Raw genomic sequence first — 117,142 nt, forward strand, 5'->3', positions numbered from 1 at the left:
GCTGGTGATTCAACTTACAGAGCATCAAGATCCATTAAAAAAAAAAAAAAAAAAAAAAAAAAAAAAAAAAACCCAACGAATTTTACCCATTCTAACGCCTGCATTTGGTGACTCTTCTTTGTCAGCCGTCGTGTTGCCATCTAGTGCCCAAAACCCGCCGCAAAGATCAGTTCTGATCATGCACAGGCGTTGTCGTGTTCAAGGTTAGCTCCATACGAGTGAAAAAAGGCAACGCCATCTCCCCTAACACCCCCCTCGCCCCAGTTATCTGTATTTCAGGACTGGCAGAGAAGATGCTCTTCTGTAACAAAATTAGGAAAAGATTCTCTACCCAGTGCCCTTCAGCTAATTAGATTATGTCCTAGCTTTGATTTTTTTTAACTCTCAATATACTTTTGTTAGTCATCAGGTTGGATTGAAGGGGAAGTAAATGGAAGAGACACCAATGCTTGTCAGAACTGTTTAGTACCTTGGTGTGCTTAGGGGAAATTGAGAAATTTTAGTGACTATTTACATCAACACCATACACACTTTTAGTTCCTTCTACTCTTTAAAGAGCATCTGTGTCTGGCCAAATGATCGCTTTAAAAAAAAAAATTAAATTTTCTTCTTTCCCTTCTCAAGCAATCTCCTATCGAATGCAGCAGTTTTCATTCAATAATGCTGAACAAGAAGAGTGTCACAGCCATTCCCAGTGAGCGGTGACGCCGCACAGCTCTGATCTACCGAGCTGAAAATAGGCTGATACGTTTCCACCTGTTATATCAAGGCTTTTCAGAAAAAACACCATTTAACTAGTGAGACACTGTGAGACTTGCAAACTGGAATTCTGGGCAACAGAACCCTAAAACTTGTAGTTCACATCTCCTTGCCTTACCCAAGCAGACCAAATGTTCCGTTTTAAGGATCTTTTGTGCCACTCCACTATACTGCAGGGATCAAACCATCCCCAAGTTTTAAATACAGGGGAAGGAAGAAGAAGACTTAAATGAGCTGATTCTCTTTGCAAAGCTTTTCTGACAGAACACTTTGTTTTCCCTGGCAGTAAAAAAACCCCAACACACACACACTCTAATTTTCTTAAGGGCTGTTCCAGGCTTCTCCCCAGGTAAACCTCACATTTTTAGCCATTTCAAGTCATTCTCGATTTACATTTCTTACATATCCTGCACACAGTTCAACACTCTCCTGTGAACAGCAATGTGAAAAATGCATATTTTATGATTGGCTTTTCACAAATATTAAATTGAATACTGTATGTGTTATGTTATATTGATTAGAAGTGCTGTATTAACATTTTAATCGTATGGTAAATGCAGTTTTGTAGTTAAAATAGAGCCTATGTATGTGGGTTTTTTTTTTTTACTAGCTCAAGCAAGAGATGAGATAATGAAGAAACTCTTCACACAGAGATGGCAATGATGGGGGCCCATAAAGAATTACTGCCTCCTTATCGGAAAAGACAAACATTCTTCCACCTTCTCTCCGTCTTTATGGAACCACCAGGATTAAGGGGAAGAAGTTGACAAAAACCAGAAAAGTTCTTAATTTGCAAGCAATTTATGCATCATGTATGAGATGTATGAATATGCAACAGGCTGTTGCTTTTAAAGGTTATTCCTTTGTTCACAAGGCATGCTTATCGGGCTAAAGTGCCCGAGAGCATCTGGACGTCCGTAATTCTTTGCTTTTTATTGTCTTGTAATTGTCCTAACTCTAAATTTTCATTACTCTAATTGTATTACTATTTTTATAACCATTTTATTATTATTAAACTTTTAAAATTTTAAAAACCAAGTGATTGGCGTTTATAACAAGCAACAACTCAAGACCTTTTATAAAAAGACCGTGGCTCCGGATTTGCGAGATGAGTGAGAAAGCGCAGTCCCGTTTGTGCACGCCGTGTGACTGGCTACAGTCAGTTCCCCTCAGCTTCTCTGAGATTCACAGGGTGAGGGCAGCACAGGACGCTGCCAGGTGCACAGCTGACTTTTCAAGGACACAGAGAAACACGCAACTCATTAAGAATTCACCTCTCTGAATCACTGCCGCTCGCTCACCGCCACGGTAAAAACCAAAAACATCTTTAAGGTGGAAGAGGTTTGTGCTCCTGCAGTGCTCGCCAGAATCCACAGATGCTCCACATCAGAGACCTTTGTTCTAGAGAGAGTAGGGAATGTCACATCCAGAGTACGGCTGGGAAATCCTCCAGCAAACGCCGGACAAATTCTCTCACCTACCGCTTCTGAATCACGCGGGGGGACCAGGAACCCCTGCAACCCCACAGACAAGCAGTTCATCAGCGAAGGCTGACGATTTTCCACTGCAACCAAGCTCTCTGTCAGCCCGCGGAAGGGTGCCCATCCTAACACGCATTCACAAGGACGGGATGGGCGTCTGGGAATCCTGACAAAGGGACAGGGAGTCGGTTATCTCCGGTTACGGCTTTCGCACCACAGCCTAAAAGTGACCAAAGGCACCTGCTAGAGAACCCAGCCCACTCCCGCAGCTCTAGGATATTCGTTTATTGAGGAATAAACACTGGACACAGCAGTCCCGTCTCAGCCCTTCCCTCCCGGCTGCTGAGGCAGTCTGAAGCCCACCAGCCCGGCGACCTCCTGGGGCGAGCGCTCGCCCCTGCCGTGGTACTCGCGGTGCAGGGCCTCGTGCTCCCGGACGCTGCGGAGCAGGCACAGGTAGGTGGCGGCCTGGAAGTGCAGCTCCTGCTGGGCCCGGCACAGCTTCTCGCTGGTCACCTGCGGGGAGCGGCGGCGGTCAGGGCGGCCCCGAGGCCTCGCCGAGGCCTCGCCGAGCCCCGGGGGCTGCCGGGGCAGGGGTGGGGAGGGGAAGGCCGCGCGTACCCGGTGCGCGCGGAAGGCGGCGAGCACGTGCCGATAGGCGGGGCTGTCGCGATAGGAGCGGCCGGCGGCGCGGCGCAGCTCGCGCAGGAGCGCGCGCAGGGTGCGCAGCGGGGCTCCCGGCGCCGCCATCTTCCGAGCCGCGCGCGGGCGCGCCGGCCAATCGAGCGCCGCCGCCGGGCCTCGCCCTCGCGCCCCGGCAGTGCGGGCAGTCGAGCGCCGAGCGAACGATCGCCTCTTCCTACTCTCCGCCGCCCTCCCCCGCCACTGTAATCGGCGCCGGTCAAGTGCCGGGGGTCGAGCGCCGAGGCGTGCCCGCTGCACGTCTCGCGCTGGGCTCTACGCTTCGAAGCCGGCCTGTGGGAACGGAGCGCGAGCACCAGGACCCGTCCGAGAGGCGCAGCATACCGCAGGAAACCTGCTCGGGCCGCGGGCGCGTCCCCCGCCAGTTTCTGGGGCTTCTGGTTTAAAGGGCGCTTCGGGTCCCGCTGCAGCCAGAAGGGGACGCCCAGGAAGAACCGCAGGATCGCAGACCCGACGCAGTCGGCGGCTCACAGGGATGCATGAGAGACGGTGCGGCGGAAAAAAAATACCCACCCCAGATGGGACTCGAACCCACAATCCCTGGCTTAGGAGGCCAATGCCTTATCCATTAGGCCACTGGGGCTGCCGCGAGAACAGCGCTCCTGGGTGCGGACTTATCCCTGTCCCCGCCCCTTTCCCTGCACGGCGGGCGCGGCTGGCCGCTGATTGGGCAGCACCGCCCAGCGCGGCTGCCGCGCGGCCCCCGGGAGCCGGGGCCAGGCGGGGCTGAGGCGAGGCCGCGCGTCCCAAAAACGCGGTGTTCCCGCAGGGAAGCGCTCCCTTCCATACTGACCCTTTGGCGGTTCCTAAATTCTGGTCGTTGCACACGGTGTTACCCTTGCTCGGGAGCTTCCCCTGACTGAAGAAGGCTCCCACCCTCAAAACAGAAAAACCCGTCAAAAAGCCCCAAGAGGGCCAACCCTTCAAGTGAAATCATTTCCCATTTTTATTTTTGTGAGAAATCACAGACGCGGGGCTAATATGTACATTCCTCTTTATTTAATACAGCACAGACACGTGACACATAAAAAAACAGAAAAGTACACTCATGAAAAAGCCTGTCGCAGTCAGGGACAGGGAACAGCTACGCCAAATTGAGTAAGGCTCCTACTGCAGAACAGGGGTCTGCCGGCAAGGGTGGATCCCAGAGCAAAGTCTGCTGCCAAAAAAAGCTTGCGCTCCTTTCAGGAAAGCAGAAAAGGGCAAGTCCCTTCCGGAACAGGTGAAGGCAGCGTTACCCACAAGGTTTGCAGGATACGAACGCCATGACTGTGTTTGGATCGGAGCACTGATAAAATTAAATGCTCTCCAGTTATTCTCACAGAGGGCCAAGAGTCCTGACCTCTGAAAGCACTGGACTGCTCAGGGATAGGAAACCTGAGTACCTGGAAGGAGTGAAAACGTCAAGTAGTCACACAGAAGAGAGTTAAAATTAGCCTCCCTGATAGGGCTCTGCTAGCCACAACTGGGAATGTGCAGGGAACTAACCAGCTTCCCAACTAACAAAAGACTAACAGCCATTAAACTGACCAGAACAATATACGCACTGGAACTGACGCAGCCTTTTGAGGCAGCAGCTTCTTCCTTTTCCTGCTTCAGTTCAGGATGGAGATAAAGCAGGCACCAGTTCCTCTGGCAAAGAGCCTTACACACTTTTAAAAAATTAAAATACAAAAAAGGGAGACAGGTGTATTTACAAAATCCATGGCTGGTACAGTACATCATTTTTAAGACACACTAAATGCTACAATCTTTCAGATCCTGAGATTATTACAAAGAAAAAAAAAACAAAACAAAACAAAAACAAACCCCAACAACTCAAAACTTGTGTTCAGGTCCAGTTTTATAAGGAGAGAGGAAAGAAACCACACATTTAAAACACAGTATCCCTTGAAGTTATTTGAACACACCTCCCTAAAAAATCCAAATGAAAGTGGTGCTTACCACCCAAATGTAGCTGCATTTGGCTGTTCAGGCTTGTTGTCACAAGAGGGGAGCATTTCACGGGGCAGGTTCCCTGGAGAGCTCATCAGGTAAGCACAAGGCTGCTGGGATCCTCTCTCCATCGCTAGGACCCAAGACCCGGAATGCGCGAGCGTTCAAAGGAGGAAGGTGACCTTGTACAAATTCATACTGGACTGAGGACAGCAGCACAGGAATCACCAACTCAAACAGGTTTGCCATCTCGTATTAACTGTGCACTCCTTTGTTTGAAGCCAAGGAATGCAAAGAATTCTAGCTGTGATTTAACATGTATTAATTAAAAAAAAAAAAAAAAAAAAATCCTCCAGCTTTTTGTTCTGAGCTCCTCAGTGAAAGGCAGCAAAATAGTTTCTCAGCCCTTCATTGCCTGGGGGATCACAGCAAGTCAGGTAGAATTAAACTGGCTATATCCAAACGTGCTAATATATATATATATATATATATATATATAAATATATATATATATATATATATAAAAAGTTACACCAAACAAAGGATACGGAGGCCAAACTGCTGTTGAGGGGATATTCCCCACTGCCATTAGCTGTGCAGGGCACTCTTCTTCACTGACCCTCTTTTAACAGGCAGGCCTAAAGGGACTTGCACCTTCACCTGTTTTTTTTTCCCCCCAATGAAGTATTCTGAACATAGAGATTTTGTATCATCAGAAGTTATCATCACAGATGCCCTTTTATTATAAGCATCTGACTTTAGGTTAGAGAATGGCAACTTTTTAAGGATTACTCATTAAATGCTTCTAACTCTCAGTAAAAGACTACAAGAAACAAATCACATTAACAAGGATACTAGTTTAACTGCTAAAATATAGCACTCCTCAGCAGACTTTCAGGGGGTAAAAAGTAGTAGTTAATTTTGTTGTTGTGGTTTTTTTTTTTTTTAACAGTAGTCCAAAAATAAAATTTCTCCATCTATTTCCAGTACAGATCTTGATAACTATGCAAGAACATGTTACTAATTGCTACATGATGGAATCACCGGCAATAAAACACATACTACAATTCTCACCTCTGAGCTAAATTGTTATTTGTAGTTACATACAACAAGACTAAAAGACCAGTGAGAAATACCTGGGGACTGGAATTTAGTTTTTATTTAGCTGGTAACTCCCCTTGTTTAGAAGCAACTTCATATCAGTGAGAAATTAATTTAATTCACTTCTGATGCTGGAAAGAAACCTGGGATGTCTCAAGAGTTTCTTCCCAAATCCAATCTATACATTAAAAAACATTTCTGCAGCTTCTTAATCCAATTGTGAGAGCTGAATATTCTACAAAACTCTCAGACTAAAACCTGTCACAAGAAGTGATTTTAGCTTCCCTCTCAAGCAACTTTATGACACTTGACATTATGTGTTGCACCAGTGAAAGGGTTTCTTTTTTAAAATATGTTTTTTTTTTCATGTTAGCAAAAAGTTCTGCATTACAGACATTCAAAAATACTCCATTTTCTTTGGGTAAAATTTCAATATTAGCTGGGGTAGCTGGGGAAAGGAATGCATGTAACACTGAAACATGTAAATACTCATCTGCATAGTTGATATTAGTGACTACTAATCAAACTAAGGCCTTAGCTGGAAAAAGCTGAGAACACAAAAAAGTTTCCTTCCCCACTCTGGTGTAATCTGCTAAGTCTCAATGAAGCTCTGTCTACCTCAGCAACTGCTCAGTTTGGCCTATGATAGTGGCATCTTCTGAGTGGTTTTGGTTGATTCTCCCACTCTTTTTCTCTTGGTACTAGACAATAGCAAATATTACTATTTATTGATAAATGCATCTGCACACATTGCTAGGAAGAAACAAAAAACCCTTTTAGCATTGCGCATGATAGGAGCCAAATACAGTGTGCATTGCTTGGTTGGGATTACTTCACCATAAAGAAAAACTTGGTAGTGAATGGTTGTTGTTTAAGCAGGAGATGACAGCAATGGCAGACTGATACACACTTCTAGACACAAAACATGGTGGTGGTTGGGGTAAAACTACAGCTGTCAAAAATGACTACAAAAGACAGGCCTATAGCCGTGACTACTGACAAGTTTAGCAGTTTTACTTATGAGTGTGCAAAAACAGTTGCAGGGAATCTTTGTACTTCCCCAGTTTTGGGCCAATTCCAGGCCATGTTGATCTCTCAGCATAACTCACAGCAGCACCAGGGCTTTCTAGAGCCCCAAAAGGCTATTACAGCAGCAAGGGATCACTGCATCCTAGAAAAAGGATGATGAAGCCTCACCAGAAGTTTCCACAAACAAAGCATTTCCCTACACAACAGTTATTTTTCCAGTGGCCTAGTAAGCATACTTCTGGCTGCTTATTTTGGCAGTGATTTCTTAAGCAGTAGACAGACACAGATTTTTACAACAGCTGCACTTGTTAAAGACTGCAACAGTCAGCCATCATCACCAGCTGTAGATTCCTCATCCCACATATCAGCCCAGGATGAAGAGCACGTGTGTTCAAAAGGAATTAAACAACATAATTGGTGAATGTGGTAAACTTCACTGAAGTAACTTCACTGATGCACCTAAGACAGATGAAGAAGTACCCTCAACTACCACTCCAACTGGCTGAGCTACCAGCAATAGTCCTATCTTTGACTGGCACCATTAGATTGGTAGGAGAAATCCACTTATGGCATATTTTGCGTAATGGGTTAACTCAAACATGTGAAGACAAGCCAAGAACTGAGTTAGGCTATTCTCTGCCAGGAACATATTTGGTACCGTATTTTCTGGTTTCCACACTGGTTCTCCACCCATAAAGGACTCATAATTCCATTCCAACTCTGCAAAATAAATGCTTCCTTTTCATATTGCAACTCAAAATTAGATCTTCCCTAGGGGAAGCACAGCACAGAACTAGAACAGTCTAGTGATGCATATGCATGTTACCTTAAGTTTAGCACTTGGTCCACAAGTGAACTGCTAATTTCAGGTATTCATGTCTATAATAATCAAAAGTTAGATAGATCCTCAGCACAAAGCTGTTAAAATCACTAGATCATCTATTGCAGATAGCTAATTTTGTCTGAGAAGAAGGAAACAAGCACAGATACTATTATGAGGGTTTATCTGCAGCTAAGAACACATGAACTTACTGTTCATTATAGTAAGAGAAGAAACCACTAATGAAATCTCAACAAACTGAGAAGTACAACTTGAAAAGTACGTCATGACGTCATGGTGAGTGACTTAGGCAGCCTGTGAAGCATAGCTAGCTTTAAACACAATTAGCAGCTGCACTTTTGCAGGTTTTACCAAGTTCTTTCTTACATGGTGGAAAGTGACAACTTTGGTTAATGTGAGAATCCTTGCAGTAACTGGTATCAAGTAGGTGTGACCAGCTGCACACAAGATTCTTGCAGTTAATCTCAATTCAAGTATATTGCAAGCTGCTATTTTAACTTTATTTACCTCCCAGCTCCTTGGGGCTGTCAGTCACACATCTCTGCGTCAGACTCAGTGATTGTGTGAAGCAGTCCAGTAATTAATAAGGTTGCCAAACAGGGCCCATCATATTTTACTCATGATCTAATTAAGAAACAAATTCAAAACCTTCAGAGAAAAATGCAACAAGTTTCATTCCTGTTAGCCACTTCCTTTCTCTCATGCACATTTACACACACTCATGCACACACTCTTTTATTGTACTGTCATATTTGCACAAATGTTCAACCTTGAAGTAGCATTTAACAGAGCCAGGAGAATGGAGAAGGATGAATAGGTTTCAGGAGTATTGCTCGTGTGTGTGTGTGTGTGTGTGTGTGCGCACATGTGTGCGTGTGAGAAAGAATGCACAAGCACACAGAACCAATGCCACAGTACAGCAGCTATGAAGTTACACACATTACACACGTGGGTTTGTTTTTTTCTTTACAAAAGGGAGAAAAACCCCAGTTTAACAGCATAATGCCATCTTGGCAAGCTTAAGATTTTCCTCCAAAATGCTTTCCAGCACTTCAGGCTCGCTGAGAAAAGTTTAAAGAGGGTAGGGAAATAAAATTAAAAAAAAAAAGGCACTTAAACAAAGGACAAAGGCCTGATTCACGTAAGTCATGAAGGGTAACAGCCATTTCACCAGAGCTTGGAAAAATCAAAGTCTAGCAACCTTCTTAATAACTTCTTTAAAATTAAAATTGCATAAAGTGTTAATGAATCAGTTGTTTGCCTAATGCTTTAACCTTCTGGTTCATTTTATGAAAAAAACAAACAAAACCAAAACAACTAACAAGCCCAAACTAAAAACCAAGTGTCCCTTTAATGATTTTCCCCCCAGTTCAGCAAAAGATGAAAGTTAGGTGTGGGAGAAAGCCTTCCACAGTTTGGCTTGGATGTAGGTTTTCCCTGCAATGCCATCTTCAAAAAAATCCAGAACAAATGCAGAAGAGGGACCACTGTGCTTTCACCAATTCACTCAAAAACAAACAAAAAAACTGAAACAAAAAAACCCACCAACCCAAACACCCGAACGCTTCTAATCCAACTGTGGGCAAAAGCTAATCAAAAGAAAAAAAAACTGTAAACTAGATTAAAATTTGCTAATAAATACAGCCAAAAGTTCATTTTACGAATGTAGCAGCAAATGTGATAAAGTTAGTTGGAGTCCAAGGTGACTCCCAGAGGGTTACTGGTTCGCACAACTGCTGGCAGCTTGGGAGAGTTGCAGATTTCTCTGTTTCATGTCCTCAAGGGTCTTGCACCAAGTGGAGAAGGAGCGTGGAGGAAGGGTCAGGTGATTGGACTGCAGGAAGGAACAGGCTTTTAGCACCTGTCCCACCCCTAAATCCGTGCATCAGACAGCTTTTATCAGATTCAAACACAAAGCAGAACCCAAGTAATTAAAAGTTTCTTCTGATTAGCAGAAAACAGATGTGAAACCCACAGCATCCGCACTTGTGACTCATTTGATCAGTATTTAGACATGTTTCTCAAATCAACAGAGAAGGCTGGACAAAGTGACTTAGGCCATTTGTGTCTTGGAATGGGAGAACACTGCAGTTATAGTCCAAGGTATAAGGAAACTCTGCAGCCTGTTTTTCATCTAGCCTGCCTTCTTGCTTTGCAAGAGTCTCGAATGATTTCAAATCGCTACCATAGTTTTTGGAACTTTGGATCATGTAGCAGGGAATACTATCCAGACAGTTTCAACATCTAAAACCTATGTTTGAAGTTATTGCTTGCATTTGTTTGGGGCTTTCTGAGAGCTTGACACGTTAGCTCGTATACAGTCCCCAAACCAAGTTCAGCCTTGCTGCCTGAAAAGACAGCTCTACTTGGCTTTCTTATTGCTTGTGAATACTGAGGGTTTATTTAGTATGTACAACAACAGTTTATTTATTAACAAAGGCCCTTAAAAAGTAGTAAAAACATGTGTGTGTGGGGGGAATGTCTTCAGAAGAGCTGCTGTGCAGAAAATAATAAAACATTGCAGTAATCTTTCCCATTTTGTCTATGCTTCCTGCAAAGGTCTCTGGGAACAACCCTAGTATTTCCTTTGATTTGGCATTACTAGATTTAACCAAGGAGAACAGAAAACAGCAAGTAAAGGGTCCCCATCCCCAATGCTGTTCATTCTAAAGACACTCAGAAGCATAATGACTAACAGGAGTATAATGACTGAAAAGAGTCACCTGCTGGGGGGGGTTGTTTGAACTGATGTCACAAACAATGCATGGTCATCTTTATTTTCATCATCCTAGTATCTATTTCCACAGTAAGTATTAGTTTACTTGTTTCCCAAGACTGAGAAGCTCAATAGGACACAGAGGTAGGACTACTCCTACCCTCAAGATTTAGAGAGGATATTCTTCAACTGAAGATGAAGCATACTTCCAGGAAGAAAGGAATGCTGAAAGGGAATTTGTGCTGTAGTTATAAAGGGCTCCAAGTCTCCCAGTCTAAAATTTCAGTAAGTATGAAGACAAAAGATGACAATTTGAATGGGATGCCTTGATGAGGAAAACACAGAAGAGGTAGAACTCTCTTAGGACAGGGTCCTTTAAATATATTGCTGCCCAATGGCTCACTGCCACAACTCCCTAAGCTACATGCATTGTTAAAGTTCTCAGGTTTGACACAGTTCAGAGAATTAACATCCTGTCAGAACTGTTGGGCCTCAAAAAACAAAAGTTGGCTTCCTTCAACTCTTCCTGGAGAAAAGAAAAAAATATCAGATGAAGCTTGCACTCTAAATAGTTGATGGTATTTTGAAAGAATTTGTGCAGTATTAATGCTAGGGTCTACACAGCGTTTGTGTTTCAACTCTAAACCTCAATGGAGACGCAAGCTTATCTGATCAACACACCACATACAAAACATTAGCGCCAGCTAAAAAGCATTTAATTGGCAGATGCTGTGGAGTGAAACTAATGCATCTTAATTCAATCTGTCTTTCACAGAAGTGTTGTGCAAAAACATTTATTGCTGAGCTCAACCCAACATTTTTATACTAAATACACAATATATATTATTTTAAATTTCTGTATATATATTTATATAAAATTAAAATGAGCTCTAAATAGAAAAGAAATTGTTGTCCGATCTAAGAAAAATAAATCATATGTAAAAGAAACTTGCAAGCTCTACGTAATCTAGCAAAATACATTGAAGAGTCATTATTCAGGAGTCAAAGTCTCTCTAAAGGTGTGAGATAACCAGTAGTGTCTGGTTCAGTCTCAAGTCAAACTACCAGAAAAACTATCTACTAAGAATTTCAGCATCTCTGGTCAAAGGAATGTTTCAGGGTTGAAGAAGAAGGGCATCATACTGATTTATTTGCTCCTTTTCCCTATGACTTATTTTAGTTTCTGCCATTCTCACCTTTCATCTGACAGCTCAAGGGACTCAACAGCAAAGTTCTGTGCTAGTGTCAAAAGTGCAACATGTGCTGGATGCTTCCTAATCTTACATGTGAACTGGCTGATGCATTACTATCAAAGAAAAAAACACAAAAAACAACAAAGCAAGCTCTGCAGTCTTCTGCTACCATGTAAGAAAGAGTTCAGGTCAAACTCCCCAGGCCAGCAGGGGCTGGAAATGCTGAAGACAACCTATTCAGCCCCCAGAAGAGAAGGCACCTCTGGTCGCTTTTGAACGACTCCTCTTTGGCTAATGCCTGAAGCAGTATTAATCTGACTCTGGAATAGGTCACAATCAGCTTTCTTTAACTAGCAAATCAATATAATGCATGGCTTCTGGGAGGAGTCAGATAAAAGATGAAGCCTGAGAATGAGAAAAGAACTGGTTGTGGTTTATGAAAGACATGAATAGAGTATCTTTCCAGTAGCAATTAAGCACAAGGTAAAAGAAAGTTTAACAAATGGAAATACTGAAACATTAGCATGATTAAAAAAAAAAAAAAGTGGGAAAGAAATGCTAGTCTGACCAATAAAATGTGGGTTTCTTTTCATGTAAATGGATTTCCATCCCCTTTCTCCCTTAAATAACAACTTTTGTACTAAAAAAAACCTGAAAATAAATCAAATAGTCTGTGTCTCACATACTGATGTACCAGGAGACCTGTTTTTGAAGACAATTCTCAAGAGACTGCATACATCTGTAGGCTCCCTAAAGTGAAACAGCCTTCTAAAGCTGGATAAATGCCCATTATCAGAAACTGCTTTTGTCTAAGGGTTTAATTATAATGCAAAGTATCCCAGCATCATCTCTATTCTACATAACCTTTGGTCCACAACCATATAGTACACTCAGGACCTAAACATACTGGGCACTTTGGGCACTAAGAAAGTGGATGATTCCACTGTATGCAATGAATGGAGAAACCTATTCTAGCACCTTTCACCATTTCCACTTCCCATTGGACTTCACCCAGAAAAAAATGTTGGTGCTGCTGTGGGTTTGACGATCAATTTCTTTTAAGAGCCAATCAGAGCAGATAAAAAAAGGTTGTTTCTTTAGGCAATATCAAACTATGACCAGTCTGCATGACCAGGAGGACCAGTCCTCCTTTTCCTTCTCTCTTTGATCAAGTATTGTTTTATTTTTCTTCTTCCTCTCACCACAGTGCTTAGGATCAAAATATGTAAACATTGACAGAAACAGCAGCCCTGTGACAATAAGCACTTTCCCAACTGGGCAGATTCTGTCAGCCAACCAGAACTGCTTCAGCTCCCTTGCTTGTCCAGAAGTCACTGGTTTTTCCGCTGTAACTTAGTGTCCCCTTTACTTTGGCCTCCATCTGTAGTTGAGAGACAGAAACAAAAGGGAAGAATAAAAGCATGAGTGAACTTTTGTTTTTGTAACTTACAGTAGGAGAGACAGGAATTTGGCAGGTTCAGCTTTAGCATCACCAAAAAGAACATTGTCTTTACTGAGTGGAAGACTTTGCATCCTTTCTGTAGTTCATTTATTAGAAATAGCATTGTTGAAACCTGATATATCAAGCTTCATACCAAAACACTGCCCAGTTTTTTGGTTCTGAGAACTTTCAAAGAATCAAGAATGCCCACCAAGCTGCTGTCACCCTTCCCATTCCTTCTCCAGGCCCCCAGAAAATGCACACAGGTGACAAAGAAAGGTGTACACCCTAAACTGCACCTTCTAAAGCTTTCTGAACATTTTCCTGCTCTAAGCCTTACAAACAGAGAAAGTGTTCTGCTCCAAGTTTCTCTTCTCAATTAAAATATTTCCAATCAAGCATAAAATTCATAAGGAAAGCAGACATTCTATTAAGAAACCATCCCACCATTCACACGTGAATATAGTCTTATAAGAAACATGAAGAAAGCTTTTAGCTAGAAGGTCAGTTTCTCCTTTGAAGGGGAAAGGAAATTTTTTAGTGGAAAAAGACTTTATGCAGCCTATAAACAATCATGTTAGTGTCCAGTAAGTACTATTCCTTTTTCCCCAGTAGTTGAATTTGTACACTCCAGTTTCTAGAATTGTTGCAGTAAAGTAGTGGAATTTTTGAAATTTTTTTTGTTCCTGACATTGAAGAGAAGTAGGGAAAAAAAAAATCATTCAGGTTCCAAAAATACTGCTACAATAGAGTAAGTTCTGCCAGCTGCTCCCGAAGTTTGTCCCTGTGTTGTGTCTTCTCTAAACTAAGTACTGGTGTACATTATATTTCAGTCTAAGGCAGAAATCTGACTTTTAAGTTAAAATAAGTTAAAAATAAATAATAAGAAATGTATCATGTCTTTACCTGTGTAAGCTTGCTGCAAGTGAGCAGGCAGAGGTGAGTGAGACAGCGTTGCTGCATGCTGAGCACCTGGCTGTAAACCCTTCAGTAAGTCTGGGGGGGAAAAAAGGGAGAGTAAAGATAAAAAAATAAATCTTGAGGAGAGAGGCAGTCTCTGTGAAATAAGTTTTTGTTTTTATAGTGTGGCTGTACTAGCAGGCTTATCTCCACAACAAAGAATAAATACCTGATAGCATTCTGATGGCTAGAATAAGTCAACAAAGACAAACCTATGCAAATATAGTTAGCCAAAAGTCAGAGCAAGGACCATGCCTTGCTACTGGGATGTAACTTTTCATATAATTTGGTTTGGCAGAAAGACCAACATTTTATGTAGCTTAAGAACATAAATAGCTTCTTTATAAGCAATCAGAAAAAGTAAATGCTATCTTGGTTGACAGTTCTTCATAAGAGAGCTGTTTGATATCTGAGACTGAGTTAAGGCTACTTTGAGGAAATCACCATATTAAGTCCCTTATTTGAACTGAGACATTTGAAGACATTTAAACTATACTCCTTTCTAAAAATAAGATATTAGAAGTTAATCCAAAAGAAGTACATTCAAAACTAAACATATACCATGAATATAATAATGAAGTTAAGCTTATCAAAGGTGATTTACAACAACACTTAGCTATTACGTAAAAAAAGTTTTTACCAGTGATGGAATCCCATTTACGCTCCTGTAGGGATTTTCATGAACCAGATCTGAGTGTCTCAGAACTTTATTGCTTCCCTACTCAATTTCCATTTTAAGGATGCATCTTTCCTTATAGCACAGTGTCATAATTCCACTCACTCTGAGTTAGGCTGTGGTGGAAAGCCGCTGAGGTAGATCCCGAGGTGGTTGTCACTCCAGCTGTGTCCGTCCCAAAGCCAAGAAGCTCCAAGGGAAACTGGAAGGGCACAGTCACAGGAACAAGGCCACCCAGCATCCCAAAAGGAGCTAATGGTGCAGATGTCACGTTCTGACTGGTCACAGACAGGGGTGATGCCATGAGAGTCAGAGGTGAGGCATTAGCCAGTAATGATGCTCCTGCTGTTGACTATGCAAAAAAAAAAAAAAAAAAAAAAAAAAAAGCAGTACTTCAAGATTTTTAAAGATCTGAAATGTATTCTTCAAGGGTATAAAAATCAAGTATTCCCTGTTAAGTGTTGCTCTGTTGAGAAGTATATTAAACTATTAATGAATATCCACTTATATACCCAGGAAGTCTTCCCAGTGTTCATTTGCTAAGCAAGCACCATTATATTGCAGATTCAGACATAAATGTATGGTTCATCTATCATGTTTTTCTCATCAGCCTTACAGGTACTTTCCCTGATCTCCTTTCTAATTATGCACTGGGTCTACAGTCACAATGTAATGCAATAACTTCTATTAGATTAATAATATGAAATTATCCATCACAGATCTGAAGTTCTTTAAAAGTACAGTGTTACACCTCTCCCCTTTCCAAATCTGTATCTTAACAGAACATCATTTCTAAAGAGGTTGCAGAGAAACAATGAATTCTGAAAATTAAGACTCGTATGTAAGAATCCCCAAACTTAAGAAGCCAGGTTAGCAAAATGCATACATACATATGTATGTAGAGGTGTGTATGCACATGTCAGAGGAAAAGGCAAAGGAAAATCTCTCCACTATAAATGTCAAAATGAAGTTAAATTCACTGCAGCTTTAAAATAAAAATGCAAGATTAGCAAGAACACTTCATCTACAACAGCTCCCAAATGGCATTAATTCCTCTAATATTAGATCAGCTCATTCTTGTTTAACAATCTTTCCTTCACTGCATATGCAGTAATTTCATATGCTAATGTTCAGTCCTCTAATTATCTACTACAAAACAGTTAGTATAGAAAGCACTTTGAATCAGACTCCAACTCAGATAGTGTAGTTATTTGAATTAAAAAGACTCAGATGGAATAGGATTTCAAATCTGTGCATTTTTACAAGTAAGCCTCAATTAAACCCAAAATTAAGAATAATTTTAATGAACACAGGAGCTTAAAATGAAAACGACATTTCACTGAGTTCTGTAATAACAGCTTACAGAGAAAGCAAAGTCATGAAATCTCCTGGCATGGATAAGTTTTTATTACCAGTTTTTGTCTTAAGACATTCCAATGAAAGCAGCTAAAGAAAGGACAGTTTTTTCTTCTGAGAAAACACATTATTTTAAAACAGTGGCCCTGTAAAGGGAATTTACCTACAGGTGATGTTCCTAGCAAGTGTTTATATCGGTCATCTTAAAGGTACCAACTTCTACAACATACTCTATCCCACAAGTAGGGAAAAAAAAAGAATGAAAAGTATCAACACACTATTATTCTCTTTTGCCTTTAAAAGTACTAATTTCACAATAAGCTTATGTACAAAAAATTGACAACTGTTCCTTGTCTATGTAACCTAGGAAAGGGCCACAAAATAAAAGCCATACAGTAATGTTTTGCAACTGTGAATTTGTAAATTGCCTGAAAACCAACTTTGTCGAGTGCTCTGCCAAGATCTTGCTTACTCCCTCAAAAATGAGAGAAGGACAGTGAAGAAAAGAGCTACAGAGCATGCTCTAAAGGAACTGCAGTTCAGATGTTTCTATTTAACTCATATACAATAGTTCTTAAAAGGGTTCATCCTGGTCACATAGATCCAAGTCATAAAGATCCTTAGAAGTGTAAGCCAAATTCTGCTCAAGAGTACTAATGGTAGGTAGAGCTTTTTAAGGAAACCACACATGTACTCTTTGGCTTTGTGTCCTTAAGATGGAACTTTCTGTGAGGCTTCAGCAGGTATAAACTTGTGTTCTGGTAAATAATTGTGTCAATCAGAAGTGGAAAATAGGGAAACACCTCTTGGAAGCTTCCTAGTTCAGTACACCTTTATTATCACACAAAATAATCTAGTTTGATCTTTAATGTAAGCAGACCAGAATATTATAATGAGAAATACAGGTACCATTCTCATCTTCTAACAGCATCTCAAACAGGAATTAAATCCTAAGGCTTTAAAAGAAAGGGGATTAATTTTCAGCCTTAGGTGAAGTTTTAAGAGGAGTAACTAAGTCCTTAGTACATTATTCCTAACAACTAGTCTGGAATTGATGTTGGTTTAGCAGCCAGCCATTACACCTTAATAGCTAAATAAAAACCTCTGTTATCACAAATCTCCTCCCCTTTAGTGTACTTGAACTGGGAGGTAATTTAATTCTAATCTTTCCTTGAATGTACTCTACTGACTAAGCTTCACAGTGCACAGCAGCAACAGCCTTATTCCATGGTTTATCTTCTTTCATTTCCTACTGTTCTTCTGAACCATTTTTAGGTTATGAATTTCTGAAGTGTCAAAAAGCCCACATGAAAGGTCTCAATAATTATTTTAGTGATACCATATGCTGTTCAGTACCTCCAGCTGATTTACCCCTTTCTATATACCAACACACCTCATTTTGCTGTTTTATAATATGGACTCATGTTACTTGATTATTCACCACACACCCCCACATATCAGTGTTCTTCAGTAGGACTGTGGCCAAAATGCATTTCATTACTCGGGTGATCAGTGTTTCTAACAAAAAAATTACTTGCCTTCAACTACAGGAAGGTTTGCCAGAATTCATCTCATCATCCACCACAACAGTGCTTATTTCCCTTCTCTATCATCCTTAACCACACCCATTTCAAATTTTGTTCTACATCACAGCCATTGCATCCACTGAATTCTGCTGACTGCACCAGAAAGAAACAACTCTCTTCCCAGTCTATTCATTGTAGCCCTTTTTGTCTCCTCCAGGCACCTTCAAGAGTACTCAAACTGCACTGTACTTGGTTCAGCTCTTCTCCAGACCCTATGTGGTATCTCAGTGGCCTGCAGACAGCATAATCCGTGGATCTTTTTACCATTCAAATCACCCAGTGTAAGTGAATGCTGTGTCAGAGCCTGCCAGACTTTTATTGCTGACTGTTCCAGTACAGTAGGATGAAAGACCATAGAAGTGTCTTGTAAAAATCTTCTTCCTCCTGTTATTTCAGCTGCATTAAGAAGAATTTGATGGCAAACTAAAAGATTATAAAATATTGCCAGAAGTCAAGTATACATCACTCCCATGCAACAGCAATGTGCTCTGTTCAGAATTATACAAAGCTTTTCACTTGCTGTACACCAGGAATATAATTTAATACTACTTTTCTTAAGTATTGATGACTTCAGCATAGAGAGCACTAGAGAGAGGAAAACATCAAGCCATCTCAGTAATTAAGCATTCTCAGCAAGAAGAACACCACTTGGGAAAGCAGGTTGTCTTCTGGGCAAATCATAGATTTATATGTTTTAAAATAACAGTATTTTCAAAATATTTGTTTTGTTTGATTTGCCTTGCCTCTAGTGACAGTATACGCTTTCAGTTTCTAGGGTATTAATATATTAATGTGGTGTCTCATTCAGTTTGACTAGATCCTACAAAATAAAATACATAGTCACAAATACAAAAGAAAAGCCCTTGCAAGTGTTAATTACAAGTCTTGAAGTACACTCAACCACAGGCAACTGAACTCTAGTTTTGAGGTTAATCATGAAGTCTGACAACAAATGTACGAAGACACCTTTTAGATGACCACCATCATTACAAATATGTAAATATGAGAGAATACACAAATCAAATAATGCAAGTACATACCACATCCCCTGAAAACATGGTCACACAAAGCTTACCTTTTCTAGCGCTGTTAAAAGAAAAAAAGTGACTTCTTTTCCACAGTATGGACCAAGAAACAGTTTACAGTGAGGATTTGTTCCACACTGATCCTTGCATTTCACATCAGCTGGAAATACATATTCTTTAGTGTGAAATAGTTTCATCAGTATCAGCATTATGCTTAGAAAGGTAAAAAGTTGAATTTATGACATTTACAAATCAAGATAAAATATACTAAGAATGTTTACAAAGTAAGTGTGATAAACATTAATGTAAGGCTCAAATGTGAACTCATTCGATGCATACCTGCACGCTGGCTGCTACAACTGGAGACCCTGAGGCAGAAGATGGTCTGTGTGGAGTTGACAATTGTTTAGTAGCACCCTGTGTTCCACTTCCTGCTCCCCCAGACAGACTAGTCCTACTAGCTCCACTTGAGTTAAGATTACTGCCTCTGCTGGCAGGTACATTCATTCCAACTCCACCCAGATTATTTTTACCAACAGTTCCAGAAGGAGAAGAGTTGGGCAATTTTGAAGAAGCCTGAGGGTTTTTTGCAGGCTGAAGGCCTGAGGTGCGATTGGAGGACAGTAAATTCACTGTAGGAGACTGCCTGCTGATATTTACACCACCGGTCTGTTTATGAAGGGGGTTGTTGCTGGAGTGACTACTCTGGGAAACTAGTGCACTTGAACTGGAAGAACTGGGTGTTGTTGCAGGCCTGGGGGATGAGGTGGACTTGGATGAAAATTTAGGTGATGCATTGGGCTTGGGTGTCACAGAGGGCTTAGAAGTGGGCTTGGGAGAGGCAGCAGGTTTGGGAGAGGCAGCCATGGAGAAGGGAGGTTTGAAACCCTGGGAAGAAACTTGTGACACCATAGCCTTGGCTAAATAGTTACTAGAGGTAGAGGTGCTGGATGTTGTCCGAGAAACCAGTGGGTGAGACACTTGAGAGCCACTTCCGGATGAGGGATTAGACAAAGGCAGGCGATACACTACAGACTTATCTTGAGCCTTGATGACCGGTGATGAGCAAGAGAGTTTGGGATTACTACTCAATTTCACCACAGGATTGGTCTGTGATTTACTAATAGTTGCTTGTAAGGGAGATACATATTTCTGTTGTACAGCTGAATGCTGGTGCACCTTTGTCACTTGTGATGTTGAGGAAGTACCACCTTGAGCCTCAGCAGATGATACCAAGATATCCTTGGTTCTTTGAGAGGAGGTGGAAATAGCTGCTTGAGCCTTAGAGGAAGAAACGTGAGTCTGAGAAGAGGAGGAAGCAGCTTGGATCTGACTTGACCTCTGTAGTCCTTGTTGAAGTAGTTTGGCTGGCAAAGGCTCTAAGGAAACCTTGGGATTTTGAATTGAAGATCCAGCAATAAGGCCTGAAGAGATACCAGTGTGAACTAAGTCCTGGGGTTTCTTTGGTACTGGCCCTGTGTGACCAGCAATAAGACTTGATGAATGGGATGTTTGAGTGGGCTCTACTTTCTTTGATGTTGCCAGAGGCAACTTACTCATAATGCTTGCTAGTTTCTCTTCCCTCAGCCCAGGGCGAGGTCTGGATGTTGGTGTGTCTATGGTCGACCCAAGAGGTGATCCCTTGGCACCATTATTGATAACTGCCAGAGCATCAGAAACAGAGTCCAGTGAGGGTGGGTGGAAAGAAAGGTCTTCATCCAGTGAGTCATCCAAGCAGATCGTCTCCGGAGCTGCTGTGCAGCTAGAGCTGGCTGTGGTGCACACAGCTGCACTGGAACTCAGTACAGTAGCACAACTTGAATTGACTGAAGACATACAGGTTTTCTGCTCTTTTTTTGGACTGGAGTCCTGAAAATGAGGGGATAAGAAACATCAGGTTTAATAGTCTTTCTGAAATTGATTTAAGGTAATCTTTAGTGTAATACTTTTATTCAGTAAATTCAGACAAACCAAAGATCTGCTACTGAAATTTTCATATTAAGATACTTATGATACCTAGGTGCTGGAGCCCTGCCTGCTAATTCAATATTTGGATTTTAAAATCTAGCGTTGTTGCTCCATATAACTGGAAGTGTCCCACACAGTGAAGAACAACTAGTATTATGAAGAATAGGGTAGATAATCTGGTCACTTAGTAAAACTGCTACTGAATTAAGACAACACCTGGTCATGTCAAATGAGGACCTCTATACTATGGTATCATTCCAACCACACCGTTTTCCAATGTTGCCAAGTTTAACACATTCAAAAATGTGAAACATCACTGGAACTAGTACCTCTTCATAGTCAATTTTCAAAAAAACGAATACAGCTTAAAATGGCAAAGCTATACAGAGGTATTTTGTACTACATTCTTTGAAGTAATCCACCACCAAGTCAATAAGCACTGCCTGACAAACCTTCTGCAAGAATTTTTCAGGATCAGAGACAGAAACAGGTTGTATCAAATGGTCACATTGGACCATTAAGTAGGTATTCAGATATCTTAATAGACTTTTACCTTCACTTTGGGTTTAGGGGCCAGAATCACCTTCTTCTTTGCCCTAAAACAGAAGGGATAAAAGTGCATCAGAAGACAAAAAAAAAAAGCATGTGATTGTCATTTTAAGTGTTACCCTGATTACATCCCAATAAACTAGAACGATGGCTACAGGAGTCCAGCTTTAATAATAAGACATCCTTGAAATGAAAAATGGTTTAAAATATAGGGGGAAGGAAAAATAACACACTATCAATTCATTTTTCTGATCATGTATCGCTATGTAAATAGTTGCAAAATCAACAGAATTTATGATATAACCTGACATAGATCAGGGTATATCCAGAGAGCTGGTTTTATTTTTCTGATTTAGAAGAACTTCAAAATATCAATTAATTTCAGCCTCTTAATATTATGAGTTTGTCTACTTAGCAGAGCTTTGCCTATACTGAAGTCTTCTAGAGTAGCAATATAATTTCACTCTTTACATTGACATTTTTGTCCCTGAGGAGGATGCTTCCTATTCTCACTTATTTCAAACCAGATAAAAACAGTTGTTTCTTTCCCCCACAAAAGCAGTTTGTTGCTTATCAACTATTAAAACAGTTGTATCTAATTTGTTTGTTGCAAGAAGTAACTTAGCAAACTATCAATTTTCTTCTGCAACGTACACTAACTGCAGTTATGCAAGTAAGGATAGCATGAAGGATTATTAGTTATCGGCTTCAGCTTAGAGGTTCAGCATTTCACACCGTACTTCTTCAAGGGCAATCAGCAGATTTACATCTTGTAGGCAACTTTTGATCCTTTCCTAAGCAACTAGAAATACACCTGGTTAAAAAAAGACTTTACTGTAGGTGGATCATGACTCAGTTTTGATGTTATGTCGAAAAATATCCTATGCTAATCACATTTATAACAAAAGTTGCAACTGCGGTTTTATTTAAAGTCGTAACAATTTATTTGAATTCTGACTGAATATAGACAGCTCCTGAGAGGCACACAGTGTTGTCTGAAAATATGATAGAATCCCACTGAGATACACAGACTTCTGTGATTAGAGATATTTTTGAGGAAAAGAAAAAAGCAGGAAGTATTGCAGTCTGAGTTCAGTTTAATAGGCTGAATGTCAAAAATTAGGCAGTGTGTAATGCTTTGAGTAAAAGGTATTAATTCAAGAATTAATACCCCTGGAGTTATCTAGCCACTTCACAAGTGAGTTAAAATTTAATGCCACAAGAACGTTACAGTTATATGCCTAAATTAAAGCATTAAAGAAGATTATAAGTATCTTCAAACAACTGACAAAGTACCTCCCTTTCCTTCCCTCTGTCTAAAACAGGTAGCAGGAAGACGAGAAAAGATGCTCTGCACAACCTAAAGATCTTGTAAAGCATATTGTCCCCGTTATACTCACGGAGCAGAAGTGAGGTGATTGTGAACACTTCGGCTTTCTTTAAAAAGCATCCTAAAAGAGTGGTGAGAAAAGAAACATGAGATTAGTCTACAGCGGCAAACAGCTTATGACCACTAAATACTCAAATATCCTTTTTTTTCAGAACCAGCCTTTGATTATCTGTCCCCAAGGGAACTAATGATTACTTTGCCTTGCTGTCATGGTATACGTCTTGGCATCCATGAATAGAAGATCTAAAAAAATTATAATAATTTGCATTTATGCTCAAAATACCTCAGTAAATGGCCAAGCAAAAATCAACATAAGAGATTATTACTTCCTTCAACTGGACAGAAGAAATACACTTTGAATGCTCTCTCCTCAAAGATGAATGAAATAGTTAAAATATAAAATAAAAAATTATTGTAAACTCTTCACACTACATGTCCAACACACTGATCCATAGGCTTGGGTTTGTGGTTATTAATCTCGTGGGGTTTTTTCAAAGCACAGAAGATAAAAGGCTGAACACAGTAGCCCAGCTTGCTTCTAGCTTTCTTCAGTACTTTTAGTACTGAAAGAACTTTACTAAAAGTTTTTGAAAGTTTAATAAAAGAAAAACTGTAGGCTATTTTGTATCACTTCTCCAACTTCAGTTACACTGGACTTAGATATACATATTACTCCAGAGCCAAGGAATGGCAGGAGCCAGTGTGACAAATCTCAGTACTTGCCATGATTTTATTCAATGTTTTCAGCTCCTTAGTTGCCAAGTGGAAAATGAATATGATTGCTGACCTGTATCTATCCTCCAGCTTACTATTCAAATGCAGCTATGAATAGACAATGAAAACTTGGTCCCCTTCCTTGTTTCCAGATAGGCAAACTAGGACAGACATTTTCTTACAGCACTGCCATCACATTGACACTGACCACATCATGAACAGCTGTCTGAACAAGAGCTTTTCACCACTAATAATACAGCCTGCAGAGCTACAATAATTACAAAAAATCCAAATATCCAAAAATCCCATGCCATCTGGTAAGAAAACACTGATCCTCTCACTACAGTTCAGTGCCTTACTTCTCAGATTCTATTTCCGGCTCCATTTTCACATTTTCTTCACCACACTAACCTCCAAATCTGTACTGCATTGTTCCATCAGAGATTACTGAACGCCTATGAAGAACATCATGGAGCAAAACCAACGTTCCTCATGACATGTTTAATGTGCCACCTCCCAACCTATACAGCTTCTCCAGAGTATTTCCCTTCCAACTTCCTTATTGGTTCTTTATCCATTCCTTAATCTTTTCAATTTGGAAATGAAAATTCAAAATTAATCACAGGCCCCAGTAATTTGTAGCATCATCCTTCAAGGTTAAAGACAAAATTTTAAGTACTATAAAAGGACAGAAATCAGGCATGGTACAAAGAAAAGACAGAGCAGTATATGAGGTCCCGCCCACACTTAACAATCCTTTGATTCTGTAATTTCAAGTTATGATCAATACCTTATCTCTTCCTTCCTTATGAAGTTATAAGAAACATTAAATACAATTAACTTTGAAAGTGCAAGAAATTTTTCTTCTAAGCTGAACCCACACAGTTCTGGTACCATAGACTAGTCTAATTAGCAAGAATTCCTTAAAAATACATGGTCAGTAGATCAGTTTTAGCATTAAATACCTAATTTTCTTTCAAGTTTATAGAGTTCCTTCTCACTAGAGGCCACATAGAAAAATGAAAAAATTATAAGCCTTCAGCATAATCCCTAACATAACATCCCAACAAAATGAGCATTCAGAATACAAATTATGTGCTGTATTAGGAATTGCCACTGCCTGACTCCAGGAAATACTTTCTTTTCCTCTTTCTATGCAAACCTGTTTGCCTACAAATTCCAATACATCACTTCCTTAACAGAAGGCAGGAAAGTGCCACCCAGTAGATACAGGACAATTTGTAAATCATTACGGTACTAACCCCACCCAATTAGTAAATTAAGTCTTGCTGGTTAACAGGAAGTTATGATCTGTCACCTGTTGAGGTTTGTTTGGCCTGTTGGTGGTTTTGGGGGGCACTTTGGTTTTTTATCTAGTTTTTGTCTTTTGTCGTTGAAGCCAACTGTATGGATAATTTAAAAGCTCGGGGAAATTTTCAGCAGACTTATCAAATGGAAAGGAGAGAACTGTATGTTTTATAGCTTTCCACTACAAAATTTTAACATGCTTCATTTCTATGTATTTTTGAATCACCTCACACTATTTCTTGGCTATTTCTCCACTATCATCAGTGATCTTTCCGTTCTTAAACTAAACTGGGATTGTCTGTCTAATCTAATTCAATAAAATCTTCATAGCAGATAACATCTCAGTCATTAGCATAATTACACAAAAAAACTAAAAAAACTGAGCAAAAATAAGTCACCTGTATGCCAGGAAGTGTAAAACTTCATTTGTTCTTTTTGTTACTATTTACCAGCTATTTCTACACTGACTGATCTCAGAAATATCTCAGTACCATTATTTTTACAGCTTGATACAGATTTGACTAAACTAAAATCAAGGTATTGATGAGCAAGTTGAGTAGTTGTATCATTTAGCTTTTACAATCAGGTGGAGGTTTGATAAAATTATTTTGTTGCAGTGGTTGCTACAGAGAGAAAGATCACAGGCCAAATCATACTTGCTCCTCTTTCACTCCAAACCGTGAGAAATCTCTGCCAAATATGTGATTCAAAACAGTTTACTATTGCTCCCATTCTATTTCTCTCTCTCTTAAGTCTGTTATGAACACTGCTATTGAAATTCTAGCTTGTAATTTTAAAGCCTGTGTGGGCAGTCTGATAATGCAGTGTTCCAACATACAGGCAAAACTGATTTCTAGATCATTATCACTTCCGATATCACATAAAGAATTTTCCAAGCTGTTATCCTCCCACCTCATACTTCTCCTCAAATGAAGCATCATGCTTCATGCTGTGTTAGAAGCAGTAGCAAATTCAGTCTCTAGGAGATGATAAAAGCAAATAGCTGTCCAAGGAAAACAGTGGGTTTTTTCACTCTCAGGCTTAAAATCAAGACAGAAAATTCATTTTAGAAAAATATTTGTTCTTCTAGACTATTCCAGCTTCACAAACATACTCCTAAGTTCCAACCAATATCAACAGTACATGGTTGAGTCAAATATAAGACAATAAATAGGAACCAAAGAAATCATTAGCACCAAAATGAGTAGATACCTAAAGCAGTTACCTTACCTTGCCTGCATCCAGCCTTTAGGCCAAAGTGGTTTCACTTCTGTTTCCATAAAGGTTTTGAGGTAATCTTCAGCAGACTGACTTCTATTTGGCTCTAGCTCATAACATCCCAGCTTGATCTTGACAAGATTACACAAAAGAGACCTGCAAAAAGAAACAAAAATATATTGAAAGACACAGTCCTTGCAAAAGCTCAGCAGAAAAAGGTTAAGAAATTGAAGCTGTCTACTGATAGTTGTAGGAAGTGCTCACTTCCAACTGTGTTTTTTGGAAGTTTATACTGCACAAAGTATTGCTACTACAAACTGGTATGCTCTACCATTGTCACTTCTCCATTTCCAACAGACTCTATTGCTCTTATTTTCATCCTTCTATCATTTTATAATTTGTTTTACATTTTCTTTGTGGTCTTCTCATAGTTAGAACATCTCCTCTCACTTTGCTCACAGTGACCTCTGATTTGTCTGAAAGGAACTGAAATCCATTCTACACTGAGTACTTCGACAGAGGATTCTTTCTGACAGGGATTTTGTCTTTTGTTCTTAAAAACATAAAAGCACACACAGTTAATTAACATCATCCTTTCAGAGCCTCTTGAACGAAAAAAGCAACAGATTTAAGTATCTCTCCCCTCCAGGTCAGTCCAAGCTACACTGATTGTACATATTTCATGAAGCTTTCTTCCCTGTTGTCTTCACATACTTAATAGACTCATTGAGAGAAGTCCACCAGTCCCTTCTAGTAATACATACATACACACACACACACTTGTACTAAAATTATCTTAGATCTTGCATGGGAAATTACTAATTTAGAAAGATGTGCTTGCTTAAAAGTCTAGATTATTTAAATAATAGTCATCTCAGTTTTCAGAAAAATCTGTTCTAGGAAATCAAACTCTACCATCTGATCATTTCAGATAAGAACCTGTGCTACTCTTGAGTGATAAAGAACTTGTGTTCAGAGGGAACAGAAGGAATTAAGATTATTGCATTATTCTACTTGTTGGATTGCGAGGCTTGCCAAATCATTATCACCAATTTTGATGGTCTGTCCTCCTATGGCAGAAATCTGTAGTGCTCGTTGGTGTTTTGTAACGTATTCCTAGAAAGGTGGGAAGCAGTTATAACTCTGCTTACACACCTGTTCTTTACCTAGAGGCTCAAAGTCCTGGAGCCAGAAAATTCATGTATTTGGATAAAGCAGAAAATCAAGCAGTGAAACTTGAAAGGGCTGGACACAGGACGATTTTCCTTTTGAGTTAAAGATGAAGATATTTCACCATTACAGAACTCCAGTTTGCCTATTTAACACCAACAGTCTTCAAAACTTCTCCAAGGTGTAATTCTGGGAAAAATTATTTATTCAACTCTATCATGTAATAACATCCTCTTGGAGATCCCTTTATAAAGTCAGTGAAAATTCTTGGTGGAAAACAGTTTTGTCTTACCTCACTGTGTCATCCCAGTGAAACTTCTTTCTGGGTCCAACAACCCTCTTTCCAGGTTTCTCATCATCGTCTTCCTCTGATCCATTTTTCTCTCGTTCATCTTCCGCTTGCAACCTACAGTTGGAACAATTATTTTCTTTAGAACTATAGTACACAGACAAAATATTTCATTGAAAATGGAGTGTTGTTCTAGGTGTTAGGGGAAAAAAGTAACCCACAGAGGACCCATTTAAGATTTTTGCTACAATTCCTTATAGGATAAAGAGTTTTATCTCCCTCTCCCCACTGCTTCATTTTTCTCAGACAAGTGAAAAGGACACACTGTATAGATGCTTTCACTGATGCCCCTACGAGCTTCAAGCAATGCCTCTACTGGGAAGTGTCAGGATACTTATCAAACTGTTAATACCTCTCCAAGTCTAAAATTATTTAACTATGATCGAAACAATTACAATGAACAAGGACAAAGTATATCAATAATCTCAACACACCATCCTCCTCCATTAATCCACCATTTTAGGAATCAACGAGTAATCCTTCAGATTATTTTTTTATCAAGACCTATCTCACTCAGGTAATGGAATTCCTCTCTGATGTCAGACAATAACACTTACACAAAATTAAGTATTTTGTACAATTAAAAAAAGACACCCTTAATCTGGAGCTGAGCGATTTTCTGAGCTAAGAAAGTAAACAACATGGATACAAACTTCCAGCTGGGCTCTAAATAGGCTTGCACAGCCTCCAGAATAACCTACTTGGCATTCTTGGCTTGATTGCGGGCCTGACAGTCCTCTTGATACTTGCATAACTGTTCAGGCATGACGTTACTGACAGCCAGTTTCAGCTTCTGCAATGGCTCTCTCAAGCGGTCATCCTGTGAAAAGAGGAGTACCAAAGTAATCCTATTAGATGTAAAATAAAGAGCATTTCAGAGAGTCTCATGAAAATTTCTGGATCACTCCCAAGGTAACATTCCCAGTCCTATTTATGGACTGCAACAGACATATTTCTACATGGCACTTGAATCCTGCTACGTGCAACAACATTATATAAATGCAAGTAAGTCTTGAGATCAGAAACAACAAAAGATAGTCACAAATAAATGTGTCATGAACATCCCAAAATATTATGGCTCGATCTCTTTAAATAACGCTTTTAAATTAAAATAGGGAAGGGAAAAAAACTTAAGGGGGGAAAAAGTGAAATAAACGGACCAATCAATATCTCACCATTTGCAAATAAATAGCCTATTAATCAGATCTCCAAAAACTGTGGTATAAAAACATCCTAGGTAATGAATAAAATATGAGTATGTATTATATTATCCAAGTAGTCACTTGGATAATATCAGATCTCCAAAAACTGTGGTATAAAAACATCCTAGGTAATGAATAAAATATGAGTATGTATTATATTATCCAAGTAGTCGATTATTATTACATGCAATTTATGTACCTGAAAGGTAAGAACTATACATTTAGAATATAAATAACAATATTAAGAATTTCAAACATTAAGGTAATATACTATACACTTCGCTACATGTTTTAAATTCACTTTCTACATCTTCTGGCTTTACATTATTAATTTTAATTGCTTATTGAAAAGAACTAGAATATTCTTTTATGTTTATCTGCTTAGAAATAGCATTTGAATCTGTTTGCCTTATTAGCAAGCACCAAGATCTCTGCATTCATCTCCAGATCCTCTGCAAGATTTAGTCCTGGATTTTATATAAAGAATCTGGTCAGGGTACTTCAGATCACAGATAACTTTTCTATTCAACAGGAAAACAATTTTCAAAAGAAAAGTAACTGAAAATGGCATATGAAGTATTTGTAAGACCTAGCCACAAAAGGAAATTTGAGCAAATAATACAGGCTGGGTCATCTATTATCCACGTAGCCTTCCTTTTTTCTTGACACAAAAGTGAAAACAAAAGTACGTATTTTTAGCTTATCATAACCATTATTACTGTGGCTTTCTAATTCTGCTGCTTTGATATGTACCCTGTGACTACAGTAATACTTAGTGATGACAGCAGAAACATTCCTTAATAGCCTGTATCCAGCATTCAAGATGAAAGCACTTCATTCTCAAATAAAGACTGTGAAATACTTAAAATATTTCTTCCTAACGTAGCGACAATATCACTTATATAGAAAGAAGCTTTTAAACTTATCTAGCTACTGATCCAAAACATTTTTCTTGATTTGAGGCTGTGTGGCTACTGCTCTACTCTGCTGCAATCAGTCCTCCTTGCTGTCACATAATTGACTCCTGCTGGAGCTCCTCTCCCCATCATTACCTGGACATTGAGGTGTAACTTCTTCAGGCGCTTTATCAGCGTGTCCTTATTGCACGGCACGAAAGCCTCCAGGTGCGAGTACACTCCGTTGCGGATGGCAGGATTCACCTCCTGTAACTGCAGCTCAATACTGGCAAACAAACAAACAGGAGACGCTCAGAGACACACTCCAAGGTAAAGACGACATCTGAACAAAAACCTAAGGAAGCTTTAGAAATATAGCATATTCTAGCTATGCATACCAAAAATAGCAGCTTGGGATGTTTTCAGATAAGCTTTTTTATAAAAGGAAGAAGTCCTAATCAATGGCAAGAAACCATTCATGTATGTACTTGTCCAGTAATGTTGAACACTCATTCAAATTTAGTTTACACCCATCACTGTGAATCAAAATTGATACACTTTGACTGTTATAGTCCTCTAGAGATTACTTTTATTTCTTAGAATATGAACATAGAACTTTCTATATTAAACCCTTAACTGAAGATTACAAAGAAAAAATCTTGTGTTTGCCCTCATGAAAGCTGAAGATCCTTTGAGTAACAAAAGTGGGGAGACGGGAGTAAATAAAAGCAATTTTGTTGAATTTTACACATGAAGTCAAGGACCAGGGTACTACAAAACATTTTACACTGGATAAAGACAGACAGGCACGACAGGAATTGTATGCACATATAAATCTCTTTAGCTAATAACTAGCTTAGACTGATCTACCTTCATTGACTTTTAAGGGATTTGTTGGAACAACCTCAATAATACTTCCTCTTCTGTACTTTTCCTTTCACCCCCTTTCCAAAAAGGGAAGGTTCTACAGATAAGCACTTACTCCAGAAGAATATTATTCATGTCTTGTGTGAAAAACTTCTTCCTGCCTTCTTCATCAAACATCTTGGCAGCCTGGAAATACAATTTTAAAAAAGCATTCAAGTCCACAGAGTATTTTGAACCAACAGTCTTTGTATCTTTACTTTTACAGCCATATCATATTCTTATTTCCCAGAAAACATTACTTGGAAAAGAATAAAGAAAACCAGGCTATTCTCAGCTGCTCAGAAAAAAACCGAGGATTGTTACTGTTATACTCAAATATACACACCTTGCTCTAGGGCAGACAATCATTCTGTTTAGGATCTGCCTGGATCACTGATGTTAACACATTCATCTTTTGAATAACCATTAAGAAAATGGTAGGTGCTTTATCACCATCACCACCACCAACATTCCACTATCTCTGTTTTAAAAAGAGAAGCATTGTTTGACAGGTCAAGAAGGCAAGAGCATTAACTAACACATTTCTACTCCATCTTTTTCTACCTGTTATGTGCTTGATCCAGTTACATCTTTCCAGCTTAGAGCTCTCTCAAACTTTCATTGCAATTTCTACACTGGGATTATATATGCTGGAGGAATAACTCATCCCTCTTTTCTGCTGCTGTCCAGCATTCTTGCCATCTTTAGACTGTATCTTTAGTATTTTTGGTTTTTTTTATCAGAAGTTTTTACTATCTCCCAGCAATTCCCAAGCAGAATACCTTTATCTTTGTTCTTATCACCTAGATCCCGGGTTTTTTTTCCCCACAAGGAATGAGAGCTTATAGGACAAAGCCAATTCCCTGTACCATTCTACAAAAATCAGTAAGAACCTTCCTCTTGTGTTCATCTACTCTACAGAAATTCACAAGTCAAGAAAAAAGAGCCCTTAAAAAACCCATAGAATGGTGACTTGCAATAACATAGCTAAAAACTACAAATAAGTCCAAGTGTTAACATAATTCATTTATTACTATTAAATACTTACTGTTCTTGCTCTTTGTAACTGACCCATTTAGATTTGAAAGAAAGCTATTTTCTAAAAATTGTGAACTCTACCTCTCTTCCTGTGTGATCTGCACAGGAAAAGAGTGATACTGTCAAAGCTGTAAGGCAGCCCATTGTCTGAATGCTTTATTGCTTCAGTCATGAACACTGATACTGGAGTTTAAAGTTCCTGCAAGGACTGCATTCCACTCATTGTTTTCTACCATAAATACAGCTGCTGAGGGGATGGTACTATCTGTTTAAGAACACTGAAGCATTTGTCCTGCTAAAAAAATTGGAACAGTTATAGATGTTTGCAAGTGATAGGGTATCAAAAAGACAAGTCAGAAAGTCTTAAATCCAGTACCTTTATGCCTAATTAACACAAGGATTAGAGTCATAATCTGGTTTACATAAAGCAGAAAAAAAAAGCTTTAACATTTTGGTCCCAGGTAGACCTTGAAAGGCAATTCCAGCATTATATTATTATGCTGGACAGCATTGCTGGCTTTTAAAGAGAGCAACACTGGCAGATTCAAAAACTTCATCACTATTACTAACTATGGTTGGGTTTTATTTCCAGAGTGATTATCTTGACAGTGACCTTCAAAATAGAGAAAACCCCCTTTTATTTACTTTTGTTCTTGTATACAATATTGCCTTTTGTCATGGAAGTACAGAATAACGCACTCAGGGAACTAGAACACATCAATCTATCAAAGGAAGTCAGGAAGTTTTTATTGCCTTTAGTCAGTGGCTTTCTAATCTTACTATTTTTTAAATCTTGATATATTACACTACCTCCATAGAGCATAGGCCTCTTCCTACAGCTTTACAAACTTTACTTTGTGCTAAAGAGATCTAAAGCTGTGAGAGTCTGGTAAACATTTGACAAGATTTTTTCAATTTTAGTGCTTTTTAGAAGATGTCTGATTGCAATTTACAGGAGATATGGAAGCTGCAATCTTTAAGTCAACATACTGTTTAGTTGTTCCCCAAGCATAAACTTCCTCTGCTTAGCCAGGAAGCTTTCAGAAGACACTGTCAAAAATTGAAGAGTTCCCAGCTGGTCTAGAGGAAGGTATCCCTGCCCACAGCAGGGGGATTGGAGATGATGATCTTAAAGGGCCCTTCCAACCCAAAGCACTTTAAGATTCTAGGAGGAGTTATGTTTTCCAAGAGCCACTGAATTAAAGCTGCCTCCCAACTGGTTTGGGATTGTTATACAGAGAAGCAGCGTCAAAAAACTTGGGGTAGGTCACTAACGCTTCCTGAAGTTTGGCCTAATCAATTTCTGCACTTTTGCTAGAAGATTATTGTTGATTCATAGCAAAATTAACCTGCATACTGAAAGGCAGACAGAAGCTCCTTCACTTCAGTAAATATTAATTCCTTGGCTGTATTTAGCTTGGTATGTTTAAAAATAAATAAGAAAATTAGAAGACACTTCTATACAGGTAAGAGCAAAGCAAGCTCTGCAACTGTTTAAATTATTTTCTTTTTGTCCAAAAAAGGAAGTAAGTTTTGAAAAAAGCACTTAACTATGAGTAAAGAAAAGCTGCACTTTATACTAAATAAGGAAAAGCTGCACTTTATTCTAAGTAAGGAAAAGCTTTAATACCATAATCTGAACAAGCAACAAATTTATTCTCAACTTAGGATAACATCCATAATGGAAACAAGGAGTATGTAATACCTTAATAGCTCTGATCCCTTTCAATAACTTACTGGAATATTCATAACTTGTTAATTTAACATCTTTCATCCCATTTTTGAGGAGCTCAGATTCCATTCTAACCTTCCAGAAGAACAAGTTCAGTTTTGTGGTTGGTTTGTTTTTTGTAGTTGGGTGGTGGTTTCTGGTTTTGGTGGCTTTTTTCACTTGGGTTTTCTGGTGGTTTTTTTTTTTTTTTAAACTGGCAACTTAAAGCCAAAAAACCAATACATGGATTTTTAAGCTGCAGTCATATTTCAGGTAACCTCCTCCAAAGTAAGAAAACACCCATTCCATTTAATAATTCAAGTTAAAATAACACTGGTATTTCCATTATGGAAAAAAACCCATAAATAAATGAACATTACAAGTTATTGTACACAGAAGATTTAGAAAACCATGTTTCCACTGTGAAACAAACACAGCTAAAAGAATTGACCTGCATCATCTCTGCCCGTTTTCATCTGAGTATAAACACAGCCTTTAAGATTGCCATTAACATCAATTCTTCATTTCTAACGTTTCAGCCAGCAATTCAAGGATGACACACAAGGTCCTAATTGTTCTTCCTTGTTCTCTCAGGTTCTTGAATGCAATCCACTACCAGTGAATTCATACTTACTGTTCGAAGGTCTCCAATGCGCTTTTCAAGTAGCACAGGCAGACCTTCTGGGAGGGCAGGCACCTGCTTGGGTGTCATGACCTGAGAGGTGTAGGTTGCCTGAGTGACATTTCCATTCTCTCCTGACAGCTCAGACACTGGGCTGCCATCAGAAGTGCCATCAAGCAACTTGTCAAAGTCAATGTCTCCCAGCATCTCCAGGGCACTTTCAGTTTCTTGCAGGAGCTCAGGTTCATTTGTGCTACCAAAAATGGAGAGGACAGGATCATTGATCCTAAGATTCAAGTCAGAGATATCATTTCCTGCACTGAGAGAGGAGGAAGGAATTTTACTAGGGGTAGAGGTTGCAACAGTCACTGGAGGTTTTGGACTAGGCTCCTTTTTCCTCATGGCTTCCTTCTCTTTTTGAAATTTACGGATCATGGCAGCCAGAGAAAGCGAATCTTTATACAATTTCTTTTTCTTCTTCTCAGACTTGTGTGAATTTAAGGCCATTACTCTGTAGAGGAAAGAAATCTTTCATTAGCATGTGACATTTGAGGCCTTAGTAACCTTTAACAACATAACTCAAAGTTTAGTACAATTAAAATTTATCAGAGGGAAGAAGCAAGTACTTCCTGCTTCCATCTTCAGACCATTTTATCAATTACCATAAACCTTAGGCAGTCATGTGGTTACATGTTCTCCAACTGATTTGTTACGTTTTATACACATTAAGGCAAAGGTTATTTCATTTTGACTTCTCAATTTAATTATGGAGAAGTTGGCACAAGTGTTAAAACTCATGGCAGATTTACAATACTAAAATACTTAAATTTGCCTCTCAAGACTGCTTAATGGTGGCAGGTTGCCTGCACAGCATATAAGTTAAAATTACTTTCATTGTTAAAAAATTTTAAATGCAGGCTCAAAATCTGTATTTTACTTAAACTGAGAATTTTCCACCAATTTGCCACCTTGACGAAAAATGAGGTCAATAAATTTTCAATATTCAATGTGAATATTCACAGTAAGACAGCCTCCATCCACTGAACCACAGTTTCCTAGTAGCCACCTAATCTAGTTCCACCATCTTAATCTTTCTATGCTAGCCTCAGAATTCAGCACAAAGTCAGTAAGAAATATGTAGAAGAATAATTAAACTGTATTTACAGCTTTACAAATGAGAAACAAAGAGATGGGAAGAAAATTATTTTTCATTAGAAGAGGCAAATCCTAGTGCTAGCTTAGATGTTGAGTAGGACAATGATGATTTATGCTATTCATAATACTCAAAATTTATTTTCTGTGATTTGTCTTTCTTTATTATTCCTTGTTCAAAGTTTCAGAGGACAAAAATTTAGCCTGTAGGACTAAGTCATATAAAAACCCCATACAAATTCTGAAATAAAATCTATAAGCTATTAATTACAGTATAAAAGCACAATATTCAAAAGAGCTGTAATGATCTTGCTATTGCACACAGTCTCAAAGCCAAACCTCAAATATAATTCAAGGGTTCTTACCAAAAAAAGAAACCTACCCCAGCTGTTTAGGAACTTTCATTTTCCGAGGCTTCTTCTCCTTTTCTGTCCCTTCGTCTTTTCGCTTGCGTTTCTTCATTCCACGATCTTCACTTTCTTTCAACTTTGCTATCTAGAAAAGAGGTCAAATAAAGGACAATGATTCTTCCACCCTAAAAGACTTCTACAGCAAGAAACATTCAGTTTTCTTTATACTTTCCAATTCAGAGCCAGGAAAAACACCTCAATGTGTGTAAAGGCAAATGGTATGATGGACTCCTAGCAGTAACTGAAGTTACTGACAAGTGTTAATCATGAATCATTTTTAAACAGTGAGGAAATTTAGAGTTTTCAGTAAGAGAAATACTCCAAGTTACATGCACACTGCTGCCCAGCCAGTATGGCCAATGGCTACCTTGGAAGATGGAATTCCCACACCTTCTTGTATTACCAAAGTTTCATTGCAGACTATGAAGCTGCCCACTATGAAACATCTTTGCTGGTCAATACAGACCACCTGCCTCCGCTCCCCTGCCGATGCTTAGATTATCTGAGGGTGCAGGGCAGGGAAACACAACGCCTTCAGATTGCGCAAGCATTAGCCAGCAACAGGTAAAATTCTGGTGTAATTATCAACATTGTTTTAGTCACAAATCAAAACTATCATACAGGCTGCTAGAAAGAACGTTATCTGCATCCCAGTGAGAGTCAGTACAAGAACCTTAAAATTAAGAGTTATAGAGCAGGAAAGGACACCAGGAAGAACTAAGTTCTCAGAAATGGAATGCAACTTGTGAATGTCATATTACAATTATGTTTGCATTGACTATAACTTGTCAAAGTTTATAGAACAGCATGCTGTTGGGAAAGATTGTGTATGTTATTTTAATATAGCTATTCTTATAAACTGAGTTTATTTTCACTGGTATTTTGATTTAAAATATAGTTTAATGGTTAAATATAGTTAAATTTGGTTTAAAATGCTCACTGTTAGGAACAATTTCAAACCACGAAAACTTTGTGCAAAATCATTAAGAGCAGTATTGATGAGTTTAAGGTCTCATCTTGTATAATAAAATTCTTACAGAATTACAAAATCATCTGTCAGTTCAAGATGGGTGGACACAACTTGTCAGGCTGCCTAAACAGATGCTTAGTCTTACAAGACTGGACAGCCTGCAGACATTCCGAGTTAGGTACTGAATGCTAGTACATGAGCCACATAACAGAAAATGCAATAAAAGAATACCATGCACCATTCTGCTTTTGGACTCTTCATCTGAGCCATTCTAAGCATATAAAATATTTCAAATGTCCACCTAGCTTCTATTTCTGCATAAAAGCCTTAATTAAAATCACTCACTTTAGGTGGCCTATGCTTTTTGTCTTCTGCAAAGTCTTCATCCTCTGATTCAGATGCCTGGCGAAACTGCAGTGTACCAGTGTTGATATAAAACCCTCCATATTTGGTCGTCAGGGATGCAGGAACCAATTCATCATACTGGGTAGGAAAAAGAAGATGAACTTACCAGCATTTCTTAATAAACTAAACATGTATTTCATTCACCAGTCCCTATACATAAAAATATATATACCAATTCACAGCACAGATTGCTAGAATAGAAACAGGATAGCAATTCTGTAGAAAATTAACTGTCTGACACACAGAACATTAATATCACAGAGTATCCTTGCAACAAAATGCTCTTCTTTTAACAAAAAGGCAGCATCACAGCATTAAAACCTACTGCTTTCTCAAGGCAACTCACCACAGTGCCCTGCTCGTTTTAAAAAGTTCTCTGAAATTTTCTTTTGATAAAAATGCTATCCCAGACATAACAAACTTAACCACAGTGTCTGTAGCCTTATTTCCAATTTTAGATGTTTAATACAACATTGCCTCAAACAAATATCACAATGCCAGGACTTTATTCATTTGAAGGCAAACATTCTCACTTTGTTCAGACAATTTTAAAACCACAAGACATTTCAAACTATCAATAGTTTATTTTGAAAAGTACTTAGTATTTATGAAGAAATTTCCAAGTTAGCATTATAAAGCGGAATCTCAAAAATATTGAAACCAAAGATATAGAAAAAGTGGTGAATAATCATTATAGAGGATGACAATTGTATTATAACCTGCAACCAACAACCTCCATGCCATGTAAAATATACTGAAGATAAAAATGGTTTAAGAACTGAAAAGTCTAGGCTACCAAAGACTTTTAACCAGGAAGAAGAGTTATCCAGGAAAGTAAAACAGTAAATATGTACTTCAACAAGGAAGCTGGAAAAAGAGCCTGAACTGGAGGCCTACCCAGGGATTTAATCTGAATCAGTAGTTAGAAACGTCCCTGACTCATCATCTTTTATCTTCCTGGAACAGAGAACTTCACAAGCAGTACAGAAAGACAAAATGGGAAAAGTGGTGACAGCATTTATAAAGTACCCTAAGATGATTTGAAAAGCTAGCATAAGAAAATGAGAGAATCTATTAACTGAACAAAATGAAAGTGAAGTGGCTTAATAGTGGACTTGTCATTCATCTTAAAAGACCAGGAGGACCATGCAAAATAAAATAAAGAGTGGAGGTTGTATAAGAATTTCAGAGAAAACTCATGCTTTTTCAACAGCTCTCAGAACCAGCTTCATTAGGTGCAAAGAAAATAAAAGTAGAGAAAAGAAATTATTCACAGTGCCTAACAGACACAGCAGACATTTCCCATTTGAGCTGACAGGGTGCGAACTGAATTGGCAAGGGTGGGGCTGTAAAGGATCAAAACTGAAGAACACAGTGGTTGCCAGGTTAGAAGGAAAAAGCAGACAGTCAAAGCTGGGACCATTATCATAGGAAGCAAAAGCCAACACAGTAAAGACTGAGATGCAGACCAGTACAGGAAGGCCTGGGTAACACACAAGTAAGGATTAAAGACAGTCCACAAATGAGGAATCATGAATCACATAAATCACAGCAAATTATCTGAATTATCAACATACTGTGTGGCACAGATCCACTGGAACAAGGCAACAAGAAAGGCAGAATTAATTTAATATACAGAGTGAATGTATTCCATAACAGTCAACAGGCAAGTAAGATCAGCAAGATGTGGATACATAACTAAGCTGTTGAGGTTTCAACAGCTTCTGTTAAGGACTATGAATTTAGTCAGCTCTTCAAAGACCTTTCTGATACTCAGTTCCTTTTGACCCTTGAATAAGACAACTTTTCTTTACCAAAATCTGTTTTTATCCTGAACCTATTGAACAAGGTATAACTTTTAACTCAATGTTGTATTTTAGACATAGGGGTCTGCAGACCACAGTGCAGCTAGTACACCCCGCTTTGAGCTAAGCTTACTATTTTCTAGTGCCATAACTAAATATAAAATGAGTATGTTTGTATAAGCTATTAGTAACAGAGATTAGGCATCATTTTGAAGTGCTTCCGGAACTCTCAGTTAAAGGAAACATGGCTCTTGCAAATTCTAAACCTTCTTACTAATTGTTTTCAAGACCTTTGCTTTAAACTAGTTTTTTTCTGTGTATGAAATCACACAATTTATCTTATGAACAAAAATAAGTTTAAAGCCCTTTACAGTGTTCTGCTCTTCCTTACACATTTCAAGGGCAAATTGAAAAATCTCAGCCCTACAAAGAGACAGGGCTTGACTGACTCCTGTGAACACAGATTTGTCCTAAGACTGATTATGGAATCATCTTGTAGGTAACAAAATAAGACTGATAGACCATCTGACCATCTAAAAAGCAGGTTCATATGTAAGTTATTTTAAGCTATTATCCTTGAGCTACATTACTACACTTTTAGTGCCATTAATCTAATTAAATGTTTTGGTATGAAAGAATTTAGTTTTTTAAGAAGTGAGTTAACTGGTTTCAACTTCATCACTATACCAAGAACAGTGAATTTTTATGGATTGTACCAATTTAGTTCTGAAATCCAGACACACAGCAGTATCTTATATTGATATTGTCTACTCCTGAGTCCAGGTATTTTGACCACAATCCTCAGATATTCTACTGTGATCCTTCTCCTCATTCACCTCCCTTCCAGACAATAACCTCCAAAGATACACAAGCGAAAAGGTTTTTCAAGACTTCTCTACTAAGTCTTGAAAATGAGATTTAGTGCAAACATGTCTAAATGGTTTAAAAAATACAGCTTGTTATTATTTGTTGTGTAACATAAGCAGGGATAATTTTTGTACCTTGCTTAGTTTATTTTTGAGGTAGGTCTAACCAGCTTGGGATGGAAGGAACTGTTTAGCTGACACTGATCATCAGTAGCCCACTGAATAAAGGCCAAGCTACTGAAATTATGTCAAATACATTTCCTTCAGTGAAATGGACTAAATATCTACACAGCTAACTACACACTTCAGATACTTCAAACATAGCGTTGTTTGATCTCTATGCTTCTTCAAGATGCAAAGAACTGAAATGCACTCTTTGGCTTTGCCATCCTTTAAGGCTAAGTTTTCAAAAACACATAACTATTTTTCCAAAACTACAGTATAATAGAACCTACAAGGAAATCTTGAACAAGGTTAAGGGGAAACAACGCATTGCCTTGCTAATCCAAGGAAACATCAAAAACCAAGCACAAAGAGCTTTCCTGTGATAAAGAAGGTTTCTCTTCCAAAATGCCCAGGTAAGTTGGCAGGTTGGTTTGTTTTTTCTATTAAACCTGGGGAAAAGGACAGCCGGCAGAGCACAGAAGAAAAAAAAAACATAAGAGATTATAAAAGATAAAATACTTGGCCCAGGGTAGCCTCATAGGAGAATCTTAGTTTAGTAGTCAGGATATCATAAGCCATCAGTCCACCTGAGCACCTTGAGAGAAGTACCAATACACCTCTCTTCTCCTGTTTCGTTCCCACCTTGACCAACACCTTTTATACCTTTCCAGCAACCACCAGAGCTAGGCTATTGGCTTAAGTGACCTTCACTTCAGAGATTACATTCTTATCACCTTGAAAACATTTCAGCCGAAGTTATAAAATGTATGACCAGTCATGTGACCACTTATTTGTACAACTCAATTCTTTCAGAGCTTGAGCTCTGACCTGACCCACAATGAAAATCTAGTTCAGTGTTAAATAATTATGTAATGTATTAATCTCTCCAGGTTTAACATTACAGAACTACTCAAAGATTCTGCAGAAAAATAGTTATACTTTCATTTTTCCCTCATTTAACATGAAGAGCAGATTTTCCATATATGACACTTAAGACAAATGCTATTAGCAAAGATCTGTTATTCTGGCATGTTATAAACCTCCCTTTGTATTACATTAGTAATCATATTGTTCGTGTATTTTTTGGGAAACGCTTAGGTTCATTGTACTGTTTAAACAAATTAATCTACTCAAAGAATAGCTGATCCTAGGCCATGATCTGTCCCTCTAGTAGCTCAGATTGCTTTGAAAAGTGATTTCGTGCTCTTCAAAAAATTAAATCGAGCAAAACACAGGATGTTGCTACAACCATTATTATTTCCTTCTCCTACAAATTTAAAGAGTAGTACTACACAGGCCAGATACAAGTCTCAGGTGTTTTCAAGAACCTACGCAGGTGCTGATTTTTCAGTTTATTCTTATTCTTTCCTAAAGAAGGGTATGCCTTTTTGCAGAAGAAGCACAAAAACATTACTACTGCTTTAACAAACATCAGACGTGTTCTGCAAATTCAACTACCTTTGCTCCTCTAACCATTTTGGTTCTTCTATCTGCTTAGTTCTTGCATCTGTATCTATTGGTTTGATACTCCACTTTATACCTAGACATATTTTGGGGTGAGGAAGATAAAAAGCCAAGAATCTACAAATTGAAACTTGTCCTTGTACTCACTTGAATGCATAGGATATGTTGGGGGCCAGCCAGCAGGCATCCCCTGAAGACACGCAGGAAGCGTGCACAACACGTTATTAAAGGTGACAAGGTGCGCTCGGCTAAGTGAGCACTATTCCCCAAACACACAATTTCCAAGCCTGGGCAAAGTGACAATGAACAAGAAAGACAATACTAATATAAACACACCAATCCAGAGCCAATGAAACAGCTGGCAAGTCAACCTCTTAAAAATGGAAGATTTAATGCACCCTCACGTATTCAGTGTGGATGAGGTTTGCGACTGAGGTCTACAAAGGCAGCATTTTCCAATTGAAAAATGCCACAGTGTTCAACTTCTCTCAACACACCACGAAAATATTTTTAATAATGGATCCTATGGAGTGTTCTTCTGTAAATGCCTCTAACATTTGCAGGTTGATAACTTGGTTGCTTTGTTAGGTTTTTTTAAAGAGACAGTCATCTTTTTAAAACAACACTTTTTTTCCACAGATAGCATAAAACAAACTCTTTAGAGTAGGACGAATGAGAGAACAGTACCAAGTTGGCCTGGAACTACATCTGGCCCAGAACCTCACAAAAATGGTAAAAATTTCCATTAATACACTGAGCTGTCATTCCCGGAAGAGATACTATCCTTGCTGGGAAAAAAGTTTCTCAGATATTCAGGAGTTTTGTCCAAGATAACCTTATTGAAAACCCATCAGCTTCAGGTTTTAGGGGCAAGCCAGGGTAGGAGAAAATAGGATATTAAATCTATCATACCTTTTTAAGTCTGGAGAATACAAGATGAGGACAAATTTATCCTGGAAACATGTGAAAACTATATTTCATGACACAGAATTTTTGCAGAGACCAAGCCCTTAAATTATGGAAAGTATTCTAGGGAACCCAGATAGAAACAGAGCAGTGCTTTTAACAGTGTGTCCAGAATTACTAAAACCAACACAAAATCTTTGAAAGGTTTTCTTTAAAGATGATCTAAGCTCTTGAGGCAAGATGTAGCTAAAGAAAAAGTAAGATCTTCCTTTTAGCTGAAGTACCTGTTTTGGAGAAACTTTCCATGTATGAGAAACCATTGATACACTGGTATTCTCTAGTGACCAGCACAGGACTTTTTCATCAGTGTTTAGATGGCTACTATGGAACTATGACTATAACAGACTAGGTCAAATATTTACACAGGGGCCTGGGTGTCTGAAGAACTGAACTGCCTGCTTCCCACTGCTCTTGGCACTCACATTTAGCTTCAATTCTTGCCAGTATGGGTACCTAGTATCAAAAAACACTGCTTACAGATTTGTAGGTCAACAGTTCTTTTTCTACATTCATCTACTTGAAGTGGAGGAAGTTTTTAGTTTGGATATCCAAGCCTTGTTACCTTCAAGTAAGACAAAACAGCATATGTTTTCATTAACACTAAATATTACTTTAAATTCCCTCTTCTGTATTGCATAACAGAAAGCTCAGAAAGCACTGTGTTCCCTTGCATTCTCTACCTATATAAAGCTTACATTGCCAGGAAAGTATTCAACCAACCAAATAATCAGAGGTCAACACAAGAGCAAGTAATCAGCCTGATCTGGGTGGACATGCATGTGTGTGCAGGAAAAATAGACTGGGTGAAAAATTCTACAGGAATTCCACTCTACAAAGAATGTCGTTCTGGGCAGCTTACACTACAGCAAAACCTATTTTCAACATCAAAGCAGTGGAAACACTGAGAAGGGGCAGCTTTCTTTGCAGGTTACAGACATTTTGTATAGGTCCATTAAGATAAGCAAAGATTAGGACTTGCCACCAGCCTAACCCCTATAGAGCAGTTAGAAACAATAGTATGCTGGTTGTGATTTACTTTTTTACTGGAATTATCGCAATCCACTGACTACAGTCAAAATGCTCAACCCAAGAACAGCTGCTCACATAGATTTCTGGCTTGCCTGCAAATGCATTTACCTCAAAATCTGTTTTTAAAAGGAAAGTATCTCTAAAGCTATGGAATAAATATGTTTCAGTGCCAAAGAGCTCAGTATTTTTTTTCACAACTGTGACAAGAAAAAGGACTAAAATTCTGAGAAAGCTTTTAAAATTTTTTTTCTGGGGTAGAGACAAGCTAATCCTGGAGCAATTCAAGAGACACTTATATTCACTTTTCAAGTGTTTGTGCCCAGGATATTACAGCTTTTTATATGTAAGAAAGTGTGTCTTCTAAGAAGTAGTCCAGGGCCTGGCTCTAACACATCTCAGGGTACACGGCAATTTCATAGCTGGCCATACAGAAGATGAGCAAGCCAGACATGTAGATTTTCTTTCTGAACACTTCTCCTGTATCCAAGGCAGAATGATGGAATTAGAGGTTTTGTTGTACTTCAACTCCTACATTACAGAACCCTTAAGCTCTACAACAACGTGGACTGCAGCTGGCCCACTAAATATTTTTCTTTTCTATATTAAAATGGAGATAAAAGCAAAACAAAGATGGTCTCTCATTAGTCCATATTTGTAACACAGACACGAGGCATAATGATTTGTTGAGGAGAGCAATCTTTAAAGAATACACCATTACTCCCCAATAGCTTCCACAGCTAGGACATGATGCAACCATCTGGTCCTTCAACAACTGCCTTTTGTACATTTTGCAAGGACTCTGGCAAGAGATAGAAGTAAATGCTCTTGCAAATCTACCAGATCTGCTGCTGGTAGCACCACCAGTGCTGGAAGGAGGCACAGTATGTTAAGTATTAGTACAGCAGACTCATACTTTGACAGAGACCTGTGCTCTGAGTACTGCCAGTGTTCAAAATCTCCTATCAGATCTGTGATAGGTCACAGTAAATCCAGGAAAACCTAGCTGGAACTTGGGTTGGATATCATAAAATTTTAAAAGTGAAGATGATTAACTTAAGCAACAGTGAGAAACCAGAGAAACCTATAGGCTCAACTGGTTTCTCAGCAGAAATGAAGCACATCTGTTCCTATCAAGCTGGAGACCAGAATCTGACCTTTGGAAAAGACTTATGAAGGCTTAGATCCCAATATTGTTTCAGCAGCACAACCAGAAGTTGTGAGATAATGATAGAACAGTTTAATATTGGCAGGTTCAAGTTTCTAGACAAAGAAAAACGACAAACTAATATAAGTAACAGTAAGCACCTTACAGCAAGCTCTCTCTCCACACAACTTCAGACCTGCTTCAAAAACTACCAATGCACACAGATAAGCTCAGCCTGCTACGCACTGTGGTTTACTGCTCAACTTCTGCTGAAAAGGGTATCAGCTCTGCAGACACTTTCTGTGCACCTCACACAGGTCACAGGACCACTCATTGCAACATCTACATGCTTAAAACTTCACAGCTCTTTACTGTAAAGTTTTAGAATTGAAATGAAGGCTTGATATAATGTATGCTAAGCAATGCACTTATGTGTTTTTCTTACTCTTTTCTCGCAACTCCTTTTCATAATCTTTCCTATCCCACTCAGAATTCTAGCCCACTCCTTCTCACAGCAGATCACTGCTGTTTTGTCCAGTGTCACTCAGCACTGGAAGAAATTAAAGGCTGGCAAGTGACAGCTCTTATTTTTGGTTTTTTTTTTTACTTGACTAAACTGTACATATACTTCTTTCTGACATTTAATAAGGAACAATTATAGGAGGTTTCTGAGCTTTTAGATAATCCACTTTTTTTTCCAGGCTTTTTTCTCATTTTCATAATTTTATATATCACCTCCAAGATATCTTCAAATGCCCTCTTATAAACCTTCTGATATCTCTAATACTGCCTGCACCTAACAAATACCTTTTTCTTTTACCTCAAGATGTGTTTTCATTTCTAAAAGACATTCAGACAAAGTAAGCAGTAATATCCTGCTATTTAACCTGTTTTGTCTCAAATTTTTCAGACATATTCAATGTTCAGAATAACCATCCTAGTTTTACTGGTTTTTAAGAGGAGAATAGCTTCCTGATCTAAAGTAGGAAATCTAATGCCAGTAACCCACTAATAATCCAGAGAGCTAGCATAGGAAACAAAACAGAGCCAGTGTAATTTCAGTCAACAGTAAATGAAGCACACAAAAATATTTTAATTTCTAGAGGTGGAAAATTATTTGATCTAGGAGTAGCTTTGTTAACTCTTTGGTGCATAATATCTTGATTAAGACTACAAATACAGTAATTCACTGGTCTCCCAAAATAGTATGCCCTTTGCATTGGCATCAGTTATAGACAGGTACAAAGTATTTTCCCTTACCTTTCTTCTGTACTGGAAAGATAAAGCACTGCCTCATGATTTCTTGCTGCTGTGCTGAAGCTTACTTACCGCTTCAGAATTATCAATGAAAGGGTCCGTCTCGTCGTAGCCGTAACCTATATCGATCAGATCCTGCAGGCGATCTTTCCGATGTTTGTGGGGCTTGCCACCCTGAAGACAAAGCAAGTGTTACATCACTTAGGAAACAAGAAAGCCATGTACTAAAGCCTATAAAACACAAGGCATTGTAGGAAGTCACTCAAGGAATTAGCAGTTTTGCTTTCTCGAATGTTTCCTTCAAGATGGTCTGGAGGACTAATGAAAATTTTCACACGCCACAATCATCCCTGAAAGGCAGTCACTAGCTACCTTTTTCTGCAAGACCAAGATCTTCCTAACATTTCCTATTTAGAGATGCTTTCCTGTCCTATGGTTTTAAAGTATAGTGATTGGACTGCTAATGATAGAAGGGCTGGGATAATTTAGAAAGTGTTAAGTTTTTTCAGTATGTTACAGTGTCATTACAAGCGAAAATAACGATAACCTGGAGTTCATTAAAGTGTTTCCCTACACAAGATAGATTAATTCTCTATAGTACATAAAAAGTTGAGTTATAAAACATAAAATGTTACTTGAAACATTACTTAACACCAGAAGCTGCATCAAAAACTATGGATGGGTTCACTTATCTCCAGGAGACAGTAAAATTAATTTTAATCTCCAAGTATTCTTGTCATGTGGAAATTTCATTGTTAAGTCAAGTAAAGACTCCCAGCCAGCTCAAATATTCAGGAAATCTAAACTTAAAATTACACAAAAATCTTCTTAGGATCTATGACCTAGTTTTCTAGCTCACATGTATTGTCAAAATCATCAATAAAAGTCTTAAAAGATAAAATTCTTGAAAAAGCACTGCCCTCATTACAATGGTAGCTTCCACAAATTCAAGACTTGCTCCTGAAACTTCTCTGCCTGCACCCTACAGCTCTGAGCATTCTTAGTGCAAGTCAGCCTTTCTAGCTGTGACATCCAAGTACAATAGTCCACTAGTTACTATGAGAATGCAGAGGCGGTTTCCCCCCTGCTCTTTTATGAGAGGTGTAAGCATCTCAACTCCTCCATTTTAACATGCAAGTTTGTGACCAAGTAAAGCATGTGCTCTTGCAAGCAAACATGAATCTCTCACCTATACTTAAATAAACAAATGCAATAGTCCTAGGAGAAAAAACCTCAAAAGTAACTTCAGCTTTTAATTCACATTTCCAAGCTACATTCCAAGCTAAGTTTTCCTCTCAGTCCTATCATCTCCTACAATCACTCATCTGGAAAAACAGCTGAATGACTGCACATTTCCAAAACATGTGGTACCTAAAAAAAAAAAACAACAAAAAAAACACCAAAGTTTGCATGAGATGGATGAGAGAAGAAAAATTAAGTTAGAAAAGGCAGCACTTAAGAATTCTGATTAAACTCCAGTGCGAAAGCTTATATAATTCATGATTCTGACTTAGGTGCCAACAGGCTAAGAATGCTTCATAAACCATATCTCACCTGTACTGATCTCACTAATGTGCAATGCAATTCTGTACTACATATATCTTGCTAGTAACCATCGACATTCTTGTTTGCCAGTCTAAAATCTTTTTGCAGCAATGGTTATCCTATGATTCTATGATTTTAGTATAATAAAAGGGCAATAAAAAAATTTTTAAATTTCCAATACATTCTGACTGCCTGATAGTCAGAAAACCAGATATGGAACAAAAGTAGCAACAACAACAACAAAAAAAAAAGTCTTATAATAGCTGAATGAACAAAAGCAGTCTTAAAATAGTACCTGTACTCAGACATATGAAAATATCTGAACCACTGTGTGTATAATTAAGAGATTTTCCTTCAGGCCTGGCTCTAACCAGTTCTGTTTAAGGAACTGTGTTGAGATTTCATACGATCAAGATGTTAAGGACACCAGAGTGCAGCAGAAGAATGAAGGGATTATCTGTGTCAGTGTCCACCCTGCAGCACCTCAGGGAAGTTTTATGATTGCAACTTTCCTCCAACCTTTTTGTGCCAGAACATAAGTAGTCACAATACTAGAGCACATTAAGGTGCCTAGATCCTGAAGTTGCAAATACTACTCAAGTATTCAAAAAAGCCAAAGATGACTTTAAGATATTAACTGTGTCATTAAACCTGGCATTTAAACAACCTTTGCCCAACAGGACTAGAAGGTAGGTAGCAAATAAAATGCCAATACCTGAAGAATCTTGAAGAGAAGAATCTATAAACCAGTAAACCTGGTCTTTATGGTGGATAAGTTAATAAAAGCTATAAGCAACAGAACCAGCAGGCACAAGAATATACAGAGCAAGAAGAAATGTTGGTAGAAGAAAGTATTTGAAATTCTTTTAAAATGTTCCAAACATTTTTAAAAACAAAAAACTGTCATGAGATAAGGAAGATCCACTTAAACTGATGTCTGATCTACAGCTAGGAAAGAAAAGGTAAGAATAGGTATCTCATTTTGGCCAAGAGTGATCAGCAAAATTATTATGGAATATGCATTCATTCACCTTTAGAAGAAACAGAACAGGTAAAGAGTTGGGGAAGGACAAGGGTCTAAGATGACAGTTCACTGAGGAAAGTAAAGGAAAAAGAAAACAACTGAAGAATCACTGAAAGACCTTACAGTTGCTCTGAAATTAGTATGATAAATAGGCAGTTAAATTCAGCATCAGTAGAGCAAGGTAATCCACATAAAGTAAGTACAACCTAAGCAAAAAAGACCAGCATGCTGCAAATTTGTTATGCTGCTCAGGAACCAGTGGAATTGTTAGGCACAGTTCAGACATTTGCTTAATCAAGAATGGTTAAAAAAAAGAGTTGGGAGTGATTAAAAAAAAAAGGAGCAGAGAACCAAACCAGAAGTCATCATTATAACACTAACAAATCAGGGCATCATACCATTAATATGCTTTCATTTAAAAAAACTATTAGAACAAAAAAGAGAACAGTAAGCCAACAAATATGTTAAAACGTAAAAAACACCACTTCCACACAATAACAATGTTACAACACTACAGCTGGAGAACTAAAGGGCTGAATTCAGATGATAACGTCAAAATCACATGCAATGTGCAGAAGAACTGGAAGCGTTTCTTTGTTTCTTGCAATACAGAAACTATGGAGCACTACAAGAACTCATCAGGTTCAAACACTGTGTTTTTCTATGACAGTCACCATGATACTCCAGTGCTGGGGAACACAGAAATATGGTAATGATCTGGTAGATTTCTGGCAGAAAGCTTTAAAAAGATTAAACATGTGACCTTTGGCTTTGAGAGAAATTAAGATACAACACAGACTGCCAGACAGGCACAGTGAAGTAATATCAAGGAACACTTGCTCTATTATACTTTCAAGTATGGGGTTCCACTAGTGTCAGAGACCATGCCACCATCCATTAGATGGATCTTCGTTTTGATCCAAGACAAGCTCTTACATATGTACAATATCGTCCAAGGTTCAGTATCAGGTGTTCACAACAGCGTTTGATTTTATCTAGAAAGTAACAGCAATCAAAACCCTTCAGAGCAGATTTTTTATGCTGATGTTTAGTATGTGCAGCAACTACAGAAGAGTTCTGAATAATCAAGTAAACAAATGGTACGTTATGCATTTTGTTTTACAAAAATAAACTTCTTCATAGGCTCTCCTTAGTATTTGCAAAAGATATCAAAGAGTGTACTGATTCGGTTATGAGTACAGAAATTTATCTGAAAAGAAGTAAAAAGTCTTCAAGGCAGACTGCTTTTCACGCATCAAATCTTCCAGAAGTACTGCCACATGTTATGATTAAAACCAATGTTTGACTATTTTAAACAGGTATCTCAGATAAGTAATACCTAATTAAAGGAGGATATAGTACTTCCTGCAAACCTTTTGCAGGAAGAAGAAAAACCCTTTATTTTTTTCTCATCCAACCACTGATTACAATTACAGCAAACCACTGTTATGGAGTGTTACAGCGTAACTCCAGCTAAGAAGAGTATCCTGCAGCTGGTCATTCAATTGAGGAGAAAGGGTATCTACCACACCGGAGCCCTGCTCCACTTGACGCTATGCAGTGAATGTCTCACCACAAGAGGCAGAAGATGGCTGGATGCTGTCAGAACATGAGCAATTGTACTGGGTCAGCGTTCAGAGATGTGATTCCTCTGAGCATGCATGGCAAGTAGAGACTGATGGCTCTTATATTGGAAGAGAAAGGATAGGGAGTTTCTAACACAAGGAATCTTAATCCCTCATCACCCTTCATGCTTAGTGGTTCTAACCTAGTAAGTGGTTCTTTATATAGAAGACATTCCCTTTCATGGGGTTGAAAGGGACAAAAGGCAAGTCAGAGAATGAAAGGGAAAGAATCAGAAATGCGAGCAGTAATGAAGATGCAAGTGCACCACAAATTTAAACTGTTGAAAATTGTAATATTTTGTTACCAACAGCTTTCTAATGGTTAAAAGCATCTATTCACCCCTTTCTATGACCACTGAACATTGAGCTGTAGTTTTCTTAAGTCTAATACCATGCTTTGTCCATAAATGTACAGGTTCAGCATTGACGGATGCATAAACAGATATGTAAAATTAGATTGCTTCCACTACCACTCCCTCCTACATATATTGCTTTACATACTTCCATTGACTTTCATCAACTGTAGTTAAGCAACTTGTTTCAGACATTATAAAATCCTTAACACTTTAATAGCAGAAATGAGTTTTCTAAAACAGTGTGATTGAAACGTTTTTCTCTCACATTCAAAAAATTATTTATAATTCAAATTAAAAGCAAACAGCATTTTGGAACAGCCTTCTTAATTCATATTGGATTCTCTCCAAAAGATAAAGAATGATTGTTTTCAGTTTAAGAGTTGATTTTGTTATGTAGCACAGCTAACATGCCTTGAAATAATATATAGACTGAGCACTTAGAAAAATCTGCCCTTGCCAGAAAAAAAAAAAAAAAACCCAACCAAATAAGTCAGACAAAAAAGATTTTAATATGTATATTAATAGCCGAAGATACAAATGACTGCTCTTGTTTCTCTTCTTTATTATTGAGGTGTTCTATTAGCAATCCAGAATATCAACATGTCTCAGCATGATGATGAGCTCTGATTGCCAGCTCAGACTTAATCACCCAACCCTACCCATATGAATTCTTAGAGACCTGTTTGGGTGTGGTTTTTGTCAACATTTTCTGATTTCTACCTTCATTTACTAGTGAAAGGTTCTTTCTGTTGCTAGCTAGTGTTGTTCAAGTCACTCACATTACACTTTCAGAAGCCAGTAGAGTATCTTTAGGCAGTTGGGCAGCTACCAGACATTCATTGAGCAATGATTTACTATTTAACAAATAGCTTCCTATGGAAACATTCCAACTAGTTAGGACATCGAGATTCATCAGTATTTAGCCCAAAGTAAAGACCTGTTCAATAGTGCACAACAGCATTACATACAATTTTTTTCTTCCAGCACAGCATAGAGCATGAATATTGACCTGCATCTATTACCAAGAATAGCTTCACAAGCTATAGCATCTATAGAGAAATCTATTTAGCAGACTTGTCTGATAGGCTTGTGGCAGCTTCAGGGTACTTAAAGGAAATACTGCGAGACAGTCATCACTGAAACGTACAGAAGTCATTTGGCACTACATTAGCAACCCTATTCAGGAAAAAAACAACATTATCTGTTATCACTATTAAATATTTGTATTTTTTAACAAAGTGCAGTAACTCACGTATTTTGCCTCAAACTTCTTGGCAAGCATTTCTACTTCATGTCGCTCACGCTGTTCATCATTATATGGATCCTCTAAATGAACCGATTTCTTCTGAAAAATGCAAAAGTTACACATTCATTCCATAAGAAACACAGAGTGCATCTCAAAACCTATTAAATGCCAAAAAACAATACTCTGATGACTAAGTAGTCAGAATTTATACTTAATCTCTAAAAATTACTTTGATCATTGAATTACCATCTAGCTACTTTTCTTCTGATGACAAGAAAACCAGAAGAATTAAGATAAATACTCAGATTTGCATTTTCCCAAGCATTCCACAACAACCTCAACTAAAAGTCTAAGCATAAGAGAGAATTATGGCCACTTGAGGTTAGAAAAAACTCTCTCTAATCACAACTTCTTTTCACCTCTGCTTCCACTCACTGGCCCCTCTAACAGCTGTTATGATTCTTCTAGATACAACAGACAGGATGGGATGTACATGGTGTGTTAACCAGGAAGGAAGCAGCCAGAAGACTAAAAAGCTCAGTAAATTATAACCATAATTAATGTAAGTCTTTTATCTAAAGAAAAAAATTACAGTGCAAGAGTTAATTTCAGTACTCATAACTATGTTAGCCACAAAAGAGACTTAATATTCCAGCTCTACATACAAGGAGTGAGTAGCCCCTTACTTTTTTGCTGTTTTTAGAAAAGAGGTTTTCACTGAGATAAAGTCAATGAGCAGGGTATAGATAGTGCTTTTGGTTTTTTTTTTTTTTTTCAATAAGTGATGGCAGAAAAACAGGGCTGCCCTCCTTCAAACTGGAGTTCACATAAATACAGTAATTGCCAGAAGGGGGAAGGTACTACGATGCTAAAATACGGTGGAATGGAATTCCATTTTCCAGCACTTTATGGATGGTAACTAATTTTACTGCACATGGACTACTCACCAATGAATAAATGAAGATTTATGAAGAATAAAGCAGAAAAGCAAGATCCTTCCTCCATAGTATAAAAAGTCAATATAGTGACTAAATAGTGACCAAACCAGCTCATTAGCATCAAGACCAATGTAATGAGGAAGGTAAGCTAAGCAAAATTGCAAACACCACATAATTATAATACATTTTCCAGACTGAGTATTTGGAGAAAAAATTAATAGAGGCTATAGTTACTCCTAAAACATAAATTAAAGCCACTTACTTATTTCCTGCAGGCATAATTAGATATAAAATACTGCTCAATTAATGAAACACCATTTTCTCTACTTTTAGCTGGGAAAAGGTATTCCTCATCTTCTGCTAGGCATATGTGGCTTTTTTCTAACTGTGAAAGGAGACAAGGTTGAGCCTAAAGATCAATAAAACTTAGTACTTAAGTGTTAACTTGCCTCCCTCCATCAAACACTCAAAGCTGACTATCAATTGGTTTAGTTAAGCAGTACTGAAAACCCAAATTCAAGCAAATTTTAGTTTTGACTGTTTCTAAGGGATGGATGGCTCTCAAACTAAGACATTACTACTTCAGCACCTTTGGAGCCTGTTTGACAGAAGCCAACTTGAGCTCCTGGCTCATCCACTTTGACTTGCGTTTTATGCACCAAGCCTCAGTCGCCCCAAAAGAAATGGGAGTGCACTTTCACTTCCGTCAGCATTTAAGAGGCAAATAAACCCTTCAACTACACACACTTATTACTCACATTCAAAACTTTACATAATTCCTCCCAGAAGATGAACTCTACAAATAACCCTATCAAAGAATGTTGTCTAGATCAAGGCAAAAAATGACAAGGACAGCACAAGTTTTTAAAATAATTATTTCCACTAGCTTCTGATTCAGCACAGGAACCTAAATTTGGAATTAAAAAAAAAGAAGTTGAACTGCCAAATCAGTTTTGAGATTCTCTATCACTTCATTATTATATTACTACTATTACCATGGCCTATTAAAGCCATATTTGAAGTTGTGCCTGTGCATCAGTGCTTGCCTTCCTTTGGAGAACTTTTCTTGGTTGCTACAGTTCCAAGAATACTACAAGATAGAAAGACAGGTCCCTGACTTTGTAATGTTACATTTTAATGGGAAAAGTTATAAAAAAGTTGACCAACTTCTTGTAAGGGAGGAGTCAACAACAGCTTTCAGAAAACCAAATCAATCTTCACCCCTACAAAAAATTTGCATAGTAAAGTATCTGAACTGTTAATTTTAAATTGAAACATTACTAAAACAACAAATTTTAAAATCTTAAACTCCACTTAAAACCACAAAATTAACTACCAATTAGTTACTACCTACCTTGAAAAAGCAAATCTCAAGAATTTAAATCTTCCCTAATATTTGAGTAGCTTTTCCAGGTTTTACCATATAACAAGCAAGAAATTTAACTGACAGGCCAAGTATACATCAGGTTTTAAACATGAGTAAAAGTCCAGAATCACTTTAAATGGATCCTAATTTATGACACTGTTTTACGTAGTAAATCAGCTGATTATTCCACAACCCAGTAACACAAGTGCCATTGTGATCCATTCATTTTAATTTGGACTCTATGGAGCTGAAAAATATACCAAGCTTCTTATAAAGCATTACTATCACTGTCTCTACCATAAAAGCAGTTTCTGATCCCAATCGTACCAAAATCCCCAAAATCAATGCTCTCCCACCCCCAGAAGACATGGAATTTGCATCAGAACTACATCAGAAAGAGCCTGTTTTCCCTGAGTATGTGATTAAGATATTGGCAACCTTCAGAATAAAAGGCAGTTATGGAACTGGGAACTGCCAAAGGGAAAAGTCAGCTTTCAAGTACTGAACCACTTCTAAACACTAACACAATTTTCACCTTCACGGAACTGCTCAGAAAGATTGCACTTCAGAGAGAAGCATGATTATGCTACACTAATTTTGAGGAGTCATAACTGGCACTGTTTGCCCACAACAGCTGTAGGACAGGATGAACAGAAGGAACCTTTTAACTTGCATGACAAGATCTGAGGGATTAAAATCAATCACTGATTTTTCTGCCTTCCACATTTGAACACAATCCAGTGTGTATATCACTCCTACAGCAGAAAAAGTGAGCAGCCTGCTAAGTATAGTTACAGTGCCATCATCGCCTAGAAACACTTTAGTTCAGAAGAAAAGTTTCAACTATATTCAAGTTTGTGCTGGATACAAAAATTCCATGGCAGTACCATAGTGGTATTTGATACTTGCTTTTATCACCAGATCTACCACAACCTTCTAAGTAGTAGTTACTTACTTGCCCTCTGTCTGCCTTTTCCAGTAAGACACAAGCTTTCTTTAAAACTGTATACTGGATTAAAGAGAAGCCACAACTATTTAAATCAAGTACAACTTCAGTCAACCAAGAATGAGCAGCTCAAGTGTAACCAGCTTAAGGACATGCCTCTCTCCTTCCTACTTGGAACAGTGGGCCCTGTTGATTAGCTAACGCTGCTTGCTTCCTAAAGTTGTCTGCAAGAGTTTTGTCCTTAAAAAAACCAAAGTAATTCAAGTATCAAACACTTTCTGCTTGGGAGGAACAAGCAAAGGAAGAACACTTTGTTTTTTTCCCTTGAATTAAGTTCTCAAAACTTACAGGTGTGGTTACCGGTTCAACAGTAACTCATTTATCCCTGTCCCTTGCAAGACTACAAAAACTCCTCTCGAAGTCTGCTAATGATCACGTACTGCTTCTCGAAGCTTATAGCAGAGCTGGGCATTCTTTATTTACCTGCACACAGCCTAGGGACAACCCGAATACAGACCGGCGTGGTCAGTTTCATCCAGCTGCCGGCAAAGATCTCTCAGGATGGGAGGATGAAACACCTCTCCGGGCAGGGAAGGGGAGCGGCAGGGAGGTGAGCCGAGGTAAACGGGACACAAGACAGCGCAGCTCCTCCGCCTCAGCCTGCAGCAAAGGCCAGGAGCCCTTGGCCAGCTCAGGGACAAGTGGGAAGCCTCCCCTTCCCCCCACGGGCACAGGCGCAGCCTCAGCACCAGGAGGAGCCCGCAGCGACGGCAAGGCAGACGGACTTCCCTCCAGGACGCCGCCCCTCCCGCCGTGCCGGGACCACCCTCGAGCAGCAAGGGGTAACCGATAACGCTATCGGTAAGGCCGGGGCCGCCGGCAGCCGAGACGAGGAGGAGAAAGCGCGGCGGGGCCCGTGCCGGCGGGAGGGGAGGGAAGAAGGAGAAGGGGAGGTCTGTACCCGCGAGTCCCCGCACAGCAGCAGCTCCGGGTAGCTGAACTCCACGCAGCCCTCCTCGGTGGGGTCCTTCAGCACCACCTCCAGGCGGACCGTCTGGCGGAGCGGGAGCGCCTCCCGCGGCGGCGGCGGCTCCTGCCGCCCGCTCTGGCGCGGCGGTGGCGGCAGCGGCGGCGGCTCGGGCCGTGGGGGCTCCCGCTGCGGCGGCTGCTCGGGCCGGCCGGGGTCGCGGGGCGGCTCCGGGCGGGCAGCGCTGTCGCTGGGCGGCTCGTGCGGCGGCGGTTCCGGCGGTGGCGCCTCACGGCCCGCCGGAGGTGGCTCCGGGTCGCGGCCCGCCGGCTCTCGCTCCAGCGCCGGGCTCTCGCCCTCGCGGCGCCGCACGGGTGACAGGCTAATGAACGGCACCCGGCGCGGCTCCGCCATCCTCCTCCGCCGCCGCCCCCCCCCCCCGCCCGCCGTCCGCCGGCCCCCGCCTCACACGTTCGGTGACACCGCTCTCCGCGCTCCCTCCCACCGGCCCCGGCTCCTCCCTCTCCCTCCTCCCCGCTCCGCCGCCCGGTCGGAGCTACCCCTACGTTCTCCTCGCCGCCCCCGCCATCTTGGCGCCCCCCCACATAAATAGAGCAGCCCCGCAGCCCGCGCAGGCGCAGCCGGGCCCGCGTCGCTGCTGTTATTGCTCAGCTTCCCCCGGACGTCAGCGCGGCCGCCGCCGCCCACACGCCGCGGGCGCCGGGCCCGCCCCCGGTTGCCGGGACGATGCACACGCCGGGCCCGCCGCCGCCTGCAGCCGCGGGGGCTGCGCAGCGCTCGTCCTCGTGGAGCAGCGCGGGCAGGTTGCGGGGGCCGCGGGCCCGCTGACGGGAAGGTCCGCTGAGGTCCCTGGGAGTCGGCGGCTGCGGGTCAGTCACCAGAGAAAAGCCACCCGTGCGGAGAGAGCGGCCGTTCCCAGCCTGAACGGCGCGGACGCACCGTGTCTCGGTAGCATCAGCCCGCGCTGAGCGGAACAGCAGAGGACATCGGGGTTTTACAAAACCGTGCCGTATGGCGGGGTTGATCGCAAATTGTTCCTACAGAAGAGCAGCCGCTGCCCGGGGTGCCGGTCTGGCTGGGCTGCAGGGAGCTCGTTCAGCGGCCATGCCTGGTCTGTAGGGCACCAGCTCTGGCTGCGGGGAGCAGTTGTGGCTTGTTGGGAAAGAGCTGTTCGAGAGAGAGAGGGGACGACGCGAGGAAGGCAGGGTTTGAGCAGCAGCGAGATTCCCTCATGAGCAGGAGCTGCCTGCAGATACTGCAAGTGTTTCAGTCTGTCACCACCTACTTTGACAGACTGATGGCTGGTATTTCCAGATGGAGGTATGCCACCAAGGCAATGTGAAGTTTCAGGAAGCTTATGAGCATCATGAGTATTGTATCCTCTAACTTCATTGGAGCAGAGAAAAAGACATTACCATTTTTGGGGCATTTTTTAGTCTCAGAAATAGTAGGTAGGAATGGGTCTATTCTCTCTTTTTTTAAAATGTACTCATGCAAAGCAAGCAATTTACATCTATTACTTTGCATAATGATAACAGACTATTCTGTGCATCACATTATTCCACTTTGCAAATTACATCCATCACTCTGCTTGATGTTTTCCTGTCATTGCATAGGAAGCCTTTTGACTTGACTTTTTAATTTCATCTAGACTCCAGAGAAGATCCGTGACTCTAGAACAATGTTACTGAAAGTTATAACATCACTAACAGGGAATGGAGGGCATCCCAGAATACTGCTTGCACTGGCAAGTCACTGGAATGACTGACCCGATCTGAGAAATGTAAACTTTCCTTTTGAGGCTTGAAACTTTGTTGAGCTTTTTTTACAGTCTAAGGGACTTGTTTTATCTTGAAGCATTGCATGTTGTGGTGTGACTAGCAAGCTTAGTAGAGGTGGATATATTCCTCAAATATGTTTCGGCTTTCAGCATCATAACGGCATAGTTTGGTAGTTGCACTTGTTCTCTGTTGAGAATTTCATTGAGAATTTCATACAGCTATCAGCTGATGCACAAAATAGGAAATGTATTTCTAGATTCAAACTGAGTGAGCATCCCTAAGCTCCAGACCTGTGGACCCTGCCAGGAAGATTGTGATTCTCATCAAAGTTTCTGTGTCATCTATGCCATTAAATCCTGTGATGGTAAAAAGGGGCCTTTCATCAGAAAAAGAGCAGTTTATTGCATATCAAACAGAAATCTTATGTGGAAATCACAGGCTCTTGTGCAGCTCTGCTGAACCTTGTTTTCAATTACCAGATGGGAGACTAGACCTTGAAGTAAGTACAAGAAGAATACAACAGGTAGTTTGTTCACAGATTATACTTGGATATATCCATGGAAAGTGATAAACTATGTATTTTAAGTATCTAATGTAAAACTCCATTCTGTCTTTCAGTCTCGTAACTAAAATATAGGGGTCTATATTCAGAAGTAATCAACGTAGGGCATGCCAGAGGATAATCAGTTCTACGAGTATCTGAATCCAGTGCTTCATATTGTCTTGTAGTGTAGATATACCTGGAACCACATCTTGGTCAGATTTTTACATGCTTTTAAAGTAGGGGAAAAAAAAGCTGGAAAGGAATAATCATCATTCAACTCATGGTAGGGTTACAGAGAAAACCAGAAGTAGTTCTTGGAAATAGTTTCAGGTGACCATTTGTTCTGAGATTGCAGACCTTGATATTAGAAGCAGCCTTTCACATCTAAGGTTACTATGAAATAGTAATTGATAAGCCCCCTCTTCCTTTCTCCTAGGAGTTTAATTAGACAAGTAAACCCTCGTATTTCTGTATTATCTAACCTCTAAGCATCTTAGCGTGCACATAACATTTTTATAAGGCTTAGTATTTGTTTATGCAACTAGACAAACAGCAGTTCTGTAACTCTGCATTTAAAGTGAAGTCACTAAAGACAGTTTGCTCTGAGTACCTGAACTAAATCAAAAAGAACCTTGGCAGCAGATCCAAGAATAGTAGTTACTGGAATATGTTAATGTTACATTTGGTCTAAGATACTAGAACGATTTGGAAAACAACCAAATTCACTAGATCATAAGCTCTCAAGGAATTTGGTTTTGAATACACCAGAAGAGTTCCAGGCTTGTACAATTTCAAACACTTCAATAGGAGTTAGATTTGTAATTTATCCACACTATTTATTCTGTTTTGCTACCTGTTTTGTTCTTTGTCATTAAGCTCCATCTCAGGTATTGTCTGTACATAGTATAATGTCCTGCCCTTTTCAGTACAACACAAAATTTAACAAGTATCATTTTTAAAAAGTAATTAGAGATGTGCTGCCAGTTACTTTGCTTTCTCTCAGGATATGGCCATGCTAAAATAGTCCAACATTGAATACAGATTCCTTCCCTTTGTATGTTAACTGAAGGACACAGAGAGGCACATTAAGAGTTTAAAAAAATTTAACAACTACACAAAGAGAGTAATTTTTAGGCGATACTGAAGCAGCTTCTTATTTCTCTGGTGAAAACCAGTATGAGTAGATCAGACAAAGTGGATGCTTGGAACTACAGATGCTACAGCCACATCAGTGAGTAGCAGTTTGTTGACCTGACTTAATTTCAAATACAGAAAACAGAGACAGACCAGCAAACTGCAGAGGCCTCTACTTTGGTGCAGGTGGGATCCTCCTGCTCTGCTTTGGACTGGCTTCTCTGTCTGTAGCACTCTCATGCTTTTGGGCTGTTTGTGTGGTTGTGGTAGTCAGAGCTGTACCCTGTTTCATTACAAACCAGTGGTTACTGCTGTCCTGGACCTCATGGAACCTATTGTGTGGCTTCCTTTGGGCTGGACACCCCACAGCAGCAGGCCCAGGGTCCCACCAGAAAGCAGGGCTCTCCTTATCATCAGTTATATTTGTCTCCAGAGAGCTTGTTTCCAGCTTCAAAGGCTATTACTTTACTTCCATGAGCTATGAGCCTCTTGCCTCTGCATGGGAATGCAGGAGAAAACACGTTCTCCTTGTATAATAATATTACATAATAAGCTTAGGTGGCATGGCGTGGCAGTTTATTGTCTCCTCTCCTTAAGATGAGCACAGGGATCTACATTAGAGGTAGCAGCTGTAGTGGCAGCCAGCTCGAACCAGTGGCAGTCACATCTCCACTGCTCAAAAGTCTCCAAGACAGAGAGAGAAAATCCTCATTGACCATCAGCTGCTTCCTCACTATATCCTTGGTTTCTTATGGTCCAACCACACATCTTGTTGATCTTGTTGGTCCTTTCACTGGAACTGCTGGCACAGCAGCTGCAGCTTCCATTTCTGTGTCAGATGATACAGCTGCAGGTAGACTGGTGTTTATGAGCTTCTATTAGAACTGCTACTGCATCACAAGAATCCACTGCACCAACAACATGGCTAGCATTGCTGGTTTTCTGTTTAATGAGGATTTCTGAATTCGAGTGTGCTTTTTTTTTTTTTTTTTTTAATTTCTCTTTTCTCTTACAGCTTTACTAAGTTGCTTTCTGTTAGACCCAGAATCAAAGAAACAAACCACCTGCTTTCTTTCCAAAATGAAACACCAATGCCTTTCATACCGTTTAGAAAACTGATTCCTCCCCCTCATATTTTTGCTATGTTGTTCTTTTAAGTAAAAATACTGTTTCCTGAAGAATATACCTCTAGCTTTCTTTCCTCAGGCACATGTATTTAAGTGCTGTTATCAGTGGCTCTGCCACAGCCTTGAGAAGTCTGAAGTACACTTTTCAGTGAAGTAAACTGTTTGGAAGGACTGCAGGCAGGTAGAGAAATGCCAAATTCACTCTAGGAAGGCTGTGTGCATTAGCTTCAAATAATTAGGATCTCCTTTGACAGAGCAGTAATATTCATTTGTCACAATTTCAAAGCAGAGGAACTGTGATAATGAACTTTATCCCATACATTTTTATTTGCTCCTTGTGAATTGCTCAAGCCTCACTTACTGGAGAATTTGAGCCCAAGAGAGACTGAACTCCTCTCCAGAGCTTTAAGAAATGTTTTGAACAAATCTGACCAAAAGTGCAAGGTTTCAATGGCAGTAGGAAGTTTTAAAAATGGTAACAATTTTTTTGCAAAAAGTAGTTACTGCTTCTGTAACTGGAAGCACTTTTTACCCCTAGAAGTGGATTTAGGTGCATCTTTTACTCACTTGCTGAGATGAGGAGTGGTCTTCCAATACAAAATAAATGGCATTACTGTGTATGTCAGAGGTAGCTGATTAAAACAAAATGTTGGCTTTTATCTCATGTAAGCTAGAAATCAGGGCAAATCTTCATGTGAAAGAAGTCAAGGGATTTACAGGAGAAGGGATGTGTCACGGTAGGGCGAGTTCTTCAACCAAAGGTGGGGGTGTTATCACCCCTGCTGTTCAGAAGAATTTTCTCAATGAAAAAATTAAAGCTGACATAAGTTCTGAATGACTGGTGATTTTTATGGCTTACAGAACATTGTAACATTCTTTAAGCTAATACATAGGATAAGACTGTTGACTTAGAGGAACCTCAGAGAGAATTCAAAGCCTCAAGAGCTCCATTTAGATGGAGTTCCAAGTTAGGAAGAAAAAGCAGAGAGGGAAAAAGGAAAGAAGAATTGCATTCTTGCCAAGGAAGAGCATGCTGCTTGGAGTTATTGTGGGAACATCTTTTGAGCCTGGAGAGAAGATGAAATATTAAGATATTAAACATCAGCTCTTAAGTAGGTGCACTTACCAAGCAGAATATGGGTAATTTGTTCCTTCGGGTAACAGTAGCAAAATCAATTGTAACTAACAAGATAAGAACACTTTTCTAGTTACATCTTATTTTTTACTTAATTGTTAATAAATATTTCTACTTCTAGTGTTAAGATGTCTTGCTGGAGCAAGCACGCAACTTTTGTCCTTAAGCTTCCCTAGTGTTAAGGGTGAACTCAGCAGAGTTTGACAAATAAGCTGTAAACTTCTATAGTAGTAATGATTCTAGGTGGTGTGTGGACTCTGTCTTAAATGACATTAATTTCGGGATGTCAGCCCTTGAGAAGTTTTGTCTGCCAAGCAGTGAATCCCTAGGAAATTCCTCTTTGCAGATTTACTCTTTACTTTTCTAAGAAGGAAGAAAAAACAGGGGAAAAAATTAGTTACCTTCTAAATGATGACAAGAAAATTAAAGCCACTGAATTACCAAAATAACAAGCAATAGGACAAGATAAAGTTGACCTCAAATTGCACCAAAGGGGGTTTCAGTTGGATATTAGGAAAAATTTCTTCATCAAAAAGGCTGTCAAGCAATGGAACACCACCCAGGGAAGTGGTTGACTCACACTCCCAGGGGATATTTAAGGGCTGTGTAGATGTGGCATTTAGGGACATGGCTTAGTGGTGGCTAGGGTACTGCTGAGAAAATGGTTGGTTTCAATGAACTTAAAGTTGTATTTTTCAACCTGAACGATTCAATGGTTCTTTAAAATAACCTTGTAGTTGAAATCCTAGAATTTTTTTGTTTGTTTGTTTGGGTTTTTTTGTAGATAGGAAGAATATCAAGAAAATCAGAAATAAACACAGAAGGGATTTGGTAGAGGAGCACCCAGTTATGTGCGTGGGCACACACACACACACACTTTTTTCCTTAAAAATACAAGTATATAGAAAGGGAGCAGACTTCAGTGAACTGGCAAAGAAACTTAAACTGAGAAGCATCTGCCTGTTACGTGTTGATTGTGACAATCACTTAAACCGTACCTAAGCAGAATTTAAAACTGAAGAGGAGCTGTCTTTGAAAATAATAGACTTCCTTAATGGTAGCTCTTTTATGATTCACACCTGCTCATTTGAAAGTGTAAAAACACCTAGATTTTTACAGAGATTGAGAGGGATTATGTGCTCTGGGGAGTTGTCCCTCACTTTTTTCCTCATTTGCAACATTTCTTTAAAGATGCTTGTGGCATGGGATGCTTATCTCTGATGAAAAGTCTGTTCCATCAGGCCAGCACCCCTGGAGGCAGCCAGAGGCTGTCTGGATCTTTGGAGTCAGGTTATTGTCTTATCTCTGCATTGTTGTCTGCCGGTTTTATTCTCCCAATAGCAATGAAAGCCACACAAGAATGTGAGTCATGATTTCCTGTAGCTCTGCCACCCATCATAACACTAGTAAGAAGGACTAGCTAGGTAGGGAGTTCTCAGTTTGAATTGCAATTACTCCGCTTAAAGCAGTAGTAATGCTGTTTAATGAGGTTAAAGGGTCTGGAAGTAATTCTCTGAAGTACAAAAGGTAATGGGCCACAGATTAGCCCTCTCAGGGTTTCCCTTGTGGGTGCTGACCTAGGAGAAGACAAACACTGTCTCCTTGAGAGTGGACTCGGCAGACTCCTGGCTAGAGGAGCCTTGGTCACTTGCCACGATACTATTTCCTAGTTTCTAGTGAAATATAAACATTGTGATGATTATAGGAAACCTATTTTTATTAAATACTGTAATATATTTAAAATTATCATAGTTACTGTTCAGGTAACACTGTCACGCAATGATCATCCTCCCAAAAAGGAGATTTTCATGTAATACATATATGTAGATGGCAAAGCAACCTTCTAAAAGTTATTAAGACATACAACATAATATTTGCTGTGACCTTGAAGAAATACTTTTCTTTTTTGTTCCTCCTTTCACTTTCAGGCTGGTTTTACCAAAACTCCAATTTCCTAACCAAGTTTTTTAATGCCTCTCAGCACTTTGGAAACTGCTTTAACTGATGTAAGTTCCACACCTAGGTAAGCGCACATTATCACAGACAGCTGAGAGTGATTGCATAAACAAATTACCACATTTTTAACATTCATACAAGCTTATGATCAAAATAGTCAGAAGCATACTTTGCATGTGCAGTTCAGCATTTTCATACTTCCATGATTTTATTTCCAAGCCAAACTGCCTTCAAAAAAGCAAAGCACATATTTATCACTGAGAATTAACTACATACTGAACTTGCAGATTCAACACAAAGTTGCTTTTGATTTGCCACAGCATTAAAAATAACATATGAAAAATTACATATGAAAAACGATTTTTCATACATGAGTAATTTAAATAGACAAATGAAGTTCTTTAAAACTATTTTCTTTCCACCTCACGTTGGATTTTCAGAAGACATGACATGAAGTTTTTTGAGCATATTAAAACAAGCAGCAATAGAAGTAATGATTTTAAGAATAGAGTGGACACTACATACCCAAAATGCTTGTGAAGACAAGCTACATTTTCTGTATAACAGTTCTATTTCAGATGTCATTTTTCTGACCTTAAAAGAATTACCCCTGACATTGGTAAGTAATAGTACAGTACTCTTATCTGAACACTTCCTCACTGTTTTAAGAGTCTGAGTTATTCTTAGTGTCATGCTGCTTTCTAGTCTTCCACTGGACTTGGCATTTTACAAATCTGAAAACGTCTTGCCTCGAATGCCTGTGAAGTGGGAGTGAGGCAAGTCATGCTCAGAGGTGGTGCAAGGGGAGGAAGTGAGAAGTGGGAAACAGCAGTACTTAAGCAGTAGTCTGGTAGTCCAGTAAGGCCCATCACATTAATGGGAGACAGGAAGGGAAAACACTCAGTAGGGAACGAGAATGTGCAGAATGAAAAGTGGACACAGTGATAAAACCTGCCTGAGAACAACTGGCTAAACTGAGTGTGGAGTCTTGTAAAGCTTGCCTCAGAAATTACTTTGTTGTGACCAGAAAATAGCTCATCTGCCTTTAAATGGTGGGGGAAACCACCACAATTTTATATAGACAGCTTCTCAGTTTGTTCAGTAATGACTAAGTTCAGCACATGTGGCATCATGAATAAATCAGACAAAAGTAAGACTGAACTGGTAGAATGAAAACAATAACGATAATCATCAGCATGGAAATATACCAGGTAGCTTATGACTCGGTTTATCAGGTTTTGTAATTTAATTTTTGTAACATTTTCTTAGAGACAGCTTTCATACACAGATTCATGAAACACAATGACATCATGTGATATGAGTTACTTTACCAGCTCTGCAAAATAGGATACTGAATTTTGTCATATAATGGCTCTCCATATAATGGCCTCACCCATTAATGTAAGGCAAGAAAAAGAGTACAAGTAGCTTTAGAGTAGACATGCATAGTGATCCCATCATGCTTAAGAAGGACAAAATCATCCAAGGAAATTGTAGCTGTTACAATGAGCAATGCAGCTGTTGGAATTGGAGCATGGTTCTTTACTACATGATGTAAACAATGTCAACATTATTACATGTGTTCTTAAAATGTTACCTTTTATAATTCTGCACTGTTGTGTGTGTTTTTTTCACAGAACTGACCATATAGAAGTTGCTTATAGTGATCGAGGTGGAGTCTAAGGCTCATTACTCATCTCCAGTTAAGGACCAGCTTAAAGTGTGGTTTAAGGACTGCAAAAAACTCAATGCAATTCCTAGGTTCATGGAACAGCATACATAGTATCCCACTTTTATTTTGAATCAGCTGTATCTGAGAATCACTACCAACTATGAGACAGCATATTTCCTGTTCAAACAACTGGAGTCCCATGGTCTTGAAGGTCTATCATAAAAACATATTAAAGACCATTATTTATTTTACTGCATTGTTTTAAATTCTTCTAAAGAATTACTAAGAATAATACAATGTGAAACAACTAAGCACAATTCAAGCATGTAAGCATGAATTGAAACAGAAGTTCTCTTTTTATTTGAAGAATACACTGTGTCACTGTGTCTTCTCAAAAGTCACAGCTCTTACTAAATATAGACATTACTTTTATTTTTAAATCTATAAATAGATGCTAGTGTAATTCATCAATGAAGCAAGACCTATAAGGAATTTAGGAGCTGTCCCTTGCCCAGAGATGTGAAATGCTTGCTTTATTTGTTCCAAATGAAAGCTTAAACTCTACAAAGTCAAAGATAACCTTTTAGTGTGTGGCTAAATGTGACTGCAGGACCAAAAAAAGAGTTGTTACAAATGATGCAAAAGGACTTGAGCAACTGGATTCTTATTAGCATCTTCAGCATCTCTGGGATGCTGAAAGGCTCATTTAATAAAAAATGAATGGGAAGTATCTCCTATGACATGGATCTTTTATTAGTTTAGCTGAATGTAACAGTGCTGCATTTCCTCCAAGTGCAATGCTTACATTTCTGATGTCATATACCTAATTTAAAAGAATAGCATAATGCCATATCTGAAAGGTACATGTTAAATAAATTGAGAATGATAAATGATGAAAAGCAGCCATCAGTCATCACTAACAATGTCTTGGGGATCCTGGAAGTATGGAGGATCCAAAATAGCCCTTGATGACCCAGATATAGCTGTAAAACTGTGCTAATAAATAGCTACAGAGAAACAAACTAGTAATTAGTCGGGATAAGTAGTCATGCAGAGTGATCCGCATAAGCTGGAAAATGGAGCCAATTTGAACAAAGTATATTTTTGTAGAACAAAAGGTACTCTGTCTCTTCCAAAGGATAGACTATATTCTGGAAAATACCAATTCTGGAAAAATCTTAGATATCATGTCCCAGCCAAGAACCAGTTTAATGCAAGGTTCCCCCATGATAATATGGCAAAAAGGGTGAATGCAGTCTTTGAGTACCCATGCAGAAGAACAGCAAGCAGCACTATGGAGAAGCATATTCCAGTGTTACATACAGAGATAAATTATGCCCAGTGCAAAGCAGCCATGTTTTCAAAAAAAAAAAAAAATCTGTTGGCAAACCAACTGCCAGTGTTCCAGCCAGCAAAACACCTTTACAGGGGAAGCTGTCTTTCATACAAACAAGAACTGACTTGCTGCACTCTAACAGATGAAAAAAAAAAATCTCCAAAGAAAACCACAAAAAACCAAACCGAAGAATGCTGGGCTTTAATGGTTAACAGCAATGATGAACATTGGAAGAACTGAATATTAGAAAACAAGGCTAAACAAGTTGAATTTAGAATCAAGGTACAATTTCTAAAAAAGCAAATATGATTTAACCATTTGAATAAATTTCAAAATAAAACTATGGATTTTTCATTATCCATCTTCAAATTAACACTCAAGTTTTTCTGGCAAATATTTTATGGTGAGTCAAGTTAGTTATTGGATTCAACACTGGTGAAATCTACCATTTTGCACTACATAGTGTCAGGCCAGCTTATCTATCAGTTGATTAATGACTTGATTTTAATGTTACTGGTAACACTTTCATGCAATTGTCTACTTATTCAATCACCATGCCATAGACTGGAAGGGAAGAGGGAAATTTGGAAATGAAACTTCAAAAAGAGTGAGTGAAAGTTACTTCTGGAGATAATACAGAGGAAAAATGGTCAAAGAGTAAACCAGTGGGCAAAATCTAGATGTTTTCTTCAATGTATGTATAGCTCCCATATAGTGAAGCTACAGGTAGCAACAGCCATATAGATAATTGTTTACTTTGTGTCTGACTACCTAATAGCCAAGTTCCTCATTCATGCTCAGACAGCTTTCTTATGAAGATCTATGAGCCAGCTTCCAACTGAGGGAACCACATAAACCTAAATGCCTGCTACAGTCCAGAGCTATAACGTGACATGACTTTTCTTTCACAGTGAACTTGTCGCCTTAAGTTTAATTCACTTCAATGTTACTGTCATAGCTGTTGTTCAGGTATTAAGAAGTTTAATTCAAGGTTGACTTTCTTATCCATCAGGAATGGGTCAGCACTCAGCTGAAAGCAGTTACACGCCGTTTGGGGTTTGGCTTTCTCTACTAGTCACTATTAATGCTATGATTGCTAGCACAGTAGCTTCTGTGCATTATCTGTAGCTTATTTTTCCAGAATCAGATGCTTATTCAGAGTATAAGAAATAACTCTAATTTCCATATTCTTCCTTGAAATTATAATGATGCAGCAATTTCTTTCTGCTTTAGTCTTCCTTTCATTACATTATCTGAAATGCCACTGTTTCAATTTTACATTCACTTACTCCCGACCCAATAAATTTATCCATTTCCCTGACTCTGCACATGCATTCTTCAGTGCCTGCTTGCTCAGTAGGTCATCTGCCTTCACTCCCAGCCATCCTATTTAGAGTACTTTGACTCCTTAAATTTCCACAGTTCAGGGAAATATGGAAATGGACAGGGATAAAATTTTATCTATTCTTTACTACCTTTCATTTCTGTATCAGCTAAGGCAACTTCTCATCTCTGAGATGAATATGACCTTAGATTAAACAATGGAACACACATTCTAGATGTATTTCTAAGGTAAAATAAACACCAGTATTTCAGTATTCTTCTTGTTCTGCATTTTAATAGTACCTTTATATCTGTTCTATTATCAAGACCTAAATGCTAAGACAGTATGTAAAATGCCTTATTTCATCACTACTCAAGGCAAAGCCCTGCAGTCCCCCGTTTTATCTTAAATGATAAAAGCTTTATTGCCAGTCAATAAAATGCACTGTGCTAAACCCCGTGTTATTTAGCATATCGAATATGATATTATGCTACAGTAAATAAAGGTGAGTTTAAAAAAAAACTTCTTCCCTTCTGCATTAAAACTTCTTGTCACAGACATGAGAAGTTAAAATTGGTCCCCAAGCCCTGATGCTGCAAAGCCATCACACTTATTTCAGAAGATTCAACCAACATGTAAAATGGTCTGTAATGGATTTGGATGCTCTTCAGCTCTCCTGCAGGTTAAGCTTCAATAAAGGGAGTAATTAGATGAATTTAACATCTGCTACAAAGCCACCAACATGATTTTTTGAAGCTTTGTACCAAGATTCATAATTGTATTCCCAATCTGTTTCCAATTTAATTAAACTGAGATGGAAAAGAAAATTGCTGTTCATGAGTGAAGTGTTTTGTAACTACTTTCAGTGAAAATACTGTTCCTTTCACACCTCTTTTGAATGAGTGTAACATTGCCCCTGCTGAAAGGCTTATTGTTGCTAGTGTGATGGATCAGTTTCTAGATTTAAATGCAAGTAACCACAACTATCAGTGTACTTCTAGACACCTGAACAATAATATCCACATTTTTTGCTTAAAGCAGTATAACCAGACACATTATCTGGCAGAAAGGTGTGCATGTTCCACATACACCCAGCTGCCTTAGTTTCAACAAACTACTATAAGATCAGGACCAAAACCATTGGCTTGCCTTTGACTGATTAATGAACATGCACTTAACAATCAGCCACAAACCTGCCCTCTTCCACAGCAAAATAAATATACTATTTCAACTTCTGCAGTATGAAGCAACACAGACCATTCAGACATTCAACTGTGGATTCAAATAAGAGCTTTAATCAATGCACAGACAGTAGAGAATATGGTATTCTGAATTCCCCTCAAAAGATAAAAAAATACTTCTTAAGTATTTTACAAATTTATAAAATGTAGTTTTCTTTTACAAATAATATACAAATGTTTTTTACTATCAAATGTATAAGACATTTTTATGTTACAACTGTTGCCTTCTCCTAGTATTATGTATTCCCTGAACAGTTCTCCTTAAAAAAACAGGACAGTATAATAAATCCAAGAGTATATTGAATATATTGCTCACAACAGTGGTAAATGCTGAAGAAAATAATTCAAAAGATCTTTTTATCCATCAGATTGCTAAAGTTCTCATGTGAACTACATTAACATGAATAAATGTTCTGAGTGTTAAATTTCAAAGTGAGATTGAACAATACCGTCAGTCAAATAAGTCTCCATGCACTGAAAAAGATGATGAGAGAAAACAATCCTTACAGACAAAAAAAAAAAAAACCCAAATTACGGTATTGGTAATTGAAATTCATTCAGAAAAGTATACTCCTCAGAATATTGTTTGTATTTTACCCCAGATAGGTAATCTCTAAAAGTCCTAAAGAAGAGAGACTTTTCACAAGGACATGTAGTGACAGGACAAGAGGGAATGGTTTCAAACTGAGATAATGTTTAGCTTAGGTATCAGGAAGAAATTCTTTACTGTGAGGGTGATGAGGCACTGGAACAAGTTACCCAGAGCAGTTGTAGATGGTCCAGCCCTTGAACTGTTCAAGGCCAGGTTGGATAAAGCATTAAGGAACCTGAGCAGCTCTGGGGAAAAAAAAAAAAGCTGTCTGAAAGCTGTACCTGCCCATGGCAGGTTGGAACTAGGTGATCTTTAATGTCCCTTCCAACCCAAGCCATTTTATGATCATATGATTCTATGTTAAGCCTTTTGTATTATCTGATACCCTAGTAGTGCCTGGCAGTACCGCTGTCACCATCTCCATTTGCCACATTCCATCACTTGCTGAAGTAGGTTTGTCTGAGTCATGTAACAAATGATTCTTCTGCAGAGGCCAAAAGGCTTGCTGGAAAAAAATCCCCACCATGCAGTTCAGTAACTTTTGTGGAGGAATCTGGGGAACAATTTGAGGAGCACCTTGATTTTGTAGACAGTTGAAACTACTATTAAAAAAATCTTTGAGGAATAGAGTGGTGCAACAGAAAAAGTACCAATAAAGTTTTAATTTAAAAAAGAAACCAAAAAAAACCCCAAAAAACCAATTTGCTGTATGTTTTGAATCTCACTGCAGGACATTCTTACTCAGCTGGGTCAACCTGCTTGAATGCCTAAAGTCCTGCAAGGAAGGAGTCCTGCAAGGATCAGGATAAACCAAGACCCTTGTCTCGCAGCCAGACATACAGTAGCAACTGACCTGGTTCATTCTGTGACATTGACTCAAACAGGGACTTTGTTCTCCTTGGCCCACTTTTTCATGACGCGAACAATGTACTCTACTTGAGAATTACCAGTGCTCTTCAGAAGGTGCAGTACTTCCCGCAGCGTCTCTCTACAAAGGTGAAAAGCAAAGATTTAAGTGAGGGTTAGACCCAATTGATACAATAAACTGCTCACATCAAACTATTTCACAAAACATGGGTCCTCTGATACAGAGAGGTCCATTCATCTGCAGTGCTTGAATAGATTAAAATGCACACTAGATGTGATCCCAGAGACAAAAAAAGCAACCAATGAAAATGTCTTGTATACAATTGTAAATAAATGTTAGGTTAAAAAATAAAATCACCAAAATGTAATTAGTTTAGTGTGTGCATATGTGAGAATTTATACATATACCCTCAATCTTGCAAAATTGTTCCCCAGAACAAACCAAACTTCAAAAAAAAATCTTCAGTGTTATTTGCTAGTCTTTAGTAGGCAACATCTAGCTTAATGCTGCCAAAGCACTTTGCACATAAAAAAAATATACATAAACAACAAGGAAATCAACACTCCTAATAGAATGAACCTATTATTATTAAACATATATAAATCCTGCTGCAGTTTGCCAGTTAGTTTACAGTAAGAACTTAATTTCATATTTTGAAAAACAGGCAAGTTATGTGTATTTTACTGCATCTGCTGCTGACTGCTAAAAGGACACTTGAAAGGTACAGTAGTTAGTGAGACTATTCCAGCAGAGAAGTGAATAGAAGGAAGGTATAGAAGCCAAGATACACACCTACCAGTCATCTAGGAAAGAGCAACTTTGGCCAGAAGACAATGGCCATCTGGCATCACAGCAGTATATTCACAAGGGAGCAGTTCTTAAATACAGCTTCACTACTCTCTCTCATTCCCCCATCCAGTGAAATGGGCCGAAAACAAAATTATCAGTAACACAAATGATCTCCTTTAAGCTTTCATCAAATAAGTACATTTGTGTGACACAGTCAATGTCTTCAGAAGGCAAATTTTAATGAAAGCACAGTCTCATCTACTCTTTTTAGAAAAATCATGTCCTTCCTACAGTGTTGAGTAAATGTTTCCTTAGTTCTGTTCTATGCATTTTAAAATGTCATGTGATAGTTTTCCATTCTTACACCATCAACATGAAATGATGTTGTTTTCCCCCAGCTCATGAACATACTACTACACTTATAACCTAGCTTTTCCTAGTGATGATAACTAAAGTATTTTGGTAGTCCACAGCACTTGCTCATAAATTATTCTCTACCATATATTCTATAACTGTTGGTGTGGAAGATACACTTCCAGCTGAAAATTTCATATGGAGCTTCTGGATGGAGTGTCTATTCTCTGAAAGGCCAATAAAAGATTGGAAGATGATATGTAGTCCTAAGGCTGAGATTATGATTCTGGCTTACAGCTAGCTGAAAATAGGAAAAGAGCAAAATAAATTCAGATGCAACACAGAATACTCACTTTGCTTCTCGGCCAGCTAAGATCATTTGAAATACACCCACACAAGCACCTCTCTTGCCTTCCCAGTATTCAGGATTATTGTCCAGTCTCTCCAGAACATCAAAGGCTTTGGCTGAATAGTAAAATTGACGCATCTGCACAGAAAGTGAAACATTATTCCTGACCACCTTTCAGAAGGGGATTAAAAACACTGAGCCAAGTTTTCTGAAATCAGCAGTAAGCTGTAGAAGCAATGTGCATTTTCCTGTTTTTCTGCAGGCAGCAAGTGACACAGAACAGGGACACTGCAGTTAGAGAAATGGGGAACAGGTGGTATTACAACATCTTTTTTTGAGGTGCCCTTATCTAGTGTCATACCAACTATACCAAAACCCTTGACAGAATATCAACCACCAACTAGTCCGGACATTTGAAAATGAAACCACATTTCCTCGTGTAGACATGGCCACGTATTTGTTTTTCTTCTGGGTTTAACTTAATCTTTTTTCTTTGCTGTTACAATACAGTACAAAAGAAGATTCAGTGATTCTATAATCCAAAATTTTCCTTAGCATAGGAAAATCCAGTGTGTACCCTATCTTTTCTGCCTTAGGTTCTCTACTTGTAACTGGGAACCAGGAGCAAGTTGCTTGGCAACAGTCAATACAAAAGGAGTGACCATATTAACTGTGGCTTTTGAAGTCAGCATAGCACATCTCATGTGGGCTGTATGAGCGCTCTCCAGTTGAGCAAGCCTGAAGGGCAATGTTGTTTGTCACTAGCATCTTCCCATGAGAGATCACAAAAGGAAGAATGAGCATAACCTCCTGTCCTTTGGTAGCTGGAAGCCTGCAGAGAAAAAAGTGCAGGCTGTGGGAGCTACATTTGGAAACCTTAGTCAGAGATACACTGGTACTACAGGATGAGTAATAATTCTCTTTTCTTCACATAAATGTTGACTTTAACCCCTGGTGACTGGCAAACACTTAAATGTATGGGAATAAAGATAGTATGAACACTATCAGATGTGTCAGCTAAAAAGAAAAATTAGAATACTGATCTATCCAAATTAGTATCTGATCTAGTTCCACTAAGCAGGTACAATTTTAATGTTCTCTTTTTATCCTTCTATCTCCTTCTATATAAATCTAGGAAATGCTTCACCCCAAGTCATGTGCTGCTCCCCATACGGACAAGATGGACTATTGCATAAAAAGCATCAAGAAATTAGCATGAAATCCTGCGTGGCAACTTCCTCACTGAACCATTTCTATCAGCACAGTAATGAGGCATCCCACCTACACCACCTCTCAGGACACTGCTGACCTTGTTCCATTCATGCTCATTCTGTTTTCTGTCGAGCAAAGCCTAATGCAACTGCCCTCCTAAGTTACATCTCTGCTGCTGTCTGTGGAACTCCAATATAATGTAATGTTTCAGAAACAACTGAAAAATGCCACGTAAAATCAAACAACATGGATCTTTCCATTTAGTTCAAGAGGTAAAATGGCTCCTAGTGTAGAAAGACAGATTATATTACTAAAGTAACAATTTTGGAGCAGTCATTTATGGCCATATGTAGACACATAATTAGGCTGAAAAATTTAGTTACATAAATGCAGCTTTTAAGAGCTCTACATAAATTCAAAATGTGGACCTACTTCTCCTCCTCAAGACAAGAAACTTTTGAAAAGAATTTAGACAAAGCAATCAAATTATTTAAGTGAGACTTTAAATGATCTAGAGAGAGATTTTACATGAGGTCTGATTTTCAATCTTCTTTTACAAATTGCATCTATGGGAAACACCAGAGGCATAGTCACTTGCTTGAGCAACTAGACTTTTAGGGTGAGATGGTAGCTGCGTACTTGAAAGACGTACAAGGGATAATTCTTTCAGTTTAGAATACTGCTTTTGAGATCACAAGGAGTTATCTCCCATAACAAACTTTAAGGAAAACATAATACTGTCCTGAAAAAAAAAAAAAAAGCATGAGGCATCTTGCTGAATCTATGCTAGATTTTTTTTTTCCTTTAAAGTTTTTTGTCCTTTATACCCATAATGAATCCCTAGTAGGAGAAGCAACTGTTATCATTATTGATAGCTCAAGCATGCAGTAATTTACCAACATTTTAATCAATGAGTTCTCTACCAAGAAGGCCTGCAGGTCTTTATGATACTGACTAATACTGACTAATCCTTGCCAACTCATCCACATTATTGGACATCCTGCCATTATAAAAGAAAATTCATTAGTGATGACAATGATAAAAAGTATCCAAAAAAAACCTGTTGGTACAATCACTGAATTAACACGTCATAAACCAAGCGCTAAAGAGAAAACTCACTTTGTAACAATCATTTGCAATGAGCTGCAATAGGTTAAAGGAGTCCCCTGATGTTTCCATCTTCAGATAGAGCTTCCAGGCTAGCTGTGGTTTCTTATTCATAATATCTGTAATAACAAAAAAAAGCTGGAATTGTGAAAAGAATATGCTATGCACATTATTCAGTGGCAGGTGGAACAGATATTCCTGTATTTCTTTGTTTAATGTAAATGCCTCAGCATGAGCATGAGGCTGGGAAGGGGAACTTGTCCTTATCTTTGGCCTTACTAGTGATAACAGCCAATTCAGCAGAGAATACCAGTGTCAAAAGGACAAAGGACTCAGTGTCAAAAGTGTTTACATCTTAATTTATATTGATAAACAATAAACAGATAAGCAATAAGAAAAACTCTCATGATTTCAGATGTGATTAAAGAACAGAATGGAAAGCATCAGAGAAGTTTTTTATGCAGGACAATGAACTATGGCAATCCATTTATATGGTATGATTTAGGATTATGTGTTCTTATACACAAAAAAAAAATTGAATTGGCACCAAACTGAGGTCTTTAATATTTGGTGCCCATATCAGTCCAAACATTCAATTCCCATGATTCATAACCAATCAAAAGGAGAGGGCAGAGGTTGAAGCCCCTCCAAGCATAACAAAACTTGTCATTACTAGAAAAAAATGTTTCTAAATTCTTGAGATCCTGTGCTGGTTTTGTGTATATGACTAGAATTTTTCATTGGTCTTTAACTTTAAACATCACTGGTATACACAGTTAGAAATAAATGAATCTGAATCTTCTATCTCAATGAGTAGAAATTCTACTAGGGTGTTTAAACACAAAGGTTCTATTTCTTGGTGATAAGAAGCCATTCTCTTGAATCTGTGGTTGGTATTCATAATTCCAGGTTCATTCAAACACTGGGAGAAAAGAAAATTAAAGTAAGTTTTCCTTTCTTTTTCAAGCCTTAACAGCTGCTCTGAGAGTATCTGGCTATTCACATAAGGATCACTCTTGTGCTTTTTCAAAAGAGGGACTGTTTAGCTTGTTATATCTGTGTCCACTGTGTCTATACTTATATTGCAAGTAGAATGGGTGGTAATCAACAATAAACACGTAACACCAAATCACAGAATTTAAAGACTCTTCTCATTTAGGAAGCAGCAAGACATCAAATTGGATTTATCTCTCATCAGTTCCACATACCATATACAGTGGTAAACAGCCAGTTCTCAATTTCCAACACCAATCTACCTACAGCAGTGCAGTTCTGTGCTAACCCAATGTTTTTTGACCTTCTCTTAAAGAAGAATTTGGTATAAATATACTATAATGCTAAAAAAAATACATTCTGTTATGCAAAAGGGTGCATCTCTGGTACTTTTTGCCCCTTGGAAATATTTCAGCATTGAATGGCTTACTACTCAATCCCTAGTTGTACTCTGACATTAATGTATTATAATGTGATCTGTTAGTAATTTGCATACTTGACACAAAGAGATAACTATATTCATCATTCCCATAAAAATTCAAATGAAACATTCATATATAAAACACTCAAACACAATCTGGTACTGCAGCTTAATTAAAAAGGAAATAAACTGGCACATCCTAAAACAGAGTCATAGATAGGCATCCCTATGTGTGATGTGCCTGTCTGGAAAGATCATGTTAGGAGATGTTTACTCCATCTGCAGTATGGCGTAACATCCCAAAGCGTACATATTTACATTTCAGGTATAACTGCTGAAAATGGTCTGATAAGAAAACATTTTCGTATTGAGGCACTGTAAGGAAAATGAATTAGCCTAGGGAGTCTCAGACTTGAGTCCTTAGAAAAGCCCACTTCTATACTATTTTGTATGTGGCACTGCAGCTATCTGTGTACTAAGGTGTACTCTGCAGTGTTTTAAAAACTGGTAAATAAAAGTAAATAAGATTTGCCATAGAATATTAAACACAGCAAAAGTTTCCTGGATTCAAGGAAATTCAAGGAAAGGACTCTTCTAAGAGTTTTTGGAAGAAAAACACATGCTGGAGATTATAAGAATATCCCTCAGGCACAGGAGTTTTGACAACATGTAGAGTAACACGGTAGGAAGAAAAATACTGTGTACGCTTGCCTGATTCCTCTCTTCCCTAGACATCTGACAGTGGCTAACCTTGAAGGCAGACAGACCCTTGAGCCAGACCCAGTATGAATGCTTCTATTTTGTGTTTTACTCTGAACATTTTAGAGTTGTAATTCAGTCTTTTAAGACAGAAAGTCTTCACTCAAGCAATTGAGTCGACAATTGAGAAGAAAAAGGGTCACTGGTCAGGACAAAGCTGCATTGACAGTACTATAACAGCATTGCACTGAAGCAGTAATTGCTTATAAAAGACAGAGGTATGAAAGGTGCCATAACCACCCACACTATAACTAGTGCAATCAGCTTTTCACTTTCATAGTCCTAAAACCACCTACAACATTAAATTCAATTAGGAGAGTGGATTGCCAAGACTGACGCAAGAGAGGAGGATCTGTATTCTGCAATGCTGAAAGTAAAGTGACTCACAGCAGCGAGCCAGCCAGCTAAGGTAAACAAAATCACTTTTTATCTTCTCACTCTGGATCAAAAGGAACACCTGCAGGAAGGAGGAAAATAAAAGATTATACACGCATGTACTTTTAGACAAACAGAAGGCAAACCTTCCTCATTTCAACACACAGATAAGGTTTAAGTCACACAAACAACTGCTCATGAGAAGAGTATGGGTATGCAATTGCAGTGTAGGGGGCATCCCTCTGTGTGGAGTAGGTGGAGGATTCTTGACACAGTGCCCTGTTTGTCAAGGGACTTGTGCAGCTTCAGAACACCAAGCTGTGCAGAGGGTGCGGCCTGCCCTGAACAAACGCCAGTGGGCGGCCATGCAACACAAACAGCACAAAGGAACACTGGGCCTGTGGGAAAAGCTATTTGGAATGCGTTTGTTTAGAAAGCAATGCAAGCAATTGTATTAGCATCTTCTTGAAATACTACAAGTTTCATATATAGATGAGACTTTCCTTCCATCCATGTCAGATCATTCCAGGTCTGCAATAAGCCATTTCTAACCATTTTGGATTCAGTAAGATTTTCAGGCAAAGCATCCATCTTTTGTACCTTACTGTACAAATACAGGTTTGTTACATTCTGCATAAAAAGGGATGTGTGGGGGAAGTTATAAATTTTAAAATGTACTCTGGCTTTGCTCAAAGAAAAAAAAAGCTATTTACGCCTCTCTCAAGTGTATTTGTAACTATGCTGGATGCTACTGGCAAAAATCAAAATACCTTTATAGGAATAGATGCATGTACTGGAACAGTGAGTTACACAAATTACTGACATTTGTATTGCTTAAACATTGCTGATCCCCTAATTTAGAGGGGGAGGAGAAGGAGTAATAGGGAAGAAATAAAAAGAAAGCAGCATTATCACTGTAAGTAGCACTTTATCATATGTTTTATTTTATTATGTCCAGAGAGGTATGCTTTTAAATAACTTAGTAAGAGCTATATGTAGGTGTTTTACAAGTTTATGAGACACTGGGGAAGACTGAGCTTTATATGGAACTGTCATCACAACCCAAGATCAAACATGAGGCCAGATGAATCAATGTAATTATATAATTCTGGTATTTAAATGCATCACCTATATAACACAAGTTTCTATAGAACAGCTTCTAAAAACATAAGAGGAAAAATGTAGATTAACAGGAGTTTACAACTTTGTGTTTCTTGTGTTTCTTTGTTACCTGCTGTTAGTTGCTGCTAAAACTTACTTTATAGCATTATAATTTTTATGGAGTTTCAGGCATCAGCACAGCCTGCTAGCATAGTTTTGAAAGATTTTCATGAGGCTATGTGAATTGAAAGCTTGTTGAATTGAAATATATATATCCATCTTCCTTACAATCTTGGATATTTTTCTTAAAGAAAGATGCAATTTCGGGTCACAGAAATGAAGGGGTGAGGGTGCTGGATGGGAGGGTAGGGATGAGGGGGGAGAGACAAGTTGTAAAGCCAAGGGGGCTCTATTGTTGACAAACCTGGATAGTTAAAAAGTTAGAAAGACTGGAATAACAAAATAAAACAAAACATAAACCCCAAACCAACCTAACCTATATGATTCACTTTAGACTATGTGGTGTGGGATTTTTTTTCTGTGGCTTCTTTTCTGGTCTTGTGGAAAATGCTGCTTCCACCTTCATAATAGCTATTTGCTTTTGCATATTTTAGTTGTAATTAAGTTTCTGCTGCACAGACATAAAGTTCTGGGTGTAGAAGTTAATCTCTTCCAGCTGCATGTGAATGCTGCTGAATAAGATAGTGAGCACTTCCTCTTTTCCTCCCACATATCCCAGAGGAAGATTTTTTTTTAAAACACAAATTTCTAGGGACACCTAGAAGCTCTTAACTATTCAGTGTCTTTTACTTAGCATGCCCCACTCAGTCTGAACAAAAAGAGTGCCTGGGATGCCAGACAAAGCTTAGAAAATCTGATTAAGAGGCCATTCTTTGATCAATTAGAGGTAGCTGCAAGCACTCTTGTGATGCACCACAAGCAGCATGACTCCCTGTATACCTCACATTACAAGATTAGCAAGATAATCTTTTCTAAATAGTGCTCACTGAGAGTTTCAGTTCCCCTAAGAAGGGGAATAAGATGTTCCACAGAACCTGCTTATTTTCAAACAACATGAAGATCTGGGTGAAGAAAAGGAAGGAAAGAGGGGAATATGGGGGAAATGTTTCCATTGCTTTTTTTTTCAAAGAAAATAAATACATACCTCTTCAGCTTCACTAAAATTGCCCATTGCAGCTTTGGCTTGGGCATAGTTGAAGTTAAAAGTGTCATTGTTGTAGAAGTAACTCTGAAAAATATGGACAAACCCCAAATAAATACAACAAAAAAAACCTCCTCCCATGATAAAACAACATTAAAAATACATCCCCCCTGCCTCAATCTGAGTCAGACATATAAAGAAGACAATGGGAAGGAAAAGAAAGTCCCACATTAGGAACATACGGTATTTATAAACAGTGGGCAGAAAAATTATGGACTAGCTTTTCCATCCTACATTCATGACTACAAACACTGCTGAAACATTCCACAATATTAACTATGAGAGATCTGGAAAATGTTCCAAGCTTAAAATTGCAGTGGCAGCTTTTGTGGGTATAATTTTCACTTGAGGCATGTAAAGACATGCTGTGCTGCCATGGTCTCTTTCACTTCCCAAGCACTTATTTCACCCCTAGGGTGGGTAAATAGGCAGTTGACTTCCTTGAGTCTTAAAGGCAGTTTAAGACAAACAAAACAGTTTGTTCTTCCAAGACTTGTCAAGTTTTATCAAGAGATCCTGTGCATCTGGTTATGTGATGGATGCTAATCTGACAAACTGAGTCTCACGATGGAGGTGAAGCCACAGTACTGAGCTGTAGCAGGCAGCCCACCAGGTAATAGCACTTCTTTAAGTAAGCCTTGCTTAAAGGTACCCTTCTCTCTAGTTGAAGCGCAACACTGAGTTTTTCCCTCCCATAACACTAGATAGGAAACATCTGGTTTAGGATCCATCAGATTCAACTGGCTGTATCTTCTCTGAAAAGCTACATGGGTCAAAGCAGTAAATGTAACTCAAGGTACAGGTTAGCCTGATATTTGGGGTTGACCTGATCACAGTCAGACTGAAGTATAACTCAGATGACCAAAAGTCAGCTGTGTTCTACATTCAGCACTGTCCCACACTGCCGGACCAGTAGAGCTGGCAGAGGTAAGACAGAACACAATACCAGCTGTAAGCATGAATGGGATTGAGGATGCCTGCCCAGCAGCCGTGCAGTGCTTATGAGAGAGCATGGAAAAATAGGTGGTTTATCCAATAGAGTTACTGCAAGAAAGCATCTCTGCATGCTTAACAGCAAGGTGTAGGGAAGAGAAATGGTTTACCTTATAAAACATTTATAAAGGAAATGTAACTTGTGTAGGAAGATCAAACTTTTGGGTTTTTTCCCCTCTTTACAGTGAGAAGGAGGTAAAAAGCATAGTTGGGACTGCACAAATGGTAAACGAAGCAAGGCACAAATCCCTTTCCCAGTAGTATCTTCTCTCATGATGTAGGGACACTGAGGAACCTCTTTTCACTGTCACAGGCAGTCTACAAAGGGTACTGACTTAGTTCACCCACACACATCAAGCTAGTGCCTTGAAAGGAAAGGTGAGGAATTGCCACCATTTGCCAGATGTCCAGGTTTCACCCAAACAGTCCATGGTAGCGTACACAAGCCAGCAAATACAGCAAGCTGTGTGACAGCATGAGGATGAACCAATTGGGGTGAACCTTAAGCTCAGTTTGTGAAAACATTTCAGTGCCCTTATGGTGAACTAACTATGGGTTTCACCATATGAGGATTACGACACTTTACTGCATTCTTTCTCAACAGTAGTTTCATGTGAATCAGCACAAGTCCCAGATTAAGCAAAGCTGGTGAGCCAGATGCTAGTTTTACTGCATGAATGCTTTCTTCTGTTCAAGTAGACCCCACTGTATTTTTTAATTAAAATGGAGAAGAACCTTTGTCACCAACCAAACTCAAAAAATGTGTCAATCTGTCCTGGCCATATAAGTGTTAGAGACCAGACCTACTGCAAACCAAAACCAGGAGAAATTAACTAGTGCTGCTGATAATACAACACATGTACAGCAGCTGATTTTTTTTTTTTTTTAACAACATTGTATGTACTGGACTTTACCCTTTTGTGGTCTTTTTAGATATCTTCAATGTTTTCATAAAACCAAGTGTCCTCTGAGTGATGTCCATTTCAATGAGATACTCAGATACCCAGCTTAAAAATGAAGAATTCCCATTGTGGCCACAACTCAGCAGAGCCTGAATCAGTTTGTTTTTCACTCAGTTAATCCCTGACAGTGTTATAATGTCACCCTCAGGGCAGCTGGCAATACATTTATGTCTTCTGAGGCTTTCTTATGCCTAAAGCAGTTTTAATTGATCATGGATGAAAACAGTGTTTCTTGAAAGAATACCAAGCAAATAATCTTCACAGAGGGCAGCTCTATTTTAAGAGCTGCAGAGATTCAAATGAAGTTTATTCCTGTGAATGAAACACAAAAGTAAATCCATGTACACCTTGCCTATAACACGGTACAGAAATAATTATTTTTGCATTCCTGTGACCTATAGAGAAGGGAAATTACTTAAGTAAATCTGAGCATGGCCAGTCTCAGCTGAAAAATTATGAGAATGATCAATTACTTCAAAAGGAACAAGAAAGAAAAGTTGTACTAGGCAGCAAATTTTTGTCCCATATACCTTGGAGGTGGTTTGTAATCACATTCAACTTTGACCTTTTCAGTTTAAAAGTAGTTGTTTAAGAACCTTTTCAAGGAAATGGAAAGAGCTGAGTGTATCTGTGGAGGAGTTAATTGCACTATAAATGTAAGAAATACACAGAATTAATTATCTAGAAATTACCATCTATACCCATTAGCAATAAACTGAGACGAGATGACTAGCTCTAACTAGAAATAAAACTTTTAGATGGCTCAAGTAAGGCAAAGCAATTCTTACTGTTAATTTCCTTTTTTTCAATTACACACATACTCCAGTTTGGAGTGGTGGTGGTGTATCTCTTCATTCCACTACACTGGAGCCATTCCAGTGGCTAAAGCCACTGGGATTTCTTCAAAAGTCTCCTTCCAGACAAAGTTTAAAATCACTACACCTTCACCATTTTTCACTTGCCAGCTGCTTTTGGGCACCATTAAACCACATGTTTTTCTTTAGATCTCGTACTCCTTATAACATTGTAGTTATAAGGAGTGTATCTCATCTTGTGTATCTCCCAATTATTTTAATAATTTAAGATTCTCATTCCTCTTCCTACTAAACACAGAGTTGTTTCAACTCTAGTTTAAAGCCACTGGAACAAGACTGCAATCATTTAATCCATAATCTCACTCCAGCCTCCCTCTTTCCTCACATCTGACTTTACCTGTGTATCTGTAAGTTATACCCATTCTATTCACTGATCTGATAACGCTCGATGTTGACTTCAAGCTTCTCTTATTTTGAAAAATGCAACATTGCCTGCAGGGTACTCATACAACTTCCGCAAAAATAACATTCCTAACTTACTGCTTTGGTAATGCTGCCCTATTTTAGCCCTTCAGTGACTGCTTTCCCTGTAAAATGTAAATGTTATTCCTTTCAGAGTCCTTCATGTCCTACCTTCCTTACACACTCTTGTTCACTAAAATGTTATCTGCAATTATTAACCAGTGACAATAATCTCCATCACTCACTTGATAAGTCTTAAAAAAACATTTGGGGTTTTTTTCTCTATGTTGCCCACCCCATAAATATACACTTTTCTTTTCATTGTCTTCCTTTAATTATATTTCTTACCTTCTGTGATGCCACCAGAAAGCCTGATAATTATTAGATTAAGTGTGATGAGTCCACCATACTGCATGGTACTATTTTCTAAATTGCTTCTTTACATTTTAATCCATTTACTGTACTGAGCACTTATGTCCTGCTATCACTCCTGTTCTTTATTTTTACTGATTTGTTTCTGTATCTTTTTATGTTTCCATTGTGTCTCACATAGTACAGTCTAAAAATAGTGATTCCATACATTACAGTACTACCAACACTAAATAATAATACTAACCTTGATTGAGTTGAGGTAAATTAGGACATTAGGAAATTGTCTAAGAAGAAAGAAGCAGGAGGACATGCACTGTCTCCCTGGAATGGTATCTAAAATTCAAAAGAGAAATACAAATTTGTAGAATTTAAAAACACATGGTAATGGAAATCACTGCCAAGATTGCTGGCACCTCTGAGAGCAGCTAGTTTCTAAAAATAGTGTGGCTTGCCTTTTCAGGCAAAGGACCATACTGGAGGTTAAGAAAAAAACATTTGTTCATCTTGTCAACTCTCTCTACTGCATCCAATAACTTTTGCAAGGCTTTGTTCAACAGCAAACTCTACAGAGACAAATAACAATTTTACCTAACAGGCCTTTTCCATTACACAATTTACATAGTATAATTTTACCATCAATTATTCTTACTCTTAGGAAATGACCCTTTATACAAAGCCTGAGTTTGCTATTCTTACACCATTAGCCTTCTTTGTTTAAAATTATGTTTTTCAGTTATCCTTGACAAAGAAACTCTATATATTTTAATTTTAGTTTGAGTTAGAGAGTAAACTTGCTGTACTGAAAATACTGTTATAAAAAGGAATTAATACAGGAACAGGTAAAATACTAAGCGATATCAGACAGTATGGAAATTCATGTCCATGCATGTGGATTACCACATTGCTCACAAGAGGTAAAGCCGTAAATACGTTAGACATATCAGTTTGAATGAGCATCACTCAACTTTGCTGCTACCAATGTCATCATAACTTTGTTGCAACCATGTTATGCTATCACCAACTCTGACATTGCAAGCTGTGCTTCTGAAAACTATCTCAATGCTTTTTTAAATATTCTGAAGTAAGCTTACTAGACTAATTTTTCTAAGACCCAGCTAGCAGACATGGATGAATTCAGGTAGCAGCTGGGAAGGCCTAAATGGAAGTGATATCAAATCACTACTATTCCACTACATCAAGTGATCGTTAGAAAGGATGCTGCTCTGTGCAGTTTGGAAACGTGACAAGGGAGAAGATCCTAAGGCCACCAATACCCCTGAGGTAATCTGCTCCTGAGTATTGGTTACCATCAATCCATCCACATCAAAAAATTAAAACAACTTCTCTATATAAAGAAATTTCATGGAACAAAAGACCAGTATTTTAACTCCATACCACTACACAAAATTGAGCATTTAACTGGAAAACTGTATATTCTCCTTTAAATATAATAGGTAGTAATTATTCCTGGAAAGCACTATATAAGATGTCAAAATACATTTCATAGGAAAGCAAAATAGTCTCATTTTTTATCTTTTAGCACTAGGATATACTGAGCTTGGATGCCCTGTCATTTCCATATAGAGACAATCAATCCTTATCTATGTCTGAACCATACCATTCAGTTCTCCAACTTCAGAAGATTATTTGGTTATTTGTGAAATAACCTGTTCACTTGGGAGCAGAAACTGGCCGATATATTTATCTGTCTTTTTTTACATGCAGGTATAGTTTTCATGACAAATATATGCCGTCACCAGACAATAACAGAAACAGTTTTATAAAAAAGAGCCAAGAAACATTGATTAACAAGACTAGAGATAAGTCAAAAATGCCCTTCTTCTCTGAAATTTGATTTTTGAAGTTCATAAAAATCACAATTTATTCTGAACAAAATTTTAAAAATGCAAAACATGCAAGAAAGACTTAAAACTGAGGATGCATTTTTAGTAAAAATGAATCACAGTAACAAAATATTAGAAACACAATATTCCCATAAATAATTTGAGTGTTTCTGAATTTTAGTATTTATACTTCTGTTCACATTTTGGCGGAAAGTTTTATTATCCCAGCACACCATCCCCCATATATTTTACCAAAAGATTCCGTTAAAAAACATCAAACAAGTGAAACCATCTGTGTATCTCATACAACTCAGCAATGAATACTACCTAGTGACAGAAAAACTAGAATTTTCTAATTCACCCCACGTGGCTCGTGCAGAAACAGAAAAAATTTGAAAAAAATCACTTGAAAAAATTACTTAGGGTGACTTAAGAGAACCTCAAAGAAAAGACTGCATGAAGTTCAGAAGAAATATTTCATTCCTCTCACCCAACATCAAATATGCCTGAGTTGGTCCTAAAAGAAGACCACTGAAAACAAATGGGATGCTCTTTTTCATTATACTTTCAGTGGTTTTGGGTAGTTTGTAAGACTTATGCTAAGCACCAGAAACACTGCATTTATTGGGAATGTTAATTTGTTTTCACTGATGTTCCTCTTGCCCCATTTCCTTCTTAAAAGAAATCTGTTTAATTTCTCATCCAGATGAGACCCTAGCAGAAGAAAATGAGAACTAACTATAAAAATCTACTTATATCCTCCTTCATAATGTCTGTTCTATTTCACATCATTAGAATTAAGAATTTTTATCAAGCTTAAAAAAACCCCAAGCTGTTGTTCGGGTGGTATGTCTGCTGCTAGAGAATGAATATTGACTCCTACACTCCAGGTGCTTCTTGGATGTTTTTTAGTTTTTGTTTTGTCTGTCCCCTGTTAAAGTACACAACATGAAACATGAGATAAAATGTGTACATTTAATAGAAATTACTTGCACATTAATTCAGTTTACTTCATATTCCTTGAACCTCCAAGGCAGAGATCTAATTAAGAAAAGCAAAGGGCTTAATTGATGACTACAAATGACTTCACAAATAAATGACACTGTGTTCTTCCTAAACTCCTGTTGCTGCTTTTCTTAATGCAGTCCATGGGATTTCTACGGGTAATAAAAGCAAGTCAGAAAAATATTCCACATCTTCATTTTAATCCATTATTTTTTGATAACCCACATTAAAAGAAGAAGTCTTGTAGACTGTTGTGGTTTAAACCCAGGTGGCAACTAAGTACCACTCAGCTGCTTGTTCACTCCACCCTCCTGCCCCCTGAAAAAAAAAAGTAAAGTTTGTGGGTTGAGATAAGAATAGTTTGATAATTGAAATAAAATATTATTATTAATAATAATAGTAATGAAAAGGGAACAGGGAGAGAGAGGAATGAAACTCAGGAGAAACAAATGACCCAGAATACAATTGCTTACCACCAACCCAGCCCCTCCCCAGACCACAGTAAGCTCCTCCCAGCCAACTCCCCATGGTTCATGTACCGGGTATGGTTTTCTATGGTATGAAATAACCCTTTGGCTCATTCAGATCAGCTGTCTGGGCCACGCTCCCTCCCAGCTTCTCGTGCAGCTCCTCACTGGCAGAGCATGGGAAATTGGAAAGTCCTTGACTTTGCAACAACTAAAACATCACTGTGTTACTAACTTTATTCTCATACTACATTCAAAATGCAGCACTGTACCATTCTCTAAGAAAAAATTTAGGTCTATCCCAGGCAAAACTGGAACATAGGCCCAGTTGCAAGAAAAGACACAACAAAGGATTTCCTTACTCTAGCAAAAAACTACCTACTTCTGTATTACAAATCTGCAAAGCAGTTAAGCAACTTGATAAAGACCTTAAAGGTCCTTGGAAGGACTAGCTGGATGGGAAGTGCTGAAGCATGATGTACACACTTGAACAGCATGGCTGGCTACTTAGGAAAAGCCCAAGTATAAAACCAGCAAGAATTCCGTTCTCTGTTCTAAATCCAGCAAAACAAATAACCACAAGTATTCAACATACTGGCTAATATGCTAAGTTACCTGAAAACATAAGAACTGTTACTTTGGATCCAAGGTTTGTCTAGTTCAGAGTTTGCTGGGTAAGAATATACAGCTATAGAAAGAAGACATTCTAATTTCACATATAATACATACTGTGGTATGTAATGGCACTTCTGCTGAAGTTTACCCCAGCTTTCAACAACACTGAGGACTTAATCACTGCTGAAAAATTTGTGTTAAAAAGCCAATGGCCTTTTCATCTACAACTTTTTTTTATACATTCTGGTTCTCACAAGTTTCTCTATCAAATAAGTTACATTATGTGAAAAAGTAGTTAATGCTGTTTATTTTAATTGTCTTAAGTGATAATTTATGCCAATGTTCTTTGATTTTTGTATTGTACAGTAAATAATTCTTCTCTATTTCTCTTTTCCTTGTCATTTATGATGTACATAATCAAACTCAGTCATCATTTTTAGCCCATGTATTCTGCTTTACTTAATCTCTCCTTTTCACTTACTTAAAGAATCTATCGCCTTTCTTTGATCATCCTTGCTGTATTTAGTGTATTCTTTCTTGATCTACCATTTTTAAAAGAAACGTAAGAACCAGAATTGTAGACAATATTCAAGGAAAAGAATCACATCTGTATACAATGACAGTAATTATTTTTGTTTTCTCTTTCCACATCAATTCTTAAGATCCTCTTCAACTTTCCCAATAATTTTGCTAAATTTAATTTGCATATTATTACCCAGTCTTACATAGTCTTTCACATTTTTTGTCATTGTGGAAGCTTTTATTTGTACTACTATGGGTAATTTTGTACCATTGGCAAACCTACTTGTGTCATTATTTGTCTCCTATAGCTCATTAATTATGAATACAAGCCCTTTCTTTAGAGAAACAAAAGGTTCTTTCAAGTGTTCAAATCAGGTGCATTTTATCCCTTTCACTGCTATTTCCCTGTAAATTTTCTAATTTTCTGCTAGAAATGAGAAATGTTATTATGTAGCTTCTCTTAGGATTAGTACAGTGGGCATTTTTTGAGGTATTTGCTAACACGCAGATTTTGAATTTGATTATACTCAGATGACTGTAGTACAATTGTCATTTCATAATAAAATTTCTACTCAGGTGCTATGTAATTCAATATTGGTCCAGAGTTACCTGCTCACTTGTGCTTTCTCTAAAAAAGATAGAAACAAAAGGTTCATGCTGATTATTATGCCATGTAATGGCATTTATTAGGTCAATATGGGCAGAACAAAAGTCTCCAACTATTATTTATCTTCCTATATAAAATCTGTAACTTGTTCAATATGCCACTGTTCCTGTCCAGGCTTGCTGGTGAATGATTTGGCTTCAATATGGTGAGTTGCCTATCTAAACATATAATGGAAAAAAATATTATTTTACTCACTGATAAAGAAAAGATATTTATTTTGAGAGAAGTTTTCTATAATATTTAGAATCATTTGTCCACTGGCAAAATCTATTTATCTATATTTATGTACAACTTGTGTTTATTTAATGTACAATCCCTATTGTACATTAAATAGGAACAACATCCTACATGTTACCTTCCTCCTATCACATTAAAAAATATTTTCGTTTTTAGCTTCCTCTTCTAAAATCAGGCATTCCACTTGATCCAACTTCTTTAAAAACATCTAATATTTGTATATAAACACTTACATACTTGGGCTTCATGTCCTTGTTTTTTTGTTATATCCTACCTAGACAGACCTGTGCCTCTTCTATTTCCCATGTACATTTTGATGATCTCAATCTGTTACTCATTTAAGGTTAAACAAAACCCCTCACACTATTTTACCTTTAAAGGAATTTCCTGAACTGTGTGCTCTTCTCTATGGCAGTTTCTTCCCACAAACTTTTAAGAAGATGACAAAACAGTTCTTACATTGAAGTACCATGAGGGTAAGATGCTCACAGTACTGATGCTTCCTTTTACCTCTGATTGGAACCAATCCTTCCCATAGGCTCGTTTTTTTCAAGTAATCCACTTTCCTAAGTGTACTACATTTCTGTTGCCATTCCCCCTGCCCCAGCTATTGAAAGGCTGAAGTCTCAGCCTCTCCATTTTGCATATGAGTTTAAAAGTATTTCACAGTAAAATTCAGACTTTTGGCTTCCTAACAATTTCAATCCTGGGCTATATCTTCACAAGAAATCCTTCCCTGACTATATTTTCCCTGACTATCTCTGTATTTTTTTATCCATTTGTGCTCTTGTCACTCATCACACCTGCATAACTCTTACAGGCATTAAGATGTTCCCACTAACCGAGTCCTCCTCTGCTATAGTTCATACTGTTTCTTCCTTTTGCTGGGATCCCAACTTTGAAGAAATAGCTTCAATGCAAAAGGAATGAGTTAGGGAAATCTCATCTATGTAACCACTTCCAGCCTCGCAACATGAAATTCTCTGATGCATGACCTCAATAGTACCAGGGCTGCAAGGGGAACAGAATAGAATGGCTCACAGTATTTCTGAGTATTTCTTTCATCAGTGATGTCACTCTGTCTCTGGAGCTCCTTCTCTTTAGTCACCATGGACACAGGAGACAGCATTCACTCTCTGAGGACCATGAGCTGACTGCATCATAAACATGCCCAAATTACCCACCTAAAGAAACAATACTAAATGAAAATGCCTACAAAGGAAACTGGCAAGCTCAATTTAGTCTGAATTTCTATGTTACAACTACTGACTTTTTTTCATTTGGGGTTTTTGGTTTTGGCAAAGAGAAGAGAAAAGAAGAACTTGGTTTGGTCTATTATTGAGTAAATAAAACTAAATATTGAAACTATACTGGTTTTGGGGCATGGTGGAGGGTGGGTTATAATGTCTTTTTTTTTTCTCTTATTCAAGCAAGAAGTTAATCCCAGATCTTCCATTTACCCCTGTAGCCAAAGTTCTCTTTACATTTTTATAACCCTCAGTTTCAGAGCACGCTCCATGCTAGGACTCTATGTACTTGACAGGCTTTCATTAATGGTCCTAGAATTGTACCTGGGTATCTCTGCCTGTGAGGTTTCAGCCACTCACTTCATCTAATTAATTAGGCTGGTGTCTTCTGTTTCTCTAATGGGATTATTAGGCAAAGGCAAGCTGCCACAGAGTCTCTCATGAAGACTTGCAGTTTGCAGTACAGCCTTTTCCAGATGAAGTCATACAGTAAGGTTTGGAATCGAGACTTCTAATTTAAACTTTCAAATTTGTTTTAGACTTTTTGAAACGCATGCTATAGAAACAAAAGCCTAGCAATATTCCTGCTAACAGACAGCAGTTAGACACAGATATGATGGCATATAGTTGGATATTTTAAGATAGCTTACTTAATGGAAAAATAACATTTCAAACATACCACATTCACTGGCTGATTCCCCCACCAACTGGAAGAACTGTTGAGCAATTTTCAGATGATCTCTCTGGAAGAAGAGTAAAAGAGAAATCCAAGATAAGTTACAGGGTCGATGCTACAATACACAATGAAAATATGCTCTAAGGAACACTTAGGGAGCAATTAAGAGATAAATGAGGGCTGAAGCAAAAACAGACAAGGTAAATGTGTCATTCTGTGTGTCTAGGTAAAGAAGAACGCTGTACAAAGCAAAGAGGGATTTTAGAAACAGGATAGAGAAATTAAATTAATCTGGATTTACTATCAAAACCAGCAACAGGAATTTGCATTTCACTCATTCTGGACTGATTATTGTACAGGAGGTTAAGAGACTCAGAAATCCTACAGTCTAAATAAGAAATGACTGCCTCTTTCACTCCATTCCAGTTTCTACAGATCTGTTCACATTGTGTTTGTTGCTGGGGAAGCTGGAGAACCTCATGAGCTTTACTCACCGAGCCCATTTCTTGTCCAAGTGCTGCATTTACCACCCCTTTGAGGATGTACTCCTGGAAAAAAAAAGGTAAAAGGGATCAGAGAAGACATGGTGAAGATTTCAGAAGACACATAAAAGCCTATGTGTACATGATTTTCTTCATTAATTCAACTCTATCACAACTGAGTTTAGTAGGTAGCTGGTTAGTGTGGTAGTGCTTAAGCACAGTACTAATTTAGTCCCCCAAAATACATTCTACTTGCTAGGTAGTCCCTTCTACTAAATATGTTAGATGCCAAGGGGTGCTGTGTTTTCTGGTAAGTCTTATGGTCAAAGACAATGCACCAGGAGGAACATGGTAACATCCTTTCATGCCCTCTTCATCATCATATCACTAAGAAGTGCATGGTTGTTATACTAAAGCACAGATCCCCTTTCAAATATGCACATTGGTTAACCATAACCACTGACATCCTTGCTGCAAAATTCATAGTGCTTCTCATCAGGACAAATACGTCAAGAGGTTTGTGCTCTGTGGTCATGTTACTCCAGTGAAATTAGCAACAGAAGTTGAGTACCCTGTAACATCTAGTATGAGAAACAACTATAGTTTAATTCTTCTCTGAACAAATTTTTCTCAACATGTAACAGACTCTTTTGTCTTAACAAAATCTTATAATTAAGACTTGTATCTATAAATCTGTTTTAGTAGGTACTCCTGATAAACCAGGACGGCCCTGTTACAGAGGTAAACACCTTCTCTAAAGGAGAAGAGAGACATCTTTCAAGAGACCAACAACAGAATGTAAAGAAATATTCTGAGAATACTAGCCAGGATAGCAAGTAATCATTTTAGCACACCAACTGTCTTACAGAGGCCAAATTATTATCCTACAGACATTGCAACAAAGAACAAACTTGAGAAGTACTCAAGGAGGTTTTTACAAGTAGTTTTGCAAGTATTAGCAGGGAGTTCTTTAAAAGTGTGAGTGAGAAATGGAAAACAAAAAAGCACAAAGTTCAAAATGTGATCAAGAATTATTAGCCAAGTATATTGGGACAATATCCTACAATGGGAACAACAGCTGCAGAAAACCATTCAAGTAAGTTCTGCTATACTGAAAAATGCAAGAAGTGTAAAGTGACATCAGAAGACACTCCTCACTCCTCAGCACAGAATCACCAGATCTTTGTTTTTGAGGTTTTCCTTTTCCCTCCCTCCCTCCTTCCCTCTCTCTCTCCATCTAATTCCTTGCATACACTCATGAAAGGTCTCTTTTATGCCCAGCTATGTGACCTTTGGAAAATAAACAGCAAAGAGGAATAAATCAGACACTAAAGATGCTGGAACAGCCACAGAAGAAAATTACAGTAGCAGCCAAGGGACACTGTAGTCTTCACTCATGGCAGCCAAAGTGTGATGGGATTAGAAAATACCTTTTATTAAAACTGTTTAATCTAATCTAGCTCATTTTAATTTAAATGGCTTCAGGACAAATGATAGGAACATTTGAGCTAGCAAGTCTGAGGGATGAAAGCCACACCAGGCAGACAACCAGCTATAGTTGCAAGGGGGCTTTTACCTGTGCAGTAACGGTCCATTTCCCAAAATCAAGGCTGCACACAACAGAGCTGTATTCTAAGTTGAACCCAGGTGGTACAGTAATAAACAGGCTAAAGTACTCATATAGGTACATATATAATACTAGATGCATGCACATTAAATTTATTGTTGATGAAGGGCTGAAAACACAAGAGTTTTAAGAGTAGAAATGGGGCAAGCTGTCCTCAGGATACCAGTTTTGTATGTGGCAGATTTCTTATCAGTTTATAACCTCTGTCTTTATGTGTCATGATATCATTTTCCAATTACCTGTGGAGCTGTAGGTTCCAGGTCCTTAATCAGGTTATAAGCCTCCTGCACATCATCTGAAATGCCAGACATTAGAATGCATGACAACCCATAGCACACTGTATTAGAACAAGTCACTCATCCTCTACAACATTCCCCAATAGTCATAGACTAAGAAATAAACCATTTAGACAGGAGGAGAAAGGTAACTATAAATCATTGTGCATTTCTATCACAATGATGATAGTTTTCTAGAACTCAAATAACAAATACAGAGTGAGTAATAGCTTCTTTATTCCTACAGTTTTCCTAGTCGAGATGGTTTGGCCCCTTTGTTCATAATCCAGTGGCTGCCTTCTCAACTGTACAAGGTCAAAATAATAAATCCATAATCTTCCTGTATTTTGTTTTTGCATATTTATTTAGCCCTCAAAGAGAACAGGGTAACATGATGCTGTAGGGAAACTTCATCTTTTCCTTAGCAATATTTCAGCATCTGTCCAGCAGATCCTAATTAAAAAGGAAAAAGCACTACTAGTATCGAAGATTAAATGTGAAGTTTGAAATCTATAAATAACTTCATTTCCACACAAGAATTATATAAACTGAATAGATCCTAAACTTTCCCTGAATTAAAAAATACGTTGGCACTATGGTTGGCTTTGTAAATCAACCTAGTGAAGATCCTCTGTTACCGGCAAAATTGTGTTAATACAGCATTACACCAACTGCCCACATAAATTAGCCTTATCAAATAAATATTTTTTAGCCTTATCAAATAAATATTTTTTTCACTAGAACATACAATCTATGCAACCACTTAAGGCAATATGCACTGGAGCTACCAGGCTCCCACCCATCACCTCTGCTTTCTTACCTTGACTCCCTTGAACAGTCACATAGTAAGACAGCATTACCTTTGCTTTTTTCCTTTTTTTAAAAATATTTTTGGCTAGCTCAGGCTACCACCACCACAAAAAAAAAAAAAAAAAAACAATCCAAAAAACGTAACCCTTATTTTTATCAACACAGTATAGACCATCAACACAGAACTATGCTCTTCAGGCTCTGACAGAAGTGACTAGCAAATCTCATGGCAGCACATTACAGCAGGATACCAGCTGATCTCAAACCCTGTTAGAAATCACTATGCTGAAGAGTTGAAAAAACAGGATGCATGCTTGTGCTTCAATCATTCCAGTTCAGAGCATATATCATCAGCACAACCCTACATTTATCAGAGACCTTTTAAGTTTTGGAGAGACAGCTGTAGTCATTAGAAGTAAGAATTTCTCACTTTCTTAACCAATGTTGCTACCCTAGCAAGACTTAAAAATGAAAACTTAGCCAAACCAGATTCCAAATTCCCTTGATCTTTGTGCGTACACAAGTCATTTGTATATCATAGTAAAGTGAAGAACCTAACTAATGAAAATTACTGCAAAGTTAACAACATATGAGTAAACAAGACTGATTTTTAACTGATGCATGAGATGCACTTTGTTTCCATGTAAGTAGAACTTAATTTGACACATATATTATTATCAATAATACTGTTGTGCAAGATAATTGGTAATAGTATCAATACTGCCTATAGTGACATTGGCAACAATTATACTGGACAGAAAGGTGGCTGGGGACACCAGACTTGGATTTACCAGTGCCAAAATGTACTCACTAATTCAAGGCACGACTGGTTGTGTGAATAAGGAGATAAAGGTTGATGCTGCATACCTTGACTTTAGCAATGTCTTTGAAATGGTCTCTCATACAAACTTGAAAGATAGGACTGGCTAAGTAAGACTATAAGGGGATGGAAAACTGGCTGGACTACCAAAGGAGAGCGACCAGTTGTACAAAATCCAACAGGTGGCTCATCACTAATCAAATGCCGCAGGGACTGATACTGTTGAATAATTCATTTTTATTAATGATCCAGATCATAGCATAGAGTACTCTGAGCAAGTCTGTAAATGACAAAAGATTGCGAAGAAAGCTCCCAGATATTGAGAAGCAGCTCAGTAGGCTGAAAAAATGGGCTGAAAGAAATCTGATGAAGGTCAATGGAGGCAAAATGCAAGTCTTGCTTGGTTTGAAACGTGCCTGAGCAAGTCAACTGTCTAAAAGGCAATCTGGCAGACAGCACAGCCTTGCAGCAAAGGAGGCACACTGGATCATATTAGCATGAATGGAGCCATCACAGCAAGGGAAGGAATTCTTTACTTGGCACTTGTGAGGTTGCACATGAGTACTGACTGTGTCCAGGCTTGGGATCTGAGGATCAAGACAGACATTGGAACACTGGAGTGAGCCCACCCGAGGGCTCCCAAGGCAGGAAAAGGGCTGAGAAGAAACTGAGAGAACTGAGTTTGCTTAGCTTTCAGAGAAGGAAGGATCTCAGGGGAGATCTTATCACTGTCTACAATTAACTGATAAGAGGGTATAGAGTAGATGAAAACAGGTTCCACAGAGTGAGAGAAAGGCAGGGGATTCAAGGTAGAACAGAGGAAGTTCTAACTGCATGCTTGTCTGGACAAGGCTTTATCTAATTGGACCTGCCTTGAATCATACAGCCAGTCAAACCACTGCTGAATAAAAGAACACAATGGGAGAATAGGAATAGCTCTGAAAAACTCAGATATTATTGAAAGAAGCTGGCAAACACAAGAGAGATACAAGTAGAAAGTCCTTACCAAGTGATTCTGGCTACCTATCTGCATTCTTCAGGAACTGTAAAGTAGATTTTAATGAAATATCACAGTCACTTCGGTTCATATTTTGTTTGTGCTGTATTTACAGAAATGGTTGTCCTTGCCTTTACAGGACATATGCCTACCATTCTCACATATTCAAGGCAGAGTAGAGGTCCCCTCACTAGAAACAAATAAACACTACTATCCCCAAAGCCATCTCCTGTAACCCAAAAATTCCAATACTCTGCTGAAGTAGGCTTTTTTGAGTGCACAGTATTATAGCCCTTCTCTGCAAGACATGGGAACTTTCACTTCGCTATTTTACAGAGGAACAGAAAGTGAAATAAATTACATTTTACTGCAAAGGAAAAAAAAAAGCATTGAATAAGTTGAGATAAGATGAATTAATGTCATCCCTGAAGCTATGAAAGAGCCAGAGGAAGGTGTATTTACCTTGCTGGAGATAGTAAATCACAAGATTCAGTCTTGCCTCAGGAATAACATCAACCAGAGGAGGTAGGACTTGCAAAGCCCCTTCTCCTCCTCGGAAAACCACCTGCAGAGAAAGGCACCACATTGATAATCATGTATCAGAATCTTTTCTATGATAAATTAATTCAAGGAAATTAATCCTTAAATTCCTGCATAAACAGTACGAAAAGGTCAGTAGCTCTGGCATTAGTTTAATTCCTGCTTTAATGTAGCTGTAGAATTATACAGTGTGACAGTCTTTACTCTGAAGAACATAAGTATTTAATGCATACCTAAAGATTAACTTATTTCAGCTTTTAGCAGCTCAAAAGAGTGATACATTGTATATCAAGGATTAGAAAGAATAAGTCTGAATGAAGGGAACACATGCAAAACTATAAACTGCTGCTGATGTTTTCATGTGAAAAAAATTAGGCTAACACCTCCACATTTATTTAGAATGTCACAGGATCCTAAAATGATCAGGAACAGTCAGGTATACTCCAGTTTCACATGACAGTTCCTCCAACAAGATCTAATGTACTTATTCAATAAAGCACTGGCAAAAATACCAACGTACAAAGTAAACAACACTAACTTACAAAAGTCCAGTTTGAAAGCAGTTTTAACTCTTTGAGAAATAAGTGTTAGCTTGTAATGACTGCTCTTGAAAAATGATAAAGCAAGTAACTGCCTGTCATTAAACATGAGCAATCCACTGTTACCAGTTATTCAGCAAAATAATAATACCAGTGAAAGGAAAATTAACCATTAGTTACTCTTAGTGACTCTTTTACTGCGGAACACAAAAGTATTTAGGTTTTACGAGCATCTTTTTTCCTAAAACTCTCTGCTTAGCATTTTTGGGATGAAGGCCATTTTCATGAGTTATCTTTATTCCAGTCAAATTGTTCTGGTACTAAATAGAGTTCAGGTCATCCTGTCCTGTAGACACTCATCTACAGTGTCTTTATTGAGTGGGCTCCACAAAATATCTTGTATAGGTATTCTTACACAACATACATTATTTTAATATGCCTTCATGACTAAAAGCAACAGTATTATTATTTTCTTGACACAGTCTCAAACTGTCAGGGAAAAATTCCAGGAAAAAAAGTAAATACACTTGATAGCACATTCATTATACTGGTAGGATTCCTGGAATGGGACTTATATGGCAGCAGAGACTCAATTAAGTCTGCAATTTTTCAAAATATTCAATTTTATGACTCATCATTAAAAGCTCTACAAGTGACTGCAGTTAATATCAAATCCCAGAAATGCATTACTTACCAGATTGTGCTTAATGAGCTCCTTGCCAAACTCAAAAGATGATGAGGCACTCTCTGTCAAGTTTTTGAGCTCTGCCTGGAATTAGATATATTCCAAAATTTTAACATAAAACCAAAAAAGCACAGAAGCCTAAGTAGAGCTTCAAATGAGCTTTAAAGCTGACAGCAAGACATCTCCATTGGTGTTGAATGACTAGAAGATTTTGCCTTTCCACTTCTATCTAATTTTTTTAGCAATTGGGTAATACATAAAAACACAAGAGCAAAAGGGAAAATGGAAAGACCACTCTGCACATATGTGGACAGATGGGTTAATGCCAGGGAAACTCAAATAGGTGACATTCCTATAAGAACATAGTGACAAGGTAAAGGCCATTATCGACACTACTGATTAAGACAAAGGAAAAGAAACATGTATGGAATCTTAAACAAAAATAAAGGTGAGTTGAAGGACTGTCCAATAGATACCTCTGCAGCCTTTCCATTGTAAAGTCGGAAATGGTTACAAGCCTTAAGGTTAAGAGCAATGGTGCTGTCAGGAACTTGCTGAAGATAAACAGCTAGCACTTCCTGTGATACATCATAGTAATCCAGTTTGTAATAGCACAGGGCCACATATACATTCAGAGCCAGGTATTCCCTGCAGGAAACAGGATTAAACAGAGCCTTTAAATCCCACCAGATAGTTTAACATTTTCCCATTGCAGCACATTAAAATAAAAGAAAACTCTCACATCTATACATATTTTACAAACACATCAAAACTGGGGCTTCTGAGAAATGCTTAGGACTTCTCTAGTTTGTCAGCTAAGACACATTCACAGTATTTTTTCCACAGCAGCTACTGCAGCTTTTAAGAACTACCAACAAAACTTTAAATTTGCAAGTCTGGGAAATAGTGGCAACTTCACACCAAGGAAGCATGCAGAACACGAGCACTATAATTGGCCTGGCAGAACATGATTTTCTAAGCAATACACTCAAAGACATTTAATATGCACGTAAAAGTTTGTACCAAGTACAATTATTTCAAAAAATCCTTGTTATTACAAGCAGTCAATTCAGAAGAGCTGGAGAGAAAAAAGACAAGCATTTGTGAAAACTCTGAGTAAAAGGATAATTGTTATGAAGGTTACTCATTTAGCTTTGAGTGATTGTTTCTGCAGGACTAGGAGGTTAAAATCTCTTTCCCAAGCATTACATGATATATGCATTATGATGGATTTCTCTGAAACATTCAAGAGGGGATAATGTCAAAAGACAGCAGTATTCTGGGACAGCGGTTTCTATTTTATTAAAAATACTTCTAGCCACATAGGAATTCAATTTGTTCCTTGTTAAATTCTGAACTAAAAATTTGCAGAACATGACAGAAAAACCTGACAAGTGTCACAGAGGATAAACAGAGAAGGAAAGAATTTCAGACTTAAAGGAATGCAAGGAACTCTATATAGAACCCAAGAACTGAACCCTTCTAAGGAAGGCTAAGAGGTGAAGGAGAAGTCAATAATTCAAGCAAAGTCTCAAGATTGACCATCAGAGGGGAAAAAAATAAAAAGACAAAGCAGGTACATAACCATATATCATTTCAGAAGAAATAAGTAACAAAATAAAAGAGATATCAGAATGAATTAACCAACAATTTCACAAAAAAGAAAACAGGAGAGAGCAGATTTCTTTTTAAATGTGGGATTTTCAATAATACTTTGAATGAACAAAATTGAGGAGCTGCAACTGGTGCACATTCTGTGATGGGAAAGGGACATAGCAGTTATGGAAAATGTCTTTTTTCAGAAACCAAGCAACTGTTTGGAATTTAAGTGGCACCAATAACATAGATACTCCAATAGGGTTTAGAGATGCGCACCGATTGTCCAGCAGAATGCGCTTGTAGATATCAATAGCTTCTTGGTAGTGGGACCGCATGTAGTGGATAGATGCCAGGCTAAGCTGATCTTCTGTAACATCTTGCAGGTTCTGGTGAGAGCTCATCAGTTTCTTTTCATCACTGAACTAAAAAGAGTGGGATATATTCTCAGAAGAGTTCAACAAGAAAAGCTTTTTAATTAACCAGGTTAGTTTGTCCTTGCTGGTAAACACCATTAAATACCTGGAAAACTGCTGTTACTTTAAAGTTAATTTGACCACTGGAGAAACACAAACATTAAAGAAGCAGATGAGTTCAAACTGGATAAATGTTAGGCTAAAACTAAGCATACATTTTCCTTTAAGGTGTGATTTAGATATAATTACATGTCATGTGCTTTGATGGATAAGAGGGAAAGAGCTAAATTAATTATTTCACAAACAGAATTTCGCAACACAAAATTTCATTGTAATTATTCAAGCCAGCAAAAATTTTGTTGTTTGTAGATCCAAATCTAATGTCTCTTGCATAGCAGAAAAACACAAGACTTGCAAACACACAAGCCCTAATTTTACTAGTCTTCTTTACAGCACTAACAAGTTCGCTTTCACCAGGCTCCAATTTCTAGTTTCTTTAAGTAAATGATTTATTTTTAAAAGCATTGCTGAATAGCACATTTAACACACACACAGAAGGCTAAAAACAGAGTTAAACATACCCTTTACATTTGTATTACATTAGTGAAGTTGAGGCTATTTACCTAATAGGTCTGCTCAAATCACTTATTCCACTGCTTCCCTTTGCTGTTTTTACTGATTCAACAGTAATTATGAATGTCTCTTAGACATAAATTGTAATATTATATATTTGTTTTTCCACCTATCTGCTAGTTTTCTTCAAATTCTTCTCCTCCCTCTTTAAGCCAATCACAAAGTTAAAAGGCAAGATAAGTTGCTTAACAGAACTAAAGGAAATGGGCTTCATAGTTTTGGTAAAACCATTTATTTCCAGCGACTAACTAGATAAAGAGAAGTTGCATAATTCCTAGTTCATCACAGACATCTGTAAGTGCCAATGCCAGTGTAAAAAGGCTTTAAGATTTCTCTCTTAAAATTAACAGATATTTAAGTAAAGAGCATCTGACATGAAAGCTAACATTCAAGATTTATACTTCCTTTTAAGTCAGTATCTTTAGTAGCAGAATGCTTCTCACATATTCTGGTACAGGATGGTACAAAACCTAATTTAAGGGAAGATAGCTATGTCTAGTAAGTGAATTAAGCACTTAATTGTTGTTGAAATTAAATTATATTTCATGCTATTAACAATATGATTTCCTGGATACTGAACTATTTAAGAGGACCAATAACAGCATATGCACCATTTTGGTTAAATTGCTACATATAAGAGAGCTGCAAGTTAGGCAAACTTGGTACATTTAGAAAAAAAAAAGTAAAATAGTGGCTTTTACATTTCTGATACTATTAAGGTTTCATGCTCCTCATGATTAAAAATACCATTACATTCCTATTGTACAGCTTCTGTGAAGTGTATTGGTAACACTTTCCTTAGAAACATGCTGAGAGCATCTATTCTGAGGTCACGTTTTCATACTTGCTTTCTCTTCCACATTTTAATACAGTAGGGTGGTTATGAAAAATGTTTGTTCTTCTGCCACCACAGGCATTTTAATTATTCTGCCAGGTTGCCAGCATAAATTACACACTAGTAAATTGAAAAGAAAACAAACAAAGCAGGAATGAAGGAAAGACATCATACCTTATGTGCCAGGTGAAAGAGTAAACGGTTCTGGAGACCACTCTTAGGTGCTGAAAGGGAAATTCAGTATGGATTATTGTAATGAACTACTCACAGGGTATCTCTTCATATTTTTAACTTTCTTTCTCAATAGACATGAATGCACCCCTATTCTTTCATTAACTAGCCCAAGTACAGTTCTTCACTGAGAGCCCATTGCAGGTCATGCCTTAGGGGAGGTTCTACAAATTTTAGAGTTGTTTAGAGGTCTTTCTCATTCCTATCTTCATTCCCTGACTATTTCTTTTTAAATCTCTGATGAAAATAATTTTTCATTGGCTTCTACCTTCAATGAACCTTAAAACGTCTATGAATAGCATTAGCATTTCCCTACAGCGATTTCTCAATAATTCTCTGGGGTTTTTTTTTGGTGACACATAAGCACAGCACTTTTTCAAAATAAAAAGCAGCAACAGATAAACTCAAGGCTCCTTCTATATGTGTCACATTTGAAATAAGTTTTGATTTATAGTTCCAGGAATCTCGACAACTTCTAGTGTATTGAAAAACCCAGTGCTGTTAGTCAGCAAAACAAAACCCATTTTGTTAGTCATGCACATTACATTATACCTCTAATATTTCTTCTGTCCTTAAGAATGAAAGGCATACAAAAGAATTCTACAGCCAGAGCAGATAAGGTTCAAACTAAGATATGGCAAGAGATTTAAGAGGGATATTTTCTTACTAGATCCAGTAAAGTTAATGAAATTCTTGCTCCAGCAGGATTAGGAATTCTATTGATTTCACTCCATATGACACAAATCGTAAACTGCAGAGTTTTAAGTCACTAGAGCCTTTTGCTTCACCAAGAGTGACAAATGTCCTGGTCAAACAGAGCTATTCATTTCTTTTGCAAGCAATCTTCCAAAAAGCCTTCCCTTGTTTCCTGTACTTTTCCTAGCCTAATGAGCAGTCTCTTTCTTGCTCAGACCAACCAGCTGGCAAACCATGTTCCACAGAAGGGGTGTACATGGACTCTTTACAAAAAGCAGAATTACTTACTGTGTTTATAAGACCACAAAAGTGCAGAGTTAGCACAGCAATAGCCTGTAACACAAGGCTGTAATTCTTCTGACATCCTAAACCATAAAAGGGCTCAAACCACCAATCCTTTTTCCCCACCACCCCCTGAAGATGGAATTTATTTTTTAAGCAATTTAGGGAGAGATTTCCAGGTTTCTTATTCTTTCTCCACATCGTTGGTAAACTTTGTAACATGGTGGACAGTGCAGTGCCAAAACCCAGGCCATTCTGATAAGATTGGCAGCACAAGGCTGCCCACCTACTTCTAATAAGTACAGCAACTATTTCTTCCCTTTTTTCCTTAGCAAGCTGTGTTATTTAACCATGTTCCTAGAAAAATTAGGACAGTTAATTGTATCTATAAAGAACAACTAGAACAGAAGTCCAAAATACAAAGGTGGTATGAAAGCACTCTCAGAAGACCACATAATCTTGTAAGATACTTCTAACAGAGCATCAAGTTGTTAAGAAGCAAAACTGTCTTCACTCTAGGATATATGTGGCAGTTAGGCTCTTTATTAAGTAACCGAAAGTTTCTGATCTACAATAAATATTGCATAGGCAGCTGTAGTAGTATAACTGACACAACAGCATGCATATTTCAGCCACTGAGTTAGAGAGTACCTTAATTTAAATCCAAGCTCTTCACTCTACCTGTTCCCTAGCATTAATTGATAGGTTTTAATATCAAATTCCAGGAGGGCTGCACATAGACCATACATGTGCTTTTGTGAGAAACTTCAACCACAACCATCCTTCACAATTCAAAACATTTGGTCATCAAAGACTCCAAAAATACAAGCAGGACAGATTGTGGGATTTATACTGAAAATAACATATTGTATAATCACAGTACCATGAGTAAAGACACCAATGTTCCTTTTTTGAGTAGGTTTTCCTTTTTTTTTCCCTTTTGAGTGTTTTTTAGCATTAATTTCACTGTGAAAATTGTGGCTTGTGAGCAATACTGTCAAGAATCTAAACTAACGAATTTTTGTTTCACTGGTCAACCAGTGAGTGCAGGCTGCCCTTGCAAACCTGGCATCTGATCTGACATCAAAATTGTTATTTACTTCTTGGTAAAAGCTGGAAAGTTAGCCCACATTATTTAACACTTAAAAACAGGCGGAAGAAAAAATCTGAGTTTTAATGATGTGCATGGATATATAGAGGGTGGGAAAGTGTCCTGCTTCGTAAGATATTATATGATACCAGCTATCTGATATTCTTTAAAATAAGTTGCTTAAAACCCCACACAAATATAGCCCTGTCAATATAGTAAGCAGAAATATGGAAACATTCAATATCAGCAGTTTCTTTTCTTTTGGTGCCAAATGCATTCTTTAAGGAAGACCAGGAAACATATGAACAAGGTCAGATTAGTTTTCAGAAAGAATGGGGTAATGAATATTGGATAAAGACATTGTCAATCACTGGAGCAAGAAGTGATACAACTGCCTCATCAGAGTCAATGATTTTTAAGGGACATTAGTTTGGGTTTTTTATTATTCTCTGCTGCTACTGAATTTCATTGTCACTGATGTAGTAATACTACCAGGAAGCACAATCTCCTTTTCCTATTCTACTTTTTCAAGACAATGACTCTACTATTTTTTTTAATCAGTATCAATAATCTTGGGATCATAAGGTACATGATGACAATGCTGCATGGCAACAAACTGGACCCTGCTTCAGGTCTAGTATTGGCCTTGTACTCAAGCACTGAAGTAGCTGGACGAGATATATTTCCACCCAGGAAACGCATTGATACTCCTTTGTCAGAATTTTTGTCATGATCAGTGCTGTTTTTCCAGGCACTAGTGTCATAGCTGTCATAGATGTTAAAAGTGTTCTGTATATTTTTATGTGCTGACACTGACAGGCACCTACTGAAGTATTTGCTAAAATATAATAAGCAACTACAGTAAGAACGAAGACATTGTTTTCACTAGTTTTTAAACAAAATGTCAAACTCACTAGAAATGGCAGCTCAGATTCTTGGTGGGTTCCATACTGCTATCTCAGGCAGTAAAAAGATGATGAAATAGAGTCATGGACAATCTGGAATTTGTGCCCTCTCATAAGAGTGCAAGGCACCGCTGGCCATGCATCCAGCATTAACAAATCCCATCTAGCACATAATGCATATTCTATAGCAGTATATATGAAGTATATATTCTATACTTCACACATCAACAGGCATTGAACACACCTTAAACACACCTAGCAGGAGCTGGTAGGGATGGAACAGGGCTTAGAAGGCTCCATCCTGACAGTAGAAAATATGACCAGAGGAAACCTTATTCTCCTTGTTCCTGAGAAACAATGTTCTGCTCATCTGAACATAGTAGCTGAATGAAGCTCTCTGGGTCTCAAAACCAAAGTTTCACTGGTGGAGGGGAAAATAAAAGGGAATGGGAAAAATGTTAAAAAAACCCCATGGGCCAGTAGTGACCTTTACACTTACACCCATTTGAACAGCTCAACTGTTGAAATTTACAGAGGATATTGACTGAAATTTTCCCATTCCCACAAAACTTAAATGGCAGTTCAGCTATGTTCAGTTACTTGCAAAACAAACACATTTAATTTCAATCATACTAAGCAGAAAGTAAATTAAAGATCATCAAATTAATTACTCCTGGGCTGTATCTTCCACTATACTTAACAAGACAATAAAGTTAGTAGCTTTTAGAGTTTAAACATGTGATATTTTCACTTGTGACTTTGAAAGCTCCATATACGAAACGGCTGGTTCAAAACCTCAGCTAAAATGCACCAAAAATAACTACTGTTCTCAAGACAGAGGGTACAAGCAACAGAGCAGATAAAATCATGTAGGCGAACATGCAATCCTAAGAAAAGAAAAACCCAGTAACTGTTCTGTGCCTGCTTGTAATGGAACATTTTCACCGGTGACAAGTATTTCACACCTGAAAAACATTACTTTGCAAATAAGCAAAACTGATTTAGAAAAGGTCATTGTTCTTACTAACCCATCTCTGTTCTGCTTTTGTACAATATTGCTCATTTCATTAAAGGCTGTAAAATGAGTTCTCTGTTCACTTACACCACAGTCACATCTGACACATGCAGAGATGTGAAGAAGCAAAGTAATTACAAAGCTTTTCCCATCAAAAATTGGAAGGGATAAAAAAAACCCCCAACTTTAATGAATGGTTCAGCAATACAACTCTGTCTGTGCATGAATCTTAAAATTAATTCTAAGATTCCATTTATCCTGAAAAGACTTTTTTTCATAACAGACTTGACTGTAGCCCCACTTATGTGCACATTTTGTGGTATAAAAGAACAATTTTAGTTCTTATGCTTTAGTTCTTAGTTTCTTTCTTAATGCAAGCCAGCAGCTTCTGAAAGCACTATGCCAGCTTCTAAACACTCAGATCAGTTGTCAGGATTACAGTCCAAGTGTGCCAGGCTGAGTTTCTGTTCTTTAGCCTTTGCAAAGTAAAGAACTGTAAATGCAATATAAGAGTATTAGTTTTTATAATAAAAAAATAATAATTTGTTGTTATTATTGTATACTAAATCAAGAGCAATAGTTTAAGCCTCATTCTCTCAAGACAAGATTCGCTGCTCACAGCACAGAAAACATGTTCAGCTAATGTATGAGAACACAGATGCAAAAGGAGTCAGCAAACCATCACTTGGCAGCTTCACTATGGGATGGCTACAAAACAACAGTAGCTGACTTGGAAGTAACTACCTTCACCTCAGAACCAGGAACATTAATAACTGCAATGTAAGCTGACAACAGGGGAAAAGGGGAAGCCAGAAACATCTGAAAGGAATTCGGAAGAAAGCCTAAAGGAGGTAAAATACAATTGTAATGAAAGACCTTCAAGGAGGGATTTTTCTTTATTGCCTTTTTGCTTTACTTCTTAGGTTATATTTGCAGTAATTCTTATTTATATGACTTTTGATATTCAGACTTATACTTTCCTGAGAGAATCACAGAATGGGTTAGATTGGAAGGGACCTTAAAGATATCTAATTCCAACCCCCTGCCATAGCCATGAACACCTTCCACTAGACCAGGTTGCTCAAGGCCCTGTTCAGCCTGGCTTTAAACATTTCCAGGGACAGAACTTCTCTGGGCAACCCCTCACCACCTTCACAGTAAAGAATTTCTTCCTTGTATCTAATCTAAACCTACTCTCAGTTAAAAGCCATTCCTTCTTGTCCTATCACTACATGCCTGTGTTAATGGTCCTTGTTCAGCTCTCTTTTAAGTCTTGTCTAGGTACTGAAAGCCTCAATGAGGTCCCCCTGAACCCCTTTGTTCTCCAAGTTGAAAAATCCAATTCTCTTTGCTTTTCCTTGTAGGAAAGGTGCTCCATCCCTCTCATCATTTGAGTGGCCTACTCTGGACTTGCTCCAGCAGGTCCATGTCCTTCCTATGCTGAGGACCCCAGAGCTGGATGCAGCACCACAGATGGGGTCTCACCAGAGCAGGGCAAAGGGGCAGAATCCCCTCCTTCATCCTGCTGCCCACGCTGCTTTGGATGCAGCCCAGGATACAATTGGCTTTCTGGGCTGAGTGCCATTGCTGGGTCATGTCCAGCCTCTTGACCACCTGCACTCTCAAGTCCTTCTTGGCAAGGCTGACCTTGATCCCTTCATCCCCCAGCTGGTGTTGATACCAGTGGTTGCCCCAACCAAGGTGCAGCACCTTGCACTCGACAGTGCTGAACTTCTTGAGGTTCTCACAGATCAACCTCTCAAGCCTGTCCAGATCCCTATGGCTGGCATCTCATCCTTCAGGTGAGTGAAGAACACCACTCAGCTGGTGCTATCTGCAAACCTGCTGAAGGTGCACTTGATCCCTTCATCTGCATCATTAATGAGGATATTAGATAACACTGGTCCCAATACAGACCCCTGAGGGACACCTCTAGTCACTTGGGCCCATTGGGACTCTGAGCTGTTGAGCACTACACTCTGGATCTGTCTGAACAATTCCTAATCCACCTAACAGTCTACCCATCAAATTCATATCTATACAATTTTGAGAGAAGAATTTTGTGAAGAACCATGTCAAAAGCTTTAGAGAAGTCCAGATAAATGACATCCATATCCCTTCCCTTCCCCACTGATGGAGTCACTCCATCACAGAAAGCCACTAAGTTGGTCAGGCAGAACTTGTCCTTGGTTAAACTATGCTGGCAGTCCTTAATGACCTCCCCATCCCCTCTATTCCATGAAGTTTGAATTAAATAACAACAGGCCAAGACATCAACTCACATCTATTATAAAATAAAGATAAAACCTTGCTCCACAAGAGATTGTGGACTATGTATCTGTATGAATACATTAACTACCTCATGTCTTTTAATGATAGTTTCCTAAATTTTAAGTATCCTGCAATTTTTTCCTCTTTAATGGAATGATGGTTAACCACAATTTCCTTAAGCAACAACAACAGTATATGGCAAGAAAGAACTTGATTTGATTTCAAGATATTTACATGTTTGTGTGGAAAACTTATTCCAGAAAGCTAGCTGATATTTATACTCCCTTTCATACAGAGATTGTATCACTGTAGAAATTTAGAACTGTAGCTGAAACTAAATTAGTTTCCCTTAATTTGTTTTAGCAGTATGCTACTTTCAGGGGTTTAGCATAACTGCAGCAAAAACCAGCATGCACTATATAAGAATTCAGGCAAAATAATCCCAAAATAGCAATGGTAAAGAGCCTAATATTAACACTACCTAACATTTTTTTCAGTGGTATTCAAGGCAGTATTGGATAAATGGTGTTCTTCTACAGACTCCTCTTCAAAGGAAGTATTTTTATTTTTCTTCAAGGTCTTTGCAAAACTATGAAAGAGAGCACAAGATGATATGGCCCCAGCTGTCAATACTATATGGCAAACAGCCACCACTTATGCAATTCTAAATTGTAAAAAAAAACCTAAAAGAGGATCTGACTTAAGTAAAAACAAAAAGGTTTAAATTCAATATAAGAAAGACTGAAAGGGGATATACCACACTTGCAAGCTTTCAGTGGAGAAAGGACAAGCATTACAAATCCTCAGATGTGACTGCTTCCCCACCAAGCTTAAGTAGCCAGAAATCACCAGGATTATAGTAGTCACAAGAAAGGTTCAGCACCTCATTATAAAAACTGGCATGCTGTCCTTCTTAAACAATTATGTAAAATCAGGAACTGATCAGGAACTGAACTAATGCGACAACTCCATTATTTTCTGTTCCCGCCCTCAGCTACTCTCCCTCCTGCTCTTGCTTTCTTAATATTCCTACCCTTGCCTCCAGCACCCAAATACCACTAACTGCACCCCTTACTCTGCCACTCGCCATACTATTACTAACTAATCTAAAGGGGCATGACAAACACTAACCTTCCCTCCCCTCCAGCTCACAGTTAATACATGTGCATGCCAGCTGTGTATCTGTCATCTCTAGAATGGATTACTAACTTACAAGATGTGAAGTTGATGACAATGGCTCCAACTGGTACAAGATGCAGCTGCTTGCTTCCTCCATGCTCTAGGTCACAGTGACACCTCAAAGCTCTATTGCCCATTTATTTTCAGATTCACTTCAAATTCTAGGTTGCAATCTCCAAATCACAAATTTGTGGTAAGTTAAAGATTAAATTATTTGTGAATATTAGAAATTTACACACCTCTTGAACAATACAAATCACAAAGCTCCACATGAGATTTTTTTTTTTACAATTGAAAATAAAAAAACATTTCCAGTTGTGGGACTCGAGCTCAGCATGATCTTTCTGAGGATTTTAAAGGGATATGAGAACCTAATTCTTTTTTTTAAATGCTACAAAATTGTCCTTTTGGAAGGCACTCTTTCACAGCAGAAGAAAGCACACTATTATTTTCTTCCTACTCTATTTTGCAGCTCAGGACAAGAAGACTAATGAAAGAACAGAGAAAACCCATCCTTCAATAAGAGTTTTATCCTAAGAAGGCAAGAGTCAGAAGTTGAGTGGCATATCACTACTATTAATCCTACTTAAAAAGCACTCAGATACTATGGTTATAGAAAACAATAAAAATCATTAAGGTATATAAAAAGTGATGGGCAACGAAGTTAAACTACAGAAACATTTTTAGGCAGCAAAAATTTCTCTGGAATCTAATTTTCATTCCTCCTCTTTGAATGATCTCATGCGTGTTCAGATTAAAGTAGAACTGTAATAATGTGACTTATTGAACTCCATGCCTTGAAGAATCAAGATACCTAACATCTGACTTATAAGGCAATGAGACCACCTACCAAGTCACTCCAACTACGTAAACAGAGCTCTTGTCTTCATCAGGGAGAATGCTTAGTTCTCTCAGATGCTTATTTGTTTTATAATTTCACTGGCTTTATTTGTTTCATCTGCGCTGGCTCAGGGACACAGAATCAGTCAAAAGAAAAGTAACCTTTTGTAGCTGGTTGGCATATGCTGGGTTTTGTATTTAGAAATTAATAAGAGAAATTATTTTCCAGATGCTTATTTTAGTTCCAGCCGCTCTACATGCCCAAGGTATTTTTAGGAAGGAAACTGCATGATAATTCTCCCGTTAAATGAAAGTTAAAATTAACTAACCCCCAAACAAAACCCCAAACCCAAAAAACTTTGCTCTAAAGTATCCTTTATTGCATACTTTGTCTGGAAATTACTTTAAGTGTTCAAATCAATAAGCAGTCTTTTCCAACAGAGGCATACATCTCACCTTTCAAGGCTGCTTGTTCTGCTTGTGTGTACATCCCCAGAAAGAAGTATGTACAGGCAAGGTTCACCCAAACATCTGGATTGCAAGTTGCTTGCTTGGTTAAAGCCTCATATTCCTGTAACAGAAGAGAGGGTGGATTTTTAAAAAATGTGTACTAGCACATACTTGTATTAAATATAATTCTTTCTTCCAAAATTTTACAATGTATCATTGAATTACTGAGATCAAACAATTTATTCTGTAGTTCACTGCAGTCCTTACAACAAAACTATTATTTTAAGCTATGTCCCTACTTTTTTGTTTACAACACTATAACAGACCACAGAGACAAGCAGTGCCTTAAATCATCACATATAAGCAAGATTTCTGTCAATACTGAAGTTACAGAGATATAAAACATATTTATATTGTAAATATATTATTACAAAAATATTATTTACATATATAAGCCCCAATGTATGTAAGCTATAAAAGCATCAATATAACCAACTTCTGTTGCTTTCCTAAGTTCTCCTCCAGTCAAAGTCTGGAAGCCATAATCACCAGGGAAATCTCTTTGTGAATACTTACTGGAGCAAGTGTTAAATGTGTTTTTGTAAACCTGTAGGTAGTGTCTTAGTGCATATTAAACCTGTGGAAGTGTGTGTTAAGTCTGAGGTTATGCAATATAATAATATCAAGTGCAGGAAGAAATTTTTTTTTGAACTACTAATAACTAAAATGAGTATTTTTAAATTGTGTTTAATTTTATCACATCTTTTTTTTAGTTCCTATTTTTGTGTAGGTTTTATAATTACATATTAGTACAGTGGTACATGTATATTATTTATAAATGTATAGATGTGTGTATATACATTGGGGGTGTGTACTCAAAAATTTTTTACTAATAGGGGTATAGCAAAATTGTTTGGAGACCACTGCATTAAAATACAAGCCTATAAATTGGTATTGGGCAGATTCTAGATCTCCTTATAGATGAAGATTAGTAATTTATAGTAAGTATTAATAACCTTTTCCTAACTTAACCATTTCCCATTTAAAGATTTACAGCCAACAGCTATAGAAAGGCTCTAAAAAACATATTCTGATATTTCTTACACATCCACATTGATTACATATCCTTTAATTATGCCACACAAACTGCTTCATTTCTTGTTATCTGTGAAACAGCAAAAACTTAACAGATTAATCTTTCATTCTACTTCTTTTAAACAAAGAAACTTTGCAGCCACTAAACAGTTATATTCCTGAAGATAAGCATCTTTCCTCAGAGTAACAACAGGTACTAAAAACAGAGGCATGGAGATCTCCAAATGCCATTTTTTCCTGTGTCACAGTTCTGATAAATTCCTAGGAAGGACCATCCCAATGGAAGTGCCTGCTGCTGGTGCTCCTGATCTCCATCCAGCCATGGAGGCAGGAAGCATAAGGCAAAGCAGGCAGGGTCACTCAAGGTTCTCACAAGACCAGCTGAAGGAATGTCATCCATGTACTCCAGATCACTGCAAGCTGCTCATCCCTCCCAGCAAAACGTCCCCTTGACTCTGTAGTTGCTCTCCAAACATGAATTGGAAATCCCCTCTACCTAGGGAGAGTTCAGCAGATTGAGCCCTCTGTGGGTGGAAGAATTCTTACCTCTGGGGAAAAGGACAGATATATATATATATACAAAATGAGATAAAATAAGTCATGCCCAAAGGACAGCAAATCCCAGGAGTGCAAACATGATGACAAAAATAAAGTTTAGAGTTTGCAAGCATAAAGAATTATTTTTTTTGGTTGCCAAATAAAAGTAAGCTGCACTCCCAAACAGAGAAGATACTGGTCCTTACCAGTATCTTAAAAGCACCCTTAATAGCCAGCTCAGTCTTGCTAGTAGTTCAGGGACTAGCTGTCCAACAATATTTACAATAAATAAATATAAATATAAATATCATAAATATAATAATAATAATTATTAATATTTTTAAAAATAAAACATTTACATAGAGACCAACATTTCCTACTGAGGCCAGTTTAATCCTGACGTAGGCCTGTCATGGAGCTCTGAGATATAGGCCACTGCTGTTTATTGGGACCATCTGGAACCTTTCAAAATTCATTCAGATTAAATGCACCCAAAGGTCTCTTTTGACTAGGGCTTCAGGCAGATTAATTAGAAAAGACAAAGTGCATAAACACAAGTCATGTTCTGGCTTGGCCATTCCAAGTAAGCAATATATAAAGAGTTCTAGCAGTACCAATGTGAATCTATGGAAACAGTAAATAAAAATTAGGACTATTAGTGCTCCTTATCCTGTAGTTCTGGGCCATGTGTCTGGACTATGTGCTATTGTCCCTTTCCTCACTGAAAGCCATTCAACATAAGTCCCTCAAAGATTACTTCACAAGAACTTCCCCTCCTCCTTTCTAAATAAACCAACAAACCCAAACAAAATAAATACTCTCAAACCTGTCCTAAGAGTCAACCTGTGGCATACTTTTGCCATCCAGCAGCATTACCAACTCCTTGCTATTTTACTCTCCTCCTCCTCATGCCTCTATCACTAGACACACACAGTTTTCCTCAAAAGCAGGCTTCCAGGTCGATTGTCTACAACTATGGACACATGCTAACAATGCAGAGGGCCGACTCAATGCCCTCGTTACTTGTCTGGATTCTTCAAGCCCATAAACACAGATGCTGAAGAGCCAATAAAGAAGCCAACATATATGGCTGCTCCATATGTGCTCAAATGAGATACTGACTACAGTCATCATAGAGAGGCCTAGAGAACTCACAGAGCTAAAAAGATCCACTTTTTACTTTCTATTTTCAGCTATCAGGAACTGAAGTGTACCTGTATTCTCACACTTCTCACAGAATTACTCAAGCACGACCAGATACTGCTCATGGATGAACAATTACCCTAGTACAGCCCTGGTCCTTCCCTGATTTACTATTTGACTAAAATTATCCTGAGCCAAGCTGGCAGGAGGTCCTGTTCAGTGAAGTGGTGGAATGGCTCCTACTTCTCTGCCAGGAGGGAGGCAGCAGATTGGAGACACTGCTGTTGGCTGGCTGTAGGATTTTGACAGAAACAATGCATTGAAGGCTCTAGCCCAGGGATCATTCTTTGCTCTCATGTGTGCAGTTGATGAGCCAAAATGGCATTACCATGTCCAGGATACTAGCACTATGCTAGTATCCTGTATGGCTAGAAGCAGAGGGTGCAGACTGCGAGCTTGAAACTTGTTCTTGAATCCAACCAAGAAGTGCACCTGCTCATGGCAATTTGTCTAGTATTTTTTTTAATATATGTATATAGATATAGGCACAGATATATAAAAAAAAAAACAAACTCATTTTTTTCAGGCCCCAACTGATTCAATTTAGAAGACCAAGCAGCTCAGAAAAAGAATAATTGGGCTGATGCTCTAATTCTGGTACTTGGGTGACACTGGGAAAATTTTCAGAATTTTAGATTAGAGCTATGAACAAGTAGCAGCAGCTGCAGAAGGACAGATGGGTTTTTCTCCATTATGGACACTAGATGTGGAAGATTCTAGAAAACTAATTCGACGTCATCATATACTAGGGAAGCTCTGGTTGCTATATGATGCCAGGAAGACATGAGCTACTCAGTAAAAATAAGTTTGTCCATGAAGGAAGCTAGTCAGTCCCCCAGGAAGAACTGCACCATGACTACTGAAAGAGTCAAGCCCATTGCAATATCATTTGTAAACTGGGGTACAGCAGAAGGGATGATCCCACCAGACCAGTGGCAGTGGCATAACCTTTGAGAAAGACATCTGCTGTTAAGAAGGGGAAAGTATGACCCAAATGAGGCTGAGGTTAGTGCTCTACCTAGAGGATACCTAACTGCTGTTGGTGTGCCTGTGATAAGAGAATGCGAATTCTCTCACATGAATATGACAGAAATTTTGCTGTCATTCTCTCTGAAGATATCCCTGGAGCTGGAATGGATGTCTGTGTGTTTTTCACTTCTTCCCTGTTTCTCCTGGTAGTGCATGATGGCCACCATTCCCAAGCTTCCCCAAAAGTTGCTATGCAACTAACACGCCTGGCTCACTATGAAAGTATCATCAGTAATAAAAGGATTGAACAGTGTGATTTCTGAAGACCCTCATCAGGTACAAACCATGAACAGGAATACAAACCATGAACTGTTAATACACTGACACATACTATATGTTGTCACTTGCAGGAACACATAGCAGTGTGAATCATTTAGATTATATGCAATGTCATTCTGGATAATTCAGCAGAATCTTTGACCCATAATATTTTATTTACAGTGCTTTTGGCATTTGCCAAAGAGTGCTCCAAGATCTCAAGGGTATAGATTATCAAGGAATCTGTCCTTGAGAATACAGCAACAACACCCCTGCAACATAGCAGATGAGATAACAGCATTTTACATTTCAACATGGAAGTCAATAATTGAAAGGCAATTCAGCCTCCATGGTGAAATGAGACCTACAGCCTTAGAAATTAAAACGAGAGTGTTCTGTCCCCGAAGAAACTAGGTTGAGATGCACAGGCTCATTTCCCACATGTCACCACAAAATGACAAAGCTATCAGGACTTATCACTGTGCAAAAAAAACAGTATTAAATCCGGAAAGACAAGCCCTATGATCTCTCACTTAAAACATACACAATCAATCAAACTACAAATCGCTTATACAAACCTTTTATTGTCCCTTCTTGGGCAGAAAACCAGGAAAAAAGATGACTATATTGCAGTTTTTAAAAGCCTGAATCAAGAGCATCACCTAGTGGTGAATCAAACACCACATGCAAAACCAATTAGGAAAATCTAAAAAAAAAAAGCAGTTGCCTTTTCGTTGAAGGAAACACGTAACATCTACTCTGGCTATAAAAGCATTTACTGGGTATTTAAAAAAGCAGAATTTATTTCAAATTTATTTTCAAATTATTTCTTATTTCAAAGAAATTGCAAGATATTTTTCATTTGTATATGAGCATTTTTCTTTTTTAAACTTTCGCTCCCTATTAACACCTAATGCCTAGATGTCAATTAACTACAGCAACTGATTGTTGTATTCATAATATCTAAATTCCACCAGTCCAAACATGAATATTAATTTACCACGATGTCCTGTACATTCTACATTCTATACTGTTTACCATCCATTTGATTCACTGAGCATTTCTTATATCTCCAACAGATGTTTTTCTCCTTCAATTTTTTAAAAGACAAAGTGCCTTGTGCCTTTCTTACTTAGAAGCTTTAGAGTTTTCACCTCATGTATGCATCTTGTGCATGTGACCATTTATCTAAGAGAGAAAATATCATCATTGTTCTATAATCTATTTCTTTTCCTTTTTATTATCTTTTGTTAATAGTTTAAATTAACATCTGTTTTTAATATTGATTCTGGGGAAAGCAAGTTCAAAGACTGCAAAACCAGCTATACTTCAGTTACACTTCTCAGTGAAGGGACACAACAGAACTGTAAGAGGCAAACATTAAAATGTACATATTTGAACAATTAACATATATTTTAGTGACTTAAAGATTTTAGAAAAAAAGACTGCCTCATTTAATTGAATTACCTAATACAAGAAAATGCAAAGAAGAGCAATAAAGTACATTAAATGGTCAGGGGCATCAACCTCTAAAGAAAGAATTTTTTCATACTTATCACAGAAAAGCTACACAATGAAGACAGAAATATTATTAAACCTGAAAAACGAAACTGTGGAAACCAAGCTGCAAAAAAGGGAATGATGGATTTAGGACATGAATAATGACATTCAACAGAACAAATAAAGCTACTGAGCCTAGTATGAAATAAGTCAGTACATAATATTTAAAAAGTTCTATTTTCATAGGCAAAATACCATTTTTTCCCCAATCCAAACTGCTTCCCACAGCATCTGCCTTAGGTACATTTGTACCTTAACTGGCTAGCAGGGCTGTTCCCTATTACAGACATTTTCCTCCTGTTGTCATTGCTTTATCACAACATCCCAATTTCCAGCCTCGGGAAGCAGGATTTCCCCACCTTACCTCCAAAGCTCTCTTGTAGTCACCCAAATGAAATGCACAGTATCCGATCCAAAGGTTGCCATCCTCCTCCTCCTCACCCACTTGCTGTTTAAACTTTGCAGAGAATAAAGAACGTAAGAATTTTGTCAGCTGACACAGTTTCTAAAGCCCCACAGATAACCAAAGCAATACTAGGCTATCATATATCGCGGATGGTTTGACAGCTGTGGATGCTGCTGGGGTGGAGCTGCTTTCACATCACGAAGGGCAGCAGCAGGCAACCCTCACAGGCCAAACCCGGCTCTGTGAAGCGGGGAGCAACAGGTGCCGCTGCAGGGCCCCAGGGGGGCGAGAGGCTCACAAGGCAGGGGAAGGGATGCTCTCGCCCCGCAGCCCTGAGGGCACAGGGCTGGCAGCGACGATACCGCTCTCCCGAGGGCAGCCTGTCACCTCCAGCAAGGCGATCGCGCCGGTGAAGTCCCTCTGGGCCAAGAGCTCTTCCAACTGCGGCACCTCCTTCCCTTTCTTCCTCCGCCTGTCTCCCGGCGGCGGGGTACCCCCCACGGCCGGCTTGGCCCGCGAGAGCATCTGGGCACAGAGCAAAGAGGAGCCGGGTCAGAGCGGGCCCTCCCTCGGCGGTGCCTCCCCCGCCGCGTCCCCCGTCCTGCAGCGCCTCACCATCCTACCATCCCTCACCGCCCCGCCGCCCCTCACCGCCCCTCACCATCCTACCATCCCTCACCGCCCCGCCGCCCCTCACCATCCTACCATCCCTCACCGCCCCGCCGCCCCTCACCATCCTACCATCCCTCACCGCCCCGCCGCCCCTCACCATCCTACCATCCCTCACCGCCCCGCCGCCCCTCACCATCCTACCATCCCTCACCGCCCCGCCGCCCCTCAGCATCCTACCATCCCTCACCGCCCCGCCGCCCCTCACCATCCTACCATCCCTCACCGCCCCGCCGCCCCTCACCATCCTACCATCCCTCACCGCCCCGCCGCCCCTCACCATCCTGTGGCCGGGCCCGGGCTCCGCGTTGCGCCGGCGGCGCCGTTGCCGGGGTAACGGCGAGACGGCGGAAAGCGGCGGTGAAAGGGCGCCGGCTGACGACTGGCGCCGTCCCCAGGGTTCCGCCTGCCGTGCGGCGGATGGCGATCTCCTCGGTCAGAACAGCGTTGGTTCCTCCCCCAAACCCCGTGGCTCTTCCTCTCCTCGCCTTTGGTCCCTGGCCTGAACATCCGGGTCACGCACGTGGATCACAACAGCGCCACGCATTTGGGACAGAGTGACTGGAAAGCGGCCATGTGGAAAAGGACCCGGGGGCGCTGGTTGACAGCGTGTGTCCAGGTGGCCAAGAAGGCCAATGGCATCGTGTCAGATGAAATGTGGCCAGCCCCTGTACACTCGTGAGGCCACGACAGGAACGACACTGAGGGGCTGGAGTGTGTCCAAAGGAGGGCAGCAAAGCTGCTGAGGAGTCTGGAGCACAAATCTAGTTGTCCCAAAGCAGGTTTTTTTCACCCGGAGTTCAAGAGGCTAATCCACGCGCAGTCAAGGTCTTTGACATACATTCAGTTCCGCACAGAAAGGATGCTGGGTGGCAAATGCACAAAGCCAGCATGACAACTTTTCATTCTTTATACATTTTAACAAACAAAGGCATTAAGGTCCATTGTGTGCAACTTACATAGTTCCCTTAACAATCAGTATTCTATCTTCTGTTGATTAATGATTCTCTCACTTCCCATGCTGATTAGCCCACATACTCGGTCTTTTGGGTCAGTGGCCGTGAGTCAGTGGTTGCAATTTACCCACTGCCAATTACCTTTTACCCAGCTGGGGCTGATTCAGCCCAGTGCTGGGCTGTTTTTATTAGTTTCTTCCTTGTCTTGGGGGTTCTGCCAAATGTCCTTGTGGCCTGTAAATTCTACATTCCTTGTGTCCACTATCAGTGGTACAACCTTATTCCCAGGCTTATGTTAACCTCCATTTAGGTCTGACATCACTGAAACATGTCAAGCCCTAAACCTTAACAAGGCAGTTCTACCAACAACTAATTTGTCTTTCTAACACCTGGACATCACTTAGAGCTTGCTTGTTAGCTGCTCCCTGTT

The 117,142-nt window shown here is 38.6% G+C and overlaps 3 protein-coding genes, 1 long non-coding RNA gene and 1 other non-coding gene across 13 annotated transcripts; 1 reads left to right on the plus strand and 4 right to left on the minus strand.

The window, feature by feature from the left end:
* Positions 1-2,506: 2,506 nt before the first annotated feature.
* FMC1 (formation of mitochondrial complex V assembly factor 1 homolog) lies at positions 2,507-3,105 on the minus strand. Its single transcript, XM_068191469.1, has 2 exons — positions 2,862-3,105; positions 2,507-2,756 (listed from the first exon to the last, which is right to left on the minus strand). The coding sequence occupies exons 1-2, from the start codon at positions 2,988-2,990 to the stop codon at positions 2,562-2,564; spliced, it is 324 nt and encodes a 107-aa protein (XP_068047570.1). The 5' UTR covers positions 2,991-3,105; the 3' UTR covers positions 2,507-2,561.
* A 347-nt stretch (positions 3,106-3,452) lies between these two features.
* Positions 3,453-3,525, minus strand: TRNAR-CCU (transfer RNA arginine (anticodon CCU)). The gene has a single exon. It is a non-coding gene; the product is annotated as a tRNA-Arg (tRNA).
* A 7,817-nt stretch (positions 3,526-11,342) lies between these two features.
* UBN2 (ubinuclein 2) lies at positions 11,343-55,999 on the minus strand. Of its 2 annotated transcripts, none has more exons than XM_068191471.1 (17): positions 55,483-55,999; positions 51,278-51,370; positions 45,548-45,649; positions 36,720-36,857; positions 35,377-35,489; positions 33,855-34,353; positions 30,548-30,618; positions 29,722-29,851; positions 28,169-28,287; positions 27,411-27,524; positions 25,961-26,104; positions 22,719-22,769; positions 21,323-21,365; positions 19,141-20,670; positions 14,940-15,186; positions 14,105-14,194; positions 11,343-13,138 (listed from the first exon to the last, which is right to left on the minus strand). In XM_068191471.1, exons 1-17 carry the CDS (start codon positions 55,900-55,902, stop codon positions 13,089-13,091), a joined length of 3,954 nt encoding a protein of 1,317 aa, XP_068047572.1. In that variant the 5' UTR covers positions 55,903-55,999; the 3' UTR covers positions 11,343-13,088. The 2 variants fall into 2 exon arrangements, with proteins under 2 accessions (XP_068047572.1, XP_068047573.1); XM_068191472.1 differs by lacking the exon at positions 55,483-55,999 and adding an exon at positions 51,691-51,745.
* A 3,427-nt stretch (positions 56,000-59,426) lies between these two features.
* IFT56 (intraflagellar transport 56) lies at positions 59,427-116,192 on the minus strand. Of its 8 annotated transcripts, none has more exons than XM_068191475.1 (20): positions 116,037-116,192; positions 115,475-115,612; positions 115,046-115,138; positions 109,006-109,120; positions 100,215-100,264; positions 99,649-99,675; positions 98,436-98,581; positions 97,037-97,208; positions 96,570-96,644; positions 95,259-95,361; positions 92,134-92,189; positions 90,280-90,333; positions 89,789-89,852; positions 82,750-82,838; positions 78,845-78,928; positions 76,591-76,660; positions 74,043-74,149; positions 71,716-71,849; positions 70,205-70,339; positions 59,427-59,797 (listed from the first exon to the last, which is right to left on the minus strand). In XM_068191475.1, the coding sequence occupies exons 1-19, from the start codon at positions 116,037-116,039 to the stop codon at positions 70,228-70,230; spliced, it is 1,692 nt and encodes a 563-aa protein (XP_068047576.1). In that variant the 5' UTR covers positions 116,040-116,192; the 3' UTR covers positions 59,427-59,797; positions 70,205-70,227. The 8 variants fall into 8 exon arrangements, with proteins under 8 accessions (XP_068047576.1, XP_068047575.1, XP_068047574.1 ...); XM_068191474.1 differs by lacking the exon at positions 59,427-59,797 and adding an exon at positions 60,979-61,162; XM_068191473.1 differs by lacking the exon at positions 59,427-59,797 and adding an exon at positions 61,402-61,593.
* LOC137474686 (uncharacterized) lies at positions 61,077-66,383 on the plus strand. The gene is made up of 2 exons (XR_010999452.1): positions 61,077-61,207; positions 62,422-66,383. It is a non-coding gene; the product is annotated as an uncharacterized lncRNA (long non-coding RNA).
* Positions 116,193-117,142: the final 950 nt, after the last annotated feature.

Source organism: Anomalospiza imberbis, chromosome 5 (genome assembly GCF_031753505.1).
Source record: "Anomalospiza imberbis isolate Cuckoo-Finch-1a 21T00152 chromosome 5, ASM3175350v1, whole genome shotgun sequence".
Taxonomy (NCBI): Eukaryota; Metazoa; Chordata; class Aves; order Passeriformes; family Viduidae; genus Anomalospiza; species Anomalospiza imberbis.

What these genes read in the sequence shown, in the direction of transcription:
- FMC1 (XM_068191469.1), bottom strand. Translation starts at nt 2,990, where the DNA reads ATGGCGGCGCCGGGAGCCCCGCTGCGCACCCTGCGCGCGCTCCTGCGC. An exon ending in CCGCCTTCCGCGCGCACCGG is followed by an intron (nt 2,757 to 2,861) that starts GTACGCGCGGCC and finishes CGCTCCCCGCAG; the next exon opens with GTGACCAGCGAGAAGCTGTG.
- UBN2 (XM_068191471.1), bottom strand. Translation starts at nt 55,902, where the DNA reads ATGGCGGAGCCGCGCCGGGTGCCGTTCATTAGCCTGTCACCCGTGCGG. An exon ending in AAAGTTCCTAAACAGCTGGG is followed by an intron (nt 34,354 to 35,376) that starts GTAGGTTTCTTT and finishes TTTCCTCTACAG; the next exon opens with AGTAATGGCCTTAAATTCAC. An exon ending in CCCCTAAACCCAAAGTGAAG is followed by an intron (nt 20,671 to 21,322) that starts GTAAAAGTCTAT and finishes CCTCATTTTCAG; the next exon opens with GACTCCAGTCCAAAAAAAGA.
- IFT56 (XM_068191475.1), bottom strand. An exon ending in AGCTCATTAAGCACAATCTG is followed by an intron (nt 95,362 to 96,569) that starts GTAAGTAATGCA and finishes CTTTCTCTGCAG; the next exon opens with GTGGTTTTCCGAGGAGGAGA. An exon ending in TAGCTGGCTGGCTCGCTGCT is followed by an intron (nt 74,150 to 76,590) that starts GTGAGTCACTTT and finishes TTGTTATTACAG; the next exon opens with ATATTATGAATAAGAAACCA.